General features: G+C 40.5%; 3 protein-coding genes across 10 annotated transcripts; 1 reads left to right on the forward strand and 2 right to left on the reverse strand.

Annotated features, from left to right (window-relative positions):
* Positions 1-347: 347 nt before the first annotated feature.
* Positions 348-57,321, reverse strand: SMC1A (structural maintenance of chromosomes 1A). 3 transcript variants are annotated; one of them, XR_014019983.1, is made up of 26 exons: positions 57,190-57,321; positions 49,757-49,945; positions 49,535-49,647; positions 47,771-47,974; positions 47,441-47,679; positions 46,477-46,735; positions 46,245-46,385; positions 45,126-45,208; positions 44,779-44,986; positions 41,514-41,699; positions 41,242-41,421; positions 41,004-41,150; positions 40,773-40,910; positions 39,801-39,917; positions 39,589-39,695; positions 35,849-35,990; positions 31,722-31,867; positions 31,478-31,631; positions 30,127-30,237; positions 20,563-20,719; positions 19,990-20,144; positions 19,733-19,884; positions 6,220-6,250; positions 5,045-5,633; positions 3,400-3,496; positions 348-523 (listed from the first exon to the last, which is right to left on the reverse strand). XR_014019983.1 is itself a non-coding variant. In XM_081277100.1 (25 exons), the coding sequence occupies exons 1-25, from the start codon at positions 57,296-57,298 to the stop codon at positions 17,616-17,618; spliced, it is 3,702 nt and encodes a 1,233-aa protein (XP_081133226.1). In that variant the 5' UTR covers positions 57,299-57,321; the 3' UTR covers positions 13,991-17,615. The 3 variants fall into 3 exon arrangements, 2 of the variants coding, with proteins under 2 accessions (XP_081133227.1, XP_081133226.1); XM_081277100.1 differs by lacking the exons at positions 348-523; positions 3,400-3,496; positions 5,045-5,633; positions 6,220-6,250 and adding exons at positions 13,991-17,699; positions 18,128-18,238; positions 18,529-18,598; XM_081277101.1 differs by lacking the exons at positions 348-523; positions 3,400-3,496 and having other exon boundaries at positions 5,006-5,633.
* Positions 57,288-68,190, forward strand: RIBC1 (RIB43A domain with coiled-coils 1). 6 transcript variants are annotated; one of them, XM_081277107.1, is made up of 8 exons: positions 57,288-57,397; positions 63,188-63,304; positions 64,585-64,666; positions 64,848-64,971; positions 65,062-65,192; positions 66,961-67,079; positions 67,476-67,870; positions 67,988-68,190. In XM_081277107.1, exons 2-8 carry the CDS (start codon positions 63,188-63,190, stop codon positions 68,067-68,069), a joined length of 1,050 nt encoding a protein of 349 aa, XP_081133233.1. In that variant the 5' UTR covers positions 57,288-57,397; the 3' UTR covers positions 68,070-68,190. The 6 variants fall into 6 exon arrangements, with proteins under 6 accessions (XP_081133233.1, XP_081133234.1, XP_081133229.1 ...); XM_081277103.1 differs by having other exon boundaries at positions 57,293-57,397; positions 64,848-65,192; XM_081277104.1 differs by having other exon boundaries at positions 57,312-57,412; positions 64,848-65,192.
* A 170-nt stretch (positions 68,191-68,360) lies between these two features.
* On the reverse strand, positions 68,361-71,081 carry HSD17B10 (hydroxysteroid 17-beta dehydrogenase 10). Its single transcript, XM_081278307.1, has 6 exons — positions 70,927-71,081; positions 70,439-70,603; positions 69,307-69,471; positions 69,052-69,180; positions 68,864-68,972; positions 68,361-68,661 (listed from the first exon to the last, which is right to left on the reverse strand). Exons 1-6 carry the CDS (start codon positions 70,951-70,953, stop codon positions 68,471-68,473), a joined length of 786 nt encoding a protein of 261 aa, XP_081134433.1. The 5' UTR covers positions 70,954-71,081; the 3' UTR covers positions 68,361-68,470.
* Positions 71,082-144,179: the final 73,098 nt, after the last annotated feature.

Genomic DNA, 144,179 nt, shown 5'->3' on the forward strand with positions numbered 1-144,179 from the left:
AATACTAATTTATTAGGAATTGAGAGATAAACATGTTAGACAGAAGAAGACTGGGGATATAGCTTAGTGGTACAGCACTTGCCCAGCATGTGTGAGGTCTTGAGTTCCATCCTTAGCAACAACACACACACACACATACTAGAAAAAAAGAAGGGAAGGAAGTAGGGGTGTATATGGAGGGGGATACAAATCCTCATCCACCTCATGCGATATCAAGAGATAATATTTCAAATGGCTAAGTTAAAATAGTGTAAGCATATTATAAAGAATCACTGTGGTCCATCAGTTAAAAATCCTTTCAGATACAAGCAACAAAAATACCCAACTGACAATGGCTTAGACACATAAGGCTTTATTTATTTATTCATTCACTTTTTAAATTAACAGGAAGTGTTGCATGGGTTCAGCTGCCTGATGGGGAAGCAAATTCCTTCTAATTTTTTCTTCTTTAATGTATTGTCTTCATCCTCATGCTCATCTCCTCATGTTCACAAGATGGCTGTCATGGCTCCAGGCAGTACAACTATATTCCAGGCAGAAACAAGAAGGGAGGGGACAAGATCAGCTATGTGAGTCTCTTTGCTCAGGAAATCAAAGCTTTCCTAGAAGGCCTCAGCAAACATCTCATTGGCTATAGCTAGGTCATATAACCATTCTTAGCTGCAAAGGAGGCTAAGAAAGCCTCTGAGCAAGGGAGAATTGGGTTTGGAATAATAAAAGCCAGAAGCAGCAGCAAAAAACAAACAAACAAACAAAATAATAGTTAAAATAGTTGAATAGTTGATAGTCGTTGCCTCTAGGAAATAAGACTTGCAGTCAGAAGGAGTAAGACAGGATATTGTTGGGTTTTAGTAGGTTTAGTACTAGTTTATTTTTTAAAAAATATTTTTTAATTGTAGATGGACACAATACCTTTATTTTATTTATTTATTTATATTTATGTTGTGCTGAGGATCAAACCCAGTGCCTCACACATGCTAGGCAAGCGCTCCACCACTGAGCTACAACCCTAGCCCCTAGTTTATTTTTTAAACTATATTTATTATTTTGGAAAAATATAAAAATGAAAAAATAAAATTATGGTTTCTATGAAAAAAAAGTTTAGGGATATAGCTCAGTGGTAAAGTGCTCCTGGGTTTAATCCCCAGTACCATAAAACAAACAAAAAAGTTTAAAAATTAAAAGTTGGTAGTAGTTTTCTGTATCCAGAGCAATGGGCATCCGTTCACCATGGAAGCAAACCTACCTGAATAGGCTAATCACTTAATCTTAGGTATCTACCCATCAAACAGAGAAAATTGTGCTATCACCATTATTCTGAATTTGGCTGGTGGAAAACAGGGCAGCTCTGTGTAGCAGTTATGTGGGTTGCCTGTGGTTAGAATGTCCTGGTGCAATTTCCTGTCTGCCATTTATTAGCTCTGTGACCTTGGGCGAATGACACCTGGGAGCTTCACTTTCCTTCTTTATAAAATGAAGGCAATTCAAGTGCCGGGTACAGAGTAAGCAAATATTATCCACCATGATTAAAATGTTAACTGTTCCATGTAGTGACATAATCTGAGTATAGGTTAGGAGTATTCTGCTTCCACTGAGTTAATTTTTTAAAATCTTAAACATGGGTTTGGACTGGACTGTCACTGAAAATTATTATTTATTTTTGAGAAATGTACATTAGGAGACATGCACATTTGAGCGGCTGTTGACTGACTTCTGTTGGAGGGATCCCTGTAAAGAGGAATGAGATTTGGATTATTGGTTCCACTACAAATATTGTTAATATAACTAATAAACCATCCACTCTGTGAAATGTGCTGCTGACTACTGTGATCACCATGTGTGGGCCATGGGGACCAGGGTCACCATTGTAAGGTGGGTATGAAAATGTACCAGAAAGAACATAAACATATGGAGACCTATGTTGGAGCAGGAAATGAGCTAGTCTGGGAGTAAGGAATGGGAAAATGACCTCTTCTCTGATGTCAAGGTGAAAGCTGGGGCTCTGTAATGCAGGTGGGAAGCACGTGGCTAAAACTATATAGTTGGTGGAAGATAATCTGAGCCATACAGGCTATCAGGTTAGGGGTCTATGGAGACGGACAGCCAGGAGGAAGCCCCGCCCCCCATCAGAGGGGCATGAGTGACATTCTCTTGGAGAGGTAATATCTGTTATCCAATTTAATTTTTCCTTTCTGGCCTGCTAATTATCTGCTGTTATCCCCAAGATTCCAGTAAAGTACTATTAAGCACACATACAAAGAAGATATTGCACCTATTAAAAAAATGAAAAAAAGGATGCTATGAAAAAGACCCCTCTGGGTTACTGGAGACTGGGAAGTGTGTGTGGGGGAGTATGTAGAGAGTATGATTAACAGGTAGAGAGGGGCAGGTGAATAGGAGGAATAACTCCTCACATTTTATGGCACAGTAGGGTAACTATAGTTGACAACATTTAATTGTATGTTTCAAAATAGCTAGTAGAGAGGATTTTGAATGTTCCCAACACAAAGAAATGATAAATGTTTGAGGTGATGGATATGCCAATTACCCTGATCTGATTGTTACACATTGTATACATGTATTGAAATGTCACACCATAGCCCATAAATGTATGCAATTACTATATGTCAGTTAAAATATTTTTAAAGGTACCTTTGGAGAATAGGAAAGAATGCTTAGAAGTTAAAAATGACTGCCAAAATTAAAAAGTCCAATAAAAGATAAAGTAAAAACAAAAGACCCAGCATACAGAATTTAAAAATGAAGGCATATTGGGCTGGGGCTGGGGCTCAGCAGTAGAGCGCTCACCTCACACGTGCGAGACCCTGGGTTTGATCCTCAGCACCACATTAAAAAACAATAAACAAGTGAAAAATGAAGGCCTAGAAATTAAGAGTAATGGACAGACAGAAACACACTTATGGGGGGGATGATAAATTATGAGAGAAAATAAAGAGGCAAAGACAAGCCATCCAAGAAGATCAACATCCAACTAATAGGAGTCATAAAAAGAATAGGCAAAATAAAGAAAATTAGCAAAGAAATAAAAGAGTAATTTGTCAGAGTAGAGGGATATAAGTCTAAAAGGACCCACTTTGGGTGCTTGGCAAAATAGATGGGGGAAAACACACATCTGGACATATTACTGTGGCATTTCAAAACATCAACTAAGGAAAAAAAAAACATAAGCTCCCAGAAGTGGTGAAAACAGGTTGCCACCAAAGGAATGAAAATAATGTTAACATCTGACTTCTAATCAGAAACACCATGTGTTAAAAGTAATACCCTCAAAATTCAGAGGAAAAATTATTTTAATATAAAATTCTAAAACCAAACTATCATTGAAGTATGATGGTAAAAAGTAACATGTTTCAGACATTTAAAGAGCCTGAAATTTACCTTTCTCAGGAAGTTATTTGAGTATTCTTCTCCAACAAAATGCATGATCTATCAGTCAGGATTCTTGGATGCAAATAACGGAGACGATGCTGGTAAACTTAAGCAGAAAAGGTATTTATTGCAAGGTTATCAGGTAACTCACAGGAGTCCAAAGAATCGGGCTAAGAAAGTGGGCAGAGGCTAGGCAGGAGAAACAAAAGCTAAGGTCCTACTGTAGGAAGGCAACCACTGCCACCCCCACTGCTGCTCCCAGTGCACATGATGCTACCTACCATCATATGCCACTGCACGTGAACTCTACATCCTTGCATCTGTTACTTTGCCTTCTTTGTTGTGGACTTCAGGGTTCAGTTAATCATAATCATTGATTCATTGTGCATTATGTGGCTGTTCTTTTCCTTTATTATTTTGCCCCCTCAGTTCCCATGCTCACTTCCATTCTCCTGTCCATTGTGGTGAACCTCTCCAGTGTAATTAATGTGTTTATCCTTTGAATCCATCTTCCATATGTTTATTTAGATATATGCATACCCATGAAAATACACACTGTTGTTTTACATTTATATAAATATTACGCTATAAATCTTACTGTTTCTTGCTTTCTTCATTCAACACTAGGTTTGGGGATCTACTCATGTGGCTATATGTAAATATAGCTTACTACTTTTAGTTGTTTTATACTTTTCCATCCTATGGATATACTTCAGTTTGCTTATCCAGTCCCAAGGTGACACCTAGATTGCTTCCAATTTCTACTACCACAAACAATGCTGCAACAAACAACCTCAATTCTATTTCCTTAGGACCTGTGTGAGAATTTCTCTAGAATATATACTGGGGAATAGGATTTCTGGATTGCATGGTATATACATACTTAATGTTGTAAGAGACTGCCAAACTGCTCTGGAATAGCTGTACCAGTTTATGCTCCCATAGATAATTGTCCTTTTTCTCACATTTCCTCATCAGCAAATGATAATATTTAACTTTCTACATGTTACCACTTTTGTAGTGATTTCTCACTGTTATTTTAATTCTCATTTCTCTAATTATTAGCAGAGTTGAAAATCTCTTAATATATTCAAGTTTCTACCTGTGTAAATTACTCTTCATATCCTATGATCACTTTCCTGATGGGTTTACTATCTCCTTTTTTATTGATCAATCTTCTGTCAATTTAAAATATTACAAATATAGTCTCTTCATCTATTATCATTCTGTTAATTTGTGTATTTCTGGTTTCTGTGTGTTGCTGACTCCAGATTGAAAGCTGTGAACAGAGTATTCAGCCCTTTATTACCTGCTGGGCAGGGAGAGGAACTATTTGACCACCTTTAGTTTCCATAGTAGAAAATCCGGGGACCAAGACTCCCACTAGGGGGGAATGTCCCCAAAATGGTAATGAGATTTAGATGCTAAGCCAACATTAGAGTTCACTTGGTTGTCCTACACCCACATATATCCTTTCTTCCATATTTACACTTTGAAAAAATGCTTCCATGTGACAATATACCTCAAATCACTAAATCTGCACTCATCCTTTCCAAAGGGAGACACCAAAAACAAATTAAAATGCTTTCAGGTATAAACAATAGAAAACCCAACTCAAACTGACTTAAAAAGTAAATGCAATTTATTGGCTCACTTAACTTAGGAGTCCATAGGTGGGGAGACTTCAGGTCTGGTACGATCTGGAATATGGTTCCATTTCTTTGTGATTCTCTTGGCTCTGCCTCCTCCACTTGTCAGTTCCATCCTCAGGTAAGCCTTCTACATGTTCACAAGATGGCAAACAGCAGCAACAAAGCCACATGCTTCTTTGTTCATATACAGGGAAGAGGGGCTACCTCTTCCCTCTAAAGCTGAACAAAATTCCTAAGCCTCAGTGTGACTGGATCATCCCTGAACCAATCATCACTTAGCTGGGGGATGAAATTACTCAGATCAGTTTATACCAATGAAGGCCTATACCTAGAGCTGCTGGTGGGGTCAATCCCACTCAAATTGCACAGTTGTTATACAATGGGGGAGAAGTGGAATGGATGTTGGAAAATAACCACAATGTCCACTACAAGGGAATAATTAAGAAAGAGGAAGATATGGGGTCCAAGAAAGATTGGGTCCAACCCAGAAGAGTAATGAAGGGACGTCCCAGGATGACAGCTGTGCCGCAGGCCTACAGAGCAATCAGTCCAAATTGGAGCAGGAAGACGGAGGCTCCAGGAGGAAGGTATCTGGGGAAAAAGGGGATTCAAATGATTTTATACTTTCCTTGAGAATTTGAAATAAATTGAGAAGATGATAAAGTCAGGCAATGCAAGGGAAAAAAGAAAGGCATTTAGAAACTACAGGAAAAAATACTGTATACAGAAAGAAATGTAATCCTATTGGATCTTTATGGAAAAATGTTTACATAATCATAAAAGCAGAAACACTTTATTGAATTTAAACTTTTAGAATGAACTATCAACAAAGTACAGATGACTTAATTATGGTTACAGACAGAATGTTAAAATATTATTAACCTTGTTAATATAAAAGTAAAGAAGACAGAATTAAGAAATAGAAATCTATTAGTTAAAGGTTAAAAGGTAAGGAATAGAGGATATATAACTCGCAACATCTCTATACTGAAGGCATAGGAGGAGGGTAGTTTGTTGGCATAAATAGCAGGTCATCAACAGACAATGCTAAAATTGATAGATAAGTTGATAAATAGAATATATGTATATTATTTAGAGATATGAGGATAATCATCAGAAAAACTAAAAACAGTTAAAGGTAGACTAGTAGATTTTCAGGTCAAGATGACAGACTTACCATGTATTTATCTCCACTCCCTCCTGAGATCCTGTTAAAATGATCATAAAGGAATAAAAAAAAAGTATAAAAACACAATGATGAAAAGAATGGGAGCAGGTCCATCCACAAAAGAGATTTCAACAAATTTCTGGAAGATAAGAAGTAAATGGAGAAATGGTGACTGATGAAGCATGGTGAAGGGAGCCATAGCCTGGAGTATGTATGGAGGAGATGTCTCTGAGGAAGGAGTTGGTCTTTCTTTGTAGAAGCCTGGAGAGTCTTGGGTCTTGACAATGCCAAGTATGATGAAGGGTTAGGAGTGGGATGTAGGGCTGAAAACAGGGAAGACTGTATATCAAACCATCAATCCATTCCCCTGTGTACAATTCAAAGCAGCCAGGTGTCTACCCATTAGTCCAAAACCAGAGGGTTCTTCTCTAAGGAAACTGAACTATTTCAGAGAAAAGACCTTAACATTCTGGCCATTCAGGGACTTTGTAGCACAGCAGTCAGCTTTTCTTTAATTATCATAAAGGAAAATCACCAGTTGCTTAGCACTGCCCCCATACACAGTTTCCAATCAGATTTTCATTGCTACATTTAAAAATACCAGTAAACAACCATGGATCATCAGGATTTCTTTGAGAATAGACTGCAACATGTAATAAAGAGACCAAAATAAGCAATCAAGGGAAAAAAAACAATCCCAAATGAAATAGATATTTCAAAGAATAGAAGGAGATATAAAAATACCTGTATTATCTCAGAGAGATTCAAGATTATAGTACATCCATAAAACAAGAACAGGATGCTATAAGAAAGGAAAAGATAGCTGGGCATGGTAGTGTACGACTGTAATCCTAGCAGCTCGGGAGGCTGAAGCAGGAGGATCATCAGTTCAAAGCCAACCTCAGCAACAGTGAGGCACTAAGCAATTCAGTGAGACCCTGTCTCTAAATAAAATACAAAATAGGGCTGGGGATGTGGCTCAATGGTCAAGTGCTCCTGAGTTCAATCCCCAGTACCCCCCTATCAAAAGGAAAAGATAAATGAATGAATACTTGGAAGTTTAAAATAAATGTATTGTCAAATAAAAAGAAATGCAACAGAAGGGTTGAGAGATAATGTTAATCTTCCCCCAGAAGGTGACCAAAAAAAAAAAAAAGGAAGAGAGAAAGCGAGGGAGGAAGGGGAGTGGGAAGGAGAAAGAAAAAAAGAGAGCGATGGAAAACAGGAGATAATGGATAAAAAATTGTAAAAGACATATCTGTGAATTCCATCACCCAACTTTATTTCCAGGAGAGAACAAAAAAAAAAATAAAGAAGAAAAATATATCAAGGGAATAATATAAGAGAATTTTCCAGAGTTAAAGGGAAATAAAAGGATGTAAAATATGATCAGGCCAATGAATGACACAAGATCCCAAACTGAAGCACATAATTATGAAACTTTAGAACATCAAAAATAAAATTGTTTAAAAATAACAGGAAATGGGCTGGGGATGTGGCTCAAGCGGTAGCACGCTCGCCTGGCATGCGTGCGGCCCGGGTTCGATCCTCAGCACCACATACAAAGATGTTGTGTCTGCCGAAAACTAAAAAATAAATATTAAAAAATTCTCTCTCTAAAAAAAAACCAGGAAAGGAGTAAATGAAGTAAAAGAAATACTTTTCCCATTTTTCCCACCAACTACAATTAAAATCTTTCAACATTATATGTAAACAAGAGACTCAGAAAAGTGGAAAGATGGTGGCAAATGTGGTAGGGAACCAGATAGTGGAGAAGTGACAGGGTGGTAAGTTATTTCAGTTTTCACCTCAGCTATTCAAGAATTATGGTCAGAAAAGCCATCAACTAGAAAATAACTGCTCTACTCCACTCAAGAACCACAGAACAAAGTTGTGGCCTCACACTCACTGCACTAGTAAAGACCAATAAGGAAACCTAGACTTCCACCCCCACTGTTTGTAAATGGATTGTCCCTCTCTCTTCCCACTGAGGTATGGTCAAAGAAGGTTGCATAGGTAGCTGGAACTCCTATCCCCACATATCACTAAGGAGGAAACTCTCTCCCTACAATATCAATGGAGAGTGGGTACTTGGATTTGAACACCCACCTGACATTAATGAGGCAGTGTCCCCTCTTCCACTGCCAGAGTGGTGTTGGAGGAGGGAAGCTAAAACAGAATATTTAAATAAGATCTAGCATCTTGGTTGGGGATGTAGCTCAATAGTAGAGTGCTTGCAACATATGCAATGTCTTGGGTTCCATCCCCGCTACCTCCAAAAAAAAAACAAAAACAAAAACAACAACAACAACAAAAAAAATATATATATTATATTCAGTTATCTTATAACACAATTGCCAAATGCCCAGGTTTCAACTGAAAATCACTCATCATACCAAGAACCAGGGAAATCTAACTTGAGTGAGAAAAGACACTCAACAGACCCCAACACTGAGGTGACAGAGATGTTAAAATGATCTGACAAGCTACCATAAAAAATGCGTCAACAAACTAGCAACATGTTCAAAACAAATGAAAAAGTAGGAACTCTGCAAAGAAGTGAAAGATATAAAGAAAACCCATATGGATAATTTAGGACTGAAAAGTAAAAACTTCAGTGGTTGGACTAACAGCAAAATGGAAAGGACACAGGAAAATCAGTTAACTTGAAGATAGAACAATAGAAATTACCCAATCTGGAAAACAGAAAAAAAGTAGCCTGGGGAAAAATGAACACAACCTCAGGGACCTGTGAGACAATTAGAAAAGATCTAACATTTGTGTACTTAGGGTCCTGAAAGGAGAGGAGAAAAAGTGATAGGAATAGATATATACAAAGCAGTAAATCTATGACTAATCATCAGATTTTTATTTGTTCTGTACTGAGGATGAAATCTAGGGGCAATTTACCAGAGCTACATCTGCAGTTCTTTTTATTTTTTCCTTTGAGATTGGGTCTTACTAATTTGCCAACACTGACCTGAATTTGTGATTCTAAGGCGACTTGTCATCAAAACTGGATGCTAGAAGAAAGTGGAGCAATGCCTTCAAAATTACATGGGAAAATGATACTGAATTTTATAGTTAAGAGTGAGGATGGAATAAAGGTATTTCTACATATGCAAAAACTCAAGAATATGACTTTCTATACAGCTTTTCTGAGAAAGTTACTTAAGGATGTGCTTCATCAAATTGATGGGAAAAACAAAACAAAAACCCTGGGAATTAGTAAATAATGGATATAATCATGGAAAGCAGTGAAGGGAAATCCAAAAATGATAAGCTATGAATTAGGCCTTAGAAAATAACTTCCAGATTTGAAAAGGGAATGAAGGGCTCTAGGAAGAAGGTCTTCTAGGAGACATAAAGTAGAATTGGTGTAATTCAGAATGTTTATGGAAATTTTGAAAGGAAAAAAATGGAATATAAATCAAATAAAATAGTAAAATAAGAAAAGTTAGAAACTTCAGAAAAGAAAAATTGTTGTAAGAAAAAATCATAAAACTTCTTGGCCCTAAAAGGAAGAATATAGAGCCAGGTATGGTGGTGTGCACCTGTAATCCCAGTGACTGGAAAGGCTGACGCAGGAAGATTGCAAGTTCAAGTCTAGACTGGGCCACTGAGACCCTGTCTCAAGATTTTAAAACAAAGTAAAAATATTTATAGTCATATTGTTAATAGCTATTTATTGCTTTTCAACTTTTAGAATCAAATAATAGTAAAAATACCAAAACCAAACCAAACCTCTCAGTCATGTTTACAGAATTCAATGTTGTCAGCTTTGACAATATAAAAAGCTAGATGACAGAAGTTGGGAGGTTAACAGTGGGAATGAGGGCTAAAAGAAAAGTCTATTTTCTCATCTAGCAAAGAACTAAACAAGAAATATTGTCCCTAGTTCATGGAACAAAATACAAAGGTGTTAAATAAATTCCAAAAGTTAACCAATAAACTATATTAGAAGCAGAAAGAGAGTTGAATTTGGTATAAATGATCTAAATTCTTATCTGTCACAGAGGATATCAGTATGTAATGTCTAAAGCTGATAATTTTAAAAATGCCCACATATTATTTAGATATGAAGATAACAATGGGAAGAAATAACTGAAAGTGGGTGCTGAAAGTAAGAGTGGGAGTGGGAATGTGTGGGGCAGTGCAAACTCTTGCTTTTTATAAGTCCTTCCATATGATTTTTGTGATTTGATTTTACTATAACATGCATGTATTACTTCTATTTTAAAATAATATTTTTTAAATAAAATGAACTTTAAGGAAAAAATTAGTTTTAAAAAGCAAAAAACAAAACAAAAATCATCCAAAAACCAAAGCAACACTCTTATCCATGACTCCCCTCCCACCAAATTTCCTTGTCCTTCCAGAACTATTGCAGCAGAATATAATATAGTTTGGGAAACCCTGCAGTTTCTCTTCTGCCTCTCCCTTAAAAGCAGCCCCTGCTCCAAACTGGAATGTTAGCCCAAACATGGCATATCTACTCTCATCTCCTAGGCCTGGAAAGTCTTTCCAGATCTCCACCAGTTGGGATCCTCCCTACTCTTTAAAGCTTAACTGAACAATTCCGCCTCTTCCTAAATGTTTTTAGAGTCCCCTCATAGAACACCTCTCCCTCCTCAAGGGCTTCCATAAGTACTCATTCATGCCTCCAATTATGAATGATATTTACATACACTTTGCATATATTATAAATCTACAATTATATACATTATTTGGGTTAATATTTCATGCCCCCAATCTTTTCACTACCAGTCTGAGATTTCTAATACCAATCTGTCATTCCCCTGCTACAAACCCTACTACAGCTTCCCATTGTTCATGGGATCAAAGATAAACTTCATTACCTGACTTCCAGCACTTCTTCCACTGCAATGGGTAATACTCTAAATCTATCCATACTACTTTGCTTAGGCAACTCTTCTGCTTGGATTATTCTTTCCTTTTCCCACATGGTAAACACCCAATTTTTCTTTTAAGACTCAGTTCCAGTACCCCTTCCTCTATAAAAGCTTTCCTAATTCCTCCAACCTGCCCCACTCCAGGAAGAACCATCCAATATTTCCTATATGCTCACTTTGCCTCAACTAGACTTCTGTTTTATCACCTACCATACTTAGTGCACTTACCTGATTATTTATGAGTCCCCAATTAAACTGAAAATTCCCAGAAGGGTAATTCCCAAGAACCTAGTACAGGGCCTGGCATGCAGCAGGAATTCAAAATATATTTGTAGAATAAATGGATGGAAAAATGATGTGCGTGAATACAGCAAAGAACAAATGAATGAATAAATGCTCATATATCATGATGCATGAATACACAAGTGAACAAGGTATGAGTTAGTGCATAAATAATGAATGAACAAATGATAAGTAGATGCATGAGAAAAATTAGCCAATAAGTGGATGAAAAATGCATGTGTCAGTAAGGGCATGAGAATGAATTCCTACCTTCACATCTTGCTTCAAACCCACCAGAAAAATTTTAGCCCTGCTCTCCACCCATCTGAACCGCACACCACAGTGTTAACCTCTTTTAGATTGTAAGAAACAAAGACACACTCAAGTTAGTGATTGGGATTTATTAAAGCATTCACAGGGAAATAAGGAAGACAAGAACAGTTACACAGGCAGCCTTGCTGAAGAACAGAAACTTGAAAATGGTTCATGATCCAAAGCAGCTCTAGAGCCTGGCTTATCTCATCACCCCCTCAGCTGCAGGCATCTGTTGCTACCTTCTCTAGTGCTTCCCAAAATGGTGACTCAACTACTTTCTGGCTGTATTTATACTCCTCCTACTGCTACTGACTAACTTCTTTCCCTCATTGCTAGCCCATGGCTTCTGCTGCCTCCCAGCTCCTGCAGCTTCGAGGCTCTTGGGGCTTCAGTTCCTATTAATCCATGGCTTCTCTGCTGTAGCTTCTGCCTGCATTGTAATTCCTGCTGCCTCTTCCATTCCTGTTGCCTTGCTGCCACGTGGTTCCAGCTACTTCGTTGCTCTTGCAGTCTCATTGCTTCTGATGCCTCATGCATCTTGTCTCTTCAAGCCTTCTGCTGCTTCATGGATCTCACATGATCAGTTTTGGCTCATGTATTCTGTTCCTCAAGGCTCCTATTGTTTCATGGCTTCTACATCCTTTTGGCCCATTGTTGCCTTGCTGCTTCATGGCTTCAGTTAACTTGTGGCTCCATGATCTCATAATGCAAATATCTTATAACTTATGACTTTCAAAGCTTTATCTTTGCTTTTGCTATTTAGTTTCTGGCTACCCCTCATCCACCACCACTTCTGCCTCATTAAATTCTAATTGTCCACTTCTTCTGAACACCTCATATTTAGGCTCCCTTGAAGATCTGATTGTTTCATGCACTTGCCATTAGAAACACACCACCTCTAAGAGGCGGAATCCTTACACCAAATCCACCTAATAGGCTTCTGGCTAGCCTAGAGATTGGCTGTCTTTAGTCAGGTACTATCCAAATCTAGCCATCTATGGCCAGGTCTGTGAGGTCACATGGTACAGAGCATGGCAACTTATGCTAAATAAACCTCTTATAAAGGACTGAGGGCATGGCAGGTTTGCTGAGGGTTTCCAAAAGGGGGCAGTGTAATTGGCAAGCATCTTGTTCAGCCTATACAGTACATTGACCTTCATGGCTCAACCTAAGTCCCACATTCTCCCTGACCACCTCTGCCTGTCCTGATCTGCAATGGGACAGACCAAGACCGAGGCTCTAGAGGTGATGTGCAAAGGGAACTTGGGTTCCAGTTCTGGCTCTAACTCTTTCTAGCAGTGGAACCTTAGGAAGCTAATTCCCCTCTGAGGGCCTCAGGAAGGGGTTGGGCAGCCTCTCAGTTCCCTTCCAGGTCAACATTTTGGGCATCTCACTATGTTATTGGATAAGGAATGAGTCTTACCTGGGAAAGCCCTCAAAAACATCTCTTGAGGTAGGAAAGAGGGAGTCAGAGTCCTGGCTTGAAAGAGCCTCACTGTACATAGGAGGTGCTTAGCCAAGATTTATTGAACTGAATGAATGAATCAATGGCTGGGGTGGGAGAAGAGAGACCACAAAGCACACAGAATGTTGAATTGACTTGAGGAAGGTGCTCCAGGTGCTGAGGAGGCTAGAAGGAGATTCTGATTCAGAGATGGATGAGGAGACAACTGGGATAGGGCAGGAATCTTGGCTATTCGTGGGTACTCATTCTATCCTCTCAGTCACCCTCCACATCCAATAATCAGTCATCAAGTCCAGTTCACCATCTGAACAGCTCACACCTTATCACTTCCAATCCATTCCTATTGCCCTTGCCCTACAGCAGGCTTCTTGGTGTCTCATAACTAATCACCCTGTCTTCATTCTTTTCTCACAAATGCATTCATTCATTCATTCAAATATTTTATTAGGTGCCTATTTTGTCAGGCACTGTTGCTTTCTGCAAGGGATGTACTGGCAAGCAAATATCCCCAGACCCATCCTTGTGGTGCATACAGGTTATTTAGAGCAAAATAAGGAAATATAATAGAGTGCAAGAAGTTGAATAACAGGGAAACTTACATGCACAGGTGCATCCAGCATGAATATCTAATCCATTTTCACCCCAGCTGGCTAGCCAGAAACAAGGTAATTCATATCTAGAGTGCCCTCTGATTAAAAATAGTTTCATGGTTTCCCTACTACCTTCAAACTATGGGCCCCAGTCTGCAGCATACTAGTCATAAGACTTTAAAAGCATTTAAGAAAATTAAGTTTGGTGAAACTGCTTTGCTGTTTCTTGCCTTCAGGACTTTGTGCATACATACTGTTTCCACTACCTGGGATTCCCTTTTACTTCCTACCAGTCAGTCACTCAAGTCTCATTCAGGTGTCACCACCTAACTAGAGGATGCCTTCCCTGAATCTACCTAAGCTAGATGCCCCTCTTGTACTTCTATTAAGAGAACTGATCATCAATGGTTAATGGCCATCTTATGAATTCCCCCGTCCCCCAACTAGACAGTCAACTCCTCAAAGGCAGAAAAATGATTTGACTCATCTTTTTGTGTTTCTGGTGCACCATACTGATTCCCAGAGTGAAGCACATAATTAAAGGAAGATACTATTGTGGAGTACTCGTACCTCCTTAAACCAAGGCAAGTGTATCCAGGGTATAAGGGAGTCAACTTGGTTCCTCCAACAAGCCCTAGGGATTCTACTTGGAACCAGCTTGCTCTTAGAAAAACACCATGGTGTCCACCCTCCTCTGAGCACAGTCTTCACTGACTTGTGCTGCCTTGCAGTGACAGGAGGTGCTGGGGGACAAGAGGGAAGAGCAGCAGGCAAGCACTAAGATCCAAGTGGAACTCTAGGCTCTGTAACTAAACCACTGGAACCTCACCCCCCCCTCCCTTGGACATAAGTCTTTGAAGCTCCTTTGTAGCACATGTGTGACAGGGCCTTAGTTATCCTGCGAGGTAGGGGCTAGTTATCCAGGTTATTTTCCACACCTACTGAATCATATTTCCAGAGGCGGGACCAGAGCAATTTATTTTTAAAGAGCTCCACAATCCTTTGGATGTGGGGGTGCAGCAGGGAGCTGCCACTTTTCATTAAAGCCCTTCTGTACTATTTTCACCTTTGTATATATTGCTTTGATTTAAAAAGGGAAAAGGAAAAGCTTCACAAATAAGTACAGCCAAGGTTGATAACTACCTTTATAGTAGAAAAAGCACTAGAATGAATTGGAAGACCTGGGTTCAAGCTCACACTGTTATCTGGTAAGTGACGGAAGCACAGACCCTTTTAGGGTCTCAGTCTTCTCATCTGCAAAGCAGGGAGAATAGTAATCACTACCTTTAAAAAGTTGTGGTGATCTAGATATGCCAGCTAAATTGCTTCAAATACATTTGACATAATCTCCCTTCACTGCTGCAATGTAGGTGTTTATGTATCTCCTTTTATTTTTTGGCCAGGGCTGCGGATCAAACCCTGGGCCTTGTACATGCTAAGCAAGAGCTCTACCTCTAAACTATCCCAGCCCCATCCTATTTATCTCCTTTTATAAAATGAGGAAACTGAGGCTCAGTGAGGATCTAACTTGCCCAAGTTTCTACGGCTAGGATTTGAACCAGGTCTGACCCCCGAACTGTGCCAGCATTAGCCAAATTATGGCACATGTACCACTGGTGGTATGTGACTTCTTTGGTTGAACACAGACAATTTTCTTTGTTTAGATAGTCATGCCTTTTAATACGTATTAGAAAAATACATAATTAGCACATCAAACCAGTGACTTCATGGATATCACTACTTAGAATGAAACTGATGTAGATAACAATGTTAGACCTCAGATTACCTCAGGAAAAATACTTAGTAAATAGTATAGGAGGGCAATTTGGAAATATCTATCAGACACAAATATATAAATATCCTATGACTCTGCAATTCCACTTCTAGGAATCAACCCAGGTAAACTTTCAGACACACAGACACACATATACAGGGATGCTCCTATGTAGTATTTTGTAATAGCAAAATCTGAACAGTCTTAATGTCCATCATAAGAGAAATGGGTAAATAAAATGTGGTAGAGTCATATGATGGCAATCTACACAGCAATTATAGAGGATGAATTGAGCTACACTTAGCAACATTGCGCAGATTTCAAAAACATTGTTAAGCAAAGAAATTGGAGAACAATTCAATATACCATTTACATTACACACAATATTTTCAGTGAATTCATATATGTATGTAAAAATATTAAAACAAAGTCTAGATGGAAGCATAAAAAACATAACAGCAGTTATGAGGGGAAAGAATAGGAAGGGGAGTAGTTATAGTTGAATGAGGCTACTTTTATCTGCAACAATCTAATTTCTTTAAGAGAATGGATTCATGCATTACTTATGTAGTTAGAACTCTGGTGGGGGGGCAGCTGGGACTTAAACCCAGGGCCCTGCACATGCTAAGCATGTACTCTACCACTAAACTACACCCCCAGATGATTTAATTTTTAAAAAACAAAAAAGCAAGACATGATCAGGATAAGAAAAGTATGATGATGTATGTGAATGAGTGAAGAAAGCTGAACTCATTGCACCAGGCTTTGCTGCCTCTGCAGTCCTTATAGCTAATGAGGTTAGGTCCCAACAGGATCATCACATATTAGGCCCAGGCTACCTCTCCTCCTAGTTCCTCACAACCCAAATTGGGGCCCAAGCACCCAGTTATACATGGTTGAAGCTACAGGCTTTCTTAGGACCTTCACTTACTAGGTAAACCCTGTCATCTCCCTGGAACTTTCTCATTAACCAGAACACCTCCCAGATTTGGAGGTTCCTTCTGTCCCTAAAAGCCAGGATCAGAAGCCCTCAAGGGTCCAGGCATGAGAAGGCTTGTATTCTGAAGGGTCGGCACCTAGTTGGCTCCACATGGATAATGCCTCCAGTGAGGAGCTTGACATCATTAAATCCTATGAGGTAGGTAATATTATTAGCCCCATTTTACAGATGAGGGAACTGAGGCACAGAAAGGTCAAACAACTAGTAAGTGATAAGACGTGGGACCAGAACCCATAACTGTCTGCCCTAGAGCCCATGTTCTGCTTCTAGTGCCTGACCAAATCCTACCAACTTGTCAAGGTCCAGCTCAAACATGATCTTCTCCAGGAAACCTAGAGGTGATCATCCTCTTCTCAAATTCAAAGTACTTAAAACATTTGACTAACCACTGTAATTCATGAATCCACTACATCTCCTTACCAGGACAGAGATCATGTCAGATTTAAACTTAGTATCTAAGCATAGAGCCTGACAAATAGAGGGTGTTCAGTATGTATCTGCTGAATATATGAACGTATGAATAAGTGAATGAGGGCAGTTTCCAGTGACTGCCTAAGACTCCTATGGGGTACCAAGTACCTTTGCCCAGCTCTGGGCTGCTGTCATCCTAAGGTCTCTTGGAATCAAATTCAGCCTAGGCTCTTTCTAAAACAGGTCTCCAATATCTTTTATTATTTTGCAAACACACCCACATGCATACAAGCAAACATACATAAACACACATACATACCCACACACTCAGCGGGCCAGGGACCCAAGGGACCCATGATTAATGGGTGATGGGTGGGGTGGTCTGGGAGGGGGTGGTATGGACAGATGGCCCTGTTCAGCTCAGTTCAGCTCAGCTTAGCACCTCCTTCCAGAGGCCAGGATGCTCCCTGTAGCTCAGGAATTTTTGCTCCAGACCTAACATCACCTCTGTTCCTCTTCGTGCTTGATAGCAGTGCCTAAATCCCATGACTACACCAAACAGGACCAGGAGGGAGGGGAAGGTTGGGTGCCAAATATCCAGATTGGTAGAGGGGAAGTTTATGAATCCAGAAAGGGCAGGAGGGTAGAACTACTGCTACTGCTCATTGGGGTTGGGGTTGGCATCTGGGTACTTGGTGAGGTCGAAGGTCAGGACTTTGCTGATCACACAGTCCCCTTGCTGAAGGAGGAGGGAGAAAAAGAAAAATAAAATTGTAAGGAGCGAATTAAGAGGGGTCTAGCGCCCCAGGACCAGGGGCCTCAAACCCTCCTCCCTACATATCTGCCCATAGCCCAGGCAATGTTTCTTCTGTGTTGAGACGATGTGCTCAGTCCCATGTGCCTTCTCTCCCTGCCTGTTTTTGCTCTCCTCCTTTCTCCACTGTCTGGCTGCCTCTTCCTGGCCTTTCCACCTGTCCCCAAATGCAACAGCCTTGCCCGACTAGGCTGGCTAAGCCTCCAGGGCAGGGTTCCAAGGAGCCCAGATGGCCGTGCAGGACTTGATTCCCTATGCTCCCCCGCCCCTTGCCCCTCCACTGTAGCCTTCCCTTCCTGCCCTGGGGAGTCAGGCAGAGAGTGGGACTGGCTCCTGAGCCAGACCCGCCCTACCTCAGGATAGACTCCAATGAGGCTCTCAGCCTTGGTGTAGAACTCCTCCTTGAGAGAGATGACGATGGCCTGGAAGTTGCAAGTCGACTGCTCCTTGATATAATTTGCCACCTGTGTGGGGGGAGGCGCCGGGCACTTAGCAGGGCTCAAGCCCTAACACTCCCCTGTGTTTTCCAGTCAGAACCAGTAGGTGGGCAGGGAGAGGTTGGGGGTGGAGCAGGGCAGGAAGAGAGGCTGAGAGAAGGCAACTGACTACCACACTGAGGATAACCCAGGGCCCAGCCTCCCGGGCACAGAGAGCAGGCTGCAGGAACGGCTAAGGCACACTCAGGAATTGCTCCCTGAAACCCAGCCCCGACCTGGGGGGTCTCCCTCCCGGTCCCCACCTTCCTTGCACCCACCTTGCCAATGTTGGTGTTATCCAAGGCAGCATCGATCTCATCCAGGACGAAGAAGGGGGCTGGCTTGTAGCTGGGAGGGAACCAGTAGGTGAGCTGACACTGAGGGGAAGCGGGTGGCAAGGCACGGTGTGACAGCCCCAAGGCCCATCAACCAGGTCAGCTTCCCCTTTCAATTCATCAGAAACTAAAAAACCCAGGTCTTAATGTTGCCTGAGCCCCTAAAAGCCAATACATCAATGGAGCCCTCCTCTGCACCCAGCCCTGTGCCCCAGGATCCTGGAGAACCATGAAAAATAGGGTCCTCTCAGGAGCTTCCAGGCTGGCTGGGGGATGGAGCTGTCCTCCTCTCTGGTCTTACTGACCAAGCTATCCAGAGGTCCACCCCATTCCAACACACCATGCTCTGCCATGCCTCCTTGCCTCTGCACATGCAGCACACTTGGTCTAGAATGCCTGCTGGTCTCCCTGTATAACTCATCCTTTATACTGCTCCTGAAGTGTTATTTGCCCTCAAAAGCCTTCCCTGGCCCACCCACACCTTCCCCCGGACTGGGTTAGGTGTCTCTCCTCTATGTATCTACAGCACCCACGCTCACCCAGTTACAACACTTAGCACATTGTTTATGTGTCTGCCTTCCGCTAGTCTGTGAGCATCTCTAGGCCAGAGACCATCTCTGACTCATCTGTGTCCCCAATCCCTCCACAGGGTCTGGCACAGAGAAACACTAAAGAAATGTTCACGGCATGACGCTGTATAATCAAGCACTAAGTTATGTAGGGGTCAGACTCAAGTACTACTGGTGTTCAGGAGAGGGAGGTTAAGGTATGCCACAGTGGTCAAACAGGGATTCCTAGAGGAAGGGGAGGAGAATGAGGAGGTATGAAGGTGTGGAAGGTGACAGTCAAGCTAGATTTTCACAGAAAGGGCTTATTAGCCAGCAACCAGGTGAGCAAAAGCCTGAAGGTGGGACTGAATACATGCAGGGGCCAGTGACAACATGCTGGGTGGATGAGGGTGGATGGGGAAGACAGGTCCAGGAAAACCAAGGCCAGATATGCTGTAGTAGACATGGAAACAGGGATGCAATACAGATGCCACTAGAATATTTTCACCTCTGCAGATCTTTGCATATCCTTGGGCCCCAGAGCCTCTGGTGGCCTCAGTTCAGTCTCTCCACCAACTGCCCTGGGGGCAAAGCCTTACCTGTGGATGGCAAAGAGCAGGGCCAGAGCTGCCACTGTCTTCTCCCCCCCTGACAAGTTATCCATAGGCCGGAAGCGTTTGCCAGGAGCTACACAGTTGTAGTTGATACCATCCAAGTAGGGCTCCTCAGGGTTCTCAGGGCCCAAGAATGCCTAGGGGAAGGCAGATGGGTCAGGATAGGTAGAAAGACAGGGACCCTAAAGGGGAAGGGCAACTGAAGATGGCAGAAGCTGGCTGGGTAAGGGGCTCCAGCCTACCTGGGCACTGCTGTTACGAGACAGAGCCTTGTAGATCTCATCAATGTTAGTAGCCACAGATTCAAAACAAGCATTGAAACGGTCAAAGCGCTCCTTCTTAATCTGTTCAAAAGCCTGTTTGGCCTTCTTTGCTCGCTTTCGGGCTGCCTCAAATTCTGCGGGAAGGAAAGACATACGACTCCTCAGTGCCCTGGGTTCTGCCAGGGTTGAGGACCACACCCTGGCAAGAATGATCTGAAAATGACTATCCAGAAAAGGAACATTTCACAGAGGGAGAGGAATGCCTGAAGAAGGCCTCATAATGATCTGTATCCCATGGGCTGGCTGCTAGACAGTCTAAAGGAAGAAACATGGATTCCTCCCTGGACTCTACTGTCAACCAGCTGGTGACCTTTAGCAGGCCATTTAACCTTCTAAAAGCAAGTAAGATAACCTCCCCAGTTTAGGGTATCTGGGAGTTTTAAATAAGGAAAACATGCCAAAACAGAAGCTGTTGTGATAGAACAGTAGGCCCTTAGAATACCTGCAGCCTTCTGTCCTTACTGAAGGCCCCAGAAGAAATGCAAAACTTACCATCTGAGGTCTCCTGGAACTTGTCTCGGACACTTTCCAGCTTTTCCATGGCCTTCATGTTGGGGGCAGCAATTCGCTGAAGCACACTCTGCTGCTCATTCAGTTTCTGCTGCAGTGTGTTCATTTCCTGCTTGATTTCCTCCTCAGCCTGGGCATCCTGTAACCCCAGGCCCAGCAATATTAAGGAGGCCCTGGTCCCAATGCTGGGACCCCCTCAGAGATGATGAACTCAGTGGGGCCTGGGCACCTGCTCCTGTGTAGAAGGCAAGTTCTTCTCCAGCTTGGCTCCTTTCACCTGATCCTGCCCATGTTAATTGTTCCTGCCATCCCTGGAAATTACAGGCTGAAGCAGCTTTTTCATCTCTAGCCCTTCCCCCAGGCCCTGTCAAACCCTCTGTCTCTGGAAAAGCAGCTGATGGTGCCCCTCTCTGGCTCTCAGCCCAGGCCATGAGCCAGTACCATTCTAGGATGATCTACAGGCCCCCACACAGGCTGCTCTGGGCTCCTTCAGCTCCACAACAACTAAGACAACTCACATTTTCTGCTTAGATCACTACATCTGAGCAAATTTTACTTGTTTGATTTTAGGTCTTATAGTTATTGTAATATGTCTGGGTTTTCGCCTTTCTGCCACTTTTAATCAATAACTATTTACTGAATGCCTACCAAGTGCTAGGCACTGGGGCTTTCAGGATTTATGAGCCTCAGTTCTTATGTTCACAGAGTTCAGGGGCTAATAGTGGACACATGTAACTAAACAATCAGAATTCTAAAGGATGGATGCAAAACAATGATAGGGAGACAATGCTGAATCAGCACAAAAGAAGGGCCCCTAAATCAGACTCTGGGGTCAGGCTAAGCAAAGGCCTACAGGATGAATGGGTGAGGACAGAGAGAAGGAACAATTTTTGAGACTGAGAGCAAAGGCAAAAGCTGGAAGGGTTATTAAAAATATTATTATTAAAAATAATTCGAGTAATTAACTTTAATAAATTCAAAAGTAAACAAAAAAAATCAACATGGCAATAGTAGCAATATGTATGTGCATGCTTGAGCATGTTCATGAATTCATACAATTGTGTTGAGGAAGAGCACAGGAAGAGAAGAAGCTATATAGGCAAGTGGAAGCCAGATTACAAAAGGTCTTATAAGGTTTAGACATTATCCTAAGAGAAGCCACAAATGATTTAAATATTTACATTTTAGAAAGCCCTTTTGAACACTGCTATGCATTGCTGTGAAGTGGTCTCCAGGATAGGCTTTTAAGTAAAGTATGAAAAGTGCATAACAGTCTATTATCTTTTATCTAAGAGAATGGGTAAGGTATATGAATATATCTGCATGCAAATATATTTGTATTTTAAGCATATAAGCACAAGAAAGGGATAATCCAAAAACTAATTAAAAGGTGATTTATTGAAAAAGAGAGGTAAAGGGACAGGAATATAAACTAGAGTTCATCCCATGTACCTTGCTTTATTTTTTGTGGTACTGGGGATTGAATCCAGGGTACTCTACCACTAAGCTAAACCCCGTTTATATATATATATATATATATATTTTTTTTTTTTATTTTTTTTGGAAAGTCTCACTAAGTCACCCAAGCTGGCCTTGAAATTGTGATCCTCCTGCCTTAGCTTCATAAGTCATTGGGATTACAGGCATGTGCCACTGCGCCAAGCCCATGTATTTTTTTGTACTTTTGTTTTTAGAACCACATGAAGATGTCATACAATTATAAAAGTATCACTCTAAAGATTACTCATCAATGAAGAAGGTTTGTGTATATGTTTAGCACTAAAGGACCTGGCAATTGACACTTTTAACTATGAGGTCAAATTCGGTGTCACTAATAATGGGCAAACCGTGATACAATACATCTCTTGGTAAGATGCAACATGAAGTGTACTGCATCACAAATGCAATGCTCTTATAAAAAAAAAAAAAATTAACCTAAATTCACTGAGTCTACAGACTAGACCAAAGTTCCAATTTATAGGAGATATCAGGGTTGAAAGAGCAGGTTAAAGAGGAAAGGAAACCAACATATCCAAGATAACTCACAGACTCTGAAAGATCATGCCATGATTAAAAGGTGAAGGGACTGTTTCATATTAAAAGCAACTAAAGAGATATAACAACCAAAATCAATTCATAAATCTTGACTAAATCCTAATTAAAAAAGAATAGATTACAAAAAGACAATTTTTGGACCACCCAGAGAAATTCAAACATAAGCTGAATAGTAAATATGAAATAATTATTCATTTTTAGGTACAATATGGAATTGTGATTATGTAGGAGAATCCCTTATTTTCTGTATACCAAAAGTATTTAGGGTTGAAATATCATGACATTTGTACTTCATTCAAAAGACTTAGGAAAAGAAAAGGTGTATAGTGGGGTGAGAGGGAGAGAAAGAAGAGCGAGAAAAAGCAAATGTGGTAAAATATTCATTGGTGAATCTAAAGTGAAAGGTGTTTGGGTATTTGCTGTTCTATTCTTTCAACTTTTCTATAAGTTTGAAACATTTCACAATTGAAGAAGGGAAAAAAACTAAAATGCTAAAAAAATAATTCTTAAAAACAGAAAACAAAACAAAGAAACCTAACTATACATTAAGCTGGTTAAATACTCAAGAGAATTATTTTCAATCACATTAAAATATAGCAACATGACTACACATGCCCAATGAGCTTAGTGACAAAAGAACCTCAACAAAATCTTTGAACTATTTAAAACTACATTCAATAATCAAATTGTTACTAATAATATCTTATTGTGATTTTTAAACTATTATATAGAGTAGGATACAGTAAATATGTTATTATGTTAGTGTTGCTAGGAACCAAGATTTCCAGTAAGAATAATTAGAGACTCAAACATAAAATCAATGATGTTAAACTGTGAAAATTATAATTTCAATTGGAAATATGAAAATGAACTCAGGGTGCATTTTCCCTTCAAAATAAAAAATGCATTTAGTGGTCCAATCTAGTGAAAAGTTCTAGAAGCACTAACCAACCCAGCATTCATGAACATTCTAGTGTCCAGATGGTAGTTGCTAAATAATAACATTTCCCACTAAAAAAAGCCAGAGCTTCTTGAAGAAATGGCTCATTCCAGGTCTAGGCTGAGAAATGTAGAGATGAGCATGGACATATGAGGAAGCAAGGAAGATGACAAAGCTACAAGGGTTGCATCAAAATGATTCAGAAGCCAACTTGAATGCATTCCCACTGGCCAAAGATAGGATAATCTGAGCATCAAGGATAATAACCACAACAAACTGAAACATACTAAATGTGTTTAAATTCATAATGATACAAAAACAACTCAGTGGACAAATCTTAAGAATATCAAGGAACCAATTCACTATTTTACAAACTGATGAATAAAGGAAAGAACTGAGCACATATATCTTACCTTTCCTAAACAAACTACTTCAGGGTTACCAAATGATGAGAATTATGTCTCTATGTATTATGGCTAATAACAAAGGAATGATAGACTAAGACTACCATTTAGCAACCCCCAATTAATTAAAGGATCTAAGCAATCATCTTCATGGCTGCAAACTACACAAGTGACCCACAACCAGACATTACTGACAGAAGTAACACGAACACCTGTGAAGGAGTCACAACCACAACAAATAAGCCCACCCCAGAAGTCTAGTCAAGTCTCTATATCTGTGTGGTCCAAAGAGGTTACCACTAGCCATGAAACTACTGAGCATGTGAAATATGGCTAGCGTGATGGAGGCACTGAAGTTCTAATTTTATGGAATTTTAGCTCATTTACATTGAAAACCAGATAGTTCAGTTACTGGAAAATTTTTAAGTATATTTGGAACAACTTGGGTATATGGGTCTCCTTTTTCAACTGTAAATTTTAGGAAATCTAAATACAGATCAAGTATTTCTGAGGCTATTTTAGCATCTGAACTGAGATGTGCTGTAAGTGTTAAAATACATACTGGATTTTGAAGATAGTACAAAAAAAGATTGTCAAATATCTCATCAATAATTTTTAAAGCTGGCTGTGCTAATTGGTACATTCCTATAGTCCCACTACTCAGGAGGTTGAGGCAAGAAGATCACTTGAGACCAGGAGTTAAAGGCCAGCCTGGGCAACATAATTAGACCTTTTCTCAAAAATATAATCATGATATTTTTTTATGCTGGTCACATACTGAAATGATACTTTTGGATATACTAATTTAAATATTATAGTATTAAAATTATTTTTACTCTTTTCTATTTACTTTCTAAAATATGGCTACTAGAAAATTTAAAATTGCACACGAAGTCACATGTTCTTTCTATTGAACAGCACTGATTTATAGAACTGAGTGCATTCCCACTAGCCAAAAATGGGATAGCATGAGCCCTACCCACTTACAGGAACTATAGGGAACAGTAGAACTATCTTTGTTTTGCTTTGAGAAGACAGTTTAAACATTACTAGATGTAATCAGCAAACTACAGAGTGTGGAAAATCCTTCAGGAGAAATGAGTCAATTTTTTCAATAACAACAAAGAAAAATAAAAATGGATACAGGGGATCCCATAGACTAAACAGACTTAAGAAATACATCAAATGATGGTTTTACCAATCATCCTTATCTATCCATCCATGAAACAAATTATTTGAATCCCAATTCAAGAAGGCAAACTATGACAGAATGTGAATGTGTATGCAACAATTTGGTACATGTGATACCAATCATCATATCAAGGAAATATTATTTTAATTTTGTTGTGGTGATAGGAATTAAACATAGGGCTTCAAGCCTGTTAGGCAAATGCTGTATCACTGAGCTATATCTGCAGCTAGGAATTATTATTTTAGAACAATGGTAATGATTCTAATTATTTTGAAGGATTTTTTTTTCTCTTTCAAAGATAAAATCTACAATATTAACAAATGAAATGATATAATATATAGGATTTACAACAAAGTATATTGAGGTGAAGAAGAAACAATTTTGGCAATGAGCTGATGGTTGTTGAAACTAGTAATAGCGCATGAGGGAGCATTTTATTTTTTATTTTTGCATGTGAAATTTTCAATAAAAATCTAAAAATAAAAAAGATAAATTTGTAGTGGCTCCCACTGGCCAAGAATGGGACAATATGAGCATCAAGAAGAAAAATGACTTCCAATGAATCAAAACATCAATCATATCTTAAGCAGTTAAGTTTATAATGAATATAAATTAAAAACCTCATTGGTCACCTTTGAAGATTACAAGGGTAACCAATTCATCATTCTGAAAGCTGGAAAACAAAAGAAAAGGATTACATATTTATTTATCCTATTTTTCCTGTACTAACTGTTCAGTAGTCCCTTGTTATCCAGAGTGGATATATTTCAAGACCTTCAGTGGATACCTGAAACCACAAAAAGTAATGAATGCCATGGTGTATGTTTTTTTCCCTTATATATACACATCTATGACAGAGTTTAATTCAAAAAATTAAGCACAGTAAGAGATTAACAATAAAAACAATTATAGCAATACACTATGACAAATATTATGGAAATATAGTCTCTTTCTCAAAATATTTTATTGAACTATACTCACCCTTCTCTTCTTGTGATGATGTGATATGATGATACAATGCCTATATAAGATTAAGTGGAGCTAATGATGTGGGCACGTAGGCAGCAGTAAGCTACTACATTAAAGTTACTTGATACCACCACAGTTGATCTGATAACCAAGATGCCCAAGTAACTAATGAAGGGGGAGTAGCATATGCAGTGTGGATATGCTAGACAAAGGAATAATTCATGTCCCCAGGGATGTAGCAGAAAGGCAAGAAATTTCATCATGCTATTCAGAATGGCACACAACTGGGGCTGGGGATGTGGCTCAAGCGGTAGCGCGCTCGCCTGGCAATGCGTGCGGCCCGGGTTCGATCCTCAGCACCACATACAAACAAAGATGTTGTGTCCGCCGAGAACTAAAAATAAATATTAAAAATTCTCTTCTCTCTCTCTCTCCTCTCTCACTCTCTCTTTAAAAAAAAAAAAAAAAAAGAATGGCACACAACTCAGAACTTTTTGTTTATTTGTGGAATTTTCTATTTTAATATTTTTGGACTGCAGTTGACCATTAATAACTCAAACTTTATAAGGTGAAACCAGGGATGTTCATGGCAGGGGGTTGTACTTTACTTCAAGGGAACAGTTGATGTGGCAAAGTTCTTCTTAGATTGCTAGACACAGTGGTGCATGCTTATAATCCCAGCTTTTCAGGAGGCTGAGGCAAAAAGATCGTAAGTTCCAGACCAGGCTGGGCAACTTAGTAAGACTGTCTCTCAAAATAAAAACTAAAAAGGGTTAGAGATTTGGATCTGTAGTGGAGCACCACTGGGTTCAGTCCCCAGTACCTAAATAAACAAATAAATAAATAAATCCCACAAATAAATCAAAGAATGATTAATGAAAGAATTAGACTATCCTTTTACAATCCTTAACAGATTTAGGCAATGACTGTCAACATCTGCTAAAACCAATTTGCTAAAAGGTAATGGGGACTTTTATAAAAATGGATCACCCCAAACTAATGATTGTTTTTCTTTTTAAAAAATTTGTATTATGTAAATTACCAAATATATACAAAACCTTGGAGAATATAACGAAACCTATGTACCTATTGCTCAGTTCCAACAACTATCAACTCATGCCCAATACTCTGTTACCTATACTGCCCAACTCCGAAACAATCAATTGTATCAAAGCAAATCCAAGTCATTCATTTCATCCTCAAATACTTTAGTATGTATCTCTAAAACAGGGATTCTAAACCTCAGGCCTATATTGATATTTTAGGTTAGAATATTTGTTGGGGGCTATTCTATGTAAGATTTCAGCAGCATCCTTGGCATCTACCCACTAGATGCTAAGAGTAATCCCTGCCCAAGCCATGACAAGTGGGTGTGAAAAGAGTGTCTCATACATTGTCAAATGTCTCCTGGGGGCAAAATACTCACCTAAACAATGAGAATCACTGTTGTAAGAGATAAGTATTTTTTTAAAAAATGAAACCACAATACCATTATCATAACCTAAAAAAATTAACAATTCTCTAACTTTAAAAACATCTGGTCAGTGTTCAATTTGCCCTGTTTTATAAATTATTTTTATAGGTTTTCCAAAGCTGATTCCAAATACAGTACAATTACCTAATACGTCTCTTAAGCTCCCTTACCTTCTAAGTTCCCTCTTCCCTCTCTTCTTTACAATGAATTCAAGTAAGGTGTACACATTTCAATGGGTTGATTAGTCTCTTAGTCTGTAACAGCTTCCCCTCCCTCTTTTCTTTCATTTATGGATGAAATCAGATCTTTTCCCCTTAGTTTCTCATATGTAATCCCAGCTACTCAGGAATTTGAGATTGGAAGATCACTTGAGCCCAAGTTTGAGGCCAGCCTCAGCAACACTGCAAGACCCTGTCTCAAAAACAAATTTCCCATAATTTAGATTTTGTCAATGTATCCCTGTGCTTTTATTTCATAGGTTCATCTGGCATTCAGTGTTTCTTACACAATCAGCCCTCAGCATCCTCTGCTTTGACCAAGCATGGATCAAAAATACTTTTTAAGCTGGTTGTGGAGGTACAAATTGTTATCCCAGCAACTTGGGAGGCTGTTAGGAGGATAACAAATTTAAGGCCAGCAATTTAGTGAGATCATGCCCCCCCACACACAAAAAAGGCCTGCCTGATGTAGCATAATGGTAAAGTGCTTCTGAGTTTAATTCCCAGTACCAAAAAAATTTTTTTAAATGTGCCTATACTGAACATGTACAGACTTTACGTCATTATTCCCTAACACTAGTGTAACAAATACTTACATTTTATTAGGTATTGTAAGTAATCTAGGGATGATTTCAAGTATAAGTTATATGTATGCAAATATAGCATTTTCTATAAGGGACTTGGGCATCCATGGACTTTGGTATCCTTGTGGGTGAGACAGATTTCCTGGAACCAGACTAAGAGAAAAAGAGCATGTGCATGAACTCACACACAGATTAGCACACAAGACAAGTGAGTACACCATGACAACAAATATCTATGATGTGATACAAAAGGAAGTTCACAATTACACAGCACTACCTATGATACATTCTTGCCCCCTCCCCCTAAAAAAATAAAGGACTTTTTTCTTTTTTCCAGTACCGGGGATTTAACTCAGGGTCTTGTGTATGCTAGGCAAGCACTCTACCACTGAGCTATATCCCCAGTCTTGCACCCCACAAGATTGGGGATATAGCTCAGTGGTATCAAAATCAAATCAAAACCTAAATTTACCTACCAGTTTATAGGAAACATGGGGAATGAAGAACATGTTAAGTAACATTATGGGGACATAATCAGCCAAATCCAGAATGTGGAAAATTCTAAAAGATCAATGACCCAGTTTCTTCCATAAATAAATAGGAAAAAAAAAAAGGACAAAGGATAGAAAAATGTTATAGACTAGCGACAACCAATTTTAACATATGGACCTCTCAATCTGATTCTGACTTGAACACATAAACTGAGAAAAAAGTGGGAGGGACTTTTCATGGAAGTCTAAACACTAACTGAATATTAGATTATTACAGAGTAATTCCTCTTTTTTAGGTATGCTGCTGTGGTTAAGAGTCCTCATATTCTAGACACACTTGCTGAAGTAATTATGGATACAATAATGTCTAGAATTTGCTTTAAAATAGTCCAATGGTGGTGGTGGTATGAAAAAAAATGAGACTGACCATATGTTGCTAACTGTTGAAGCTGGGTGATGGGTGCCTGGCATTCATTATATCATTCTCCTTACTTCTATATATGTTTGGAAATTTGCATAAAGTTTTTTTTTAATCAAGTCCCTCTGGATAATGTGATATGGATTGGAAAGCATAGGAAATTATTTAGGAGGCTCCTTTAAGAATGTGTGAGATGAAAGTGGCATGCCCTAGAGAAGATGTTGCAAATGTGAAAAATAATTTAATATGTTTAGGAGGCAGAATCAATAGGACTTGATACGTAAAATGAGAGAGGGAGGAGTCAAGCATGAAGCTCAGATTTCTGGAAGAGCATGTAGTGGCACCAAGGATAAGGGACAGATCTGGGAGGAAGGCTGGAGTTTGAGGTAACCTGTGGACCTAGCATAGAGATGGCAGCTGAAGCATGAGGAAGGAAAGAAACACCCAGGATGATATAATGCCACATGAGGAGGGAACCCAGGACATAACAGTGTGGAACACCTGAGGCCAGTCTGTTACTGTATAGGAGCCTTATGTCTGTGTACCTAAGCTCTGCCATGTATATATGTGAAATAGGGTGACTAGCAGTAAACATGTATACAAGCAAATGGGGGTCAGGGGTAAGAGATGCACATGTGTCTATTTGTACATATGAGGGAGAGACCTTGGCTCACAGCTCAATCCTCCTCTTTTGTTAGCTCTCTCCTTTCCAGTCATGGTCTCAACAGGCTCCAAGACGGGCTGACCCATTCTCTCTAGACAGCTGGGAAGATACTCCCCACTCCCATGTTTGATCCTCACCTTCAGATCCTCACACAGGTCACCGTAGTCGATTTCAATGAGGGCTTCTCGAGCATAGATACTGGAAGTTCTCTGGGAACCACTCACTGATTCCTCCCCTTGGGAGCTACCCTGTGATGGTGAGAGAGAGAGAGTGTCAAATGGAGCAGATTGGCCTTTCTAGTGGAAGGCAAAGGGCTCCTTTGCAGCTTCCAATGTCTTTGAGGAAGCACCTCCTAGGAAGGCACTGGGGAAGAACCAAAAGAGACTTTACAGGCAAAAAGACTTGAATTTTCATAATAGGGATCTACCTCTTACTAACAGTGTGATCCTCAGCAAGTCATGACCTTGGATGCTGAGCTTCTTCATCTGTAATGTGGGCTTTTCTTTGGGACAAAGCCTGCCTCACAGGACTGTGGTTAGGATTAGAGGTAATTACGTCACATGTTACCATGATGCCCAGAACATTTCTAGAGTTCAAAATATTTTACTGAATTGAACTGACATGCTACTTGGGAAGAGGAAGGAAGAAAGACATGTGGGACAGAGGTACATAACCCAGTCAAAGATATATATGAACCTCCTACCTCTTCTTGGTTAATATTTCCCACCCACTAGCTACAAATCTTCACTTCCAATGGATAAAGTGCCTTGGCTCCTTTATTGCCTTAACATCACTCCCTTTCCTGTAACAAAGCTTCCTCACCTCTGCATTGCTGATGTCCCTTAGCCAACCCTTTCCTGGCCAAAATCCCTTACTGCAGCTAAGCCTCAGGTCCCCCAGTTTCCCATCTTCCTTTGCTCTTTGCCAATGTCCCTCATTTCCCACTCCTACAAAATCCATCACCTGCTGGAGCCAAACTAACTTGTGTCCCTAAGATTAATGGATTACTTCATCCTTTCCTGGCTCAACTTTCTCACCACTCCCTGGCTTGCAGTTCTACTCCCAATTCATCTTTCCTCTCACACCAAGGCCAATTTTTTTTTTTTTTTGGTAGGAAGTTTAACACAGGGGCACTTGACCACCAAGCCATATACCCAGCCCTATTTTGTATTTTATTTAGAGACAGGCTCTCACTAAGTTGCTTAGCACCTTGCTTTTTGCTGAGGCTGGCTTTGAGCTTGCAATCTTCCTGCCTCAGTCTCCTGAGTTGCTGGGATTATAGGTGTGTGCCATCTCACCCAGCATGGTCATTTTTTTTTTTAACCATACCTGCCTTCCCTTACCTCATCTCTCACACGTACATCCCTCTTTATGTCCCTCCCACCCTCTGCCCACTGTCCTTCCCTGTCACCTGCCTTCTTGGCCACTCTCACCCCCATCCCTGGTAAATTTTGTTCACAGCCCATTACCACCAGCCATAATACTCACCTCTTCCTGACTAATATCATCCATAGTACCCTTTGACAGCGGCAACTTGATGTCTTGCATCTTGCAGGCCTGTAGCAAATTGTGGCGATCACTGCGCTTCTGTTCAAGTTTGGTCTCAATGGCTGTTACCTCCTTCTGTAAATGAGTCATTTCCCTAAAAAGGTCCAGGGAGGTAAGTAAGACCCAGATCTGGCAGGCTTCCTCTTCTAACTACTCCTCCCTCCCTATCCCTGAGCCCACTCACTTGTTGGCGCCCCCAAGTTTCTTCCGAATTTCCTCCATCTCGTGATTCTTGTCATTCACTTCTGACTTCTTGGCCAGGTGCTGATTCTTCAGGTCTTGTAGCTGGGCCATGGTCTCATCTATGATCTTCATATGTCTTTGTTCTTCCTGGTCCCAGCAGGGAACAGGATAAGACATGAAGGTTTTCCCATCTCACTGTGGGATCTTCTCTTGCCCCACCCTTCCCAACAGGCAGTTTGTTGGAGCCACTCATCAATGAGCTTTGCTTTCACACCCCTGTAACCTCTTAGCATTCTCTATCTTATTTGGTTGCCCTCCCACAAAATCCCAATTACCTAAGTTACCCACTATAGACAAGTTTTGTCAAAGTATGGAAATTGTGGTATATACATGTATTAAGAATTGTAATGCCAAAAAAAAGAGTACATGTATAATGGCATAAGTTGGTGTGAACATACTTTATATACAGAGATATGAAAAATTGTGTTCTATATGTGTAATAAGGATTGCAATGCATTCCACTGTTGTCGTGTATTTAAAAAAAAAAAAAAAAGAATAAAGGCGAAGGGGAGTACTCCTTAATCCCACCAGCCAGAGATAACCAATTAATATTTTAGTATATTTTCCCCAGCATTATTTATAAACAGCTTTACATAGTTGAGATTAGATTGTAATTAAAAGTCTGCATTCTGACAATGTTATATTTGAGCTATTTTTATAAATCAAAAATTTGTCATGTATAATATAACATGTTTTGTAAAAACCCACACAAACAATACTACGTATTTCTAAGAGTACTCATATATGAATGTACATATATTTAAGCAAATCCTAAAAGGTCTTGAAGAATGCAAACTATTCTGGGCTTACCTCTGCAAAGAATAAGGAGTCTAGGATTGAGAGTGGTCAGCCAAAGGAGAATTGTAACCTTACTTATAATGTTCTAATTTTGTATTGGAAGATTTTTTTTTCATTTTAAGAAGTCATATAAAGGAGACATATCTGCAACTAATAAACATACATAGAGGAAATATAAAAACAAATGTGGTAACATGTTCATGACTGGTGAAGCTTGGTGATAAGCAGATGGAAGTTCTTTGACATTTGGCCTTTCTTATCCTTAGTTCTACATCCAACAAAAAATATTTGGAAAAAATAATTGTTTCTACTGAATGTGTACAGACATTTTTCTTGTTATTATTCCCTAAACGTTAAAGCATAACTATTTGCATAGTATTACATGATATTACATATTATAAATAATATATAATTTAAAGCATACAGGAGAATATATATGTGAGTTAGACAAAAATAATACTGTTTTATACAAATGATTTGAGCATCCTCACATTTTGGTGTCTTTGAAGGAGGGTCCTAGAACCAATCCTCCACAAATATTGAGAGAATCATTGTATTATTCCTGCAACTCTCTGGTAACCTGAAAATTATTTCAAAATAAGAAGTCTAGCCGGGTGCTGTGGCACATGCCTGTCCCGTGATCCCAGCAGCTCTGGAGGCTGAGGCATGAGGACTGAGAGTTTAAAGCCAGCCTCAGCAAAAGTGAGGCACTAAGTAACTCATTGAGACCCTGTTTCTAAATAAAATACAAAATGGGGCTGGGGATATGGCTCAGTGGTCAAGTGTCCCTGAGTTCAAGCCTCAGTACCCTCCCCAAAAAGAAAGAAGTCCAAAACTCACATAAACACGTTATCCTGGATCATCCAGATATGAATCTAGTCCTGCCCTAGGATTTTACCACCTTACTGGCAATTGCATTTAAGATTCCAATGACAACAAAGAGAACTACCTTAATCACCAGGGGTTAATGAAAAAAAACAAACAAGAATGATAAAACATATATAGGTAGACAAAAGTAAAACGATATGTTCAAATCAAGAGAAGACCATACCATATCAGGAGGGAATGCTGTAAGGAACAAAAGTTTGTGCTGTAAGGAACAAAGAAGGATGTAGGAAAATGAGAGTCATCACAGAGTACACATTGACACAGGCATGTCAAAGAACTAAGGTATAGTAGCCACTAGAAAAAAATCACTATGAAGTGATGAGGTTTCAGCAAAACATCATCATCTGTTGCAAGGAATGAATATAGTTAAATTTGGGGTCTGGAATCTTTGGGGATGTACTTGTCAGTTCAATCTTACACTATTAGTTCCTCCCCCTTGCCTTCTCTAGGCTCCCAGGGAGACTGTGACTGGACCAGCAGCTCTTAAGACCAAACCCAACAGACAATGAGATGCTATACCTCTTATAGCCATTATGAACAAGTGACCGTAGGTAACATAAATACAGCACAGCTTAAGATGCTGGAACTCAAAGGTAAGGCCAAGTGTGATTCCCAGAATTAGCTGAAAGGGAGTACTAAAGGGAATGCCATGAAAGCTTATGCTGACAAAGCAGAAGATCTAAAGACTAAATATGAAATATGAAGAAACTGAACTCAGTTGCTAGACATGCAAATTATGTGGGTGTGAAATAATGAGAAAAAACATTTAACCCAGTTCCTCAAGGTTCTTCAAGAAATGGCTCTAGCAGATTAGGGGCTTGAAACAATTATTGACCTTCCCTGAGAATTTTTTATCTGAGATCAATTAAAATATATTTGTTAAAGAACTTAAAATCAGCATTCTATAGTGCTGCAGTCTTATCAATGTTTACAGCAGCTCAATTCACAATAGCTAAACTATGGAACCAACCTAGGTGTCATTCAACAGATGAATGGATAAAGAAGCTGTGATAGATATACACATACACACATACACACACACACACACACACACACACACACACTGAACTATTACTCAGGCTTAAAGAAGAATGAAATTATGGCATTTGCCAGTAAATGGATGGAGCTGGAGAATATTATGCTAAGCAAAATAAGCCAATCTCGAAGAACCAAAAGCTGAATATTTTCTCTGATATGCAGATGCTCATCCCCAATAAGGATGAACAGAGGTATTTTGGACTAGACAGGCGAATGTAAAGGGAGGGGAAGGGGCAGGAATGATACTAGAATGAATGACATTATTACCCTATGTGCATACATGATTATATGACCTGTGTAACTGTACATCATGTACAACCAGATGAATGAGAAGTTATACTCCATTTATGTATGATGTGTCAAAATGCATTGTCATGTATAACTAATTAGGACAAATTTTTTTAAAAAAACTTAAAAAATATATATTTGTTATTTTTTTAAAAATCTGAATTTTAATTTTATTTATTTATTTATTTATTTATTTAAGTACTGGGGATCGAATTTATATTTTATTTAGAGACAGGGTCTCACTGAGTTGCTAAGCACCTCACAGTTGCTGAGGCTGGCTTTGAACTCGTGATCCTCCTGCTTGAGCCTCCCAAGCCGCTGGGATTACAGGCATGCGCCACCACGACGGGCAATTTTATTCATTTTGCTAGTACTTATTTTGTAAGTTTTTCTTGGCTTTTGTTTTAAGTTTTCTAAGTATATATTTCAGTAACATCAAGGGTTTAAGGCAATATCTTAGAGGAGAGTTTTGCTTTAAAAGAGGTCTCTGTATTACTAAAATGTTAAAACCATTAAAGTACATAATTACATACATCAATGTACCATGATGTGCCAAATTCCCACTTTCCAAGGGGCATGTAGATAGTTAGCAATTTAGAACTATAAATTATGCTACTAATAAACATCAACCTGTTTGCACAAAGCTTTACGTGATCTTGATGATCTCTTCAGGTATTACCGAGTTACAGGGTATAAATGTATTCTGAATCCTCCTGATGGATGATGGCAAATTGTGTAAGAATACTGTTCTCCTGCACCACAGCTGGTACTGAGTATTCTTTTTTCGTTTTAAAATCTTGAGCAATAGTCTAGAAACAAATTATACCCAAATGTTTCTAATTTAATTTGCATTTCTTTGATTTCTGGTAAAGATAAATTATTTGTATGTGTTCATGAGCTGTTAGAATCTCATTGTCTATGTTACTTACATATTTTCCCCCTACTTGGATCTTGATGTTTTTCTTATTAATCTAGGTGAGAGATGTATAAACTATGGACATTACCCTTCTGTCATATTTATTCCAATTTTTCCTTTTTAACTTTCTCCTTCCTTACCTTCTTGAGTTTTTCTATCTCATTTTCATCCTTTTTTACTGTCTGTTCCCACATGTGTACTTTATCCTGGTCTTCCTTCAGTTGGTTCTTTTCAAAATCCAACTGGATGCCCAAGCGAGTCTTCTGATTTTCGAACTCCAAACTAAGGAGAGAAAGAGGAACTAGGCCCAGGGCTCAGGGCCTCCACATTACTGCTAGATTTTAGTCACCATTATCTCATCCACTCACATGCACATAAAACTGTCTTCAAGTTAAAAAACTATGCCAGGAGTGGTGGCACATGCCTGTAATCCCAGTAGATCAGGAGGCTGAGGCAGGAGCATCACGAGTTCAAAGCCAGCCTGAGTAAAAGCAAAGCACTAAGCAACTCAGTGAGACGCTGTCTCTAAATAAAAAATAGGGCTGGGGATGTAGCTCAGTGGTTGGGTACCCCCACATGCCAAAAGTTAAAGAATGAAATTCCCCTGTGGACATGGCATAAAGTAGGGGAGACTAGGCCAAAACCCATTTATCACCCTTCAAACACTGAAGACTCCAGCATGTTTCCATTTTACAGTCAGAGGGCATAAAAAGGTCCATCTGAATCCACCAGCTATGTTTAATTCTTATTTATTAAGCTTCTATGTACTTCACACATTATCTTGAACCCTCTAATCCATAGCTCCACAGTAGGCATTATTATCCTAATTTTACAACAGAGAGAACAGGCTAAAATGCCATACAGCTAGTAAATGGCACATATGAGATTGGAACCCAAGTCACCAAAACCTGGGCTCACTCCCATACACCATCATCACAATATAATGTAGTGAGTTTAGAGTATTGGTATCCCAATATTGCCATTTACTAGTAGTATGATCTCAGTCAAGTTATATTATATTCTCTATTCCTCAGATTCCTCATCTGTGGAAATAACAACAGTACTTACCTCAGAATTCCTGAGAGATATTCTCAATGAGTTAAAGTCCTTAGAACTATGCCTGGCACACAGTAACTACTCAATAAATTTTAGTTATGCCGGGCAGGGTGGCGCATACCTGTAATCCCAGTGGCTCGAGAGGCTGAGGCAGGAGTATCACGAGTTCAAAGCCAGCCTCAGCAACTTGGCGAGGCACTAAGCAACTCAGCGAGACCCTGTCTCTAAATAAAATATAAAAAAGGGCTGGGGATGTAGCTCAGTGGTTAAGCACCCCTGAGTTCAATTCCCAATATAAAAAAAAAAAATTTAAAGTTATCATTGCCAGGTATACTGACTATATTCAGCTCATCTTTGCCCAAGGGTTTTAATTATTTTCAGCATCCCAACCACTGCTGAAGATTTTAGAACCTCTTAAGGGGCAGAGCTTGGGTAGGACCATGGAGAAAATATTAGATTCTTATTATTGTCTGTCCCCCATCTTTTCAGAAACTAAGAGTATGTAACCATATATAGACACTAGCAGGCCAGGCAGGGCTAATAACTTTCAACTGCCCCTCCAATCCCCAATTGAGTGTGACAGATGCTGCCAGATGTCATGCTAGCAGCTTAAACCTATTAGTCATTATAATCCAAATGGAATGTAATTAACTATAATTTTGAGCCATGCAATTTTAAGTCTAATCTCCTAAGTATGACTCATAAAGTCCTCTGTGATCTGGCCCCTGCTGACCTCTCCACCACCCCCGCCTTTCTCCTGACCCTGTTTTTATGCTTTAGACATTCAAAACTACTTAGTGTCCAGAACAAGGCATGCTCTCTCACACCTCCAAGCATGCTGTTCTTGCTGCCTGCAACTCTCTTCTTCTGCCACTACCTGGCTGGCTAAATCCTACTCACTCTTCAGGTCTTTAGTTCATCACTCCTTGTTCTGTAAAACCTTTCCTGGTGGTTCAGAGCAGGTTCTGAGTACCTGTTATACTTTGCTGGGTTCTTCCCTTTTTGAACTTCAGTTGCAGAGTTGAGTTAATCAAATCTATGGCTCATTACACTTATCACTGTCTGTGCAAGACCCTTCTTGTCTTCTTGTTTTAATACCAATTTCCACTTCAATTACCTTCCCTATTTTTAATACATACCCCAAAGTAATATGTATACACACACACTCCCCCTTAAAAATGCATATCCTTGGGCTGGGGTTGTGGTTCAGTGGTGAGCGCTTGCCTAGCATATGTGGGGCACTGAGTTCAATCCTCAGCACCGCATATAAATAAAATGAATAAAATAAAGGTCCATCAACATCTAAAAAAATAAAAAAAATTTAAAAATGCATATCCTTATAAAATGTTTTCAAATTTATACAAATGCTTGGTGTTCTAATTTTCATTCTTATTTTTTCAGTCATACTTTATTCAAGTAACTGTTTATAAATCTATTCTTGCTTTGAACTGCTTTACAGTATTACAGTTTGTATAATCATCACTTTAAACTTATACTTTTACCCAGTGATGGCCATTCTACATTGCTACCAATGCCCCATTAACACAGATTATGCCAAGATGAACAACCTTGAATGTGCCTATTTGTGATCCTGTAGTAAGATTTTCTGGTGTGTGTATATGTGTATATATTAACTCTGGTTCAAAGAGACTGAACATTATGGAGTGGGGGATATGTGTGTGTATATGATCTCCATACTAAAGAGGACATACGTAGACTAATTTTCACCAAATACTGTTAGAATTTTTCTTTGTGGTAGTACTAGGGATTGAACCCAGGGCCTTGCACATGCTAGGCAAGTGCTCTACCACTGAGCTACATCCTCAGACCTTGCTAGATTGCTTTTAACTTGTATTCCTCTGGTTAAGAGACTGAACATTAATTCCTACTGTTGTTAGCCAACCAATTTTCTCTTTCCATAAAATGCCAACTGTATCTTTTGCCCATTTTCTTTCTTTTTTTTTTTTTGTATTTTTCCTCTTACTGATTTGCAGCTCCTTGAAAATGTCCTTTGTATTATTTTTATATACCTCAATTACACTATTCTGTTATTGTTGATCTGTCTGTTTCCCCAAGTACTCCATAAGCTCCCTGAAAAAAGATAGATCCTCCAATTTAATCCTTTGAGCCTAGCCTGTGGTAGGAGTGCAATGAATATTTACTGTATTGGTAAAGGGGTAGATGAACTGTTGACTGAGAACCAGGATCTAGGGAGTGACCTCCTTTAACAGTGACTATGTCATGTTCATCTGTCTAACCCCCAAATCCCCTGGGCTCCTTCAATACCTAGTACAGGACAACCTGGAACAAGATAGGTATTCAAGATTATTGAATGAATGAATAAACTAAAGAGAGAAACAAAGGAGCTTAATTTGTTCTGGCTATTCCTTCAGCCTAGAACCCGCTACCCAATCATGATAATGAGAAAATAAATACTAATGTTTACTGCTCTTAGCAGGTGCTAAGTTTTATGCTAAATACTTCATGAGCATTATTTCATCTGTTCCTCCCAACAATGCCACAAGATAGGTATCATTATTATCCCATGTCACAGAAACTGTAGCTTGTAGAAGTCAAGTCACTAACCAAGATAATGAGTTGTAGATCCATTAATTCCAGGTAAACCAAGTTTAAATCTGATACTTTTAAACACTATCCTATGTCATACTGCCTCCCTGATTCCCCTGTTCTTTGAGGCTTACCTACAATAAACTATTGAGGTTCTAAGAGCTGGTCCATGTCTTATGACAGCATTTGATTTTCAAGGATGTCAGGCTGGAAGCTAAAGAGCATCCCAGTATTTTCTACCAATACTTCTACCTACCGCTTCTTGGCAATTTCATTCTGTCGCTTCACCTTCTCTTCCTCAAATTCTCGGATGTTGCGGACACCAATCTCCCGACAAAATTCTTCAAATACCTCATCCTCTACCTGAAGGGAGAAGCCAGAGAGTATGGAGGTTCTCTTGGTCAGAGTCTGCTTCAAATCCCAGTCCTGCCCTGATACACATGCTGATATGGCTCACCCTCTACCAACCTGGTTCATCTTCTCTTTCAAGTCTTTCATTTCCCTCTCTCGGCTCTGAATAATCCTCTTGATATCATTAATTCGAGGCCCGAAGTTGGCCAGCTCACTCTCCAGCTTGGACTTTTCCTAGAGGTAATGGGTTGAAAAATAAGAGACCAGACTCCTTGGAGGACAAGAGCTACCCTGACTACACTGGCTTAACAGGAAGGTCAAGCTCTCCACACACTGAGAAAACCTGATTTTGCACCACTGCCCTAGTCAAATCTCCATCATCTCTTGCTGAAGCCACCACATGACTTCTTTCCTGGCCTCCTATTAACCAGCTTCAATCCATAGGACTAGGCAACACAGTAAACACCTTTAACTATAGGTCCACAATCGCTTATCTATAGATACCCTGGAACTATGTATGTCCTAGAAGTCAGATCTTTTTTTAGAGAAAGGTAATTTTTTTTTTATTCTCACACATGCACATGTAATTGTGCATATACACACACTACATATTGTATTACACCTCCAGGGTAAGCTGGGGAAGAACCCAATAATCGGAAAACACATGAAAATACCTAGAACAGTGCCACCACCTATAGGGATTGAAATTCCTATGGCCCACTTTTAATTCACTTTTAGAAGTTCAAAAATTTATTGAATGAATATGCTAATAATGGCCATCTAACATGAACTGAGCACATACTAGTCTAAGCATTTTATAGGTATTCTTCCATGTTTGCAAGGACCCTATAAAGTAGATATTAATTCCTATTTTATAGATAAAGATGAAAAAACTGACACTGTGTATCTTGCTGAATGTTATACACATAGCTGAGCCAAGATCTGAACCCCTGGCTGTCTGACACTGTGCTATGCTTAGTTCTCTGGAATAGTCTGGGAGGAAAGGAACAAGTTCCCCACCTCCAGAGAAACCTGAACTAGGAAAATGAGGAGGACCTTTGGAAGACAGGGCTAAAGGCCAGGCCCTACCTGGAGATTTAGTGCCAGATGTCGTGTCTTGGTCTGTTCTAGGTCGCTCTGTGAGTACTTGAGTCGCATCTGCAATCCATGGGCCTGAGACTGCACCTGACGCAGCTCTGCCTCTTTCCGCTTTGCCTTCATTTGCTCCTGAAGAGGACAAGGAAGGTCTACATAGTAAGAAGGCAGTCAATACGGGCTTGGAACCTCTACTCCTAGGGACTACAGGTGCCCATGGCTTACTTTCAGCTCCTCTGTCAACCGCTCCTTCTTCTCTTTCAACTTGTCTACTGCTTTCTCATCCCAGCGCCGTGCCTTCGCTTTCAGGTCACTGGCTCCACCAGAGATGACTCCTGACTTCTGGAACAGGGTCCCATCCAGTGCAACTGTCTATACACAGTATAAAGAGAGAAGGAAAAGCTAAACAGGAATCTCCATTACTAAAGCTATTCAGCTCCATCCTGGGTAAGGGAATCAATACCTTGTGACGCTGATGGCCTCCAAAGGCAATGCGGCGGGCATCTTCTACATTGTCACAGACAAGGGCATTGCCACAAGCATACTGCAGGGCTTTTTTGATGTGAGGTGGCTCATAGCGAATCACATCAATCACTAGCTTGGCCCCTTTCAGTTCCCGGAGTTTTTCATCTGTAGGTTTCACCTGTGTAAAGAAGCTCAATAAGTGGCACAATACGGAGGCCCAAGAGGAAGAGCCCTCGAATACTGCCCTGACCCCATTCTCACAAGCCTCACCTCCAGGTAGTCAAGAGGCAAGAAGGTCTCTGGCTCCCCACGCTGTTCCTTGATATACTGAATACAATCCCGGCCTGTCTTTTCTGAGTCTACAATAATGGCATCCATGTTCTTGCCCAAAACCTTGGTCACAGCAATCTGATACTTCTTTTGTGTGGGCTGGCAGAGGTCAATGAGGCGGCCATACTAAGTGAAAAAGAAAGAAAAAAAAATTGAAGCATGAGGCTTTTGGGAGCTGGTTTAGTAATCTCAATTACCAGCTCAGAAAGGGCAGGCTAGAATCTCTATCAGAAACAATCCACATAACTATACTCCCTACTGGTCAAACTAGCCAGCTAGTTCTACATCTGTGTAACCCTACCTTATGTGAACAGGAATGGACTGAGGGGGGTACTTGCAAGACTAGTACTGTCTACAATCTAGAGTTGCACAGTAGCCAATCCTAATATTCCTCCCAAAGATGAAAACATTTGGGTTAAGAGGGAAGCAAAGGTATGAATACATAGGTTACATAATGTAGGAAAACCAATATTACATTAATACCTCAATCTGTATACGGGGTAAAAATGGGAGTTCATAACCCACTTGAATCAATCTGTGAAATATGGTATGTTAAGAACTATGTAATGTTATGAACAACCAACAATAAAATAATTAAAAAAAAATACCAAGGCATGTCTCAAATATGGATGTTGAAGGAAATTTTAATGACTAAAAATAAAATAAATTCCAAATGCTAAAAAAAAAAAAAAAAAAAAAAAGAGGCTTAGTGAAAGAGATGACATTATTTTCAGTTCAACTATACCAAACACCTAAAAGATCAAAGCTACAGGTTTTCCAAGACTATTCCTGCTTTTAGAAACTTATAAGAATGAATGAAGGCTACAAACCTGAGCAGCCTCATCCAGGAGACATTTACACATGATATGATGATAGACTAGATTAATTATTAATGAATGACTGAAGAGTATTCTAGTAACATGCCAGTTTCTTTTGACTCATGATTGTTCTGGTATAACAGATTTGTACTCAAACACCAGTGTGGACTATGATACTGAGAAACATTTAGAGCTGGGTGCAGGGTGCATTCCTGTAATCCCGGGGAGGCTAAGGCAGGAAGATTATAAATTCGAGGACAACCCCAGCAACTTAGCAAGGCTCTAAGCAACTTGGCGGGACCCTGTCTCAAAATAAAAAAATTATATATAAAAAAAAGGTTGGGGATGTGGTCCAGTGTTTAAGCACCCTCTGGTTCAATCCCTGATACCTAAATAAATAAACAAACAAATAAGTAGGACTGGGGATGTAGCTCAGGAGTGTCCCTTCTTTCAATGTCAACTACTAAAAAAAAAAAAAAAAGAGAGAGAGAGAGAGAGAACAATAAAGAAAAAAGAAATATACATTTAGTCCTAGTCTCCAGTTCTTGACACACATAGCTCCAAAAATAAGAGTGACAACTGATCACTGGTCATTCCTACATAGGTTTAATATGGGAGTTAGTCACTAGAAAGACCAAGGCAAGATTAGAAGGTTGAGACCTTCAGCCCAACCCCACTCATAACCTCTGTTGTGGAAGATGGGCCAAAGATTGAGTTGATCAGCAATGGCTAATAATTTGATCAATCCTGCCTATGTAAGAGGCCTCCATAAAAGCCCAAAAGTTCTGTGTTCAGAAACTTCTAGAAAAAAAAAGAGAAACTTCTAGATATCTGAACAAGAGGTGGTCCCTGAAGAATGGTGTGCATGGTGAGAGCATAGAAACTCCACGACCTGGGCTAGGATGTAGCTCAGTGGCAAAGCACTTGCCTCACATTCACAGAGCCCTGGGTTTGATCCCCAGTTCCAGAAAAGAAAAAGAAACTCCATGATTCAACTCCCATACTTTACCCTATGCATCACTTCCATCTGGCTATTCATCTGTATCCTTTGTAAAATTGTTTATAATAAATGGGTATCCCTAAGTGTCTCCCTGAGTTCTATGAGCTGCCCTAGCAAATGAGTCAAATCCAAGAAGAGGGTCGTGGGAAGCCTATTTATAACAGGTCAATCAGAACCACAGATCACAACCTACCACTTGCAATTGACATCTGAAGTGAGAGGCAGTCCTGTCAGACTGAACCCTTAATGTGGGATCTGACACCACATAGACAAGTGTCAGAACTGAACTGAATTACTGAACACTCAGCTGGTGTCTAGAGAACTGCTTGGTGTGTGGGGAAAAAAACCAAACATCTGGTATCAAAAGTAAAGTGCTGTATTAACTGTGGGAGAGTAAGAAAAGCACCATGGTATTTTCCTGTCTCACAGAGGAACAGAATCCCCATCCTATGGAAAAAAACCTATTATGGCTCCCAAACAACAATGACTCAAGGAAATCAAAGTCTGAATTCAAAATCACCTTTCCAAAAATCACTTTTACCATTTCACAGATCACTGCAACCGAGGCATTATGTTAAATACGTTATATACATTATATCAAACTTTCATAAGCACCAAGCAAAATAAATCTTTTACCTTACAAAATAAATCTCTTTTGACCTAACATCATCCCTGACCAAAATCAAGCATGGTTTCCTAAGAACCATCAGATAAAGGATAAGATCTTCAAGGCCAAGGACTGACTCTGATTCATACTTATCTCCCCAGCAGTACCCAGAGGAATGATCAGGAAATATTCATAGAACTAAACTAAGTTAAACTCAGGGACAGGATAATTTAGAGGGGTACTACTCAGGGAACATAGGAACACGGAATTTGGTGAAAGAGGCCAAGATATCTGATAAAGTTCGGGGTGTCCCTAAAAGCTAATGGGCTCTCATGAAAATAGAAAGAGAACAGTGGAGTAGTGGAAGGGGACAGAGGGGGAGGAAGGAGGGATAGGAGAGAATAAAATTAACCAAATTATGCCATGTGCTTGTATGAACATAACACCATAAATTTCACTTTTATGCAAAATTGTAGTGTACCAATTAAAGAAAAAACAATAAATAAATAAACCTAACAGGCTTGGTATATGTCAAGGGAGGCCATATGGAAGATGTAATTAGTATGGTGAAGAGAACATAAGCTTAAGCATCAGGACAAATTGGGTTTGAATTGCAGTTTTTCCACTTATAAGCTGGGCTTTTTTGGACCAATCTCTCTGAGTCTCAATTTCCCCAACTATAAAAATAAGATTAGCAACCCCGTCCTCACAGGGTTGTTGGGAAAACCATAATAGTGGGTATGAATAAGTGCTCAGTAAGACTTCCTTTTCCTGTCTTACCACAGAGCCAGGGTAAAGGCGCTTGATGCTTTCCATTATCTCTGCCTTTCGCTGCTGACGGCTGCTCTCCTGGCGGTCTATGCGTGCATCCCCCAACTGCTCCATCACCTGATTCAGCTCCTTATTGATCTCATCTATTCGCCTCTTGGCCATCTCCACCTCCTCAGTCAGTTCTCCCTCTAGTTTCTTCTGCTCCTCTAGGGATTGCCTACAAAATGACAGAACATAGAAGTTAACCCTGGCTGGTGGGATAATGTTCCTGACTGAGGGATTCGGTCGTCCTGCCTAAAAAGGGACAGGGCAGGACAGGAGTAGAAGGAAGGGGGAAAGGCTGCTGAGCCACATACTTGCTAGTAGTGATGTATTCCTCCAGCTTCTCAATCCGCTTCTGATTCTCTTCAATCTCCCGCAGCTTCTGCTTGATCTTGGCCTAGGTAACAAGTAAATTCTATCACCAGGGCCTGAGGCAGTTAACTCCAAGACCACAGGGACTTACTTACACTCTCTATGTGCCCACTCATCCAAGAGTCCAAGACAATTTGTCATTAATGCAGGAGGCCTACTAAAAAGGAGACACACAGATGGTGTCCAGTTTGGTTTGCTAACTGACAAAGGCCTCCCAGGGCTCTAGAACCTCTCACAGGTGTTGTCCTCACTCCAGGCTTCCTCGACAATCAGAGGGTCAAACCCAGGCAAAGTAAGCTTCACAGGCCTTTCTGAACCTGTTTTCTCATTTGTAAAATGTAGATAACTTCGATTTCATAAAACATATGTCAAGCATTTAAAACAGGGTAACTACTATATAAGTGCTTAACAGAATGCCTAGAACATTTCAAGTTCTTGGGGCAATATGACAACTTTCTATCATCATCATCGACATTAGAAAAATAGAAAGTAAAGTATACATGGTAAGAGGGTTATCAGTGTGAGCTTTAGAGCTAGACAGCCCAAGTTCATACTCTGGTTCTGCTGCTTAATAATTATATGAACTCAGACAATTACTTCACCTCTGTGCTATAGTTTCCTTATTCGGAAAGTGTGGATAATAGTAACCATCCCATAAAGGTAGTCATAAATGAAAAATTAAATGAGTGAATATATGTAAAGAATGGTACCTCTCATAAATAAGTAAAGTACTCAATAGATGTTAGTTACTGCCATTATTGTTAAGACTATCAGGGGTGGGGTTGTGGCTCAGCAGTAGAGCACTCATCTGGTATGAGTGAGGCCCTGGGTTTGATCCTCAGCACCACATAAAAATAAATAAAATAAAGGTATTGTGTCCAACTACACCTAAAAAATAAATATTAAAAAAAAGACTATCATTATTTTCTTTTCTAGGGACCATCATTCCTAATCTTTTTGTGTGCTGAGGATTGAACCTATGGCCTTGTACTTGCTAAGCATTCACTCTGCCACTGAGCTATATCCCAGTCCCCAGACATAATCTTATAACTTTTGCCAACCTCTGTTTCTACTTTCTTCCGCTCTTCCAGATCCAAACGGTCCTGGTCAGCTTTCTGGTCTCTATTGAACTTCTCCAGCTCCTGGGCTAAAGTAGCTGCTCTCTTGCTGGCTTCTTCTTTCAGCCGGTGGTATTTCTTTACCTGTGTAGAGACAGAAATGAGGACAAGAATGTCTAAGTCAGCCCAGGTCAGCCCAGCAATCGCCTATCAATCAACTGCTTCCAAGGCTTACCTGATTCTCCTCCAGGGTCAAGTCTCTGCCCTGACTCTGACTCTCCTCTTCCATCCGTTCTTCAAACTCCTGCCGGGCCTTCTCCACAGACAGCATCTCCTTCTCCAGTTCATCCATGTCACCTTTACGCTTTTTATAGTGCTTCTGAGCATTCTGCAGAGACTTCTTAGCTGCTTCCAGCTTCTTGATTTTGTGGGAGGTATTCTCCTTGGCTTTGATGTACTGAGGTCGCTTCTGATTCAGCTCTGAGTCCTTCTCCCTTTTGCCAGAGAGAAAGGGGACAATCAGCACTGTGGAAGAAGGGAGGAGTCCCAGGCTTTCTACTTAAAGAAATGGGGGGGGGGAGGGGCTGAGCTCCCCAGCTAGTCTCAGCTAATTTAATGCCCTGGATCTTCAAAAAAGGGGAAGTCCAACTACTACCTGGAATTACAGCTTCAGCCTCATGTTCTAGACCTTCAGAGTCAAGAGGCAGCCTAGCCACCTACCTCTTCTTTCTCCTGTATTGCCTCCTTGTGTTCAGCTGCAAAGCTACCACCTCTGCTCCAACCTCATGCCAGGCCAAACCCCTCACTAACAACTTCCAAGAATACCCTGTGTTTACTGAGTTGTCCCTCATCTGATCTAACCATTTCAAATGCCTGTTTATGCTTCTAGCTTCAGTTTTCCTCTTCCAGGACAGTCTTCTTGGCCATTTCAATTGCTGGGTCTTTATTGCTTCTTCTCATCTGACAAGGCCACCACCCCTATCAAGTTCTCCCTCATCTGAGAACCTGTCTATTCACAGCCTAAGTACTTAAATATTTTATCTGTCTTAAATGCAGGTCAAGAAATGTGCCTGGTTCTGGTCAAAGTAAGTCAAGAAGATAAACTAGTATAGGCACTGGACTCTAGGCTCAAAGGAGCCCTAGAGAACAGCACAGCCTCTTGGTTTCCCACAAATTGCAGGACCAAGTCTGCTTCTTACTTGATCTCCTTCTCGATCTGCTGCTGCTCCCGCATCATTTTGCCCAGCTCCTTCTTCTTCTCCTTCAGCTCATCCTCTACCTTGTCCATTCGCTTCTTGTCTTTCTCAATCTCTTTGTTCTTTGATGCCAGTTCCTTGTTGAGTTTCTCGATTTCTACTTCATTATGGTAAAGCTTAAAGAGTTGCAGCTGTACCTGGGCTCGTACCACCTCATCTTTCAGGCGCTGGTAGCGGTCCGCCTGTGCAAATGGGAACGGGGACAGGGGTGCCTCGGTAAGGCACTGGCTCCATTTAGGTCCCTCAGAATTAAGAGGCAAACTGGCCACCTACCTCTTCTTTTTCCTGTTTGGCCTCCTTGCGTTCAGCTGCAATGTTTTTCTTGCGATGGTAATTAAATTGTGTGTCCTCTTCAGCCTTCACCATTTCCTTCTTTCGCTTATCATACTCCTGGGCCAGCTCCCCAGAGCGACTGATCTCTTCAAATAGAGCTGTCCTCTCTTTGGGGTTCTTCATGGCAATAGATTCCACAGCACCCTATAAAGGTCAAAACACTCTCCCATTTATACCCTAGCTAACTGTTTTCCCTGCTCACTCCCTCTCATTCATTCAAAAAAAAAGTCCACTCTCCCCAAATATGGCCACATTCCACACTGGGATTTGAGGACACGTTTTCTGCTTTTGAGGAGCACAGGGAGCAGAAGAGACAGACACAAAGATAACAGTGTGTTATGAACACTGATAGAAGCAAAACAGAAAAAGGACTAAATGATGCTTGGAGGGTAGAAGAGTAGTAAGGATGCCTATCTTGGAAAGGCTTTCCAAGTGTGACATTCAAGCTGAATTTTTCTTTTTTAAAAATATGAATATGCAATTTATTTACATTTTTCAAAAGCACATATTAAACATTACCTGCTCTTGAACACAACATTGTCCTAGCTACAGCTTTTTATCTCCAATAGAAATACAAGTAAAAGAAATGGATTTTATAATAATAGCCTATACTCCTGGAGAAAAGGATTAATTCTGGGCAAAGATTGATAAAGCTCATCTTCCTAAACTAACCTGACCTTAGTCCCCAGGCTTCTTGCAAGCTGAATTTGGAAGATGGGAAAAAACTAACCAAGAAAATAAGAGGGAGCTGGGGGTACAGCTCAGAAGTATGGCACTTGCCAAGCATTTGTGAGTCCCTGGGTTCAATTCCTAGCACAGGAAGGGAGGGAGGGAGAAAATTAAGAGGAAAAAAAGGTTATTCCATGTGAAAGAAAATTAATATGCAAAGGCCAGCAGGGCAAAGATAGCAGGTGAATTTGGGGACCTACAAATTGTTTAATTAGGCTGGAGTACCAAGGTTAGAGGGAAAGAGTATTGGCAGCTAAGGCCAATAAGGTGGCCAGCAAGAACCAAATGATAGTGTTTTCTGAATGACAAACTTAGAAGTGTGAATTTTCATCTAAGGCAATCATTCTCAAATTTTAGTAGGCATCATAATAAACTGGAGAGCTGTGTCCCATCCCATAGTCTCTTCAGTCGAAAGGTCTAGAATGGGGCCTGAGAATGTTCATTTATAACACATTCCCTGGTGGTGCTGATATTGCTGGTCTGGGGACTATAATTTGAGGACAACCACCATAATACAAGAAGAAATCACTGAATTTTTTTTTTTTTTTTGGTACCAGGGATTGAACCCAGAGGCACTTTAACCACTGGGCCACATCCTCAGCCTTTTTTATAAATATTTTTTTTTAGAGACAGGGTCTCACTGAGTTGCTTAGGGCCTTGCTAAGTTGCCAAGGCTGGCTTTGAACTCACAATCTTCCTGCCTTAGCCTCCCAAGCCACTGGGATTACAGGCATCTGCCACAGTGCCCAGCACTGAAATGCTTTAAGGGGAAAAAAAAAAGGAGAGAAATAGACTTGTGTCCTCATAAGAAGAACCTGACCTAGGGGATGAACTGGAAGGGGCTGGAAAGGAATCAGGAAGCCCAGTAAAAAAGGTGCTACATTAATTCAGGATAGAAATGATGAAGCAGACCCAGCAGGGATGGGACAGGGGCTAACAAAAAGCAGAGAGCCCATAACTATTTCAAATGCCCACCTGAAAGACGAGGAAGTTACGAGCTTTGATGAGAATGCCCAATTTCTCTAATTCCTCACTGTACTCATGTAGCTGGACCACTTTGTTGTTGATCTTGTATTCAGAAGAACCTCCTATAAGACAATGCATGAGTTGGTGAGGATCAGGATGTCCTCCTATCCCACCAACTAGACTTGCCACTTCCTAGGATCCAAAGACAGTTTTCTGACCAGCCTTACCCACCTACAATGACACGAGCAAAGGTGCGATCCTCAGCACCCTCCTCAGAGTAGACCATGCTGACAAAGGCCCGGTTGGCAGCTGGTTTGCCCACAGGTGCTCCATGGATCAGGTCCCGCAGGGTCTTTACCCTCAGGTTGCTGGTTTTTTCACCTAGCACAAAGCTGATAGCATCCATGAGATTTGACTTACCTAAGGGAGGAAGGGAAAAATGGAGGAGGGAAAGTCAGGAAGAAAGGGGAGAAGAAATGGTATAAAGGAGACACTGAGAGGAAAAGAAATGTCCTAATTAATTACTTTTCAGATAATAGGAGAGACTACTCCTTTGCCCTCATAAAAACTGGGCCCAACCAAAGCTCTGAGTCAAAGATAAGAAAAACAGTTCCCTTGCAGCTATTATTTATAGCAGCCAGAAACTAGAATTCCACCTATCTAAGGTAACAATTTATTCATAAAATGGATTATACTAATAACCCTTAATAATACGGGCAAATGCACACTATAGGAAAAACAAGCAAGACATAAAACTCTATCATTTGATCTCACCAATGTGAAAAACAAAAACAAAAAATGTGTTGGAGAAGGGAAATAAAAGAGCTTTTTAAAAACGGGCATAAAATTTCAGTGTTGCAAAATGAAAAAATTCTGGAGATCTGCTGCACAAAAAAGTAAATATATTTAACACTACTTAAAAGTAGTTAATTTGGTAATTTTTTTGTTACTTTATCATTTTTTCTTAAAAGGGCATGTTCCAGTTACTGTACAAGAAGCACACAGCATAAGCTATGAGGTATCATCAAAAATACTTAAATCTAAACAAGCCTTTAGACTTATATCCATTTCTTTTTTTGTTTTGCAAATGTTTTATTTTTTCATTTTTTGTTTTAATTAGTTATACATGACAGTAGAATGCATTTATGCATTTTGATATAGCATACATAGATGGGATATAATTTCTCATTTTTCTGAGTGTATATGTTGCAAAATCATATTGGTCATGTAGTCACATATATACATACAGTAGTAATGTCTGTTTCATTCTACTATCTTTCCTATCCCCACATCCCCTCTCCTCCCCTCCCCTCCCTTCACTTTCCTCTACCTAATCCAAAGTAATGCTATTCTTCCCTAGTGGCCCCCGGCCTTATTATGAATTAGCATCTGCATATTAGAGAAAACATTTGGCCTTTGGTTTTGTGGGATTTGCTTATTTCGCTTAGCATGATATTCTCCAACTCTAACCATTTACTGGCAAATGCCATAATTTCACTCTCCTTTAAAGTTGAGTAATATTCCATTGAGTATATATACCACATTTTCTTTATACATTCATCTATTGAAGGACACCTAGGTTGGTTCCATAGTCTGGCTATTGTGAATTGAGCTGCTATAAACATTGATGTGGCTGCATCACTATAGTATGCGGGTTTTAAGACCTTTGTGTATAAACCAAGGAGTGGAATAGCTGGGTCAAATGGTGGTTCCATTCCCAGTTTTCTGAGGAATCGCCATACTGCTTTCCATAGTGGTTGCACCAATTTGCAGTCCCACCAGCAATGTATGAGTATACCTTTTTCACCACATCCTCACCAACATTTATTGTTGCCTATATTTCTGATGATTGCCATTCTGACAGGAGTGAGATAAAATCTTAGTTTTGATTTGCATTTCTCTAATTGCTAGAGACATTGAACACTTTTTCTTATATTTGTTGATCAATTGTATTTCTTCTGTGAAGTGTCTGTTCAGTTCCTCAGGCCATTTAATGATTGGGTTATTTGTTTTTTTGGTGTTAAGTTTTTGGAGTTCTTTATATATCCTAGAGATTAATGCTTTTTTTAAAAAAAGAGAGAGTGAGAGAGGAGAGAGGAGAGAGAGAATTTTTTTTTAATATTTATTTTTTAGTTCTCGGCGGACACAACATCTTTGTTGGTATGTGGTGCTGAGGATCGAACCCGAGCCGCACGCAAGCCAGGCGAGCGCGCTACCGCTTGAGCCACATCCCCAGCCTGAGATTAATGCTTTATCGGAGGTGCATATGATAAAAGATTTTCTCTGAATCTGTAGGCTCTCTCCTCACATTATTGTTTCCTTTGCCGAGAAGCGTTTTAATTTGAATCCATCCCATTTATTGATTCTTGATTTTACTTCTTGTGCTTTAATAGTCTTGTTAAGGAAGTCAGATCCTAGGCCAATGTGGTAAAGATTTAGGCCTATTTTTTTCTTCTATTAGGTGCAGGGTCTCTGTTCCAGTGCCTATGTCTTTGATCCACTTTGAGTTGATTTTTGTGCAAGGTGAGAGAGAGAGGTTTAATTTCATTTTGCTACATATGGATTTCCAGTTTTGCCAGAACCATTTGTTGAATAGCCTATCTTTTCTCCAGTGAATGTTTTTGGCACCCTTGTCTAGTATGAGATAACCGTATTTATGTGGATTTGTCTCTGTGTCCTCTATTCTGAACCACTGGTTTACAAGTCTATTTTGGTGCCACTACTATGCCGTTTTTGTTACTACAGCTCTGTAGTATAGTTTAAGGTCTGGTATTGTGATGCCTCCTGCTTCACTTTTCTTGCTAAGGATTGCTTTAGCTATTTTGGGTCTCATTTTTCCAAATAAATTTCATGATTGCTTTTTCTATTTCTAGGAAGAATGTCAGCGGGATTTTAATAGGAATTGTATTAAATCTGTATAACGCTTTTGGTAGTATGGCCATTTTGACAATATTAATTCTGCCTATTCAGGAGCATGGGAGATCCTTCCATCTTCTTAGGTTTTCTTCAATTACTTTCTTTAATGTTCTGTAGTTTTCATTGTAGAGGTCTTTCACCTCCTTTGTTAGATTGATTCCCAGGGTTTTTTTTTTTTTTGAGGCTATTGTGAATGGAGTAGTTTTCCTAATGTCTCTTTCACATTCATCACTGATGTACATAAATAAGTTTCACTTATGGGTGTTGATTTTATATCCTGCTACTTTGCTGAATTCATTTATTAGTTCTAGAAGTTTTCTGGTGGAATTTTTTGGATCTTCTAGATATAGAATCATGTCATCAGCAAATAGTGATAGTTTGAGTTCATCTTACTATTTATTTCCCTTTAATTTCTTTCTTTTGTCTAATTGCTCTGGCTAGAGTTTAAGGATGATGTTGAATAGAAGTGGTGAAAGAAGACATCCTTGTCTTGTTCCAGTTTTTAGCAGGAATGCTTTCAATTTGTCTCCATTTAGAATTATGCTGGCCTTGGATTTACCATAGATAGCTTTTACAATATTGAGGTATGTTTCTACTATCCCTAGCTTTTCTAGTGTTTTGAACATGAAGGTGTGCTGAATTCTGTCAAATGCTTTTTCTACAACTATTGAGATAATCATATAATTCTTGTTTTTAAGTCTATTAATATGATGAATTACATTATTGATTTCTGTATGTTGAACCAACCTTGCATCCCTGGGATGAATCCCACTTGCATACTTATATCCATTTCTAAGAAATACAACAGAGGAACCTGGTAAATGATTCCATGAGGAAATTTTAGGACAAACACAGATTGTGGGATATTTTACAAGACAATTGCCCTGGTCCTTTCAAAAAGCCAATGTCTGCATAGGGATATACCTGAAGTAGAGTGCTTGCCTAGCATGCACAAGGCCCTGAGCACCAGACCCAGACCCAGACACACACACACACACACACATCAATGTCTAGGGTTGGGGTTGTGGCTCAGTGGTAGAGCACTTGCCTAGCATGTGTGAGTCACTAGGTTCAATTCTCAGCACACATATAAATAAAATAAAGGTCCACTGACAACTAAAAAAATATTTTAAAAAGTCAATGTCTAAAAATAAGAGTTGAGAGAACCATTCTAGAACGTAATCAAATGCTATTTGGGGAAAACAATTAGGAAAGCTTGAATAAAAAACTGGATAACTGATGACATGAGGAAATTAATTTTCTTAGTTGTGCTAATAGAATAGTAGTAATACAGGAGAATGATGATTTTAGGAAATGAATAATGAAGCACATAGGAGTGAAGTATCATGAAGTCTGCAATTTATTTTCAAGTGGTTAAGCAAAACACATATATTGCTGAGCATGGTGGCTCATGCCTATAATTCAAGCTACTCAGGAGGCCAAGGCAGGAGGATCACAAATTCCGGGACAACCTAGGCACTTTAGTGAGACTGTCTCAAAAATGAAAAAGGTCTGGGATATAGCTCAGTGGTAGAATGCCCCTGAATCTCCAGTACTACAAAACAAAGGGGAAGGAAAGAAAGGAGGACGGATGAATGAATGAACACGTATATATTTGCTGGTTTTCATAATAAAAACTTGCCAAGCATAGTGATCCATACCTCTAATCTCAGCTATGTGGGAGGCTAAGGCAGGAAGATCACAAGTTTGAGGCCAACCTGTCTCAAAATAAATTTTGAGATCCTGTCTCAAAATAAACTAAAAAAAAGAGTTGGGCATGGGGGTGGCACACGCCTGTAATCCCAGCAGCTCAGGAGGCTGATGCAGGAGGATTTTTGAGTTCAAAGGTAGCCTCAGCAACTTAGCGAGGCCCTAAGAAACTCAGTGAGACCCTGTCTCTAAATAGAATACAAAAAAGGGCTGGGGATGTGGGTTAAATGCCCCTGAGTTCAATCCCTGGTACCAAAATAATAAAAAATAAAATAAATTTTATAAAGGACTGGAGATGTAGCTCAGTGGTAAAGCACCATTGGCTTCAATCCCCAGTACAAAAAAAAAAAAAAAGGAATTAAGATATTTACACTGGGGTTAGAGGGTGAAGAGGTAGTTTAACTCCCATAAATTCTACCTCAAGATTCTCCACAAACATGTTATATGACTGAACTGAAGACATAATATCCAATACCACTCAACCTAACCATAAGAATGGTCCTTTCATGGAAGCAATATTAAGACCGTGGGAAGGGTGGGGGTACAGCTCAGTGGCAGATTGCAAACTTGGCATGAGAGAAGCCCTAGGTTCAATCCTCAGCACTTAAAAAAATAAGGCTTGGGCTCTCATCCAACAGATGTAGGCAAGGTTCTAATCTTAGTTTCACCCATTTTCTTTTCTTTTTCAGGGTGGTGCTGGGTATCACCCAGGGCCTCATAAGTGCTAGGCAAGCACTGTACTAGTGTGCTATATACCTCAGCACAAGTTTCACTCTCTTTTAGCTGACATTCCATCCCCTCTCCTGGAAAAAAAAAAAAAGAAAAACCATGACTCACAAGTTTTTTTTTAAAAAAATGATTGGCACATGGTTCTATGTTGAAGTGGCAGGAACATATGCTTTAAAATATAGCAGGCATGGGCTCTGATCCCAGCTGAGAACTATAGGAAATTTATTAAATTTCTGCCTCAGTCTCCCCATTAAATGATATCTCCCACCTAGGGTCACCATGACAATTTAAATGTAAAATGCCATAGGGCTGGGGATGTAGCTCAGTGGTACAGCACTTACCTAGCACCATTTGCACACAAAATCCTAGGACTTAACTCAGTAGTTAGAGTGTTTGCCTAGCAATGGTGAGGGAGGCCCTGGGTTCAATCTCCAGCACCAAATTTGTTTTAAAATAAATGGAAAGAGCCCCAATAAACTACTTGACACACAGTAGGTATTCAATAAATGACACATCTATCCCACACAAGTCTGGACTCAGTTCAGTCTCCCTCATCACAGCAGGACTACCTGACACATCATGCAAACCAGGTGTCAATCTTTTAGGCACCAACTTCCAACCTTTGGGCTTCTCCCATTATCTCTAGAGATGACAAGAACATCTTATAGCCAAAAGCCTCTACAAGCACTCAATATCATAAGCATGTCTATAACACATTATATGAGCTGTATACTGATAAAATGTTTCAAGGAATTTTTTTTCTGGTGCTGGGGATTGCAGCCAGGAGTGCTTTATCACTGAGCTACAACCCCAGCCCTTTTTATTTTGACACAGGTTCTCGCTAAGTTGCTTAGAGCCTCATTAATTGCTGAGGTTGGTCTCAAACTTGTGATCCTCCTCCATCCAAGTCATTCTATCACATCTACCTGTCCCATTTCCTGCACAACATTTATGACAGTCAAAAGTTATCTTATTTCCTTCTTCTTTATCTTCTTTCCCCAGTACAAAAACAAAAAACAGTCAAGGCTGGCCTCAAAGTTGTGATCCTCTTGCCTTGGCCTTCCAAGTAGCTGGGATTAGGGGCATCTGCCACCATGACCAATCAACTCTAGAACATTTTTGACGGTCATATCTGAGGAGCGGGGGATGCTGTCATCTAGTGGAGAGAAGCCATGGATGCTGTCAAACATCCTACAATGAACAGGACTATTCCCACAGCAAAGAATTATCTTGATGAAGTGCCAATGTTGAGAAACTTTGCTCTAAGCAGAGTCAAAACCAGGCAAGACTATTTCACAGAAAGGCTAGAAAATTATTCGCTACATTTCTGGGGTATAAGAACACAGCAGGATTCCAAACGGACCACTTCTGGGGGTAGGTGAGAGGAATCCATGGGGTATCATTTAAAAGTGAGGAGTTAAGATACCAAACAGAAGTCTTACCAGACCACTCTGAAGACACCACCCAAGGCATTCCAACACATTAACCTGTCCGATTTCCTGCACAACATTTATGCCAGTCTAAAGTTATCTTATTTCCTGATTCTTTATCTTCTTTCCCCTCTAGAATATAAGTTCTCTGAAAGCATGGACTTGGTTTATTCTCCACTATTTCCACAATTTGAACAACTTATAAACATTAAAACATTCAACAAATTTGATAAGCAAATAAGACCAGGCTTTTGGTGGTTTCCGGTAGGAAATGGGGGGAGTTCTACACAACAATTTCTGAGGTCGGGTTCGGGACTCCAAGCCCTCTGAAGACTCAGGCTCAGGGTTCAAAATTCAAAAGTGCCGCCTCTGGAGATGAGTAAAAAGGAAGGAATTGGAGCGTACCAATGCGAAGCGGGAGGGGGCGCTAGGTTGAAGCATAAGTGTACTGTATGGGACCGCAGGACACGACAGAGCGAAATGCCGTCCCACATTTCACGGTGGGGTCAAACAGGGCTGGGAAGCTAGAACCAGACAGACCAGCAGGGAGCCGCGCAGCAGGAAGCCGACAGCTGGCAGCTGCCTCCGGACGCGCCTCTTTTGGCGGGAGGGGGCAGTGGGCGCGGAAACACAGAGTTCGGCCTGAACCACTAGGACCGGAACGGGGGCCGCACAAAACTCGCGCAACTGACACCTGGGGAAGAGGCTCCAGCGAGAACACCTGAGCGGGGAGAGTCGAACTCCCCCCGCCAGGAGAGGCAAGGAACCTTTTAGGCTTCACAACGGTTCAGGTTACAGAGGCTGGGTCGTACTACTTTGGCGTCGGATAGGGGGGTCCAGGCCGGGACGTGCGCAGGGCCGCAGCCGGGTTTATCTCACCAGAGCCATTGGGTCCAATGATGGCGGTGAACCTCTGAAATGGTCCGATAATCTGTCGACCCTTATACGATTTAAAGTTCTCGATCTCAATCAGTTTCAGGAAACCCATGTCGGCGGCGGCTCCAGCGGCGGTAGGAGAGGCCGCGCCGTAAGCCCGGGAACCGAGGTTACCCGCGCGGGAAACGCCGCAGTGCAGGCCGGGCGGAAGGTAAACCTCGCGAGAGTAAGCCCAGGCCAACGGGATATCCGGCTTCCTGCGCGAGTGGGAACTAGGGGCGGGAACTTCGTTCTGATGTGGAGGTTTGTTGATCCGTTGCCCAGGCTCGAGCTAGGATTTGGGCCCGCCCCTCTTTCTTGTTGCGTGGCAACCACAAACCGCTGCTGCAGCGGACTAAGTTGTAGAGAAGTTGGTGCCAGGAGGACTCAGAGCAGCTTTTGGGATCCGAGAAGGCAGGCAGGACCTGAACCTACGCTTGCCGAGACAAGTCAGAAGTCACAGCAAGGTTATGCCCCCCAAGGGCAAGTGAAAGGTGGGAATTATGCTGTGGCTTCATTTAGTCTAGAAAGCCTGAAGGCTTAGACAACGACAGGGTCAGGAATTGGAAGGACTCCGTGGAGCAGAGGGCTGAACGGGAAGGAAGGAGCCAGTGAGAGGATTCATTGTTTAGGTGTGCTCAGATTTCGCTGATGGTGAGGTGAGATTGCAAAATAGATGTAGAGTTAAGGGGGACGGGGTTCACCAGGAGACAGGGATACAAACTGGGGAAGGCTGTGGCCTCAGATTTACCCATGTCCTTCTTTCCTGTTTCTCCAAGCGAGCTCAGAAACTGCCGCTGTAACCCAAGAGCAGACTTGGACTCAAATCCAACTAGGAGCTTCAAAATTGCGATTCTTTACTGAGAAATCCCAGAGGCCAGGGTCCCTAAGGCAGTGCTCTGCACCTGCATCCTTCTTCCCTTCATGCCTCTCCCGCATGCCATTTCCACTGCTACATACCCCTCTGCCACCTTCCCGTTCTTTCCCTCTTCCTCTTTCCTCTTGGTTCTCTGACTTCTACTTCCCCACTCCCTTGTTACCTTCCTTCCTTTTCCTCCTCTGCACCCCTGACACTCTCCACTCAGCTTCCCCACCTTTTCAATCCCTCGTCACTAACTTTTCATCCCTCTATAATCTGTCACCTTATACCTATTCATTACTAAGGTCATGGCCTTAGCAATACAAGAAGCTTAAAATGCCTACTGAATCTTCCTGGTCAGTGACCTTACATTATGGTGGCAGATGGAACTGGTAGGCTGGGGTTGGTGCCATTCTCAGATGTGGAAAGGATCTGATGGTTGCTGTAGCCACTCCTGTAACTATTTTTAAAATTATATCTGAAGGCTGGGAAGAGTCCTAAAGACAAGACTCTTCCTCAGGACAAGTCCAGAAAAGTGAGAAAGTGGTTGATACAATCAAGTAGGAGACCCATAAATGAAGTTCACTTGGAAGAAAAAGTCACAATCAGACAGAGGGGATAAGATGAACAAGGACAGCTATTTCATATTATTCACAGAGAAGGAGAGAATTATTGCTCCTTTCTTCTTTTTTTTTTTCTTTTTTTCAGTGCTGGGGATCAAACCCTGGGTTAAAACAAGTGAGAAAGGTAAAACTTTAGAAATTTTAGATGAACATATAGGAAAATACCTTTATGATCTCTGGATAGGAAGGAATTTAAAAAAAAATAATAACCACTAAGTTCAAAGGATAAAAAAAGGGTAAATGTAACTATATTCACATTCACTAATATTCACCATAAAGAAGTGAAAAGATGGGTAAGTACACAGAGAAAGCCTCTAAAATATTGATAACATTTTCTGAGTTCCATGGAAGTGTTCATTTTGTTATTGGTGGCGCTGTATTCCCAGCGGCTTGGGAGGCTGAGACAGGAGGATCTTGAGTTCAAAGCCAGCCTCAGCAAAGTCGAGGCGCAAAGCAACTCAGTGTGACCCTGTCTCTAAATTAAAATTTAAAAAATACAAAATAGGGCTGGGGATGTGGCTCAGTGGCTGAGTGCCCCTGAGTTGAATCCCTGGTACCCCCCCAAAAAAATTACTTTAAAATAATAAGCAAATAAAAAATCACAAATTTGGAAATATTTACCACATTTATTTATTTATTTGCTTGTTGTTTATTTATTTCTGCAGTGCTGGGGATTGAATTCAAGGGCACTCTACCATTGAATCTACATCCCTAGCCCTTTTTTATTTATTTTGAGATAGGTTCTCACTCAACGGCCATGGCTGGCCTAGAACTTGTGATCCTCTGCCTCAGCCTCCTGAGTCAGTAGGATTATAGGCGTGTGCCACCACACCCAGCTGACAAACCTGATTTTGTTTTGGGCGGGGAGGTAGCAGCCCTATTTTGTACTTTATTAGAGACAGGGTCTCACTGAATTGCTTAACACCTTGCTAAATTGCTGAGGCTGGCTTTGAACTCATGATCCTTTGCCTCCACCTCCCAAGCTGCTGGGATTATAGGCTTGTGCCACCACACTGGCCTGATTTTTTTAAAAACAATGACGGTGGAAAAAAAGAAAACAAAAAAATGGTGCCTATAAATGACAATAAAGTACTGTATATTTCAAAAAGATAGAAGAAAGGGTTTTGAATGTTTTCACCATAAGAAATGATAAACGTTTAAGAAGATAGCTATGTTTACTCTGATTTGAATATAAGATAATGTATATGTATATTAAAACATCACATGATACCCCCAAAATATGTATAATCTTTATATTTTTATGTATCATTTAAAAATAAATTCTAAAAATGCAAAAATTAAATGAACAAAAGATATGAATTGGCACTTCACAGAGAAGCAAAGATAGTTAAACATGTGAAAAGATATGAAACCACATTAGCAATAAATAAAATTTCAATTAAAGTCAGTAATTATAGTTTTATACTTACAAACTAAAAAAAATTAAGTCTGCAATACTAAGTGTTGGTTAGGATGTATACTGACTGGAGTTTTTGTACATTATTGTCATAGTGTAAAGTGGTATAATCTCCTTGGGAATTAACTTAGTATTATCCTATGAAGTTAAATATACATACATTCTACAACCTAGCACTTTCTTTCCTGTTTCTCTTTCTCTCTCTCTCTCTCTCTCTCTCTCTCTCTCTCTCTCTCTCATATACATGCACACATACACGTACACACGAGAAACTTTCCCACCTGCACATATGAAATCTCTCAGTCTCTAAGTTCCTCTGTCTTTTTCTCTTGCAATTAAAAAAAATCCTTAACTGAGTTGTTTGTCTTGCAGGGTCCTAGTTTCTTGAACCAACTTCAATTGGGCTTTCATCCCTATACTCCACCAAAGATGCTCTTGTCAAGGTCATCAGCAACCTTCATGTTACTGCATCAATCAAATCTCATTCCTCATTTTACTTAATCCATCATCAATTGATCACTCTCCTCCAAAAGCATTTTCTTTACTTGGCTTTAGGAAGATCACATCTCCTAGTTTATCTCCCATCTCACTGGCCACTCCTGTCCTTGTCTCCTCTGGGGAATTCTTATCCATCTACACTTACTCCCTAGAGATTTCATATAGTCTCATAGCTTTTCATTTCTTTGTGTTAAGGGCTGGGAATGCAGTTCAGTGCTAGAACATTTGCCCTAGCATGTTCAAGACTGGGTTTGATCCCTAGCACGGCAAACAAGCAAACAAAAAAAACCCATATTTCTTTGTATCATTCAGGATAGGCTACATTATACTGAGGTTACAGATAACCCCAAAATATCAGCAGCTTATGAAAGCAAAAGCTTAGCTGGGTGCAGTGGCACACATCCAGCAACTTGGGAGGCTGAGGCAGGAGGATCACACGTTCAAGGCTAGCCTGGGCAACTTAGCAAGACCCTGTCTCAGAATAAACTAAAGAGGACTGGGGATGTAGTTCAATGGTAGAGGTGCCTCTGGGTTCAATCCCCAGTACCACAAAAATAAATAAATACAGATAGAATAAAAACAAAAGCTTATATCTCACTTAAGTTTCTTATTCATTGTGGACTGGCTGCATCTCTGCTCTGTGTCATCATTCCAAGACTTCATCATTACAGGACCCAGGCTGAAGAATTACCTGCATGGGCAACTCCCTCACCTCCTTCAAGTATTTGCTCACATGTTACTTTTTCAACTATGCTTCTCCTGACTTCCATATTTAAAAATTGCAACACTCTCTCATTTCCTTGGCACCTCCAATTCCCCATATCCTGCTCTATTTCCATATTGCTTATCATCTTCTTACAAATTATTCAATGTACATTTTATGTTTTACTTTTTATTGTCTGTCTAGAAAGTAACCTCCACAATGACAGATTTTTGTCAGTTTTATTCCTCCATGTCTCCCAAATGCTTAAGAGCATCTGGCCACTAGTAGACGCTCTATGAATATTTGTTAAATGATAGGATAAATGCCAAGTAGAAAAAGCAAGATTCAGAATATATACAGCCTGATATTTTATAAAGGTCAAAACCAATAAAACTTGTAAAAACATTTTTCAGAGATTCATACACATACAATGTATATTAATAAATATTAGGAGGAAATGATAATAGATTTTGGATATTATATAGGATACTGTTGGAGTAAGAAAAAGAAAGAAGAAACATAGGACACTTCAATGGTATTGATAGTGTTCTATTTCTTAAGGTAGGGGTTGGTGTCTTTATTTTGTCATACTTGCAATCTTACATCAGGATTATATATCTTTCCCTGTATATATCAACTACTTCACAGTTACAAAATGATTGTTTAAAAAAGACCTCATGTAGGATTGTTTTAAAAAGACCTCAATAGGAGTTGAGGAAAGATGCTCCACACAAAGGAACACCACATTCAAAGGCCCAGAGGTGGGAACAGTTATGTTGAAATACTTGATGGGAAGCCAGTGTGCCTGGAGCATGGGTTATGAGACCAACTGTAGAGGTGTGCAGGGATTGGATCTTGAAAGCCCATGGGTGTGGAGGGATTGGATCTTGAAAGCCCATGGTAAGGAATTTGGATCTGATTCTCAGTGCAGTGGGAAGCCTATGGAGGATTTTAAGCAGGCGAGAAACATCATCAGATTTATGTTTGCAAGAGTTTTTTGTTGTTGTTGTTTTTTTTACTGTGGCTTTGGCTCACATATCAAAAGTGGGTTTCCCAAAATGTGAAGGGACACAGATGAATTTAAGACCTTGAAACTTTCATTTCACTAGAAAATAAGTAATAAAATAAAAACAAAAGGGGAAATTTATTTCAGTAAAGAAAACATCTGGTTGCTGTGTGATGAGTGGGCTATAGGAAACAATAGAGGAAACTGGAAGACCAATCTGGAGACCTCTGCAGTCATTAGGAAGGTGACAATCGTTGCTTTGACTGGGGCTATTTTGAAAGAAGAGGAAGTAAGGGAAAGGAGGAGTTAAAGGATGTCCCCTGAGTTTTGGGCCTGAGCAACTTGGTGAATGGTGGTACCACTTACTGAAATGAGGAAAACTGAGTAGAGTATGAGAAAGGGTGAGATGTGTCAATGCCTTTGAGGCTTAGAAAGGTGAGCAGGGTTCAGATCATGAAGAGCCTTATAAATCTGGCAAAGGGGGTCGGACCTCATTTTGTGAGCACAGGGGAGCCATTAGCTTTAAAGCTATTTTCAAAGGTTTTAAGCTGAAGAGTACCATGGTCATATTTGCTCTCAGAAAGATCACTCTGGTGGCCAGGGCAGAGAGGATAACATGGAACAAGGGAGGCCAGTGAGGAGACTCCTGGGAATATCACCTAATATCAGACTGTGAGGCCTGAATTAGGGTGGTGACAGCAGAGACGAAGACACAGATATGAAATATGTCAGAAAGTAAAATCAGTAGGAATCAATAACTGGTGACATATACTATAGGGATAAAGGAAAGGAGGTGGGATGTAGTCAAGAACTGTGGTCAGCACTAATGGGCCATTCCACTTCCCCTTCACTCCAGATGTATAAGCTAGGCCTGCCAGCAGATCCCAAGGAGGTGGCAGCCATTGAAGCTAGAAGAAATCGAGAAAAAGAACGACAAAGCCGATTCTTCAATGTGCGGAACCGTGTCATGGGGGTGAGTAGGCAGTGGGAATCATATCACAGAACTGGGGCTACATCACATGACTGGAAAGAAACACAGCAGTGCCCATTATAGTCCTTTCCCTAGGCCCTAGGGCTAGAAAGGAAGGAGGAAGGGGTGGTACCCACTCCCATAGGCCCAAAAGGGGATTGGGAAGGATGGGTGGTACAGGGGGTGACAGTTGGCTCTTTTCTGGTCAACCAGGCCATGTGGTCTGGTTCTTGAGAGGCAGGCTATGTGAATCCAAAAAAGAGCTAAAGTGTATTTGGTATTATGTATACATAAGCCATTTTGGCAAAGTAAGTAATATACTGCTAACCAGACTGAGGGTGAGAGACTGAAGGGATACTTAGTCTCTACTGATCTGTATTCCCTTCTGTACTACTTTAAATGTTTCCAATGAATTATAACCAAAATAAAGAGAAAATATTGATGGTTTAAGAAATAAAAAAGGATTGCTAGGTGGATAGAAAGAGGAAATGCAGCATGGTGTTCTGGAAAAGACACCTTAACTGTTTGAGGCCAGGTCTGCTGTTTGTTAGAGGTGTGGCTTTGGATAAGTCACCTTATTTTCTCTGAGCTCCAGTCTCCTCTTCAGTTAAATAAAGGAAGCACTGAGGTGGCAGCTCTGATAATTAGAGCATGATGCCTGGCACAAGTAAGTAGTTGGCTACGTTTGAGTTATTAGACAGAGATCCGGGTGACAAGCATTTCCTCACAGGGACTGCTCTGTTGAAAGCACTATCGGGCAGTGATGATACAAAGATGACTAAAGCCCAGTCTCTCTCATGTAAGAGCTCACAGTCTAGTAGAGGAGATATCTGAAGCAAACTTCAATGTAATGTAGACAATGGGTCCTAGATTATGGGAGTAGAACCTTCCCGAAGGAACAGAGAAACAAAGATTGAGCTGGTCTTGAAGTGTGAATTGGAGTTTGGGTAGAGGGGAGGAAAGTGTTCTAAGTAAAGGAAGCAGAGCAAAGGCTATAGATTCAAAACTGCCTAAGATGTACAGGGAACTGGAAGCACAGCTCCCAAGGCTAGTGAGAAGGGGAGACAGGGGAAAAGGGTACAAAGAGATGAGGCTGGAGAAGGAGGCAAAGGCTAGACCATGGAAGCACTTAAGAGCCATGCTTATGGGTTGGAACTTTATACAGTAAGTCCTGAGAAGCTACAGGAGGATTTTTAAGTGGGTAAGTTCTAAGCAGTTTATTAGAGCACTCAAGGACCCTACTGGGACTCTGCCCTGATTTAGTCCCTTTCTTTGGGATCCAGGTGGATGTTGAAGCCCTCAACAACCAGGTAGAGGAGAAAAAGCTTCGGAAGGCAACTGAGCAGAGCAAGGATGCAGCTTACGGTAAATGTCCAAGGCCACAGGTCAAACCAAGAGCCTGAGTAGGCTCAGGTAGGGCAGTTCTTCCTGTGTGGAGGGCCTGAGGTCCTAGGGTGGTGAAACAAACCAGATGGCCTTTGGGAGCAGAGGCATGCTAACTGGACCTCCTGAGGTGCCTTCCCATGTCCCTGCCTATCACCCCCAGCTACTAAGCAGGTGCAGTATGATCTGGTAGCCCAGATGCTAGAGAAGGAAGAGGCAGAACGGGCACGTCGACTGTCCAAGAAAATCCAGGATTTTCGGGAGCAGAAGCAGCAGCTCAAGAACAAGTGTGAATTTGACCCTTGGGATCCAAACCGACTCCAGAGGGAATTTCCAGTCTATCTCAATGACAGTGATCCCTTCTATGGCCCGGCCAGCATGCATTGCTTCTTTGGGGAGGACCTGGACAGGACCACATACCTGAGAATGCAGCAGGAGCAGTTCAGGTACAGCCTGGAGAGGCAGCTGCAGGAGCAACAGCAAGCCAGGGTTGATGAGAAATGTGCAGGTAAGCAGCCAGGCCCTCTGGACTCAAAAGTCCCAAGGTCTAGCAGGCAGCTCTCCTGAGCTAGGTACTACACCCAGGAGGCTAGAACTCTGTGGGGAGGTCATTACCCATTACCCATATAACTGATTCTAAAAGTTTAGGCTGTGTAGGCACCAACTTCCCTGACTTCCTTCAGTAACTTAGAGTGTAGCTGTTGTTCATGATTAGCCTGGCATTCAATTACCTGGGGACAACATAGTATACACACACACCTAACAGCTCTGCTCTGCCTAGCTAGTTTGGGAAGTGAATGTTCCTTTCTGTGCTTCAATTTTAATTAATTTTTTATATTTATTTTTTAGTTGTAGTTGAACACAATATCTTTATTTATTTATTTATTTATTTATTTATATGTGGTGCTGAGGATTAAACCCAGGGCCTCACATGTGCAAGGCGAGCATTCTACTGCTGAGCCACAACCCTAGCCCTAATTAAGTTTTAAATTTATTTACTTTGGTACTGGGGATTGAACCCAGAGGTGCTTTACCACTGAGCTACATCCCCAGTCCTTTTTATTTTTTAAGACAGGATCTTGCTAAATGGCTTAAGGCCTTGCTAAATTGCTGAGGCAGGCCTTTAACTCACTATCCTCCTGTCTCTGCCTCCCAAGTTACTGGGATTTATGAGCATGCACTACCAAACCCAGTTTAATTAATTTTAATTAATTGTTAAATTATTATTTTTTAGTGCTGAGGGTTAAACCCAGGGTTTCATGTATATGTGCTTAGTTCTACCACTGAGCAAAACCTCCAACAAGTTTCTTCATCTTTAAAATGGGGATAAATGAGGCCTGGTGGTGCCTGCCTGTAATCCCAGTTTCTAAGTAGGCTGAGGCAGGAGGATCACAAGTTTGAGTCCAGCCTAGGCACAACTTAGTGACACACTATCTCAAAATAAAATATAAAAAGGGCTGGGAATGTAGCTCAGTGGCAAAATGCCCCTGGGTTCAATCCCTAGTACTACAAGATAAATAAATTAATTAGATGGGGATAATAACCCAAATCACATAGAGTAGCTACTATTATATTCTCTGTGGCCACATCCTTCTCTTCCATCAGAGGAAGCCCTTCAAGAGCAAGGTCTTATGTATTTGTATTGCTCACCTTTCAAATCAACAGTTTCTGACAGTTCCTAGAAACAAGATCATCGTGTGGCTAGAGTGGAAAAGAATGTCAGTGCTGTGCCCTTTGCTTGTGCTGTGCCCTCAGCCTACAGCACCATTTGCTCTTTTTGCCTGTGTACAAGGACACCTCCTCCTGGAAGCCTTCCTGCTACCTACCACCCAGAGCCTTCACACTTTGTGGGTGCTAAGCATGTCCTCTACCACTTTTAGCCTCCAAGTCTTTGTTATGCCTTGTATACATCTCTGCTATTGTCCTTACCAGATTGTGGTCTGATAATGTTTGATCTGTGTCCCCCACTAGACAGCGGGGGGGGGGGGCAGGATCTAATTCTGTGGTATGCTTAGAATCTAACACATGGATCTTATAGTGAGGCTTGGAGGTGAAATGGTTTACCCAAGACTACACATTTCAGAGGTGGCAGAGCTGCACTTTGACCCAGGTTGCTGCACTTTGGCTATCCCTAGCCCCAAAGAGTAACCCCTTCCACATCTCTACAACTTGGACACTAATTCCCTCCCAAGTATACATATACCTACATAAAATTTGTTGACTAAATGGCTGAATGAATGAACCAGGAATGGAGGAAGTTGTATTTCTCCATGTAGATATGCTCAATGACCAGCTGCACTTAGCCATGGACATGCAGGCCGCCCACCTGGCCAGGCTAGAGGAGTCCTGTCGCGTGGCCATGATGTTTGCCATGGCCAATGCCAACAAAGCCCAGGTATGGCTTGACCCCTCCAGTGCACCTGGTCCTCCCAATCCCCTGAACAAAATCCTGGGGAACCTTAGCCACACCCTTCCCTTCATATCCTTTCTCAAATCAGTTCCAGAATTGTCATCAGCCTGAGGACACCCCCTCCATCTAAGGTGCTTCTTAGAATACAAGTCACCTCTCCCTACCTCCAAACACAAAATGATTTAAGAACAGAATATTGTCCTCTAATCCTGAGTGCAGAGAAGTTCCCTGTCCATTCCACCACCTATCCTTAGGATAATTAAAATCATGTAGTGTCTTTTCTTTCTCTCCGAGATGGAGAAATAGGGCCATGTTTCTCCCACCCTTGCAACTGAGAGTTCTCTGAGGTTGGGCACCCAAATACTTATATTTGCCCACCAGGCAGCTGAGCTGGCTGAGCGGCAGCGCCTTGAGCATCAGCGCCAACAGGAGGCCAACCTCATGGAGATTCAGAACCAGGTCACCAGTGACTTTCTAACTGAGAACCCCCAAGTTGCCCAGAATTCCATGGCTCCCCACCGGGTTCTGCCCTATTGCTGGAAGGGCATGACTCCAGAGCAGCGAGCCGCCATCAGGAAAGTCCAGGAAGCACAGTGCCATGAGAAGGAGGCACAGCACCAGGCTGAGCAAGCATTGGATACAGAATGGGAAAGCCAAACCATGCACCTGGCCCAGGCAGCGCAGGAGCTAGAAGAGCAGGAGAGGGAATTGTGTGCAGAATTTCGGAGGGGGCTGGGTTCTTTCAACCAGCAGTTGGCTAAGGAGCAAAAAGCCCAGTGAGTTCTAGGGAGTGGCAGTGGGGATGAATACCATGGGAGGGTAGGGAAGGATGGTGAGGACCAGGGAGAGAGGGAAAACATCAAGTGAGGCCTCTGGACTTTTTTTTTTTACAGGCAAAATTATCTGAATTCAATAATCTACACCAATCAACCTACAGCCCAGTATCACCTACAGTTCAACACTAGCAGCCGCTGAAGTCAAGATGGTCATCTCTCTCTTCTATCAAGCTTATAGATGCAAATGCTACATATCCCCACCTCTTACCTCTAATCCATTCCCCAGTGAGAGAGAGCTAAGACAATATCCCCACCTTCTACCCTAATAAAGTGATTTGCTAAATTCAAGGCCATGTATTGTTGTAACAGGATATACAAAAATGTGAGGTACTGCCTTTCCTATCCTACCTTGGGACTCTATATATCCAACCCTGTCAAAGCCTTTACCTTTCTTCCCCATGCCAGTTCCCCCAGCACAAAGCACTGCCCACAAAGTAAGAAAATAGTTTATTAGGCACAGAGGATGACTGATACACAAAGTTAGTAGTACCCCAGGAGGAGGTGGGGCACAGGAGCCTTTGTTTTCCCAGGCTTCTCCCTTCAAGGCTGCATGCGGATGGCCCCATCCAGCCGGATGACCTCTCCATTGAGGAATGGGTTCTCTATTATGGTCTGTACCAGATGAGCATACTCAGCAGGGTCACCCAGTCGGCTGGGGAAGGGCACTTGGCTGGCCAGGAAGTTGCGTACCTTCTCTGGAAGGCTGGTCAGCAGTGGGGTGCCAAATAGGCCTAGACAAGATAGTCAGAGTCAGAGACCCACCCTTGTTTTCATATCTACTCAGTTCTTCTTCACCTTAGGCCTACTTCTTGTGCCTCTCTAGGGCCTAGAGATGGAAGGCTACTGTTACTTAGATAGTGGATACCTGTCCCTCACAAGTGCCCATGGATCCCACCCAATCCCAGGTATGGCAGGAAAAGAGAATATGTCTACCTGGAGCAATGGTCATCACCCGGATGCCTATTGGAGCCAGATCCCGAGCAATGGGCAATGTCATGCCCACTATGCCCCCTTTGGACGCAGAATATGCAGCTTGTCCCACCTGGAAAAAGAGTAGAGGTCAAGGGTGAGAGAGCCCAACAAGTCAAGAGGAGGCACAAACTTTGCCCCTGATCACACACCTGGCCCTCAAAGGCAGCCACACTGGCAGTGTTGATAATAACCCCACGTTGGCCTCCCTGGTCTGGTTCATTCTGGCTCATCTCACCAGCAACCAGACGGATCACATTGAAGGTACCCATAAGATTCACCTGGAAAATGAGCAGAGACATGGTGTAGGACCTCAGGCAGAGGCAACCATTTGATCACTAACAACTTTGGGGATAACCACTCCCAGAGAGTTCATTCCCACTCCTGGAGAACCTCCAAGGTCTTACATTGATAACTCGCTGGAAGTCCTCCAAGGTATGGGCCTGGTTCTTCTTTAAGTTGTATATCTTAATGGCCACTGCAATACCTGCACAATTCACAGCCACATCCACCCGGCCAAACTTCTCCTTTGCTAGAGTCAGGGCCAATTGCACATCCTTCTCAGAGGTCACCTTCAAAGGGAGAAACATAGAAAAGGTATTCATTTGCCAGCACATCATCTCACTATTAAACCTGGGGGAGGAGGCCCAGTCCTTGGGTAGGAACAGAATTGTGTGAGCAAAAGACAGATGAAGAGGGGCTGGGATTGTGTCTCAGTGGTAGAGTGCTTGCCTAGCATGTGTGAGGCACTGGGTTCAATTCTCAGCACTGCATATAAATAAATTAGAAAAATAAAGGTCCATTGACAACTAAAAATTATTTTTAAAAAAGACAGGGGCTGGGGATGTGGCTCAAGCGGTAGCGCGCTCGCCTGGCATGCGTGCGGCCCGGGTTCGATCCTCAGCACCACATACCAACAAAGATGTTGTGTCCGCCGAGAACTAAAAAATAAATATTAAAAATTCTCTCTCTCACTCTCCTCTCTCACTCTCTTTAAGAAAAAAAAAAAAAGACAGATGAAGAGAAAGGGTTGTAGTAAAATGTGAGGAGAGTGGAGTGAAGGTGTATATGTCAGGTACTATAAAGCAGTGTTGCAAAATACCTTTCAAACTTATACCATCTTTTGATAAATTCACATATCCCTGGTGATTCTCGATTGCTATGGAGCAAAGAATTAATACAACCCTGTTTTGAAAACTTTTGATAGGAACATAAATGAGCTTTTTTTGTATCCCCACCTACTAAGAAGATTTCATGAAAATAGTTTTTCAACTTTGTAAATGTAAAACTATTAAGGTACAATATGCATTTTCAAATTATGCAATCCTCCCTTGAAGCAATTCTGATAAGTCCAATTTCTGAGGCTGTGGTGCAGTTTTGGGGTCCTTACTGTAGGTAGTGCTATAGTGCTTGAAGGCTTAGGCCAAAAGGGACAAGTTGTTATCCCACAGATAACAACTTTATGGGAGGAACCCCCACGTGTTCCCAGGTAGGTGGTAGTGGTCTCAAGGACACCCTGGGAAAGTTGAAACCACTCACATCGGTTGGGGCGAACACGCAGCTCTTTCCTAACTTCTTGGCCTGGGCCTCACCACCTGAGTTGGGCAGGTCCAGAAGCACAGCACTAGCCCCTTGAGTCACCAGTCGCTCCGCAGTAGCCAGACCAAGACCCGAGGCTCCTCCAGTTATTACCGCGACTAAGCCCTGAAAAGGGACACCGTCAGCAACTACCCTCTCAATCCTTTCACACGCGGGTTCTACAGGCTTCTGAGGGGAAGTGGGTGGGGGCGGGAGGTGGCCCAGGTGTGCTTCCTCTCCTCACTGATGAGATCGTGAGGGAGGGCAGGGGGGCGAGGGGCTTCATTCCCCAAATAGTTCTGTGACCCCACATATTACATATGCAGCGGACTTTCCCTTTACTGAGCCCAACCGCCACCGCAATACCCCGCCCACATAAGCATGGCCCTTTCTTCCTAGTTCCTGGCCATGCCGTCTCAGCCTGCAAAGCGAGGCAAAGAGTGGTCTACCTTCACGGTCCGACACGCCGCAGCCATCTTGTGTCCGCTTCACCACTGGAGGCTTGTCCCTTTAGCACAGGCGCTCGCTGATTGGCTGAGGTGGAGGTGGTGCCTGCGGGGTGGAACGACCGCCGCGGAGGACGTAGGGGCGTACCCTGCTTCTCCAGAGAGAGTCCTAGTGTGATGTTTGTGGAGATTTATCTCCCCAGGAAATAGAACCCCAAAGCAGCAGCTCATTCCTTTTGTCCTGCTCTCTAGCTGGCCATTTGGCAGGTAGCCAGCTCCCTGGGGGAGATGAAGGGTGGAGATTGAAAGGGAGATTGAAACTGTTCACGTATAAAGAAATTTGAGATCCCCAGGCACTGGGGATACTCGTTATGCCTTCTAAGAGGGCACAATCCAGTTGGAGAAAGATAATTATTAAGTACAGTTGGAGAGGTGGGCGCAGTGGTGCAAGCAGGCAATTCCAGCAGCTCCAGAGCCTGAGGCAGGAGGATCATGAGTTCAAAGCCAGCCTCAGCAATTTAGCGAGGTCCTAAGCAACTCAGCAGGACCCTGCCTCTAAATAAAATATAAAAAAACGGCTCGGGATGTGGTTCAGTGGTTAAGTGGCCCTGGGTTCAATCCGCAGTACAGTTGGAGGAAGACAATTACAGTGCAGACAACAGAAGGGACAAATAATTTATTTTTTTGTGGTGCTGGGGATCAAACAATGCACTCCACCACTGAGCTGCATTCTTAGCCCAAGAACTGGATTCCAGAACACAGACCCAAGAATGGAGATTCTGAAATGAAGAGGTACCAAAGAGAAAAATATGTTGAGGCAGAAATAGAGATGCCAGACAAGATCACAGAGATATGAATGTGGAGAGCCACTAAGAGATAGAAATGCTAGGAGGCAGACATTCATTTTGATACAGATGCTGTTAAGAAGCACAAACACAGAGAAGTCCAAAAGCCCAGATCAAACATTGTCAATTTCACCTTAACCTGAAACCATTATGTAAGACCCAGTTTTTTTTTGTTTGTTTGTTTGTTTGTACTGGAGATTGAACCCAGAGGCACTTTACCACTAAGCCATATCCCCATCCCACCCCTTTTTAAAAATTTGAGTCAGGTTTTCACTAAGTTACTTAGGGCCTCACTAAGTTGCTGAGGATGGCTTTGCAATCCTTCTGCCTCAGCCTCCAAAGTCACTGGGATTACAGGCCTATGCCCAATTAGAATCTTGAGCCCAGTCTTCTTTCTATACTTTCCCCAATTCAAGGTCTTCAGGCAATAAATCTAAACCTACGTTTTCTTTTCTTTTTCTTTTTTTTTTTTTTTTTAGTTATAGTTGGTACAATATCTTTATTTATTTATTTATTTTTATGTGGTGCTGAGGATTGAACCCAGTACTTCACACATGCAAAGCAAGTGCTCTACCACTGAGCTACAGTCCCAGCCCTGAAACCTGCATTTTTATCTTCATAATTCCTTTATGTTTTCTCTATCTCAAGTATCTTTTCATCTGCTTTGCCACCCAGGAAGAGTTCTCTCTGGGCCTCCTAGTTGCTGATGACTACCAGACTCATGTTCACTACATCATATTCATCAAAGTTATAGCACCATACTCACAATGTTTCTGTCTACATTAAGGGCTCCTATCAATTGATAGCACTCTTTGCTGACCCAATATGCTTCAATAACAGGGGCCTACTTTTTGTTCATCTTTGAATTAGCTGTTTCCTCTGCTTGAAATGCTCTCCTCCTGATCTTTGAATTCCTCCTGCCTTTTAAAAAAATTAGTTGTAGATGGATGCAATATCTTTATTTTACTTATTTTTTATGTGGTACTGAGGATTGAACCCAGTTCCTCACATGTGCTAGGCAAACACTCTACCACTGAGCTATAATTGTAGTCCACATTCCTGCCTTTTTTTGACATTCAGAATTAAATTTAAATATCACTTCCAGAGGGGCACTCCCTTGACCACACAAGGTGTAAACAGTCACTGTCCCATTGCTTATTTAAATTCTTTATATAAAACTTATAGATCATTCATAATCCTTTTTCTAACCCTGGGGCTAGATATATTTTGGAATTCAGATTTTTTTTTCAATTGTAGAAAGGAAGACATACAGTTTATATTACAAAACTCTTTATACTGCATATACTCTATATTATGTAACTACTGAAAATGGTCTGAAGCATGCTAATTAAACATTAAAATATCTAAAATGAAAGTTATGAAAATTCACATTGTGTGAATAAAGTCTACAAATAGCCTCACTCTACTTCAGGTCAGGTTTTGTCCCCTAATGAGTTTGGACTCCCACGTGTGAAAAAATAACCATATGGTTTTCAGAACTTTGGTACTGAGGATTGAACATTGTGGAATTGTGCCTGAAGGCTTGTGAACCTGTAATCTTGTCTAACTTGGCCTTATTTTTGTAGTTCTTCCCCTGCTAAAAGCGGAACATGTTAAATGAATGAAAGAGTGAGGTGTTGAGAGCCACAGCCAAAGGGGCCCCAGCAAACTTCCAACTGCCAGCAAACTTCCAGCTGCCGGCTGATGATTGGCTCACAGCGGCCCCAGCAACATCTAGCTGATTGGCTCCTGATGTTCATTGGGCTGTTTCCCTGCCCTTCAGACTGCCAGCTGATGATTGGCTCACAGCGGCCCCAGCAACATCTAGCTGATTGGCTCCTCCACGGAGCTGCTCATTGGGGGACTTCTTTGGCTCCGCCCACGCGACCCAGCCAATCAGCCTCAAGAGCAGGAGGATTGTGGGAGGTGGTGAGGTTTGTGTGGGGGTGAGAGGCTTGTGGGAAGCCGGTGGTGGCAGTTGGGCACTGAGGGTTTTTTCCTGAAGAGCTGTTTTGTTTGGTGTTTTTAGTTCTAAAAATAAAGTTAGTTTCTTTTGACAAGTGGCTCCTGAATTGTGCCCAGCCAGACTGCGGCATTTCGCCTAGCAGTCTCCTTGCAAAATTCCTCATTGGCAACCTTCCATAACAGGTATTGTCCTCCATTTAGCACAGCTTTACAAATATTAGCCCAATCTGCTGGCGTCATGTTTAAGTTGGTAATGGATTTGACCAAGCTTACAGTGAAGGGAGCTTGAGGACCATAGGTTGTTACAGCCTCTTTTAGCTCCTTCACTGTTTTGAAATTTAAACCCTGGTAAATTCGCTGCCCTCCTACCTCAAATACAGGGCATACTTGAGATCCTGTCTCAGGATCCCAACTATCAACTGCGGGGGTTGGGAGCCTCCTAGCATATGGAGGTGGTGCTGTTGATTGGACACTTATGCCCTCTGGTGATAGAATGCTGTTAGTAGCAGTCTCCTATAGAGGTGGTGCTGTTGGTTGGACACTTACGCTCTCTGATAGAAAGGTGTTAGTAGCAGTCTCCTGTTGTAACTTTTCCCCTGATGGCTTTTTCTGCTCTAAACTTCCTTCCTCTGTCTAACTAGCTCGAAAGACCTTCTCTTTTACTTGAATCTTTTCCTCTTTCTGACTAATTTGAGAGACCTTCTCTTTTACTTGAATCAATATGTCTTCTCCTTCCTCTACCATTGTCTGAACTGAAGGCTTTGGACTAAGCAAACAAGATACGATAGTCCACAATGGCAATGTGCCAACGGGCAGAGTCTCTGGGCTTTTCTTTTCTATTCTTTTAAAATCTTCACCATGATGGTTCCATTGTGATATATCTAACAACTCCTCCTTAAAAAGCCATGGGCTACATTTTTGTATTGTATCAACGTATGCCCTGACTGCTCTTGATTTTACTGGGATGCCTCCTTCCTCCAACAATTTACTTAACAGTCTTTCGGTTTGTTTTTTACTAATTGCTGATCCCATATTTCTACTATAATACAACTCAACAAGATGACGCCAAACAAAACCGAGACAGAATGCAATAAAAATGGAACAACACAAAATCATTATATCAGCCTTTCTATCCTCCTGAAATGTGCATCCGTCCTTTCTCCCTATCTGTTCCTCAGACGCAAATAGTTTTTCCTCAGATGTGAGCGGTTTTTCTTCCGTCTCACTCATTTGTAGGCGTAGTTTTAAGATCTCTTCATCTGCTCAAACCCAGGGATCTTTACTTCCTCTCCACTTTAACCACCTACCTGTCCAGGTCACATTATTGCCTTGTCATCCCATGTACCTCCTTGACACCTACACACCACCTTCTCTCACTCTGACCATTTTCTCTGAGCCTCAGATCTCTCTTCCACCACTTCTTTTATCTCCTCAAATCCTGTTGTTTTGTGGGCCTTTCCATTTTCTTTCATATTGGCCAGTCTCTTTCTACTTTTCTTTTGGTCAGTATAGACCTGCTCCATTCCTCCTCTCCCTTTACCCATTCTCACCAGCACCTTTGACCCATTTGTCTCTTGGCATTATGCCAATTGAACTCTGACTTTTCAGCATTGACTTGGGAACTGGAACATCTGGGTTTGAATCTCAGCTTCATCATTTACCTACTGAATGGCCTTGAACAAGTTAGTTAACTGCTATACCTCATTTTCCTCTTTAAAATGAGTATAATCAAAGTAGTTACCATGTAGGGTGATTGGAGATTAAGTGAGTTGACAACTATGTAAGAAAAAAAGGAGGATTTAGAACAGCCCTGGTCTGGTAGCAAGAGCTATGTAAGTGCCAGTCCTGTTATTCTTCAGAATGTGTTTCTTAGCTTTTCTTATGCTGTGGACACCACTGGCAGTCTGGTGAAGTCTAAGGAACCCCTTCCCAGAATAATGCATGTATTTCATAAGACAAATAAAATTGTGAAAGAAACCAATTATATTGAAACACAAGTACTAAAACAACAAGAAGCACATCTGTAATGTTAGTAGTGTATGTATGCATTTATTAACACATTAAATAATAAGCTCTATCACCAGGTCTAATGGCTACTATGACTTTGAAAATGGTGATATTATTTTGAGAACTATGCAACAATTGTAGTGTGCTATGAAAATCTGATTTCTGTTGGTGACAAAGTCACAGGTACTGTTGATATTACTGTAGTTTATTAGCACTGCTTAATTTATTTTTTAAGAGAGAGAGAGAGAGAGAAAGATAATCTCTTTTTTGTAGATGGACACAACACAATGCCTTTATTTTTATGTGGTGCTGAGAATCAGACCTGGGTCCCGCCCATGCTAGGCGAGTGCTCTACCGCTGAGCCACAATCCTAGCCCCAAGGATATGCTTAATTTCTGTTAATAATAGTGAAAATAAAGATGCAACAACCCCCCATCAAATTTATGGAATTCTGTCCATTGACCCCCCAGAGGCCTGTGGGCCCTGGCTTAAGAAGTGTATTTAGAGAAAATGGAAGCCATTAGGTTAATGCTTCCTTTCTTGTCACTTCCAAAAATTACCCTTACCCACACCATCTATTCCTTGGATCTCAGAGAAGAGAGGTATTGTTTGGGGCTCACTCTTTCTACGGTATCCCAGCACTTCCCATTCTCTTGGAGATTTGTGCCATTGAGTATCCTCCCTCTTTACTGTATGCATCTCTGCCTCAAGTTGATCAGAAAATAGGAAACAGAACTGAGTGCAGTGGTGCATGCCTGTAATTCCAGCAACTTGGGAGGCTGAGGCAGGAGGATCACAAGTTTAAGGCCAGCCTCAGCAACTTAGTGAGACTGTCTCAAAATAAAAATGAAGGTTATCTCCTCAGTAAAGCACCCCTAGGTGTAATCCCCAATACAAGAAAAAGAAGAAGAAGAAGAAGAAGAAGAAGAAGAAGAAGAAGAAGAAGAAGAAAGGAAATAGAACAATCCAACTTTTATACACATTGGATTCTTATCAGTTTGGATACTCTTCTCATGGGAACCTGAGGGCCAGAGTTGAGCCAAGGGGCATGGCAAGGACACCAGAACCAGCAACATCCAGCATTATGTCATAACCCCCAGTTAATATTAACCCTGCCTCTTTGCTTTAACTCCTTCAGTGGACTCTCCTAGCCTCATTTTTAAGGCTCATTATAATCTGATGGCTGCTGAATAACTTCAGTCTGTTTAACACTGTACTTTCCAATAATAATACATGACTTAATACCCCCACAATGATGTTACCAGATCAGACACAGGATGTTCAATAACTAAATTTGAATTTCAGGTAAACTATTAATACCCTTTTTAGTGTGAGTATTTTGTTCAATATTGGGAACATACATGTGCTTAAAAATATTTGTTATTTATCTGAAATTCAAATTCATGAGCACTTTGTATTTTTTGCTAAATCTAGCAACTCTACCCCACAAATAATTCCCAGGATGGTGAGGTATCCTTTCTCTCAGGTGCCCACAGCCTCCGTGTGCCTACCTCTAAACCAACACTTGCCTTCCTGAGAGTTTGGGGATATATTCCCATTTGTGTATCCTTGCTGAGCAATACAGGGCTTGGCATAGAACAGTTGTCAATACAAATGCATACAAGTGACATCATAATAAACCTGCATCTTCTGGTGGATATGAGCCCTTCAATCAGTACACAGTGTCAGTTCCACTTATATTCACCTTCACTCCACAGCCTTGGAAGAATTGCCTGGTGGTTTACACATCACCCAGTCAGGGATCTCGAAAGCTGGGACTAATCTACAAAATCAGTTAATGAAGTCATACAGGATTAGCTGGATTTTTTGTTTTATTATGTTTTGATTCTTGGAGTTGGGGAGGAGGGGGAGGGAGACAGCCATATCTTAAAGATATGGAAGTCAAGGAAAACAAATGAAGGGGATCAATAGAAGAAATGGGGGAGGAAGTAAAGGAGATATGGAGAGCCTGAAGGAAAGCAAGCAAGTAGGAAAAAAGTTGAGGAAGGGGAAGTCAGCTGGCACCAGATCTGGGAGGGACTGGCTGCTGGCAGCAGGGGGCAGCAGCCAACTGGAGGGAGACCCGCAATTCGTGCAGGAGCCATTCTCCCTTCCTGAACTCCTCACTACCCCTCCTGCTAACCAGGGTGATGCAGAGGGCTAGCACCTGCTCTGGATCAGAAGCAGACACCTGGGACTTGGCCCTCTCTGGCCCTCCTAGCTTTCTCAAACAGCTCCCACGCCTCCCACGGCTAACCAAATCTGGATGATAGGGAGAGTGTTATAATCCCTTGTGCCCACAGGGGCCAGTTAGGAAAGACTCAGAACAAAAGACTATGGGGGAGAAGAGTCAGTCAGCTGTGGGGAGCCTGAGGAGTAGGGGGTGCCCATTCTGGGTACTTCAAAGGCAGTTTCCATGCATCCACTAAAAGGACGTCTGTGAAATCTGAGTCACATCATCATCTAACAGCCTCAATTCTCTCTACCATGAAGTGGGGGATATTCTAGCAGATCATGTCTGCAAGGTGTCTGGACCATCAAAGGTGATCAGTAGTAACAGTTGTGCTTTGTTCTGTGCTGACCTACACCACTTGCATAGTGCAAGACTGTCTTAAAGGCAGGCATGCAGGGTGCAGTGGGGAGACCTTCATCCTTCATCACAAAGAGCCCAAAATGACTCAGGCCCTTAAAAGGCCATGAAAGGTTCAGGCAGGAGGCAACTTTTTCTTTCATTTTTGCCACTTCCGGGTGAGGAAAACAATATACAAGCTCTGGATGACAATGTTCATTCAGGCTGGACCTGAAATAAGCAAAGTCATCTTAGGTATACCATGTTTGTCATTCACTCGTACATTTTGTTTTTGAAACAGGGTCTCTCACCATGTTGCTCAGGGAGTCCTCGAACTTCTGGGTTCAATCAATCTTCCTGCCTCAGCCTCTTAAGTAGCTGGGACCACAGGCACACACCACTGTGCCCAGCCATTCATAAATTTAAATTTTTTTTTAGTTGTAGGTGGACACAATACCTTTATTTTGTTTACTTATTTTTATGTGGTGTTGAGGATCAAACCTAGTGCCTCACACATGCTAGGCAAGCACTCTACCACTGAGCCACAGCCCCAGCCTATTCTTATATTTTTAAAGGGACTGCTAGCTAAACAGAAGGATTCACATTGAGACTCCAGTAATAACTCAGCCTTAAAGAAGAATGAAATTATGGCATTTGAAGGTAAATTGATAGAACTAGAGAATATCATGTTAAGTGAAATAAGCCAATCCCCAAACCAAAAGCCAAATATTTTCTCTGATAAGTGGGTGCTGATCCATAATAGGGAGAGGGGATAGAGGAGAATTAAGAAACTTTGGTTTGTGTAGAGGGGAGTGAGGGGAGGGGTGGGGCAGTGGGGATGGGAAGGATGGTAGAATGAGACAGATATCATTACCCCATATACCTGTATGATTACACTTCTAGAGTGACTCTGCACCATGTACAGCCAGAGGAAGAAGTTGTGTTCCATTTGTGTACAATATGTCAAAATGCATTCTACTGTAAAATAAATAAATAAAGATTTCTAAAAATCAATGATAAAAAAGGCTCCAGTATGAGGCTGTCCTATAGACCTGACTGAGTGTGAGAAGATCAGACCCAGAGACAGGAAGGAGGGTGGCAGCAGGTACAGAGACCCACAGATCAGGCTTCTTGCTGCCACCCACTGGCTCCAGCTTGTCGGAGCATGAGGAGCATTTCTACCTCCACCAGCCTTCACCTTCCCCCCATCAGTTCTTCACAGTTTGAGGTGTTGCCTATGCATGCAATAGGAGTGTCTTTAGTGAATCCTGCTGTGGAGGTAAGGGCAGTGATATGTCCCAAAATGGGGGGCTGTTAGGGGATATAGACAAAACACTGTGTGACAGTGGCAGGTCACAAAAGGTGATAGAGGACAAATGCAGCCGACTGGGGCAGTTTAGTCTGGCATGGGACAGGAGTTGGATGGCAGTGGTGGTTGACTCTTTCACCCAGACTGCATTTTAAGACTCCCTGGGAAGATTAAAAACCAGAGGACAGAGGAGAGTGGGTGTATTAGAGTTAGATGAAACTCTTCCAGCCTGTCCTCACATTTCCATGCCCTAGAAGAGACTCAGTCTAATGTCTTCTCATCCCCAAATCATCCATCACCCCTGCCTTTGCCATGAAAGGCTAAATTTGGACAGTAATCATGCCTTCTGGTCCCTCAGTCCTCCTGGTAGATCCAGGGGCCCATCCTCACATTTTGAGGGCTCTGAGTCAAAAAGGGTGGATGGGGTTGAGGGAACTGCTGTGGATATACCTCTGGGCTAGAACAGCTGCTTCCTTATCTGCCACTGAGACCAAAGAAGACCCTGAGAAAGTCCTCATATGTGACTAACAGAATGACTTCAGACTACCAATAAGGAAGTGAAAACAGATTGGATCAATCACCCTACCTTCAGACCCCTGTAAGGAAAGGAAAGGGAGCTACTTGAGGTTCTGATGTAGATGTGTGCCGCAGTCTTGGCTGGGCACAGAATCACGAGCGACTCAAGCAGGAACAAAACTTTATTTTTGAAAAAGCCGCCAATCCTCCGTAAGCGCTGGCAAGCCAAAACCGGTCCACCCACGCATCTGTCTACCGGAACCAGGGGGGCCCCCCCCACCTCCCCCGGAATTCCCTCCTACTATCCTTCCCCAACCAATGGGAACTCTCCAGGAGTCCCGTAACATGAGTCCCATAGCAAGCCAAGGTGAACAGCAGGAGTCCAATTTCCATATGAATGTAAATCTTAACATAATCATATCATCTCAGTGGCTAGCTGGCCTCACCTTACAACCGAAGGTGCCATGCATCATATTATTAGCTTGTGGCTCCTAGCAGATGTGAACTCATAGAGGCTTGGCACTATAAAACCTAATGCTTCTATTGACAAGGGAGAAGAGATGTATCCTAAGAAGGTCAGAGGATTTTCCAGAAGGGAAAGGGAATTAGACTCAAGACCACAGGGGTCTTTAGCATAGGTGTTGGAAAAGAATTTCAGCACAAGCCAGACAAAGGTATAAATATATTTTTTTAAGAAGTGGATACACATTCAAGGGAGAATGTGGGCTATCTTGAGAGCTAGCAGCCCTTTTTTTTTTTTTTTGCGTTGGAAGTTCAATAATTATTGAAGGGCTATAATTAGGGGCTGGACTGGAGGTGCAGCAGGGTAGAGCCACATAATTTCTCACCAGTTTTCCTTGCACTTAAGTATTTCCCTCATTTTACAAGGGCGCAGGGCCAAGGGCATGTTCGTCAAAATTTACAATTGTGTTTTCTGCATCTTAGTCATTCATGGGCATATATTTTAAGATTCATGTATCTTTCTTTACCCTAAAACTGTATCTCATCCTCCACCTGCTACTTTGATCCTGTAATCTTTTCTTTTTTTTTTTTTTTTTTTTTTGTACCAGGGATTGAACCCAGGGGTGCTAACTACTGGGCAACTCCCCAGCCTTTTTTAATATTTTATTTAGAGACAGAGTCTCACTAAGTTGCTATGGCTGGCTTTGAACTCAGGATTCGCCTGCCTCAGCCTCCTGAGCTGCTGGATTTACAAGCATGCACCATCATGCCCAACTGATCCCATAATCTTAAGGGTTAGTGAGAGGTGAAGATCCATCTTCTATGGTGGCTTCTGGTGGGCAAGGGGTGATGTCCCTGCCTGGTCAGGGGTCAAAAGTCTCATCCTGACTGTTCTAAAGGAGATGGTCACTGGTCTCAGTTGCAGGCATGGGTTGAAATTCTTTTGTTGTCATCCTCTTAGTGAGGAGTTGTTGTAATCTGGAAGACACAAACTTTATTAGATTAAAAGGCAAGAACTGATCAATAAGAGCAGAAGTATAGTTATCAGAATTCCTAATAGTGGTAAGAGCCTAATACAATTAAGCAACTAAGTGTTAACTAGTTTTATTTGCCTGTATACATCTCAGGATCTGGATTATTTTTTTAAAGCATGTCTTTCAGATCAGACAAATTAATTCAGGGAAAACCTATAATTTTCTCAGTCTCTTCTGATAGTTATTATCAGACACTCAAGCATTAGACCCGTTTCTCTTTAACCTTTACTTACTTTTGGTAGGGCTGATACAAATGCACACCAAGTTATTTTAAAAAGACAAAAGTCTTTTTTCTTTAAATGTATGACTTTTCTTTGACCTGCCAGGTATTTAAGATCAAGTTAGCAAAAAAAAAAAATGACCTTGTTCCTATCTACTTTTAAAATCAGCTGAGATTTTTCAGTGGTCCCTCTTGGGAACTTGTGAGAAGCCTTGTGACCCTGTTACCCTTCCTCTTCCAGTTGTGCCATCTGCTAGGATGGATCAGAGTCTTGCTGACCACATGTGGCTTCCCTTGGAAGCATCAGGGACATTTCCCTCTCCAATGGCCCTGCTCTTTGCAGAATGTGTACTAGTTGGTTTTCAGTTCTCTAGGATCCTCACAATACCCCTGACCGGGAGATTGTGTGAGTCACCAGAGTTGCAGGACCCTTAGAGAGGTTCTGTCATTCCCTGGGTCCTGTCTGACCTTAGAGATCAAGGGCCAAAACATTGGCTGTTTTTTCCTTAGCCCTTTTACTTTCTTGGCTTTGGTCTCCAAGTTTGGATTTTTAAACATTCAGCAGGCCAGTTCCACCAGTTTTGAAATGAGAGTAATGTGTTTTAGCTTCAAAGTCTATAACTTATGAGTTATCCCTTCCATTTAATTGGGGTCAGTATTAATAGTAGAAGTCAGCATTATATCTTTTCTCTCCTGTAAGTGATGATTTATTTTCTTAAATTATCTCAGGTTGCTCTGTTAGAAGTAGTACTTCTGCAAAATACTAATAATAGGCAATGGTTATAGGGCTTACAAGGAAAACACAAAATGAAATTAACAAGAACAAAATCATTTAGTTTGTATAATAGTTTGAACCAAGAAACATAATTTTTTGTAATAACGCAAATGTATTTTTGGTATCAATTTAGCCTCTATAAAGACCTGTTAAGTTTAGGAACTCAATCACATATGAAATTCTTCACAACTTTTGTTTTCTTTTAAAACTCTTTTACAATCAGTTTTTCAAGATAGCAGAATAGAGGAGGTCGCTTTCCTGGCTGCCTTGTGGAGTGAAACCAAGAAAGCAGACAGGCAGCTTCTCAGCAAGATGGGTGAACCAAAAAAAGGTGGGGAAACTTTACTGGAATTTACAACTGGATATTCCAAGCAGATCGGGGACACAGGAGGTTGGATATAATAAAATAAGGAAGAAATCCCCAGCAGCACAACCACTACTGTGGCTGCGCCAGAAGCTAGGGCAGTCCCTCCTTCAGCATAGTGGAGGGCTAAGGGAATTAAAGAAACCTGCATTTTTGGGAGGCCCAAGGCGTGTCTGGCTATGGAGCACTTAGAAATCAAGGACATTGCCTGGCAAACCTGAAAGACATGCTGCACAATATCTGTGTGCAGGGAAAGAAGCCACCATTTCTCCAGGTAGCATGCAGAGGACAAAGGAAGGGACCATTTTGCAGCTGCTGGGGCCAGCAGCTGAGAGGGCGATTGATTCCTGGCAAACCCAAATTTAGCACAAAATACAGGCCCAGTAAACACACACTGCAAACACAGACTGTGCTTAAGTGACCAAGAGAAAGCCAAATGTGGAGAGAGGTTTACACAGAGGACAACTGTCATGGAAACCCAACCAGCTCTACCCCTCCCCCTCTAATCTGACTGCTTGCAGGACCTACTTGGAGAGACACATCTGGCCAGGAACTCAGAAGGGTGGGGATAGGAGAGATTGTCTGGAGACTGAACCCAAGACCAGGAAATGTGGGGTCTGAAGGTGACACAGGGGACTAAGAATTGGATCCCCCACCACATGAGTGAAACCCAGGGGAGATCCCTGGGATGCAGTTTCAGTGTGGACCAGCAAGTACTGGGCACTGGAGGTGCACTGATTTAAAATCTCCAGACCAACTGGCATTCAATGAAGAGCGTGAAACCCACCTAGGCCTAAACCCTACCTCCAGGAATTCCATCTACAGGTTACCTCTCTCACTCCAGAAATCTAGACAGTGGAGCATCACACTCCAGAAGACCCCACTAATAACTCTGCTGAGAAAAGAAACTGAGAGTCTTTTGAACTCCAGTGGAAAGAATTCTTTAACTTTTCATCAAGATTTTTTTGAATTATTTTTCCTTGTTTAATTGTGATCTTGATGGTATGTGGCTATTTATACATATTCATATTTATTTTTTCTCATTTCAAGCACTTTTGAAGCCAGTTATATTTCATGGATCAGTTTTTGTGTGTGAACTAGGATGTTTGATTAGTATATTTTAGTTTTGATTTATATTATTTTATTTTTATTTTTAATTTTTTAAAAAAATTTGCTTTATATATATATTTTTTTTCTCCTACCTGTTTCCCTTGATTCTCTCTTCTGCTAACAGCCAGTCTATATTGTTTTCTCTTTAACTCTTCTTTTAATTTTTTACTTCATCTTCTTTCTTCCTCCCTCATAATAATCACATCCTATATCATTTCTGTTCTCTTCCTGTCCACCATTTGAAATTATAAACCCTTTTGGAAACTTGCTGTTATTATTGTAGGCAGTAACTGATCATATCATTTCTGTTTATTATGATAACATTGTAGACATCATAATAGGAACTATTTGATTTTTTTTAAATCTTTATTTATTTTTATGTGGTGCTGAGGATCGAACCCAGCACCTCACACTTGTGAGGCAAGCGCTCTGCCACTGAGCCACAACCCCAGCCCGAACTATTTGATTTAAAGCTATATATTGTTTGCATTAGTTGTTGTCATTATTTGTCTGCTCCTAAAGAGTGAGATACTGGAAACCTTCAAAGACACTGTAATTCCACAGGGTAGAAACTCTGCTGCCTCAGATCCATACTGTTAGATGGGTAGACACACAAATAACATGAAAAAGCAAGGGAATAAATCATCCCAAACAAACCAATATACTCCAAAAACAGAATCCATCCACACCACAATGGAAGAAATGTCAGAGATGGAGTTTAGAATGTACATAGTTAAATTGATCTGTAAAGTAAAGGACGGTATAAGAAATGAAATCAGAGAAAAAACATTGGAAGTGAAAGATCACTTCAATAAAGAGGCAGAGATTCTGGCGGGGGGGGGGCGGGAAGCAGAAATCCTCAAAATGGAGAAAACAATAAATCAAATTTAAAATTCAATAGAGGGCTGGGGATGTGGCTCAAGCAATAGCGCGGTCGCCTGGCATGTGTGGGGCACTGGGTTCAATCCTTAGCACCACATAAAAATAAAATAAAGATGTTGTGTCCACCGAAAACTAAAAAAAATAAAAATAAAATAAAATTCAATAGAAAGCATCACCAACAGACTAGACCACTTGAAAGACAGAATCTCAGGCAATGAATACAAAATATATAATCTTGAAAATAGAGTTGACCATGGAGAGATATGTTAAGAAATCATGAACAGAACTTCCAAGAGGGGCTAGGATTGTAGCTAAGTGGTCAAGCACTTTCCTGGCAAATGTGAAGCACTGGGTTTGATCCTCGGCACCACATAAAAATAAATAAATAAAACAAAGATATTGTGTCCATCTACAACTAAAAAAAAAAAGTTGAAAATGAAGAACTTCCAGGGCTGGGGTTGTGGCTCAGCATTACAGTGCTTGCCTAGCATGTATGAGGAGCTGGGTTTGAGCCTCAGCACCACATAAAAATAAATAAATAAAGGTTTTGTGTCCAACTACAACTAAAAAAAGAAAATTTTAAGAAAATGAAGAACTTCCAAGAAATATGGGATAACATGAAAAGACCAAATTTAAGATTTATTGGGATAGATGAAGGAACACACAATCTTTTCAATGAAATAATATTGGAAAATTCCCCAAATCTAAAGAATGAAATGGAAAATCAAATACAAGAGGCTTACAAGACCCCAAATGTACAAAATTACAACAGACCCACACCAAGGCACATTAAAATGAAAATACTTAACATACAGAATAAAAACAATTTTAAAGGCTGAAGAGAGAAATTATCAGACTACATATAGGGGGAAACCAATTCAGATCTCAACTGATTTCTCAACCCACACTCTCAAAGCTAGGAGATCCTGGAACAACATATACCAAGCTCTGAAAGAAGAGGGATGCCAACCAAGAATCCTATATCCAGCAAAATTAAGCTTCAGATTTGAAGATGAAATAAAAAACTTCCATGATAAAAGTTAAAAGAATTTGCAGCTAGAAAGCCTGCACTACAGAACATTCTCAACAAAATATTCCATGAAGATGAAATTTAAAAAATGAAAACCAGCAAAGGGAGAAACTACACTAAAGGAATAGTTAATCAAAGTAGAAACTAATTCAAATTAAAAACTAGAAATAAACCCAAATGGCCAAGAATACAAATCATATCTCAACAATAACCTTGAACATTAATGGCCTAAACTGATCAATCAAAAGACACAGACTGGCATATTGGATTAAAAAACAAGACTCAACGATATACTGTCACCAAGAGTCTCACCTCATAGGCAAAGACATCCACAGATTGAAGGTGAAAGTATGGGGGAAAAAACATCACTCACATGGATCATGTAAACAAGCAGTTTATCTTCATATCAGATAAATTGGATGTCAAGCCAAGGTTAATTAGATGGGACTAAGAAGGACATTTCATACTACTTAAGGTAATTATACATCGATAAGACATAACAATCCTAAATATTTATGCCTCAAACAATGGAGTACATCAAACAAACCCTTCTCAATTTCAAGATTCAAATAGACCGCAACACAATAATACTGGGTAAAATACTGGGTAACTTTAACATGCCTTTGTCACCACTAAATAGATCCTCCAAACAAAAACTAAATAAAGAAGCTATAGAAGTAAAAAATAAATTGATAACTTAGACTTAATAGACATCAATGACTGAATACACTTTCTTCTCACCAGCATATGGATCCTTCTCTAATATAGATCATGTTATGTAAGCTATCACATAGATTGGTATAAAATTGTGGTATTACCTTTAATATATTTTTAGCATTTGTAAGGTTATTTTCATAGCCCCCCTTGCTTTTTTCTTGACTAGACTTGCTTAATTTTATCAAAGTTTAGCTGTATTATTTCTCCTCTATTTAATTTATTTCTGCTCCTACTCTTATTTTTTCCTTCCTACTACATAATTTGAAAATAATTTGATATTCTAAGGCTGGGATGTAGCTCAGTGGCAAAGCATCTGCCTTGCATTCTCAAAGCCCTGGGTTTGATCCTCGTTTCCCAAAAAGAAAAAAAAAAAAGATAAAAAATGTGATTGTTATTCTAGCTTCTTTCTAGTACAAGTACTTTAAGTTATAAACATTCATCTGAGTACTGTTTCATCCCAGGGATCCTAATATTTTAAGCTTTTATTATCACTTAGTTCAAAGCACTTTTTATTTACTTTTCTTGTGCTTTCTTCCTTGACCTCTGAGATATTTATAAGTGTGTCATTTAATTTTGAATTAGTTGACATGTGGAGGTGGGATTCTATATATCTTAAGATGATTGATTTCTAATGTAATAAATCATGCAGGAAACACAGTCTGCATAATTTCAAATTTAAAAAAGTAATGGAAATCTTTTTTATATTGATTGTATTGGTTATATACAAGTTGAAACTGATCAAACTGCACACTTCAAATATGTGCATTTTATTGTATTTCAATTTTACCTCAATAAAGCTATGGGGAAAAAAAAACTTTCACAACTTTTTTTTAAATGTTTTTTTCTGTGTGTGTGAGTGGTGTTGGGGATTGAACCCAGGGCTTTATGCATGCAAGGCAAGCACTCTACCAACTGAGCTATGTACCCAGCCCTAAATATTTTTTTTTTAATTGTAGTTGGACACAATACCTTTATTTTATTTATTTATTTATTTGTTTATTTATTTTTATGTGATGCTGAGGATCAAACCCAGTGCCTCACACATGATAGGCAAGCACTCTGTCTACTGCTACTACCTAGCCCCCTTTCACACCTTTTAAATACCTTTTATAATTTACCCAAACCTTTACTTAACTTTGTATTATATCCTTCTTTATTTTGCTATTATAGTAATTTTTACAACAAAAATAACTTTAAATGAGCTTAATTTTAGCCTACTATGGAGTCATGAGAGACAGAGCCTTATCTCAGGTGGAGCCGGCATTTTGACAAACCTTAGTTAAAGTGTCTTATTTTTCAAGGTGACCTTTGCCTCTTTTCAAAATATGATTTTTCTAAGTTCTTATATATTATTTATGAGTGTATCTGAATATCAGCTAACATAATACAACATTACATAACATTACAATCAAACAGAAAGACTAAGAGAGATCCTAATTTCCTTACAGAAAAAGTGGCAAAAGTTTTCATGTTCTACTTTGTCAACCTCTAAACAAATCAGGTTTTCCTTATTACCTTTCCAAAAATATATTTAAATTCCCACCCAAGTGCCAAGTGCAATGAGTGACAAACCTTATGTGATATATGTGTGTGTGTTTACCTTTATCCAGTTACAAAACATTAAATGACATAAGTAGATCTCCAATGAAATTTGTTATTTTTATATAAATCTGAGAAAAGCTATCATTACAAACAACTCCAGTTTGGAGAACACCAGTGTATAGTATGCTTTCTTAAGCTTTTGCATCTTAGAAGGCACAAATATATTTAATATGCAAAAGCCAGTAATAATTAGCATCACAGTTAACCCAGAAGTCCTTTATATATTAACTTAGATTTTACTTTTAAAGTAAAATTAAGAATCTGTAGAGTTGGTGTTTATTTAACCAGAGTACAAAACAATCATTAAAATACCTTGAAACAGATAGGTACTTAACCCCTAATTTGTAAGACTTAGCTTCCCTAAATAATAAAACCTAATAGACAGAAATTATCCCAATAAGAGAAGATCAATATTAAAAAAAAAAACTTTGTTGTTTTAACACATAGAGAATTAAATTCTGATTTTATATCAGTACAGTAAATTTTTTTTGTGGGGGGTACTGGAGATTGAACTGAGGGGCACTTGACCACCAATCCACATACCAAGCCCTATTTTGTATTTTATTTAGAGACAGGGTCTCACTAAGTTGCCTAGCACCTTGCTTTTTGCTGAGGCTGGCTTTGAATTTGCAATCCTCCTGCCTCAGTCTCCTGAGCTTCTGGGATTACAGGTGTACACCTGGCTCGGCACATTAAATTTTGTTTTTTTAAAATTTTATTTGTTTATTTATTTGTTTGTTTGTTTATTTTTGGTACCAGGTATTGAACCTGCTTGATCACTGATCCACATTCACAGCCCTTTTTATTTTTATTTTTTTATTTTGAGACAGGGTATCACAAAGTTACTTAGAATCTTGCTAAATTTCTGAGGTTGACTTTGAACTGCAATCCACCTGCCTCAGCTTCCTGAGCCACTGGGATTACAACATGCTCCACCACATCTGGCAATACATTAATTTTTTTGAGGGGGGTACCAGGGATTGAACTCAGGGGCACTCAACCACTGAGCCACATCCCCAGCCTATTTTGATTTTATTTAGAGACAGGGTCTCACTGAGTTGCTTAGAGCCTCGCTAAATTGCTTAGGGGCCTCACTAAATTGCTGAGGCTGACTTTGAACTCACAATCCTCCTGTCTCAGCACCCACTCCCCAGCTGTTGGGATTACAGGCGAACACCACTGTGCCCCACTTAATACATTCAATTTTGACCTTAAAAAATCCCTTTAAAAAGTTGGGCTTAATGGTGCATGCCTGTAATCCCAGCGACTCAGGAGACTGAGACAGGAGAATCATAAATTCAAGACCAGCGTCAGCAATTTAGCAAGACCCTAGTCAACTTAGTGAGAACCTGTCACCAAATAAAAAATAAAAAAGGACTGAGATGTAGCTCAATGATAAAGTGCCCCTAGATTAAATTCCTGGTTCCCCGGCGCCCCCCAAAAGTAAAGCCCTTGAATACTCTGTTAATTATAACCAACTCATCACATACCCTAGCTTTCTGAGATTTCTGTTCTACAAACCTTTTGTAACTTAGATTTTTCCATACAAAATGTTTTTTCATTCAGAAGCATTCCATTTTCCTTACCAAAATATATTTCCATATATAAATCTTTTTGTTGTTGACTCTTAAATTTATATTCTGAAATAATCCTCGCAAAAATTCTGGATTTAGACAAATTATTCCTTTTAAATACAATGAAATACTTCACATTTTACAGATTTTTCCTACTCAAAACATTTATATCAAGCCTAATTTACCTATTTTTAACAGTTAATTTTAGGTTACTCATAAAAAAATAATAATCAGATAAGCACAGTCAACATTTTAAGGCATCTTTTATCTGCCAAACAAAATTTCAAAAGCAATGAACTTTAAACATTTTACGGAAAGCAACACTTTCTTGATTGGCTGACTACCAAGAAAAACATGTGGGTTAATAATTTTAAAGACATGTTTACTCTTATTTTATTAACAAATTTAATTTTTTAAAAAAATTTACTTAAGTCACTTGAACTAAAAGGCATTTGGATTTATTTTCTTAAAATTTTATAAGCACTTGTTTATTTATAAGCCAATCTTGTACCATGCAGAAACAACATACAATATGCAGATGTTCACAAATGCAGACAGAAAACAAACACTCTATAGCTTTCATCTAGATTTACCATTTGCCAGGGTTTTTTTTTTTTTTTTTCCCAGAGTCACCAACAGGCCAGATATCCCCTTTAACCAAGAAGCAGAAAAGTGTCTCTTGAGACAGGCAAAGGAAAAGAAAAAGACAGGGCCTTTTTTGTAAAGTTTTCATAGACTAGGTATTGGACACCCACAGATAGGGGCCAAGAAAGTTAAAGCTTCTTGGGGTTCTCAAGATGGTGGCGGGAGCCCTGATAGTCTTACTGGGGCAGTTGTGTCTGGATGGCCCTTGCCGCCCTTGTTGCTGGGGCTGGCTGCCTGGGGAGTGGCTGCAGCAACACCAGGAATGGAGGATGATAAAATGAACTGTTTGCATTTTGAAAAAACTTAAAATCAGAATAAAATCTACAACCGGATGAATGAGAAGTTATACTCCATTTATGTATGATATGTCAAAATGCATTCTACTGTCATGTATAACTAATTAGAACAAATAAAAATATATTTTAAAATAATCTGAATCATGTTTCAAGCTTGTTTGCAGTAATTTTAAGAATTATTCACTACTTTTTTGTGTGTGTGGTACTGGGGATTGAACCCATGGCCTTGTGCATGCAAAGCAAGCACTCTACCAATTGATCTATATCCCCAGCTTCTCACTACTGTTTTGGAAGTGAAAAAATATCAGTAATTTAGAATTTAAATTGGGGAAGTTAGAGCCTGAAATTCTAACAATGCTGGTTCAAATTTGTTCCCCCAGGTACTTATATTATACCACTAATCTTTTAATGTTTGCATAGTCATAAAAATCTCAACACTTGAATACATAATCTAAAAATTATATAGCAAAGCTGGTACCCTTGAAAATGTCAATGTGATAACTATATGTAGATAAATATATATAGTGGCTTTTCAGGACTGTCGCAGTAACATTTTATTTACAGAGCTAATGTTTTTTTTTTTTTTTAAAGAGAGAGTGAGAGAGGAGAGAGAGAGAGAGAGAGAGAGAATTTTTAATATTTATTTTTCAGTTCTCGGCGGACACAACATCTTTGTTGGTATGTGGTGCTGAGGATCGAACCCGGGCCGCACGTATGCCAGGCGATCGCGCTACCGCTTGAGCCACATCCCCAGCCCCTACAGAGCTAATGTTTGTCCTAAATTTTCAGGACCCCAGAAGAGAGCTTTATACAATTACTGATGTTAATTTCTCTAAAGTGTTTATTTTTGTCTAGTTATATTATTTTAAAAAGTGTTAATTTATAAAAATTGTACATAAAGTATTGTATAGTATTTTTAAAAAAGAAAGTTAAAGCTTCTTATGAAAGAATGCACACTAGACCTAGAACTTTAGAAACCACAACAGTCTGTCACAGATGTTTTTTGTGTGACACAATGATCAATATATTAGAGAATACAGGACATAGACCCAGGGGAAGCCTATACAGTTGGGGATGGCTGAGGCAGGGACTACCAATCATATCTGGACACTCAATCAATGATTTAGGTGGCCACTTGTCCATACATGAAATAGATCCCTGTCAACTATTACCACAGTTTATTCTCCTTTTTAAAACTTTTTGTTTTCTTGGTACCAGGAATTGAACCCAGAAGTGCTTTACCATTGAGCAACATCTCCCGTCCTTTTTATTTTTTATTTGGAAACAGAGTCTCACTAAGTTGCTTAGACCTTGCTAAATTGCTGAGTGCTAGGAGCCACAAGCATATATACGATGTATGGCACCTTTGGTTGTAAAGTGACGCCAGCTAGCCACTGAGATGATTATGTTAAAATTTACATTCATATGCAAACTGGACTCCCGCTGTTCACCTTGGCCTGCTACCGGACTCAAGTTACGGGACTTTACGGGACTGCTGGAGAGTTCCCATTGGTTGGGGAAGGATAGTAGGAGGGAATTCCGGAGGAGGTCGGAGGAGACGGGGGGTTCCGGGACGCGCGGTTCCGGTCAGACACCCTCGTGGGAGGACCGGTTTTTGACTCGCTGGCGCGGAGAGTGTTAGCGGCTTTTTCAAAATAAAGTTTTGTTCCTGCTTCAGTGGCTCGTGATTCTGTGCCCAGCCAAGACTGCGGCATTTGGCGGCCCGTGCGGGGAACGCCTGAAGCTTAGAGGTGAGTAAATTGCTCGCCCCTGAGGGAAGGCGACAGGATGGATGACCTTCTCAGAAAACAATGTGTTCTTGTTTTGATTTATTTTGTTTTTATTTCGAGCTCCCTAGCCCTAGAATTTTCTCAGGCGAACTGGAAAAAATGGTTGGCTCAAGGTTTGAAGTTATTCAGCCCTGAGAAAGAGAAAATTGATACAACCATTGTCTGCTCCGTCTTTGTTTCATTCTGCTTCGGCTTTGTTTTATCCTACCTTATTGGGTTAGGTTATAGTAGATTAGAATCCAATAAAAAACAAACCGAAAAACTGTTAAGTAAATTGTTAGAGGTCCAGACTATGGTAGAAAAAACGCTAGGTCAAGCAAAAGAGAAGGTCTCTCAAGCTAGTCAGACAGAGGAGAATTTAAAGAAAGCAAGCTTAGAGGACAAGCAGCCATCAGGTGGAGAATTACAACAGGAGGTTGCTACCAACTCCGTTCTATCACCAGAGGGCGTAACTCAGCCAACAGCTCCATCTACCGCTGAGCGGCCCTCAACTACCGTAGTTGATGGACGGAATTCTGAGGCAGGACCCCAAAGATTAGCATGCCCTGTACTTGAGCAGGCAGGAGGGCAACGAATTCACCGTGCTTTAGATTTCAAAACAATAAAGCAATTAAAGGAGGCTGTAACGACCTATGGGCCGCAAGCTCCCTTCACAATAAGCATGGTTGAATCTGTTACCAACTTGGACATGACACCAGCAGATTGGGCTAACATGTGTCGATCTGTGCTAAACGGAGGACAATATTTGTTATGGAAGGTTGCCAATGAGGAATTTTGCATGGAGACAGCTAGGCGAAATGCAGAAGCTGGGTACCCTCAAAGAAATATGGACATGCTATTGGGAAAGGGACCATATGAAGGTCAAAGACAGCAAATTGAATATGACCCTGGCGTATACGCACAAATTGCTGTAGATGCAGTTAGGGCATGGAAAACTTTACAGGGGCATGGAGACTTACAAGGTCAATTATCTAAGGTAATACAAGGAACTAATGAACCTTATGCTGAATTTGTAGATAGACTTATTCAGTCAGCCTCTAGGATATTTGGAAATACAGAACAGGTAATGCCATTTATAAAACAACTGGCTTATGACCAAGCAAATCGTTGCTGCAGAGAGGTCATTAGACCATGGAGACATGAGGATTTAAACACATATATTAAATTATGTAGAGACATTAATGAACAGGGGCAAGTCTTAGCAGCAGTACAACAGGCTTTAGATGCCAGGCCAAGAACATGCTATAATTGTAATCAAACAGGACATTTTAAAAGGAGTTGCCCCATAAGAGGAGGGTTTAACAAAGCTGGATATCAAAGGAATAGAATACCAGGTATTTGCCCACGATGCCGTAGAGGGAGACATTGGGCTAATGAATGCCGTTCTCAAACCACCATAGAGGGTATTCCGTTATCAAAAAACGGACAAGGACCAAGTGTTTACCCACGATATCGTGGAGAAAGGTATCAAGCTCCATTGCCAAAAAACGGACTAGAGGGCCCAATGCCCCGGGGCCCCAAACCACAAATATATGGGGCAATGGAGGAACCCAACAGCCCCATCAAGGTAGTGCCCAGGACGCATTATCCATTAAATCCCTCATCAGACAAACTAGAGGGAGCGCAGGGCTGGACATCTGCGCCTCTGCCAGAGCAGTACTAACCCCAGAGATGGGAATTCAAATCATTCCCACAGGAGTAAAAGGACCTCTTCCCAAAGGAACAGTAGGCTTATTATTGGGACGCAGTTCTTCTACACTAAAAGGACTTATGATAAGTCCTGGGGTAATTGATCCCGATTATGAAGGTGAAATAAAAATTATAGCTAGTTCTCCAAGAGGTATATCAGTAATTTCACCAGGAGATAGAATAGCACAGTTATTAATAATACCCAGCCTGCATGATAAATTTTCCAGTTGTAATGTAGAAAGAGGTTCCAAGGGATTAGGCTCCACAGGTGTAGATTGGGCTATGCTGTCTTTAAATTTAGATTCTCGCCCAATGCTAAAATTAAAAATTCAAGGACATGACTTTAATGGGCTGCTGGACACAGGTGCTGACCTCAGCATAATATCTCGTCAAGAATGGCCAAAACATTGGCCATTACAACAAGCCACTCAAACGCTTCGAGGCCTAGGAGTGGCAACAAATCCCCATAGAAGTGCTATGGTATTAGATTGGAGGGATCCTGAAGGATGTGAAGGAACTATACAGCCCTATGTATTGGATCATCTTCCTGTAAATTTATGGGGACGAGATGTCCTAGATCAATTAGGATTGACATTAACAAATAACATCAATCCTAACGCGCCCACTACTAGGGCTAAACAAGGCTTTAGGAAAGAAAAAAGATTAAGAGAACAAGAACAAGGTATGACAGCACCTATTCAAATAGATCAAGAAATAAATAGACATGAATTGGGTTTTCAGAAAGGGCCACTGAGACAATCAAAATTACTTGGAAATCAGAAAGACCAGTGTGGGTTCCTCAGTGGCCCTTGACTAAAGAAAAGATACAAGTAGCCCATGACTTGGTCAGACAACAGTTAGCGGAAGGACATATACAACCTTCCGTATCCCCCTATAATACTCCCATTTTTGTCATTAAAAAGAAATCTGGTAAATGGAGATTATTACAAGATTTAAGAGCCATTAATAATGAGATGGTTATTATGGGACCTGCTCAATCAGGGATTCCTCAATTGTCTGCTTTACCAAAAACCTGGCATGTTTTAGTTATAGATATTAAAGATTGTTTCTTTTCAATTCCAATTCATCCCGAGGATAGTCCACATTTTGCATTTACTATCCCTGCACTGAATCATGAAGGTCCTGATCAGAGATATGAATGGAAAGTACTCCCTCAAGGGATGGCTAACAGCCCAACTATGTGTCAAATTTATGTTAATAAAGCAATCCAGCCACTTAGAAACCAAAATCCTGAACTACAAATATTTCACTATATGGATGATGTGTTACTGGCACATAAAGATAAAAACACATTACTAGAATGTTATGCCACACTTACAAATTTATTGAAAAATTATAATCTAGAGATAGCAATAGATAAAGTACAATTAAATCTTCCAATTAATTATTTAGGAGTTCTATTATCCTCAACCATGGTCCGTCCACCAAAAATTCAAATACGAGTAGATCAACTCAAATCACTTAATGACTTTCAAAAGTTATTGGGAGACATAAATTGGATAAGGCCTTATCTAGGCATACCAACAGGAGAGTTAGGACCTTTATTTGATATTCTAAAAGGTCCATCAGATCCAAATTCACCCCGCATGTTAACGCCTGAAGCAAGAAAAGTATTAAAAATCATTGAAACATATATGGAAAATATGCATTTGGATAGAATTGATATAAGTTTGCCTTTATTATTTATTGTACTACCAACAAAAAATATTCCTACAGGAGTATTTTGGCAAGAAGGTCCATTATTGTGGATACATTTATCTTATTCCCCTAACACTATTCTTACTAGATATCCTGAGGCTGTAGGACAATTAATACTCAAAGGAATAAAAGCAGCTAAGGGAGTGTTTGGGATTTCTCCCAATAAAATTATTACTCCATATACTATGGATCAAATTGATGAGTTAGCTAATGAGTTAAATACTTGGGCAATAATCCTGTGTAAAACTAGTGTTTCATTTGATAATCACTTACCATCTAATCCTTTGTTGTCTTTTTGGTCTAAGCATCCTGTAGTTTTTCCAAAAATGACAAGAAAAACCCCTATCATAAATGCTCCAAATATATTCACTGATGGGCCAAACAATGGTACAGCAGCAGTAGTTACTCCTGATCAAACTTTTACATTTTTAGTACCCAAACAATCAGCTCAAAAGGTAGAGCTTAATGCAGTATTACAAGCTTTTATGATGTTTAAAGATTCTGTATTTAATTTATTTTCTGATAGTCAGTATGTAGTTAATGCTATTAATTCCCTTGAAGATGCTGGTAGGATTTCCCCTTCCTCTACTGTTTTCTCTTTGTTTTCCGCTATACAAAGTCTAATCTGGGACCGAAAAGATCCATTCTTCATAGGTCATATCAGGGCACATACAGGATTGCCTGGAGCCCTTAGTATGGGCAATGAACTAGCAGATAAATCTACACATGACATACATATTTTCTCCACAATAGAAGAAGCTATAAATTTTCATAAAAGGTTCCATGTCAATGCTAATACTTTACAAAAGCGTTTTAAAATAACTAAAGAACAGGCCAGACATATAATAAAACAATGTCAAAATTGTGTGACATTTTTACCACAAGTTAATCTTGGAGTCAATCCTAGAGGACTAATACCTAACCATATTTGGCAGATGGACGTCACACACTTGCCAGAATTTGGAAAATTAAAATATTTACATGTTACAGTTGATACCTCTTCCGGATTTTTGATGGGCTCCCTTCATGCCGGAGAAAAAACTAAAGATGTTATAGCTCATTGCTTACAAAATTTTGCCACTGTGGGCGTTCCAAAACAGTTAAAAACGGACAACGGTCCTGGTTATACTTCCTCCTCTTTTAAACAATTTTGCTCATCATTTGGTATTACTCACATAACAGGAATTCCATACAATCCACAAGGACAAGGCATAGTTGAAAGAGCTCATCAAACTATTAAAATGTACTTATTAAAACAAAAGGAGGGAATTGGAAAGGGGTATATATCCCCCAAAGATAAACTTAAAATAACCCTTTTTACTCTAAACTTTTTAAATTTAGATTCATCGGGACTTAGTGCTGCGGAAAGACATTTGTACCCCAAAAATGTACATAAGCCTAAGGTACTTTGGAAAGATATTCTAACAGGACAATGGAAAGGCCCGGATCCAGTGATAGTCTGGAATCGGGGCGCTGTCTGTGTTTTCCCACAGGATGAACAGCAACCGATTTGGATTCCAGAGAGATTAACTAAAACAATTTCTACAGAAAAAGAAGATGATTTGACTCAAATCCATAACAGCTGACATCCAGAGCTCCAGCTTGGCTATTCTTACATCTGCGACAGTGATTAACCAAGGTTTTTTTTTTCAGTATCTATTTTATTATTGCATTTTTCCACATCATAAAGTTCTATTTTATTTTTGAGCTCATACAAACCTAGGTTAATGTTTTTCTGATCAGTTTTATTTTTTGACTGTGTTTTATTTTTTATTTATTTATTTATTTATTTATTTATTTTTTTTTTTTTTGACTGTGGAGTTTTTAAACATTGCAATGGAGATTTCACCTAAGTATAGTTACAAGGCCTTTATTTACTATTGTCTTATGTGTTGTATGTTGTGTGCACACTTCTGTTTTGTGTTGTATGTCTGTATGTGTGTATGTCCATATTTCTTATATGAGGAGCGCTCATGAAAAAATGGATCCGAATTTTTTCTTTATTCACGTGATTTATATGGTTTAATTTAAATTAGGTGAACAGCTGTTTATGATTGTTGTTAAAGATGGTTAACAGATCTGTTTGTTTACTAATTTAAATTTGGTAAACGGCTGTTAAGGATTGTTTTTAAAGGAGTTTAACAGATCTGTTTGTTTACTTTCACCTTTTCTTTTTATTATATTTAATAATTCTGTTCAGGATAATGTCTCTTTACCATCATTGCCAGAATTTCCATCTCCATCCCAATTCCAGTGAAGACTGAGATAAAACCAAACTACAGCTTCTATGATAGCTATCACAGTAAACTGTATAAACTGATGCATCAATGAATATAACTCAACAAGTAATGCTATCAAGGACTTGATTTACTTTGGGAGGATATGGACATATTGATAGACTCCTCCAATTTGAACTGCTTGCAGAACTTGCCTGGACTATATATCAGTTGCATACATTGTGAAATATCATCTGGTGCACCGAATTGTGGTACTGCTGGCATATTTTTGCTGATGGTGTCACCAGTGATGCAATTTCCTTGCCAGCTCACCCCATGTTTATTGTGGTAATACTGGCATATCTTTGCTGATGGTGTCACCAGTGACGCAATTTTTCCAAAGGAGCCGTCAATTGGCTTGGTGTCGTGGCATTTCTGTATCCTCCTCCCTTCTACTAGTGATGGTCTAAATTTGGGGGCCAACAGAGGTGAGGCAAAGAACCTCACCCCCCCACTGGCACCAAGGCTAAATTTGGGGGCCAACAGAGGTGAGGCAAGAACCTCACCCCCCCACTGGTGCATAGGCCTATCCACAAGCATGGCTGAATGCTGGACCGGTAGTCAGCGACGGGTTGCTCTGATTACAGTGGATTCAACCTAAGACAGGAAGCTGACGCCTAAAGGTCAGTTCTCCCATGACGGGTAAGAACCATATGTTAAATTGGACAACCTACCAGGCACGGTCCCTAGCCACATTGCTTGTTGCTTAATTAAACAGAAGGGGGCAGATGCTAGGAGCCACAAGCATATATACGATGTATGGCACCTTTGGTTGTAAAGTGACGCCAGCTAGCCACTGAGATGATTATGTTAAAATTTACATTCATATGCAAACTGGACTCCCGCTGTTCACCTTGGCCTGCTACCGGACTCAAGTTACGGGACTTTACGGGACTGCTGGAGAGTTCCCATTGGTTGGGGAAGGATAGTAGGAGGGAATTCCGGAGGAGGTCGGAGGAGACGGGGGGTTCCGGGACGCGCGGTTCCGGTCAGACACCCTCGTGGGAGGACCGGTTTTTGACTCGCTGGCGCGGAGAGTGTTAGCGGCTTTTTCAAAATAAAGTTTTGTTCCTGCTTCAGTGGCTCGTGATTCTGTGCCCAGCCAAGACTGCGGCAGCTGAGGCTGGCTTCAAACTCACATTCTCCTTCCTCGGCCTCCCAGGTTGCTGGGATTACAGGTGTGGACCACTGTGCCAGGCCATATTAGGACCTTTTAAAGGGGAATATCTCTTTCTTTCCTTTAGTTCCAAGTGAGTTTGAGAGTTAGCCCTTGAATAAGATAGCAACTATCAGGTTTAGAAAGGGGAAGTATAGTTCAAGAGAGACCCAGAGTGAGAGTGACCTTTAGACAAGAAGTTTATTAGAGCCAGTAGCACAGTGGGATCTGAAGTAAAGCTTCAGCCCAACCAGGGAAACAAAAGATATTTTTAGAGTCCCTTAGGGAGGGGGAGGTGTTGCACCACAAGAAAGTGGATCTCAGGTTGGTTGACATTACCAAATTAAACTATGCATTCAATGGTTTGGGCTGGGGCAGGTACGTGCTTCCAAGTACTTTGGGATCTTCTCCCAAGTCCACCCTTAGGTGAAAGGAGAAAATTCCACAGAACTATGGGCCTGGTTAATCTGTAACCTTTGGGCAGGTACTTGGAATGTCCCATGTCCATATTTGGGTACAAGGAGACAAACTAATAGAACCATGGGCCTGGTTAATATGTACATGATATTTTCAGCCTTTTTGTTTATATACAAAAGAAACAGAGAGATGGTTTTATAGGAAAGGAAGTAGGGGGACTTCCAAGGGGAGAAGGGACTATTTCCTGCTGAACTGGGGCATGGTTGGGGAGAAGTGACCTGAAGTCTTTATTCACTATCAGGTGAGGCCAGGACAGTTAAGGATATTTAACATCAGAGAAATCCAGAGTTTTATGGTGGCAGTTGGTGGGTAACTAGATGAGGTGAACATAGGGCAGTGATCCTGCTAGGACAACAATAAATGATAGAGCAAAACATTACTTTTTTTGCAAATTATTTGTGCAAAAGCAATTAGTATTTCCAGCCAGTCTCTCAAAATTGTGAAGACAGTATTAACTCATTAAAGATTAGGGTAGGGTCCATCAAGCCATTTATTTGTTAGTGGAGTCCATTTAAGGCTTTAGAAATATTAGCATAGTTATTATAGATATATACACAACAATTAGTTTTCATAATGCACATGTGTTTCCTTGAACTGTAATTAAGATATCTAAAGCCATCTGATTTCTGAAAAATAGTTGTTTTCATTGATGTTACTTCTGTCTTTAGTAGAGGGATCCCTTTAGCTATGTCACTTAGGGCTCTCTTGGTATAGTTAGTCAGGGCTTCCATGTGTCACCTCACATCTTTTAAACCAAACTGAGGACTAAATATTGGGGATAGATAATCACACCAGTGAAAAACAAAAACACAGATCAGGAAGAATTGTAGGTCAGTGAGGTCAGGCTCAAATTGATTCAAGACACACTTGTGACTCTGGCAGAGTCTTTTGAGATAGTTATTATCAGGCACTCCCATATAAGAACCCTTTTTTTATGGATTCCTATCTTACTTTGGTAGAACTGACACAAGGGTACATCTCAAGTTATATTAAAAGACCATTGTCTTTCCTTTTAAATGTCTGTGTATGACTGTGCTTTGGTTATACTCTCCTACCAGGTGTTTTAAGACCAAGTTGTCAAAAAATTGACCTTGTTCCTTTCTACTGTTAAAATCAGCTAAGATTTTTCAGGGGTTACTCTTGGGAAATTTTGAGAAGACTCTTGACTCCTTTAACCTTTCCTCTACAAGTTGTGTCATCTGCCACGATGGGTTAGGGTCTTGCTGACCACATGTGATTTTCCTTGAAGCAGCAAGAATATTTCCACCTTCTCTGCAAAATGTGTACTAGTTGGTTTCCTGTTCCTAGGATCCTCACAATATCCCTGATTGGGAGATTGTGTGACTTACCAGAGTTGCAGGACCCTTAGAGAGGTCCTGTCATTTCCTGAGTCCTGGATGACCTTAGAGGGCAAGGGTCAAAATATTGACTGCTTTTTACTTAGCCTTTTTCCTTTCTTGTCTTTGGTTTACAAGTTTGGGTTTTTAAACGTCCAGCAGGCCAGTTTCACCAGTCTTGAAGTGGGAGTAATGGGTTTTAATTTCACTGTCTATAACTTTACAATTACCCCTTCCATTTAATTGTGATCAGTGTTAGTATTAGAAGTTAGCACCATATCCCATCTGTTGAAAATTGTTAGTGATCAGAAATAGACTTATTATCTGATTTATAAATGTATTTCATTTACATAGCATTTATGAAGAAAAGGCAAACAGATGTAAGCCAGTTTTTTTTTAAATGGCAATGTGACCCATTTTTTATTTTTTAAATTTATGAACTCATTTTATCTATAAGTCAATTATGGTTCCATGTAAATGATATGTAGACACAACACTTATGCAGACACAAAATATAATAAATAAGTGTGCACAGATATCATGAATATAGATAGGGAATAAAGATTTTATAGATTTTTGCTAGGTATATGATCCCCATAGATAGGAGACAAAAGAACTACAGATATTTATTACACAGTATCTATCACATTTAACCATTTAGAAAATAAGATAGAGCCTGTTACAGTTGTCCTTTTGGTGACAGTGAACAATAAGTTATAGGCTAGAAGACATTGACCTGAGGAAGGCCTATAGTTGATGATGGGTAGGGCAGGGTCCACCAATCATATATGGATACTGAGTCAATGATTCAGGTGGCCATTTATCCATCCATAAGGTAGTATCATGTTAACAATCACCACTGTTTATTCTCCATTTGGGTTCCTCTAAAGGATGCAATCTCTTTTCTATTCCAGTGTATTTTAGAGTTAACCCTTAATTAATTGGCCTCTGAATAAAGACAACAGAAAAAAAAAAAAACAGAGGGCTTAAAAAAAACTCCAGTTAGACAAAACAAAAACCGAGCAAATATATATAAATTATATATAAATGACAAATTATATTAAGATAATAATTGTATATAATAAATTATATATAAATAATCCATAAATTTTATATACAAATAATATATAAATTCAGGTGAGCAGGACCAAATGTGAATCCCCAGAAAATACATGAGCTCAGAATAAGATGGGGGTTTAAAAAAATGGTACATACATAATTACTTTAGTAAGGGAGAACATGGAACATCTATATCTGATCAGAGTGTGCCTTTGGATCAGAGTGAGTCCAGATATTTTTAAAGAATGTGGGAGTCCATGAGGTCTGGGAGAGGACAGACCTCAGGAAAAGTTTCTCAAGAAAAAGAAAACTTGGGCTGGGGTTGTGGCTTAGCGGTAGAGCACTCGCCTCACATGTGCAAGACCCTGGGTTCGATCTTCAGCACCACATAAAAACAAATAAGTGAAATAAAGGTATAAAAAAAAGAAAAAGAAAACTTGCTGGGTATGGTGGTGCACACCTGTATTCCCAATGATTCAGGAGGCTGAGACAAGAGAATCACAAGTTTGGGGCTGGGGTTGTGGCTTAGTGCTAGAGTGCTCACCTAGCAAGCTTGAGGCACTGGGTTTGATTCTCAGCACCACATAAAAATAAAATAAAGATATTGTGTCCACCTACAATGAAAAAAAAAAAGAAAAGAGGATCACAAGTTCAAAACCAGCCTTAGCAACTTAGTGAGGCCCTAAGAAACTTAGCAAGTCCCTGTTTCAAAATAACAAATTAAAAGGGCTGGGATGTAATTCAGTGAAGTTCCTCTGGGTCTCTGATATCAAACAAAACAAAACACACTTGTACATAATGGGATCTTTCCAAAATTTATTGAGTGAGCAAAACCTCAGAATACAAGAAGAGAGAAAACAGCAATTTATGTCCCACAGCAGCTTAAATTTAAAAGTGACACTTTTTATTCTGATCTCAAACCGGTTTTAGACAATTGCTCATGCAGCTTACATTCCAAATGAAAGTCTTGGAGAGATAGATATTAGACAGAAAGCTAAGGAGCAAGGAAAGTTACTGTTTTGAACTTTTTTGAGAAGCAAATGATATTAAATAGGATATCCTGACTCAAAGAGATAAGAGGGTATTCCTTTGCCCTAGATGTTAATTAGATTTCCCACTGATTTGAGCCTTGAATGAGGACCCACAGCATTTTGTTAGTCTGGAGATAAAGATGAAAGAGTAAGAGAAAGACAGGTCTCTTTATCCTAACAGGTAAAGATCAAAATCTCATGGTCACTGGCTTTCAGATTCTACAAGGGTGTTGCCCTTGCCAAGAATTTTTAATTGCTAGTGGATGAGCTTTGTCCCTCCAAAGACTGAGGGTGAAAGCATCAATTCTTATCTCTAATGGCTGTGGCATCCAAGTTCCAATCGCGAGATCTTCAGGCTTTTACCCGAATGTGCTCTACCCAAAACACTGTCAAAAATCTTAAGATTTTTTTCCTCTACTCACCAAGAATTTGAGGAGGAGAATAGATAATCAGAAGACTGTATGGAGAATGCCAGAAAATAATCATTATCATTGGGGTGTCCATTTGGGGTCCAGTTCCTTGGTGTCCTAAATAAAGAATTGAACAAGACATGCAGAAGTAATAGGTAAAGTACAGATTTATGGAAGGTGAAAGTGAAAGTAGCACTCCATAAGGTAAACCAGAGTGGACCAAATGAAAGAGAGGTTCAAGGTCCTGATGTCTGAAAATTCTTGTCTCATATGCTGAGTTATGAGGTATTCTCTTTCCCTTATGAACCTGATTGAAAAGCGTATTCCATTTGCTCCCATTGATTACTTTAGAATACTTAACCTGTGGCAGGAGTTATCATGGGTAGTAAGTCCTCAGTGGCAAAAGTTGTCATGGTAATGGAACATCATAAACAGGGACATGATGACTCATCTCCTTGTCTTGTCCTCCAGCAGTGTTTTCCTTGTACCCTGCCTCACATCATCTTGGCATCCCTGAACTCCTAATACAATGATAACCCTGGACAGTGGCTACAATTAATTGGTATTTGGCTTGATCTCTTTTCCATTTTTTTTTTCATATAGTAATAGAATCTGGAATGTGGTATAGGATTGACAGAGAGAGAGGTGGTTATAGAGAAAGAAGAAAGCCTGAATGTAAGGGACATCTAACCACTTGCCATTATACTGTATGAAGTTATCTAGATCTCTTAGAATTTTGAAATCAAAGGTACCATTTTCAGGTCACTAACTGCTGTTATTCAATTTGTATTGTAGCTAGACAGTATTGCAAAAGAAGGTAATTTTCAGGTTTAATATCACCCCCAGAACAAGGAACTTTAAGACTGTAGAGAAGGCAACTAAGGGGGAGTCTTTGGGTGGATGAGATTGAGAGGTACCCATTATGAGCCCTGGGGATTCAAGAGGGTCTGGACGAAAAGGAGTGAGACAAGCATCCTCTGGTCCCTCAAGTTCCCTTCTGGAGAGAGGAAATAAACTGAGAACAAGCACAGGCCTTCCTGTGTTACTGGTGGGGTGTCCAGTTGGAGTCCAAGTTCTTGATGTCTCACTCAAAGAATTGAGCAAGACAAAGAAATGACAGACAAAGAAAGCATAGATTTATTGAAGGCGAAATGTGGTCCATAAAGTAGAATGAGTACACTCTGCAAAGCAGAGTGTGTGTGGAGGGGGGCTGGGAGAGACTGACTCCAGGCCTGGATGTCAGGAGGATTCTTTTTTTGTTTAATTTAATTTTTTTTTTGTTGTTGTAGGTGGGCACACTACCTTTATTTTATTTATTTATTTTTATATGGTGATGAGGATCGAACCCAGTGCCTCATGAATGTGAGGCAAGTGCTCTGCCACTGAGCTATAGCCCCAGCCCCGGCCTATGTCAAGGAGATTCTTACATGATGAGCTGTAAGGTGTTACCTTCCCCACATGAACCTGATTGAAAACCCTGCCTCAGTTTTTTTCCATGGGTCACCTTATGATACATAATTAGAATACTGCCCACTTTACCCACATTAGTTACTTTATTTTCACCTAATTAGAGTACTGAACCTGTGGTGGGATTTGCCATGGGTGATGAGCCCTCTGTGGCAGGATTTGTCATGAAAATGGTACTTATTGTAAACAGGGACATGATGACTCAACTTTGGTTTTGTACTCCAGCCATTTTTCTTGTACCCTGCCTCTGCCATCTTGATGTCAATTCCTGCCTAACACCTGGACTCCATGGGTCGGGAGGAGGGAAGACACCCAAGCCAGGGGAACCCCTGACCTAGTTCTAGGATTTGTAAAATGGGCAGGGAATTCCAGAGGACACTGGAGACTCACCAGAGACAATGGTCTGAAGTTAGAACCAGACAAAGCAGCAGCAAGGGTGGAGAAGCCCTACAGGGCTATCCGTGTCAGTGATACCTCTCCTGGTTCTTGGCACTAAAGTATTAGGGTTTTTTTTTTTTGAGAATTTTAATATTTACTTTTTAGTTTTTGGCAGACACAACATCTTTTTTTTTTTTTTGTATGTAGTGCTGAGGATCGAACCCGGGCCACACACATGCCAGGCGAGCACGCTATCGCTTGAGCCACATCCCCAGCTAAAATATTAGGTTTAGGAAGGGAGAGTATGGTTCAAGAGAGGCATGAAGTCAGATCAACCTTTAGGCAAAGAGGTTTATTAGAACTAACTGCACAGCAGGGTCTGAAAAAGTTTCAGCCCAAATAGGGAAAGCAAAAGATATTCTTTTTAAGGTCTCTTAGGAAGGAGGAGGTATTACACCACAAAAAAAGTGGATCTCAGGTCAGTTGACATTATCAAATTAGGTTAAACGACACATTCAAAGGTTTCGGCTGGGGCAGGTACATGGAAGGTCCCAAGTCCACCTTTGGGTAGGAAACAATCTCACAGAACCACGGGCCTAACTAATATGTGACCTTTGGTATTGACAGCAACTCTTATCCTTTTTTTAAAAGACAGCAGGAAGGGGGGACCCAAATAGTCAGATCTCTGTTCCTTCTTTCCCCACTTATAGAATAAGCCTTCATTTTCTAATTATATTGGGATGAAACCATGTTACAGAAAAAAAATCATTTCCCCCTTTTTAAAGTCTTCTGCCTTAAAATAATTCCAGTTATCTAATATACACCCAAGTGGTGAGTTCTCACTGATAGATAATGAATTACCCATCATCTGCAATGTGGTTTTCTGAAAAGAAAAACAAAATAAAACAAAATATAGGCCTTGGGGTACTTTTTGAGCCCCCAACCAGGATCAGATTTTTAAAATCTGTTTCATACTATATCTTTGGGGTACTCTATATGTCCCTATCAAGATAATACCTTCAGTCTATCTTGCAATATAACCTCTGGGATACTCTGAGTCCCCATTGGGATTGGACTTTTAAGTCTGTCCCAAAGTGTCTGCAAATTATTGGCAGTATAAGCTTCCCATTATAAAGTTTTCAGGGTACTTGATAGTGCCTACCGAGGGTTCCGGAAAATAAATTATTTTTGTTAATATGTTTTTTTTTAGTTGTAGATGAACACATAATGTCTTTATTTATTTTTTTATGTGGTGCTGAGGATCAAACCCAGTGCCTCACACATGTGAGGCAAGTGCTTTATCACTGAGCTACAAGCCCCAGCCCAAGAAATTCTTCTTTTTTTTAAAGAGAGAGAGAGAGAGAGAGAGAGAGAGAGAGAGAGAGAGAGAGAGAGAGAGAGAATTTTTAATATTTATTTTTTAGTTTTCGGTGGACACAACATCTTTATTTCATTTTTATGTGGTGCTGAGCATCAAACCCAGCGCCCTGCACATGCCAGGCAAGCGTGCTACCGCTTGAGCCACATCCCCAGCCCCCAAGAAATTCTTTATGAAGAAAAAAATAACTAAAATGAACATCCCTAAAATCTCAAGTAATCCAAGTGTTCTTAAGAACTTAAAATTTTTGTTATTATTGTTATTTTATATAGGACATAAAAAACCTCAGAGAGCTTTGAGGCACTTTGGGACAGGACAGTCAGTTAAGCTTTTTAAAATTTTTTATTGTTTCTTTTTAGTTATACATGACAGTAGAATCCATTTCAACATAATTATATAAACATGGAATATATCTTATTTTAATTCAGACCCCAGTACCTCTCCTTCGTGTTCCCTTTCCCCATCCTCCTGTTCCCTTCCCTCTATTGATCTTTCTGCCATTTACCCATAGTTATTTTTTTAAATTAATTTCTTATGGATGTACACTATAGTGAGATTCACTGTGATGTTTGTATATATATATACATAAGAAAGCTATGTCAGATTCATTCTACTGTCCTTCTTATTCCTATCCCCTTTCCCTTCCCTTAATTCCTTTTTGTTCAATCCATTGAACTTTTAATCTTTCCTCCCCACTCCTTATTGCGAGTTAGCTTCTACTTATCAGAGAAAACATTCAACCTTTGATTTTGGGGAATTGGCTTATTTCACTTAATATGCCCAGTAATCCCACTCCTCGGTATATCTCCAAAGGATTTAAAATCAGCATGCTATAGTGACATGGGCACATCAATATTTATAGCATCGCTTCTCGGCCTTTTGGCTAAGATCAAGTGTAATATTTATAGCAGTTCAATTCACAATAGCTAAGCTATGGAGCCAACCTAGGTGCTCTTCAAGAGTTAAATGAAAAAGAAAATGTGGTATATATGCACAATGGAGTATTACTCAGCTATAAAGAAGAATGACTTTATGACATTTGCAGGTAAACTTTAACATAACCCTCACTAATCTATCACTGTGGCTTATTTTAAAACTGGCTTTCCCCCTTTCTCTTCTCACCTTCCCCCTCCCTAAACAAGGGTGTGGTCAAGCTGAGGACTCAGAGGAGCTGACTGAAGTTTTGATCCAAGGAGACAATCTTTTCAGTACTTGCCTCAGGTCACACAGATAGTAGTTGGGCCAAGTTGATGAAGCAATTTGACTCAGGTAAGGAGTTAGTTACCTGTGCCCTTGTAATATAAGGGAAATACACGAGTGCAGAGAAAACTGATGTAAAATTGTGCAGCTTCACCCTGCTCCACCTCCAGATAGCCCTTATATAAATATTGGACCTCCAACTTAAGTTCGTTAACCAAGAAAAAAAATTAGACTAAAATCCAGATCTCTTGTCTCTCAATCTTGGGGCCTTTTCACTATATGAATTTTGTTTTGTTTTTTGAGACTGGGTTACCTAGTCTGGTCTCGAACTCCTGGGTTCAAGTGACCCTCCTGCCTCAGCCTCCTGAGTACAAGGACTGCAGGTACATGCCACTACATCTGGCTGTATGTATTCAAATAATTTATTTTTTCATTCTGCAGACTTTATAATGTTAGGTATTTTTGGAGGCACTGAGGAGTAAGCAGTGAACAAAATAAATATGGTCCTCAACGGAAGGTGAGGGTGAAAGGTGCCAAAGATAAACACAGTCAGACATTACTTAAAAATGATAAAAAGTCGAGTTTATTCAGCAACTACTGACAGTAGGGGAAAAGTTGAGCTCCAGTCTGATTTGTGGAGAGGTGACTAGGATTTTCAAAGTGTAACCTTAAATAAAAAAAAAAAAAAACAATCAGGGGTTGGGATACAGCTCGGTGGTAGAGCACTTGCCTAGCCTGTGCAAGGCCCTGGGTTCACTCCAGCACTGCAAAAAAAAAAAAAAAAAGAAGAAAAAAGAGAGAGAGAAAGATATATATATATATATATATATATATATATATATATAGAGAGAGAGAGAGAGAGAGAGAGAGAGAGAGAGAGAGAGAGATTGGGATTGAGATTCTCCAAAGAATAATGATATTTATTTGGAAATAGCATTGCAATGGGAATAGTAGAGCACTACAATGGGAAAATGCAAGCCATAGTGAACTATAGGCATTCAAAAAGGTTGCATATGCCCATTTTGTGTGTGTGTGTGTGTGTGTGTGTGTGTGTGTGTGTGTGTGTGTTGGGGGAGGAATACTGGGGATTGAACCCAGGGGTGCTTAACCAGTGAGCCACATCCCCAGCATTTTTAAATATTTTATTTAGAGACAGGGTCTTGCTGAGTTGCTTATGACTTTGCTAAATTACTGCAGGTGACTTTGAACTCAAAATCGTCCTGCCTCAGCCTTCTGAGCTTCTGGGATTACAGGCATGTGTCACTGTGTCCAGCTCCCCAGTCTTTCTTATTTTGAGACAGGGTCTCAGTAAGTTGCTTAGGGCCTCGTTAAATTGCTGAGGCTGGCCTTGAACTTGCAGTCTTCCTACCTCAGCCTCTCCAGTTGCTTGGATTATAGGCACACACCACCACACCTGGCTTCCCATAGTTTTTTTTTTTAAAGAGAGAGTGAGAGAGGAGAGAGAGAGAGAGAGAGAAAGAGAGAGAGAGAGAGAGAGAGAGAGAGAGAGGGAGAGAGAGAGAGAGAGAGAGAGAGAGAGAGAGAATTTTTAATATTTATTTTTTAGTTCTCGGCGGACACAACATCTTTGTTGGTATGTGGTGCTGAGGATCGAACCCGGGCCGCACGCATGCCAGGAGAGCGCGCTACCGCTTGAGCCACATCCCCAGCCCTCCCATAGTTTTTAAATATAAAAATGAGGAGGATTACATTTGATATTTTGAAACAATAATCCTTGGTCATAATGGCTAATAACAAGAGTGGTATTTATCTGAGGTCAAACAGACAGTTGCTAGGCAGATGTGCTTGTAGAAGTACTTTTTGTATAAGATTGTTCAGGCCTCTGTGAAAGTTTGTGGTTCCAGTAGAGTCTTTTCATGACAGTTAATATCAGGCAGCATGCATAAGGACACTTTCTTCATAACCTCCCAGTTTTATTTTTGTCATTGATGTTGTTAGGGTTGACACACATTTCTTTCACAAAAGGCAGAATGAGGGAGTAGGTAGGTGGGGAGTGGGATCTAATGCTGGGACAGTTTATACAGAGTCAGGGAAGTGAATAGTTATAAAAATCAGGTAAGAGGGTTGATCAGGGTTTATGTGATGAGGCCAGCTGTATTTGCTAGTTGAAAATGATAGAAGTTGGGATTCTATCTTCCCACAGAGCCTGGGAGTCTTAGGTCCTCTCCTTCCTGATGATTACATTCATAGAAATGACTCTCAGATAAGATATTCCCAGCAGCGTGTATTTCTCAAAGGGATAGAGGAGGAATTCACAATTCTAAGCTTTTCCTTAGAAATAAAAAAGGAAAGGGGTCAGGGCCCATGGTCAGGTGTTAGCTAAAACAAATGGTAAATTCTTTTGATAACCTTGAACTTTTTTACACTGGAACCCAAAAGGGGGCCGAGTTATTCCAGGGATATGATCTCTGGCTGCTATGAGACATGTTAAGTTTGATAAAATATTTTAGTGCAAAGGTTTGAAATGAAACATTCTTTTTCTTAAACATTTTTTTAGTTGTAGATGGACACAATATCTTTATTTAATTTATTTATTTTTATGTGGTGCTGAGGATTGAACCCAGTGTCTCACACATGCAAGGCAAATGCTCTACTACTGAGCTACAACCCCAGCCCATGAAATGAAACATTCTTTTTTTTTTTTTAAAGAATTTTTAATATCTATTTTTTAGTTCTCGGCGGACACAACATCTTTGTTGGTATGTGGTGCTGAGGATCGAACCCCGGCCGCACGCATGCCAGGCGAGCGCGCTACCGCTTGAGCCACATCCCCAGCCCATGAAACATTCTTTATATAGAGTTTTTGCATTTCTCAAGATGGCAGGGGTGGAATCAACAATAAATATTTAAATAAAACTTTCAGGTAGTGATGATATTTGAAGACCTGGGGGACTAGGAAGAGGGACTGACTATTTTGGTGAACTGAGAATCTAGAGATGTAGAATCTGGGAAGAAAAGTAGTCAAGAAGGAGGAGCAAATTAAAACTCCTGCATCAGGACAAGGCCTCTCTTTTACCAGAGCAAGAGGGAAGGTCAGTGTTCCTGGAGGGCTGGTAATGGGCAATGGAAGCAGTAAACAAGAGTGGGGCTAGGGAGGAGAGGTGGAACAACTGAAGTCTGAGGTGTGTGTGTGTGTGTGTGTGTGTGTGTGTGTGTGTGTATGTGTGTGTGTGTTTATGCAGCCAGGATATTTAACTCAGGGCCTACCTTATGCTAGGTAAGTGTTCTACAACTGAGATCCATTGCTAGCCCTTGAAGTATGAAGTTTTGGAGACAGTCAGCATTCGGGTCACAAGGATTTATTAATGTGCCAGTAGGACCACCTCATGACATTGTGCCAATTTTCATTGTATAAGGGTCCCTTGTGCTGAGGGAATGAGGATGGGGACCTAAAATTCCACCTGTAACATGCTGACCAAGCTGTGTAATGCATCCTGGTGCAGGGCTATGTCAGGGAAAAGGGTGTCTTTTCTAATAACCACAAGCTAGCCAAACTGTGAGCCAAAGGGGCTGCATCTTCCAGAGAAGCATTACTATGTTTGGAATATTTGTGTCTTTCTGAAATCTATTTTTTTTTTACTGGTGATTGAACCCAGGGGTGTTTAACCACTGAGCCACATCCTCAGCCCTTTTTATTTTTATTTTTTTTTTATTTTGAGGCAGGGTCTTGCTAAATTGCTTAGGGCCTCGCTAAGTTGCTGAGGCTGCCTTTGAACTTGTGTCAGCCTCCTCAATCGCCGGAATTACAGGCATGTGCCACCATACCTGACATGCACTCTCTCTCTCTCTCTCTATATATATATATATATATATATATATATGTATATATATATATATATATATATATATATATATATACATATATATATATATATATATATACACACACACACACACACACATACATACATACATAGGCAAAATTGCAATAAATAACCGAGTTGACCTTAAAGCAGGATTTACCAGTTGGCGGTCCGGATCCACCAGCTGGTGGGCCAAGGGGTAGGCTGCAAGTTTACACTCTTTGACCCCCTCCTGGTGTTTGAGTATATCTTTTATATCCAAAACCATATTAAAGCATAAGTGGCTATTGCTATGATTCAAAACCATAAACAAACATCATGAGATCTAAAATCATAAGCAGAAAACGGAGTGGGCCAAAATGTTCCTAGTTGAGTACAAGTTAAACAATGGTTACTAACATCTAGACAATCAATCTCTGACAGGGCACATTATCCAAGAAAAATGGAACCAAAGAGAGAACACTTTTACATTGTATAAGAATTTCCATTTTGTGTTGTCAAACATGCTATATTTTAAGCAACTGTTGATGGATACAGAAGTGGGACTTTCCATGGGAGAAGCATTTCTTACATGATGTGGAGTCTCCTGGCAAAAAGGAGTCTGTTTGGTTATTACCCATATAGCCTGGCCCATAACATATATACATGTTTTCTTTTCTTTTTCTTTCTTTCTTTTTTTTTTGGGGGGGAAGGGATAACTGGGGATTGAACCCAAGAGCACTTACCTATTATTCCACATCCCCAGCCCATTTTCTATTTATTTTGAAACATGGTCTTGCTAACTTGCTTAGAGCCTTGGCCTCACTAATTTGCTAATGCTGGCTTTGAACTTGCAATCCTCCTGCCTTAGCTTCCTGATTCATTGGTATTATAGGTGTGCACCACCACTCCTGGCAAAAGTTGAAATCTTAGAGACAGGGACCACCATAGGGACAAAAGAAAACCTCAGTTCTGGGCCTTCTTGGCTCATGGCCTGACAGCAGACCCCTGGAGGTTTGGTGTGTATCACCCTCAATCACAGTCAACTATGCATTGCTGAGGTCAGGTGCCCTGTATGTGTTCTCTCTTTTTTTTTTTTTAAAGAGAGAGAGAGAGAGAGAGAGAGAGAGAGAGAGAGAGAGAGAGAATTTTTAATATTTATTTTTTAGTTATTGGCAGACACAACATCTTTCTTTGTATGTGGTGCTGAGGATCGAACCTGGGCCGCACGCATGCCAGGAGAGTGCGCTACTGCTTGAGCCACATCCCCAGCCCTGTATGTGTTCTCTTGAACAGCTGCAGCAACTTGTCTTTAGCACAAAGCAAAATGCTACATTTAATTTCCACTCCTGCAAGTAACCAATAAAATGAGCTCCCTTCTTTGGTTTAGGAGGCCAGCCTGACGTCTTGGAGTTGTGTCTCCCATCCTAAATGGAAGCCCTAATACAAGCCTTCCCTACAATATTCACTTGACTGACTCAATTTCTTTTCCATCATAATTGGGTCAAAAGATCTCAGTGTCCCACTGGTCAGGTGGTGCATGCCTCTAATTCCAGTGAGTTGGGAGGCTGAAGCAAGAGAATCACAAATTTGAGAACAATTTAGCAAGATCCTGTCTCAAAATAAAAACTAAAAAGGGCTGGGGGTATAGCTCAGTTGTAGAGCACCTCTGGGTTTGATTCTCAGTACTGCAAAAAAAAAAAAAAAAAAAAAAAAAAAGAGAGAGAGAGAGAGAAAAGAAAAAAAAAAAGATCCCAGTGTCTGGTATTATTAACACCCAAGGTGTGTTAGGAGGTAGAACCTCTTGGCAGGTGGTGAGATCATGAAGGCAGAACCCTCTATAATGGAATTGACACATGCCTGTAATCCTAGTGGCTCAGGAGGCTGAGGCAAGAGGATCACTAGTCCAAAGCCAGCCTCAGCAAAAGCAAGGTGCTAAGCAACTCAGTGAGACCTTGTCTCTAAATAAAATATAAAACAGGACTGGGGAGGGCAGGGGTTGTAGCTCAGTGGTGAGAGTGCTTGCTTTGCACGTGTGAGGCACTGGGTTCCATCCTCAGTACCACATGAAAAAATAAAGGTATTATGTCCATCTACAACTAATGGGCTGGAGATATGGCTTAATGGTTGAGTGCCTCTGAGTTCAATCCCTGCCACCCCTCAAAAAAAAAAAAAAAAAAAACGTTTCTATTATAGGGCTGTGTACCTCAGTGGTAGAGCACTTACCTAGCATGCACAAGGCTCTGGATCAATCCCCAGCTCTGCAAAGAAAAAAAGGTTGTTGTACATTTATATTGTATAGTCATTTTACCTTTTAAAGTATGCAGAAAAGTAGAGAATATGATGTAAGGGTCCGGCGAAACGTCGGAGAAGGAAAGACCACACGAGACTAGCTTCATGCAATTGCAAGGGGGATTTTTATTAGGGATCCGTTCCAACGCGTTGGGACTCTGTGCTCACTCAAGAAGGGAGAGCAGCCCAGAGCCCAGAGCAGAGGTCAAGCAGAGCTTAAGTACACTTTTTGGAGAGGGCGGTGGGCTTTGCATACATCAGAACAAATCATCATGAGGCGCGGGAAAATTGAACAACAATTCTGATACATGATTAGTCCATTCATTGGCGGGAACAGTTTGGGCAGGGGTGATTGGTCACTTCTAAGTGGGGTACACATTCAAACTGATTGGTTCTGGGACCTGGATGCCTACGTGCCATGTTACCTGGAGCCCTTAGCTATTAAACAACCAGGGAATCAATGGAGATATTTACTGAGCAGCTCCTGCATTATCCTAACAACTTACAGGTTCCGGGGATAGCAGGGGAATTGTAACAATAGGCTTTTACCTTTTAGCCCAGGCCTTGTAATCTAGAAGCTTTACAATGCCCTAGTCTTTTACACTTTAACTCAGACTTTTGCAGCTTAGAATCAGCTTAGAAATTTTACCCTTACAATGACACTCCTAGTTTTATCACATTTTGCCATATTTCATATTTTTTAAACATTTTGTTTTTAGTTGTAGTTGGACACAATACCTCTATTTTATTTATTTTTAGGTAGTGCTGAGGATCGAACCCAGCACCTCACACATGCTAGGCAAGCACTCTACCGCTGAGCCACAACCCCAGCCCTTATTTTTATTTTTGAAGTGCTAGAGATGGAATCCAGGCCTTGTGCATGCAAGCAAGTGCTCTGTCACTGAGCTACATCCCCAGCCACTTAGTTTTTTTTTTCCTAATAAAGCATTAAAGATTGTGGCTCAGTGGTAGAGCATTCATCTTGCCCATTTGAGATCCTGGGTTCTATCCTCAGCACTACATAAAGATAAATAAATAAAAGGTATTATAAATTTATTTTTAAAAAAGATATAGTTTTCTCCCTCTCAGTTCCCTTTTCCTAGTGCATCCCTTTTCCTCCCCCAGTTACCCTAGTTTGGAGTTTGGAGTTTATCATTCCTGTGGGTGTTTTGTCCTTTGACTTTATATGCCTATTTCAGAAATGTTTTCTAGTATTTTGTAAACATGAGGTAGTCTTGTTTTGCATGCTTTTAAACCTTAGACCTGTATTAACACCATGTGGCCCCTCCTATAGCTAGCTTTTCATCCCTCATCCTTGTGTATGTTGGAATGCACACAGCTCTAGGTAACCCTTATATTTACATGGTGTTCTCCAGCATCCAAAGGACTTTGGGGGTCTGTTATTTCCTGTGATCTTCACAACAACAAGGCTTGTGATCCCCCACTGAAACCAAGAGGAAACTGAGAACCAGAATGAAGTGACTTGCCCCAAGACCACAAAGGGACAGAGCCCTAGGCTTACAGGCTCTGCATCATTAGAAAACAGGGGTAGGCAACCAGAAGACAGGCAAGTGAGAAGGAGAGGATAGGAGCGTGAAGATGTGGGTAGGGAAGAAAGGTAGATGAGGGAGAGGGAAAGGGCAGAGCCAGCTGAAGGTGCTATATGGCTTTAAATCTACCAGTGATTCTGATTCTCTAGGCGGATCATTGGGATCACCTGGGGAGCTTCAAAAACTACTAATGCCTGGGGCCCACCCCCAGAGATTCTAATGTGATTGGCCTGCAGGGAGTCCTAAGCAGTAGGTTGTTTAAAAGCACTCCAGCTGAATTGAATGTATAGTCAGGGTTGCAAACCATTGCCTAAGAAAAGCAACTTGTCAGGCAGTGAATTGCCTGAGGGGGCGTTACTCAAAGGCTAGCTTGTTAACATTAATAAGATCTTAGACTTAGAAGGCTGGCTTGATAATGCAATGTAAATAAGGTATTGAGATCTTAGACCTAGACAGCAATGGGCTAAAATGAAGGAGGTGATAATCCAGTTCCCTTAGTGCTGTTCATGCTAGTCTTAGACTATAGTGTTCAGTTATAAGGGCTTTGAGTTTAAGGAGAGCCCAGCAATTTTCAAGATGAATACCAGTAAACCCCCACAGAGTAATAGAATTCAGCAAACATTCTAAGTACTTCCTTTATGCAGGGCTGCCTGTGCTGCAACGAAGGAAGACAGAGGGAAAAATTGTTATCCTAAAGATAACAGACTGGGGACCCAGACAAATACACAGGCAATTAACACAATTTGGGAAGTGCTATAGATAAGTCCAGAGTGCAAGGGAACAGAGGGCAGAGAAAACCAAACTGAACCTCAAGGAGACTGGCACAGAGGCTCAGAGTAGGCTTCAGTGGAGCTCTACACATTGAGCAAGTTCTTTTTGCGTGGGGAGGTGGTGCTGGGGATCAAACCCAAACCCAGGGCCTCATACAAGTACTCTGCCATTGAGCTACATCCCCAGCCCATAAGCAGAGTCTTGAAGGATGAGTAAAAGTTATTTAGGCAAATAGTTGAGGCTGGGGAGGGTTAGGAAGCACATAAGTGAAGTGTCAAGTGCAAGTGCAGGCTGCAGGAGGCCAAATGGTTGTGTGTGGCAGAACACAGGAAATTCAAACCTATGTGGTAAGGATAAGTAGGTGATAAGGCTTGGGATGGCCTGATATGATGTTAGGTCTCTGTTGTCCCAGCTACTCGGGAGGTTGAGGCAGGAGGAACACTTGAGTCCAGGAGTTTGAGACAAGTCTGGTCAACAATAGCAAGACCCTGTATCAAAAACAAACAGCCAGGCATGGTGGTAGTGCACGCCTGTAATCTCAGTGACTCAGGAGGCTGAGGCAGGAGGATTTGCAAGTTCAAGACCAGCTTCAGCAAATTAGTGAGACCGTAAGGACTTAGCCAGACCCTATCTCAAAATAAAAACATAAAAAAGAGCTGGGGTGTGACTCAGTGGTTAAGTGACCCTAGATTCAATTCCTGGTACCAAAAAAAAAAAAAAAACCCAAACAAATGAACTACTGGAAAGGTGGCCACTGTGTGTTGTGCCCAGTAGCCCCTACTGTACCCTATGGGCAGCAGGGTGTAATCCAAGTGAAGGAGCTTGAAGAGAACAAGGAGAACCTTATAGAGGAAGAGACATCTATGATGAGTAGAAAATCAGCAGTCAGGGATGTGGGATGGAGGATAGAGGAGGACGGTGTTAGCAGAGGTGTGGAGGTAGGAATGGGCCTGACTCAGTCAGGTACAGTGAGGGGACTCATCATCTGGAAGGTGTAATCAAAATCATTTGAGACTTTTAAAAAATATCAATGCTATGTTGGCTGGGGGTATAGCTCAATGGTAGAGCACCTGCATCGCAAAAACCAAACAAACAAGGAAACAGTGCCTGGGCTCTACTCCATAGCCCCCACATAAGAATTCTGATTTTTGTGATCTGGGAGTGGGGTCTAGGCATCAGTTTTGTTTTTTCTGTGTGATTTAAAATTTCAGCTAGCCTTGAGAGACACACTATAGGAGAGCTGTTGAAGACATAGATGGAAAGGTCAGTTAGAGCTAGATACCATTGAATATAAATTAGTTAATTTGTTTGTTTGTGTGTGTGTGTGTGTGTGTGTACACATGCACACATGTGTGTGCATATGTGCACATGTATGTACGTGCTGGGTATTGAGCCCTGGGTCTCATAAATTCTAAGTATACGATGTACCATTGAGCTACATCCCAGCTTAGCTAATATGTACTGAAAGCTAACTATGTGCCACAGTCTTGGTGGATATTAATACATTTGACCCTCACAACTCTGAGGATAGGTACTATTATCCTGTGTTGCAGATGAGGAAACATGAATTTGCCCAAAGACATGTACTAAAGTGGCAGACGATCTGGCTTTAAAAGCCTATCCTAAAAGGACTTGTTTTCCAGGCCAAAGAGGTTGAGTTTCTTCTGCAACCACCTTTATTAGTTCAATGTGTATCTGTCCAGAATTTCTTTATGAATTTACAAGCAAGTACAAATATATACTCTTCATTTCTTCACAAAAGATAGCACATTTTTATACTGTTCCGTACCTTTTATTAACAATGTACCCTGGAAATCCTCAGTTGTTGCTTTTGTTTTGGCAGAGCTGGGGATGGATTCCAGGGCCTCACGCACACTAGGTAAGTGCTCTACCACTGAGCTACATCCCCAGCTTTCTCATTTTTTTATACAGCTCCTTAGCATTCCTTTGTGTGCATGTACCTTACTTTATTTAATGTTGGATTGTTTCCAGTTTCTGGCTATGAAAATGCTATAATGAATAATCTTGTATCATTTTGCATATGCCCAGAAATGGAATTACTGGGTTAAGAGGTAGATGTGCACTTGCTTTATTTGTGATACTAGGCAATTGAATCAGGGATGCTCTACCACTGAGCCACACCCCACACCGTTTTTTTATTTTATTGTGAGAGAGGATCTTGCTAAATTGCAGAGGCTGGCCTTGAACTTGATCCTCCTGCCTCAGCCTCCCAAGTTGCTGGAATCACAGGCATGCACCACCTCACCCAGCATAGATGTACATTTGTAATTTCAGTATATGTTGCCAAATTGTCCTCCATACATGTTGTACTATTTTGCATTCCTACCCGAAGTGAATGATAGTATATAGGCACATTTCTAAAGAATTAATTTTTTTTTTGAGACAGGATCTTTCTATGTTGCCCAGGCTGGCCTGGAACTGACGATCTTTCTGCCTCAACTATCTGAGTAGCTTGATTACAGGTGTGCAACCACTGTACTCGATTGCAAACTACTTTTTGAATTGGTGATATAAATCTGCTTCAAAAACAGAAGTGAAGCCAGGTTTAGTGGCTCATGCCTGTAATCCCAGAAGCTCCAGAAGATATGGTAGGAGGATCACAAGTTCACAGTCAGCCTCAGCAATTTAACAAGGCCCTAATCAACTTAGTGAGACCCTGTCTCAAAATAAAAGATAAAAAGCACTGGGGATGTGGCTCAGTAGTTAAGCACCCCTGGGTTCAATCCCTGCTACCAAATTTAAAAAAAAAAAACTGAAGTGAAAAGAAATGCAATTAAAAGCTTCCTGCTAATGCTAGCCAGCATCCACCCTCACCCTGCCATTAGCCATTATTAGTCATTTATTATATACTCTTGTGTTTCCCCCCTCTCTCTTTCTATTTCTGACATAGATTTTTAAGACTTATTAGAACTTTTTCAAACATATGTAAAAGTAAACAATTCTTCTGAAAGGGCTGAAACAGTCTGGGTCCTATGAACTGTCAAACAGGGACACTGAAAAAACTGGGAATAGAATCCATTGGAGGAGCCAGGGGTATAGCTCAGTGGTAGAGTGGCAGAGCATGTGCTTAGCATTTGCAAGGTCCTAAGTTCCATACACACACACACACACACACACACACACATACACACACACATCAATCCATTGTGATTAGGAGGAACATAGAGATAAAGGAAAAAAAATAAATTGAGTGTGGTGATGTGCACACGAATCTCAGTGATTCGGACAGCTGAAGCAAGAGGATTGCAAGTTCGACACAAATGGATTCCATGTTTGAGGCCAGCCTCAGCAATTTAGCAAGATCCCGTGTCTAAATAAAAGATAAAAAGGGTTGGAGATATAGCTCAGTTGTATAGTAGTCCTGGGTTCAATCCTCAATATGAGAGGTGGGAGGAGTGAGGGAGGGAGAGAGAGGAAGTAAATGAAAAAAAAATGTCCACATAAAAGTGTGAGAGAGTATACAACCAGAGATATGAAAAAAATGTGCTCTATATGTGTAATAAGAACTGTAATGCATTCTGCTGTCATATATAAGAAAAAATTAAATTTAATTTAGAAAAAAAGGATGAGAGAGAACAGAACCTATCTCCAAAAGCAAAATCCCATCATTTTGAGCTCTTCACAAAAACAGAAGAGGGAGCTATAGAATCATGAAGTTAGAAAAGCTATTCTGAGCCATGCTTCCCTCTAAACATTTCAGAAAAATTGTTTCATATAAAATGGTAGAGGTCAAACCCCTTAAAAAATTATAAGAAAAAAATAAGAAGCAAATCACAACCCTAAAGACAATGAGGAAGAATGTCAGAAAGACATGCCTAATTAACAAATGAAAACTCTATCCTAATATTTCCAAATGAGCTCAAAGAGATTAAGAAATGATATGAGATATGAAAGGACTACATAAATCAGAATGAGAAAATTCAGAAAAGGGGTAATAGAATTGAAGAAAGAACTAGCAATGAAACAAAGCCATTTCAGAAATTGAGACTAAACTACAAGGAATATAAAATCAAATAAACACAACATATAATGAATGGCTTAAGAGAAATAGATGAAAAGGCGGAGGATAGTTTTGAAGATCAAAAAGAAATAAAAAGGCTCGGTTTCAACATGAATGTGTAAAGAACTGAAAAAAAAAGAGAAACTTCCATCCTTGCAAAAAGAAAAAAAAAAGGTGGGTAGAGAGCAAATATATAACTATGTGAACTCATCAGAGAACTGAGATCACAGGACAGATGGCTATCCTAAAATTTGAAGAGAGACAAGAGCCTGCAGAGAGACACAGGACCAGACTTCTGCTTACATGGGGCTGAAGCCACTGGAAGCTTCACACATTGATAGGAACTTTCTTTTTTTTTTTTGGATACTGGGATTGAACCCAGGGGTGCTTTACACTGAGCTGCATTCACATAAGAGTGAGAGAGAGTATACAACCAGAGATATGAAAAATTGTGCTCTATATATGTAATAAGAATTGTAATGCATTCTGCTGTCATATATAAATTAAAAAAATTAAATTTAATTAAAAAAAAAGAGTAAGAGGGAACAGAACCTATCTCCAAAAGCAAAATCCCATCGTTTTGAGCTCTTTACAAAAACAGAAGAGGGAGCTATAGAATCATGAAGTTAGAAAAGCTATTCTGAGCCATGCTTCCCTCTAAACATTCCAGAAAAAATGTTTCATATAAAAGGGTAGAGGTCAAACCCCATGAGTTACACTGAGCTACAGCCCTTTTTATTTTTCATTTTGAGACAGGGTCTCGCTAAGTTGCTGAGGCTGGCCTCAAACTTGGATCCTCCTGCCTCAGCCTGTGGAGTCGCTGGAATTACAGGCATGTGCCACTGCTCCTGGCTTGATAGGAACTTTAAACGAGGAATTTTGGTGAATTGATGGAGGCTGTATACAGGCTAGGGAGAGAGTGGGAAGCTTTGGGGGTTTGCTGCCATGGGGCACTTCCCACCCTTTTCTAGGATTTTATACCAAGAACCCCACCAGGCTCTCATAAGAAGGGTAGGGGAATCTGGAGAAAACTCCCTCCTTGCCCCTACTGTGCTCCATGGAGGAGGGAAACAGCACCACACCACTGAGATTGCCTAGACTCACACCCTTATGGAACAAAAGGTTTGATCGGCAGGGGCAAGTGGAAGGCTTTTTTTTTTTTTTTTTTTTTTTTTTAAGAAGCAGAGTCTCACTGTGTTGCCCAGGCTGACCTCAAACTCACAAGCATCCCCTATACATCTGGGCTCTTTGAGGGACTATGTCCTACGGATGAGCTGTGTGAGGGTTCTTCTATGAACTGTTTGGGGTTCTGCTTCCCAGGTAAGCAGTGTACCACTAAGACACCTTCCCAGCCCCTAAAACTAAGGTTATTCTGGGTGTTTTTGTTTGTTTGGTATTGGAAATTGAACCCAGGGATGCTTAACCACTGAGCCACATCCCTAGACCCTTTTCTTTTTTATTTTGAGACAGGGTCTCACTAAGTTGCCATGGCTGGCCTAGAACTTGCAATCCTCTTGCTTCAGAATCCTGAGCTGCTGGGATTATAGGCATGTGACACCATGCCCAGTGGTTCTGCTTCCCAGTATTGTGAGGATCTTGAGTACTTTGGGTTTCATTTCCAAGGTGTGAACTCTGAGGTATTTGGGCATTGCTGACTCATAGGATAAGGTCCTGAGGTATTTGGGAGCCTGTGTCTCAGGATGTGAGGTCATTAATATGTTTGCATTTTTATGACCAAGGCTATAAATTCCTTGGAAAGTTTGGGGATCTGAGTTTCAGGGTGTGAGGTTTCTAGGCTGTATTCCACATCTCTGCTCTGTATCCCAGGCTGTAAGCCTTCTGAACTCTTTGGGGTTATACTACCCAACATGTGACATCTCACACTTCCTAGAGTGTGAATTCTCTGAGCTGGCTTAGTTTTGACCGTGGCATGAGTTCTCTGAATATTTTGTGGGTCCATTTATATGGCTGTGAGATGCTTGACTTTTCTTTAAATTAATTTTTTATTTTGAAGTGTTTGACATTTTTGAGAATTGGTGTCCCTGACTGTGACTATCTCTGAATTTTTGAGGTTCTCTTCTTGAATTTGAGGCCACATTACTGTTATTAGGTGTGCCAGATTTCTGAGCTGACTTTAGGATCATGGCCAAAATGTGAGATCATAGAACTACTTAGTGTCTCTTTGCAGGATGTTAAACATGCAAGTAATTTTGGGAATCTCAGAAAATCTCAGAAATCTCCCACCATGGAGCCTTCCAAATTCAGGTACTTTCCAGTCTGGACACAAATCCCCCAAAGGATCAGACTTCACACTCTAGGACATAGACCCTTAATAGAACTAAGGTCTTAATAATATTCCTTAATAAAACAGGTATTCCAGGTTTTGAAATATTAAAGTTTGATGAGAGCAGTTTGTCATATGGTGATTGTCTTACTCCATTTTCTATTGCTATAGCAAACTACCCAAGATGGAGTAATTTGATGATGAACTGCTCGAACTTGATGTTCCAAGCTGTCTGGATGCCCGTTTGGTATCATATGATGCAAAGTGAAAGCTATTTGTTGCCATATCTGGTTGAGGAGACCTCTATGTTGTCAAATGCAGTAATTGGGCACAAACACTGAGAAAGGAGAATACCAGGCAGAGCATTAAGAAGCCAATGCCAGGGGCTGGGGATGTGGCTCAAGCGGTAGCGCGCTTGCCTGGCATGCGTGCGACCCGGGTTCGATCCTCAGAACCACATACCAACAAAGATGTTGTGTCCGCCGAGAAATAGAGATGGTTTCCAAGGCATCTTCAAAGATATCCTCATCAGCTTCCAGCTCCATTCGGCTGCCTACAAGCGCCATGTTCCTTTTTCGGGTGTGGCCGCCCAAATATCAATCAAGAAACTTATAAGGTACTCTATTTCTTCGCTGGGTGCTCAACCAAGGGCTGGTGAGAGAGGAAGGAGCGGGAGGGCGCTCCCGTCCAAGATGGAGTAATTTATAAAAATAAGTTTAGCCAGGCACGTTGGTGTATTCAGGAATACAGAGCCAGGCCTTCTGAGAAACCAGGGCAGTGTAAAGACCCCCTCTTCAAACCCTGATTCTTGCAACCAAGTCAGAAAAATTTCAGACATATTGCTGAGAGTAACAGGAATAAGTTTATTAAAAAGATAGGAAAAGGGGAAGGGAACACTCTCGAGGGAGAGAGTGGGTCCTCTTAGGAGAGAAACAATGTGCCTCTCCTGAACTCCAGTTTTATTGGGCATGCCAGAGAAGTTTCCACAGAGCCCTGCCCAGGTCCACCTCTTGACTTTTGACTGACAGCAGGCTGACATCATACTTTTAAGTCCCCATTTTCATGGCAACTCTAGATCACCTTGGCCCATGCTGACCAGTTCTAATTGGATTCTTAGCCATACATTCTTACATATTTTATGGTTAGGAAGAACAATCCTTATCTCTCAGAGTTTCAGGACCTGGTGACCCTCTTTCAGGGTAATGGGCTCTTCTTATCAACATTATTTTAGGCCTGCCATTTCTCCTGCAGTGAACAGGTAGTTTACTAAGGAGTGTGACATATCCTGTCCACTTAGGCTGGATAGGGCTTCAGGTAGATTGTTTCTTGGAAAAGAAAGCATGTGGGGGTCAGAAAAGTGGGCCCATTTTATATAATTATTCTTTTAACTTCATGTTCCCACCATCTCATCTGCCTGTTCCCCAACAATCCCAGCAACCAGGAGGCTGAGATAGGAGGATCGCAAAGTCAAGGCCAGCCTCAGCAACTTAGTGAGACTCTGTCTCAAAGTGAAAATAAAAAAGAACTGGAGATGTAACTCAGTGGTAAAATGCCGCTGGCTTCATTCCTCATTATTAAAAAAAAAAAAAAAAGAAGAAGAAATAGTTTATTTGGCTCACAATCCTAGAGGCTGGGGAATTCAAGTACCTGGCACTAGCATCTGGTGAGGGTTTCCCTGCTGCATCATGAGATGGCAGGAGGCATCACATGGTGAGACAGAGCAAGCATGCTAGCTCTGGTCTTTCTTCCTCTTCTTATAAAGCCACTAATGCCATCATGGAGGCCCACCCTCAAATCTCATCTAATCCTAACTATCTCCAAAAGTCCCTGCCTCTAAATTCATTAATATATGGATTTGGGGATTAAGTTTTAATCATGAACTTTTGGGGAACACATTCAAACCATAGCTGTGATATTAGTTGTTTGGCATTTCTGTGTCTCAGGGAACAAGGTCTCTGAGGTTTTTGAGGGCCGTTTTTCAGGTTGTGATACCTTTAATCTGAGAGTCTCTATACCATTGTATATAGTATCTGAGTTACTTGGATCTTTGTTCCACAGACTGAAATCTCCTAGCTCTTTTGTGGCCTGTGTCTTATAATAGTCTCTGAGGTTTTAGGGAAGCTGTGTCCAAAGGGTGAGGTCTTGAAGCTCTTTGGTTTTCTGTTTTCTAGACTGTGACTTCCCCAAGCCAGTTTGGTTTTCTTCCTGTTTCTGAGGCCACTGAGTTTTTTTTTGTGTGTGTGTGTATGTGTGTGTGTGTTTCTATGCTCTCCAGAATGTGGGCACTCTCAAGTTTTGTGGGACTCTTTTCATGATGGTTAGGTTTTGGTGTTATGAGGTTCATTGTCCCTGAGTGTGAAGGCTCTGGCATTTTAAGGTTTTGAATACCTTTGGGGATAAATTTCAGGCCTCTGAAATGATTTTATGTATGTGTCTGGAATTTGAGGTCACTTAGCTTTTGTCAAAGATGTTTAGTGCATTTTGTAGGTCAGTATCCTTAGATACATAGTATTAAAAGTTATATGTGGGGACTGGTGCTGTAGCTCAGTTGTCATACACAAGGCTCAGCACCACAAAAAATAAAAATAAAAAAGAAAGAAAGAAAGAAAAGAAAAGAAAAAGTTGTGTATGGAATTCCAACAGAGAATAAGATATCTCTCTTCTGTGTAGGAATCTCTTTCTAGAAAAAAAGAAAAGAATCTGTTTCCAAGAAGTGTGATCTCTGAACTTTTTCTAGGATTGTCTCTGGCTATAAATGTTATCTATAATGGTTTTCTGGTTTTGTGTCCCAGAACCTAATTTTTATGTTCTTTCAGGGCTTCTGTGACCCAAGGTATAATGTCTGAAATCTGTTTGGGATTCTTTATCCATTATATGAAATGTGCAGACTTTTGGGGGCTCTATCCTCTACATGTGGTCTATGAGCTTTTTGTGGGTCTGTATTTCAGTATGTGAAACACAGTGTTTGGGACCCAGTGTGTGATGCCTATAAATTCTTTGAGGTTATATGTCTAGTGTGTGAGGTGTCTGAGGTGACTGGGGATTCTCTAGGTTTTGGGGGTCTCTGTGGTTTTGGCAAATTTATGTCAGTGTTTGAGGTCTCAGAATTTGGGGTGCATGTTTCAGGTATCTAAGCTGTTCATAAGTGTATTCCAGAGTATGGAGACTCTGTTCTATTAAGGGTCTGTGTCCTAGGATGTTAGATTTCTGATCCTTTGGGGGATTTGTGTCCACTCTGTGAGGTATCTGAGTTTGAGAGGCTCTGTCCCTGGTGGGAGGTTTCTGAGATTTTAATGGATCTGTGTCAGGATCTGAAGCTAGAACAATTTAGAGGATGTTTCCTTGAAGAGTTGTCTTTACTATGCTTAGGTGTCTGTATCCATAGCTGTGAATTCTTCATGATGTTTCAGTGCCCCTGTTTTAGGATGTGATGATTATTATAGTTGGAGTACTAGAGGAAATTACCTGAAACAATAGAAGAAAAATATCAGAGAGAGATGCATGAAGTTGATAATTGCACCTTTTCCAATTTGAGTGACTGTGGTAATCAGCTTTCTGTCTCTGACATAATGCCTGAGAAAAACAACTTAAGGTCCCTGTCTTAAAGGTTTCAGTTCATAGATGGCTGGGTCCATTACTTTTGGCCTGTGATGAGGCAGAACATTATGGCAGAAGGTGTGGGTGGAGCACAGCAGTTCACCTCGTGGTGTCTGGGGAAAAAAGAGAAGAAGATGCTAGGAACAAGATATACCCTTAAAAAAAAGATATACTCTTAAAAGGCACCCCCAGTGACCTACTTCTTCCAACTGGGCCCCACCTCCTAATTGACCCTTCAATTAGGAACTCATTAATGGATTAATCCATTGAACATTGCAGCATCTGGGACCAAGCGTTCAACACATGAGTCTTTGGGGACGCTTCATATCCAAACCACAACAGTGATGGTGTTACGAGGTTATTTTTATGGAAGCGAATGAGTGAGGAGATGAATGCAAGAAAGGAGGTCAAGAAAGCGAGAGTTCAGATATTTGGAAGGATCATTTCAGTGAAAATGAAATCATCAAGGGTCAAGGGGAGGGCGATATAAAGGGAGTTATGGTTAATATAGGAACTAAAATTCTAGAGAAATGAGGGTTGGTAAATGACTTCAATAAATCAGGACTCTCATGACATGATGGTCAAAACTGAAAGATTTGGGGACGAAAGGAGGGAGAATTGTTTGAAAATGTTCTATGTACACCAAGGATTTGTAAAATAACTCTTAAATTGAAGAAGGAATGATTGACTCTCATCACTTTACAAAGATTTAATGAAATATTGAGTTCAGACAATGGCTATCTAGGGCCACAGGATCACAGCAAAAGAGAGAGCCAGCTGGGCATGGTGGTACACACCTGTAATCCCAATATCTTGGCTGACACAGGAGGATCTCAAGTTCAAAACCAGCTTCAGCAACTTAGTGAGGCCCTAAACAATTTGGTGAGATCTTGTCTCAAAAAAACAAAGAAACAAAAAACCAGGGGATGTGGCTCAGTGGTTAGCCACCCCTGGGCTCAATCCCCAGTACTTACTGAGAGAGAGCGGGGGAGGGGGAGATCCTATAAATAAAAATGCACAATTATTAAGTATCAATTAAAAATAAAAATATGTCTTAGAGACTGTGCCAGACATGAGCCCCCTGATGGAAGAATTCAGCACTACCTCTCAAGAATTCTTGCTCCCAAATTGAACCTATAGCAGATCAACCTTTAGATCCAACTACCAAGGTTGTAGAAACCCAACCAACAGAGGAACATGTTGAACAAGACCACGGGGAGAAACCAGTCTAATAATCCAGGCTGCCTTTATATTTCTAATTATATGTCCTCTTTTCAGTGAGGCCTGCCCCAGTGTCTCATAAACTATAACCATTCCTGGGTATCTCCAACCACCCAGCACTCATTCTCTTTCATTATACTTTGTACTTAGAATGGCCATCTGAGTTTCTTGTTTTTATTTTTTGATTATTATTTGGCTCTGTCCTTTGAGAAAGTAACATTTCATGGAGGCAGGGACTTTGTCTGGTTGCTGTGCTGCTGTGTCCCAGAAGCTGGCACGTGGCTTAGTGCAGAGTTAGGTAATACATAAACATCCATGGAATTAAACATGCATGAATGAATAAATATGGCAGAATATAACAAAATTAGCCCCAGCTCAGCCCTCAGTATAATTTTCCAACATACCTTCTGTCTATCAGAAGCAGATGGGCATCTTACTTCCAAGTCTTCCTCTACCAGAGTATGTTAAGGCAGAAGGGAGTCCCAAAGTTCATCTTCAAAGACTATTTGCACATTTTGGTTCAGAACATACCTCTTAATCCTTAACACAGCACACATGACATCTGCTCCTTCTCTTTTACTGGAAGATTCCTATCAGCATCCTCTAGGAAAATCTCCAGTACATAAATTATAATACATGGGTTGGGGGATTTCTTTTTTTCTCTACTCTGAAACAGTTTATATCAAGTTGATAAATTGATACAAGGTGATAAAAGCATTTTATAGAGCTGTGCTATCCAATGTGGTAGACACTAGCTACCTGTGGCTATTTACATTAAAATTAAAATTAAATAAAGAACAGTCATGCACTACATAATGATATTTCATTCAGAATGGTCTGCATTCATGAGTGTAGTCCTATGAAAATATACCACCTTGGGCCGGTGGTGTGGCCCAGTGGTAGAATGTGTGCTTAGCACACGTGAGGCCCTGTGTTTCATCCCCAACACACACACACATACACACACACACATGTTATATTGCCTAGTGAGGTTGTAACCATCTTAGTTTATGAAAGCACATTCTATGATGCTTGCATAATAAAATTGCCTAGTGACATATTTCTCAGAATTAGTGAATGACACACAGATGTTTCTGACACAAGGCACAGCATACATAAACCATGAAGATATTGTGCTGAATAAAATAAGCCAGACATAAAGGGTCAAAATACTGTATGATTCCACACATATGAAGTCAAATTCATAAAGACAAGAAAGTAGAGTTACCAGTTGACTGAGGGATATTTTACTCAGTTGGATAGAAACCATGAATGAATGAAGTGCAGCTCCCTTGGTGTTAGTAGCCCTGAACCTTGATTGCCAGTGGCTGTTTGACAGCTCTCCTTGTTGCTCTTCTAGAAATCGGAGCTAGCAGCAATCTCAGCAGCTTTTTCTGAAGCTCCTGACAGCTCTTGGGCTTCTAGCTGTTCTCAGGGCTAAAAGCTCTTGGTATTATCAGCTCTGGTTGCTGGCATCTCTTGGTGTGAACCGCCCTCATATTATCAGCTCTTAATACAACCAGCTTAGCCTGGAAAGAGGTTTTATTAGGACTATACTGCAGCATAAAGGGGAGCAGTACACGGGATGGGGGCTTCCCCATCCCCATGAGAGTGAAAAGAATGCTGCATATATAGGCAAAAAGAGCAGGCCTATGCATTCACACAATCTCCTGCCTACTGTTAATTTTCTGCATAATCATACCAGCCTAGGCAGGTATACTGGGCCCACCTGCCTTGGCTATCATGGGTCAGGGAGAGGTTCCTTGCCAAAGAGAATGAGGATATCTGAAGTGACAGCAGAGGGGCTTAGTCTTCTAGAATTATCCCAGGGAATCTGAGACTGCTATAGCCAAAAGTTTCCCAGAGCAGCCATGAAACATCCAGCCAGGTCAGCGTCTCCCAGTCCAGCTGTGAAGTGTTTGGAGCAGCAGGAGGAAAGAAGAAAAATAAAAAGTTATTCTTGGGGAAGGTCAGGTCTTTCTCTTCTGTTTCTCAATAGAATGATGTTTGCCAGGCGCTGGAAGAAGGAGAGAATGGGGAGTTATTGCTTAATAGGTATGAGTTTCAGGTTGGGAAGAATAAAATGCTCTGGAGATGGGTGATGATAATAGTTGCATAACAATGTGAATGTACTCAATACCACTGAAATGTACACTTAAAAATGATCAAGATGGCTGGGGGCAGAGGCACACACTTATAATTCCAGCAACTTGGAGGTATGAGGCAGGAGGATCAGTTTGAGGCCAACTTCAGCAACTTGTGAGACCTACAGCAATTTAGGGAGACAGGAGACCCTGTCTCAAAATAAAAAATGGAAAGGACTGGGAATGTGACTCAGTGGCAAAGTGCCCCTTGGTTCAATACCCAGTACCACCATCAACAACAACAGTAAAAGAAAGATGATGCCATGGTCTGAGTATTTATGTGCCTCCAAAATTCATGTTCAAACATAATCCCAATTGTGGTGGTTTCAAGAGGTAGAAACTTCGGGAGGTTATTAGATCATGAGGGCTGCATCCTCATCAATGGGATTAATGCCCTTATTAAAAGAGGCCTCAGGGAGCTTGTGAACCCTTTGCCCTTCCATCATGTGAGGACACAGCAAAAGACATCATCTAAAACAGAGTGTGAGAGTGAGCCCTCATCAGACACTGAATCTTCTGCCTCCTTGGATCTTGGTCTTCCCAGTCTCCATAACTGTGAGAAATAAATTTCTATTATTTATAGTCAGTCTAAGGTATTTTGTTAAGCAGTAGAAATGAACTAAGACAGATGTTAAATTTTATGTTATGTGTATTTTACTACAATAAAAAATTAAATAGGGGTTGGGTAGAGCATGTGCTTAGCACATGTGAAGCTCTGGGTTCCATCTCCAGACCAAAAAAAAAAAAAAAAAAAAAGTAGAAATTTAGCCCCTCAGTTACACTTGCCACTTATTTATTCATTTAGGTACAAGGGATTGAACCCAGGGGCACTTAACCACTGAGGCACATCCCAGCCCTTTTATTTTTTGAGACAGGGTTTCACAAGGTTGCTTACAGGTTTGCTGAATTGCTGAGGCTGGCTTTGAACCTGCAATCCTCCTGCCTCAGCCTCCTGAGCTGCTGGGATTATAGGTATGCACCACAACTTCCAGCATATTTTATTTTATTAATTTGTTTGTAGTGCTGGGGATGAAGCCCAGGGCCTTGCATCTGCTGGGCAAGTTCTCCCACCATGTGCCATGTTTTAAATGCTGTATGGTCATATGTGGCTAGTAGCTACCATACCGGACAGTGTAAATATAGAGCATTTCTGAAATTGCAGAATGTTTTATTCCATATGCTAATCTAGAGAAGGTGCTGGAAACGAGGGTAGAATCTGTGCTTTTTACCATGAGGTTAGCATGTGGAACTTACTCCCACACACATGAGTTACTGTGAATAGAATATTTGAAGGAAAACTTACTTGCCCAGTCCCCATCAGAAAATTAGATTTTCTTTTCTTTTTTTTCTCTGTCCCTACACATTGCCCACCTCCTCCCATCATAGGGATTTAGCTCAGGGATGCTCTACCTCTGAACTACATTCCCAGCCGTGTCTTGTTTTATTTTGAGACAGGCTCTAATTTGCCCAGGCTGGCTCAAACTTGCAAGTTTCTGTGTGCCACTATGCCTGACTTTTCTTTTTTCTTTTTAAAACTTGAGGTGAAATTCACATAACATAAAATCAATCATTGTATGGCAGTTTGTACAGCCACCACTTTCATCTAGTTCCAAAAAATTTTAATCACCCAAAAAGGAAACCCTGTACCAAGCAAATGCTATTCATTCCCTGCCCCAACCCCAGTCCCTGGCAACTACCAATCTGTGTTCTGTCTTTTTGAATTTTCCTATTCTGGGTCCATAGAGCATATGATCTTTAGTGTCTGGTTTCTTTTACATACCACCACAAGGTTCATCCACATTGGAACATGTATCACTGAGAACTGCAGAACTCTTGTCACATAACAGCTTCATCTAAACCCTGCAATAAGAGACTTAACCAAACATTAACATGAGTTATAGCAGCATAAGGCCATGTTCCTGGAATGTCACCAGTTCCCCACTAAAATACTTGCTTGAGCCAGGTGCCGTGGTGCAGACCTGTAATCCCAGCAGTTTGGGAGGCTGAGGCAGGAGGATTGGAAGCTGAAAGTCAGCCTCTGCAACTTAGTGAAGCCCTAAGCAACTTAGTGAGACCCTGTCTCAAAATAAGAAATAAAAAGGGCTTGGAATGTGGCTCAGTGGTTAAATACCCTTGGGTTCAATCCTCAGTATGAAAAACAAACAAACAAAAAACTTGCCTAAGAAAGCTCAGACTTTCAGAATTTACTGTTGGTTCTAGACATCACCCCATGATAGGCTCTTTACCTTTAGAGCATTTGCTTTAAAAAAAAAAAAAAAGGCTTATGATTGTAAATGTGTATCTCTTGCATTTCAGAAACATCTTTTTTAATGTTTTATTTTTAGTTGCAGTTGGACACAATACCTTTTTTTTAATTTTTATTTTTTATTGGTTGTTCACAACATTACAAAGCTCTTGACATATCATATTTCATACATTAGATTGAAGTGGGTTATGAACCCCCAATTTTTACCCCAAATGCAGATTGCAGAATCACGTCGGTTACACATCCACAATTTTACATAATGCCCTATTAGTAATTGTTGTATTCTGCTACCTTTCCTATCCACTACTATCCCCCCTCCCCTCCCCTCCCATCTTCTCTCTCTACCCCATCTACTGTAATTCATTTCTCTCTTTGTTTATTTTCCCATTCCCCTCACAACCTCTTATATGTAATTTTGTATAGCAATGAGGGTCTCCCTTCATTTCCATGCAATTTCCCTTATCTCTCCCTTTCCCTCCCATCTCATGTCTCCGTTTAATGTTAATCTTTTCTTCCTGCTCTTCCTCCCTGCTCTGTTCATAGTTGCTCTCATTATATCAAAGAAGACATTTGGTATTTATTTTTTAGGGATTGGCTAGCTTCACTAAGCATAATCTGCTCTAGTGCCATCCATTTCCCTGCAAATTCTATGATTTTGTCATTTTTTATTGCTGCAGAGTACTCCATTGTGTATAGATGCCACATTTTTTTTTATCCATTCATCTATTGAAGGGCATCTGGGTTGGTTCCACAGTCTAGCTATTGTGAATTGTGCTGCTATGAACATCGATGTGGCAGTATCCCTGTAGCATGCTCTTTTAAGGTCTTCAGGGAATAGTCCGAGAAGGGCAATAGCAGGGTCAAATGGTGGTTCCATTCCCAGCTTTCCAAGGAATCTCCAAACTGCTTTCCAAATTGGCCGCACCAATTTGCAGTCCCACCAGCAATGTACAAGTGTACCCTTTTCTCCACATCCTCGCCAGCACTTGTTGTTGTTTGACTTCATAATGGCTGCCAATCTTACTGGAGTGAGATGGTATCTTAGGGTGGTTTTGATTTGCATTTCTCTGACTGCTAGAGATGGAGAGCATTTTTTCATGTACTTGTTGATTGATTGTATATCCTCCTCTGAGAAGTGTCTGTTCAGGTCCTTGGCCCATTTGTTGATTGGGTTATTTGTTATCTTATTGTCTAATTTTTTGAGTTCTTTGTATACTCTGGATATTAGGGCTCTATCTTAAGTGTGAGGAGTAAAAATTTGTTCCCAGGATGTAGGCTCCCTATTTACCTCTCTTATTGTTTCTCTTGCTGAGAAAAAACTTTTTAGTTTAAGTAAGTCCCATTTGTTGATTCTTGTTATTAACTCTTGTGCTATGGGTGTCCTATTAAGGAATTTGGAGCCCGACCCCATAATATGTAGATCGGAGCCAACTTTTTCTTCTATCAGACGCAGAGTCTCTGATTTGATATCAAGCTCCTTGATCCATTTTGAGTTAACTTTTGTGCATGGCGAGAGAAAGGGATTCAGTTTCATTTTGTTGCATATGGATTTCCAGTTTTCCCAACACCATTTGTTGAAGATGGTATCCTTCCTCCATTGCATGCTTTTAGCCCCTTTATCAAATATAAGATAGTTGTAACTTTGTGGATTAGTCTCTGTGTCCTCTATTCTATACCATTGGTCCACCCGCCTGTTTTGGTACCAGTACCATGCTGTTTTTTGTCACTATTGCTCTGTAATATAGTTTGAAATCTGGTATCGCTATACCGCCTGATTCACACTTCCTGCTTAGAATTGCTTTTGCTATTCTGGGTCTTTTATTTTTCCATATGAATTTCATGATTGCTTTATCTATTTCTACAAGAAATGCTGTTGGGATTTTGATTGGCATTGCATTAAACCTATAGAGAACTTTTGGTAATATTGCCATTTTGATAATGTTAGTTCTGCCTATCCATGAACAGGGTATATTTTTCCATCTTCTAAGATCTTCTTCTACTTCTCTCTTTAAGGTTCTGTAGTTTTCATTGTATAAATCTTTCACCTCTTTTGTTAGGTTGATTCCCAAGTATTTTATTTTATTTTTTTGAGGATATTGTGAATGGAGTGTTTTTCCTCATTTCCGTTTCAAAAGTTTTGTCACTGATATACAGAAATGCCTTTGATTTATGCATGTTGATTTTATATCCTGCCACTTTGCTGAATTCATTTATTAGTTCTAGTAGTTTCTTTGTAGACCCTTTTGGGTCTTCTAGGTATAGAATCATGTCGTCCGCAAATAGTGATAATTTAAGTTCTTCTTTTCCTATTTTTATGCCTTTAATTTCTTTTGTCTGTCTAATTGCTCTGGCTAGTATTTCAAGGACTAAATTAAATAGAAGTGGTGATAGAGGGCATCCCTGTCTTGTTCCAGATTTTAGAGGGAATGCCTTCAACTTTTCTCCATTCAGAATGATGCTAGCCTGAGGCTTAGCATAGATAGCTTTTACAATGTCAAGGTAAGTTCCTGTTATCCCTAGTTTTTCTAATGTTTTGAACATAAAGGGATGCTGTACTTTGTCGAATGCTTTCTCTGCGTCTATCGAGATGATCATATGGTTCTTATCTTTAAGTCTATTGATGTGGTGAATAACATTTATTGATTTCCGTATATTGAACCATCCTTGCATCCCAGGGATGAATCCTACTTGATCATGGTGCACAATTTTTTGATGTGTTTTTGTATTCGATTCGCCAGAATTTTATTGAGGATTTTTGCATCTAGGTTCATTAGAGATATTGGTCTATAGTTTTCTTTCTTTGAGGTGTCTTTGTCTGGTTTTGGAATCAGGGTGATGTTGGCCTCATAGAATGAATTTGGAAGAGCTCCCTCTTTTTCTATTTCCTGAAATAACTTGAAAAGTATTGGTATTAATTCTTCTTTAAAGGTTTTGTAAAACTCCGCTGTATACCCATCCGGTCCTGGGCTTTTCTTGGTTGGTAGTCTTTTGATGGCTTCTTCAATTTCATCCATTGATATTGGTCTGTTCAAATTGTGTGTATCCTCCTGACTCAGTCTGGGCAAATCATATGACTGAAGAAATTTATTGATGTCTTCACTATCTTCTATTTTATTGGAATATAGGTTTTCAAAATAATTTCTAATTGTCTTCTGTATTTCTGCAGCATCTGTTGTGATATTGCCTTTTTCATCCCGTATGTTAGTAATTTGAGTTCTCTCTCTTCTTCTCTTCGTTAGCATGGCTAAAGGTCTGTCGATCTTATTTATTTTTTCGAAGAACCAACTTTTAGTTTTGTTAATTTTTTCAATAGTTTCTTTTGTTTCAATTTCATTGATTTCTGCTCTGATTTTAATTATTTCTTGCCTTCTGCTACATTTGCTGTTGTTTTGCTCTTCCTTTTCTAGGGCTTTGAGATGAAGTGTGAGCTCATTTATTTGTTGGTTTTTTCTTTTTTTGAGGAATGACCACCAGGCGATGAATTTTCCTCTTAAAACTGCTTTCATTGTGTCCCATAGATTCCGATATGTTGTGTCTGTATTTTCATTTATCTCTAAGAATTTTATGATTTCCTCCTTTATGTCTTCTGTAACCCATTGATCATTCAGTAACATATTGTTCATTTTCCATGTGATGTAGGATTTTTCCTTCCTTCTTTTATCATTGATTTCCAGTTTCATTCCATTATGATCAGATAAAATGCATGGTATTATCTCCACCCCTTTATATTTACTGAGGGTTGCCCTATGGCATAATATATGGTCTATTTTTGAGAAGGATCCATGTGCTGCTGAGAAAAAAGTATATCCATTTGATGATGGTTGATATATTCTATATATGTCAGTTAAGTCTAGGTTATTGATTGTGATATTGAGTTCTATAGTTTCTTTATTCAACTTTTGTTTGGAGGATCTGTCCAATGGTGAGAGAGGTGTGTTGAAGTCACCCATAATTATTGTGTTGTGGTCTATTTGATTCTTGAACTTGAGGAGAATTTGTTTTATGAATGTCGCAGCACCATTATTTGGTGCATAAATATTGATAATTGTTATGTCTTGTTGGTGAATGGTTCCTTTTAACAGTATATAATGTCCTTCTTTATCCCTTTTGATTAACTTAGTCTTGAAGTCGATTTTATTCGATATGAGGATGGCCACCCCTGCTTGCTTACGAGGACCGTGTGTGTGGTATATTTTTTCCCATCCTTTCATCTTCAGCCTGTGTATGTCTTTTCCAATCAGATGTGTCTCCTGGAGGCAGCACATTGTTGGATTTGTTTTTTTAATCCATGATACCAGCCTATGTCGCTTTATTGGAGAGTTTAAGCCATTAACATTCAGAGTTACTATTGATATATGGTTTGTACTTCCAGCCATGTTTGATTATTTATCCTTTTTTTAAAAAAAATTTAGTTTGCTTCTCCATGATTATATTTCCCCTCGCCCTCTGTCTTTACCGAGGCACTGATGGTTTTGGTTATTGTTTTTCATTTCTTCCTCGTGTAGTGTTTTGCTCAAAATGCTTTGCAATGCTGGTTTTCTGGCTGCAAATTCTTTTAACTTATGTTTATCATGAAAGATTTTTATTTTGTTGTCATACCTGAAGCTTAATTTTGCTGGATACAGAATTCTTGGTTGGCATCCATTGTCTTTCAGTGTTTGAAATACATTGTTCCATGACCTTCTTGCTTTCAGTGTCTGTGATGAAAAATCTGTTGTTAACCTTATTGGTTTACCCCTGAATGTAATCTGTCTCCTTTCTCTTGTAGCTTTTAATATTTTCTCTTTGTTCTGTATATTGGATATCTTCATAACAATGTGTCTTGGCGTTGGTCTACTGTGATTTTGTGTGCTCGGTGTCCTGTATGCATCTTCAATTTGTATATCTGTTTCCTTTTTTATTTCTGGAAAGTTTTCTGTAATTATTTCATTCAGCAGATTACTCATTCCCTTGGTTTGAATCTCTGTACCTTCTTCTATCCCGATGACTCGTAAGTTTGGTTTTTTTATGTTATCCCATAACTCTTGGATGTTTTTCTCGTGATTTTTTTACCAGCCTTTCTGAGTTGGCTAGACTCTTTTCAAGATGATATATTTTGTCTTCATTATCTGATGTTCTGGCTTCTACTTGCTCCACTCTGTTAGTGATACTCTCAATTGAGTTTTTAATTTGGTTTATCATTTCCTTCATTTCTAGAATTATTGTTTGATTATTTTTTATAATCTGTATCTCCTGATAAAGATGCTTAACTTCTTCTTTTATCTGTTTATGTAATTCATTCTCAATGTGTTCTTTCGCTGCTTGAATTTGCTGTCTCGTATCCTCTTTAAGGTTCCATTCCATCTGTCTAAGGTGTTCCTTGAGTTCTTTATATGACCATTTTTCTGATGACTCTAGGTCCTCCTGAATATTTAGGCTGTCCTGCATTGTTTTTACTCCTTTTCTTCCTTGCTTTTTGAAGCTGCTCATGTTACTTCTTGTTCTGTTTGACTGCTGAGTTACTGTTTACTCCTATAAATTTATTTGATGCTTGGGAGGAAAGGTATTAGAAGGGAAGGGAAGAAGTCACTAAAGAGAATGAGAGTAAGCAGGTAGAATTCAAGGAAGGGGGATAAGATAATTGAAAAGAAATGAAAAGACAAAAGAAGAAAAAAATAGGAAAGAAAAAAAGAAAAAAAAATTTTAAATAATAAAAAATTAAAATTAGAAGAAAAAAATTTAAAAAAAAATTTAAAAAAACAACAAGAAAGAAAAATGAAAATGAAAGAAAAACCCAAATCAAAAAAAAGAGAAAAGAAAAAAAGAAAAAAAAACTAATAAATGCAGTCTTAGAGTTTGATTAACTTCTCTTCCAGTAGGTGGCGCTGTGCCCACCAGGCCAAGTTTCTCCTGTCAATATGCGGGAACCAATCACTGTGCAGCAGCTCCTCCCAGACTGGGCGAGTCTCCAATCCTGAGTGCCTAGGGCCTCCTCTTGTGTCTAGTCCCTTCCCACTTTTCCTCTAGCCAGGCCCCTCTCACGGGTGCCGCTCACCACAGTACTGGCTACACGCCAGGTCTGCTGCTCCCGGGAGCCCTGTTTTCATGAACGACTGGGCACAGTCTCCCAGTTTGCCATTCCCTCAGACCCTAAGTTTGTAGAGCTTGGGGCTGAGAATCCTCAGCGAATTTTACTTGCCCTCTGGTAGCCACGCCCCCAGTAGCTGGTGCAAGAGACCTCAGCTGTCAGCCCTGGTGGGAGCGGTAGTTCCGCGCTGCGGGTCCTGCGCCACCTCTGATTCCCTCGGGCTGGATATCGCGCTCACGGGAGTACTGGGAGGGGCCCTTAAGGTTTTCCCGATGTGTGAAGAGGGAAGGCTAGGGAATTACACACCTGTAGTCGCAGGTTTCAATGAAGTTATCTCCTCCGCCACAGTCTGATGACATCAGTTCTCTGCCATGGTGGTGTCTCTTTCAAATGGCGACAGTTCGTTTCCCTTTGCCGGGCGACCAATGCAACGGGTGGGTCCTTACTGTCTCTCCTAAGCCCCGTTTCAAACCTGTGGCCACTACCTATGAAGGCTCGGTAGGCATTTACCTCCGTAGGATGAGAAGGGCTGACCAGTTGTTTCAGCCGGATGGATTAGTGCTGAGTCACAGCTGTTTGTCTGCGGGAAGCAGGCGAACGGGAGCTTGAATTCAGCCAATCCGGGTTCAGTGTGTGTTCTGAGAGGCCCAGACTGTTCGCCCCAGATCCACATCAGCTCAGCATTGCCTAGTGATCCTGGGGTGGCATTTCTTGGGAGTGAACCATCCGATTCTTCCCTACCCTCGCGTGGGGCAGACAGGGCGGGGATGCGGCGTCCACAATACCTTTATTTATTTTTATGTGGTGCCAAGGATCAAACCCAGGGCCTTACGTGTGCTAGGTGAGCACTCTACCACTGAGCCACAACCCCAGACCATCAGAAACATCTTTTACAAGGACCCCAGAGCTATTCCTTTGAAATGTAACCATCAGTAAAGATAGGGCCTGTTTCTGTGGGAGCACAGAATCCTATTTCCATAATTGTCATCCAGAAAACATCTCTGTCCCCATCATATTTACACTCACCAGCCATCTGTACTTTTTCATTTCTCTGACTTTACTGAGCCTCTGCTCTCTCCCCTCCTTCCATCTCCCTTAATAACACCCAAATCACCTATAGATCAAAATAGAGCTCAGAGCTCTCCTTACTGTCAGTAGTTACTGAATAAATCTGTTTTTACCACTTTACTGTCATCTGTGTTAATCTTTGACATTGTGCATGTAGCAGGCACTTCATTTGTTTGTTTGTTTGTTTGTTTTTTGTAGCTAAATAACATTCCTCTGTGTGTGTGTGTGTGTGCCATAATGTGTCCATCTATTCATCTGTTGATGGACATTTGTGCTGTTTCCACCTTTTGGCTGTTGTGGATGCTGCTGCTATGAATATGTGTTACATATTAGTACCAGTTTTTAGTTCTTTCGGGTATGTACTTGGGGGTGGAATTGCTGGATTATGTGTAGTTCTTTGTTTACCTCGTAGACAAGCAACTATTTCCATAGTGCTGAACCATTTTACATTCCTAAAACAATGTACAAGAGTCTCAATTGCTCCAAATCCTTGCCAACACTTATTTTCTGTTTTGTTTATTATAGCCATACTATGTGATAAAGTGGGACCTTGTTTTGGTTTTGATTTGCATTTCCCTAATGATAAATGATGTTGAGTATCTTTTTATGTCCTTGGCTATTTGTATATCTTCTTTGTAAAAAAAAATGTCCTTTGCCCATTAAAAAAAAAAAATCAGGTTGTTAGCTGGATGCATGCCTGTATTCCCAGCTATTCAGGAGGCTGAGGCAGGAGGATAGTGAGTTAAAGTCCGGCCTGGGAAACTTAGCAGGACCCTGTCTCTCAAAATAAAAAATCAGGCTGGCATGGTGGCCCATGCCTATGACTCCAGTGACTTGGGAGGCTGAAGTATGAGGATCAAAAGTTTCAGTCCAGCCTCAGTAACTTAGCAAGACCCTGTCTCAAAATAAGAAAAATAAAAATAAAAATGACTATGGCTGTAGGTCAGTGGTAAAGTGTCCCTGTGTTCAACCCCTAGTACTACAGGAAAAAAATAGATTTTCTTTTGTTTTTGTTGTTGGTGTTGGACAGTAAGAATGCTTTATATAATTAGGATATTAGACTCTTATCAAGGGCATGATAATTTACTAGAGCCTTGTCTTAAGTGCAGCTCAGCTCATTGCTCTTAGTATCTTGGAAAAGTTCCACTTCGAGATGAACATTGCCACCCCTCATCTTCAATTCTTGACCTCCCAGCAAAATTCCTGCATCAAGACCCCAATGCAAAGAGGCTATTTCACTGCCTAGGATCTGCCCATGGGTGCCTGGTCACCAACTAACCTTGTCAATCTGTGCCTTTCCATAATCCATGCTGCTGCCTCTGGCTGTAGAATAGCTGCAGTGAATAGACTTGGTTGAGGGTGTTTGGTTTCAACTGGGACTAAAAGGAAAGTTAGAATTCCTCCAGTCCTTAAGAATTCAGCACACTGATGTTGCAGCAAGTCAGGTTTCATTAGCCAATTCCTTATAATCCCTCTATCTATCTATCTATCTAGATGGTCTCTGACTTACAATAGTTCTGTTTATGATTCTTTCAATCTTACTGTGGTGCAAAAGTGATATAAATTCAGTAAAAACTGTACTTGTACTTTTTTTTTTGAAACAGGGTCTTGCTATGTTGACCAGGCTCATCTCAAACTCCAAGGTTTAAAGTGATCCTCCTGCTTCAGCCTCCCAAGTAGCTGGGACTAATGGTGTGTGCCACCATACCTGACTAGAAACTGTACTTTCAATTTTGGTCTTTTGTTGAGCTAGTGATATGCAGTATTATTCTTTCATGTGATCTGGGCTGTGATAGCACATTGTAGCTCCCAGGCAGTCATGCAGTCATGAGGGGAAACAACCAATACTCTGTGGCATACTGTGCTGTTAAGCTAGGATATTTGGTAGGTTAATGTATTAAATGCATTTTTGCCCTATGACATTTCTAACTTATGATGAGTTTATTGGGATGTAACATTGTAATTTGAGGAGCATCTATCTATCTATGTGCATTTATGTGATATTGGTTCTTCTCTGGAGAACTCTGACTACTATAAAGTAGAAGTGAGCTGGAATGAGAAGATGTGGTGGCCAGTGAGTGAAACCTTGAATTTGAGATTATGGAGAGACTGCAGATATTGTTTACCACTAGACCTCAGGCACAACAGTGGGGAGTGGGGTGGCTGAAGTAGAGTGGGTACCATATCAGTGCAGAACAGCTCACAGAACAAAGAAGGCAGAGGGTTGGAATATAGTTTTTTTTTATACCAGGGATTGAACCCAAAGGTGCTTAACCACTGAGCCACATCCCCAGCCCTTTTTATTTTTATTTTTTATTTGGAGACAGGATCTCACTAAGTTGTTGAGGCTGGCCTCAAAATTGTGATCCTTCTGCCTCAGCCTCCCAAGATGTTGGGATTACTGGCATGTGCCACCACATATGGTTTGGAATATGGATTTTGAATCCATCATCAATGTGGATTTTGAAATCACCAAAAAATTCTGGGTAAGAGAGGTATTGTAGAGAGTGACAGTGAGCTATAATAAAATCCTAAAAAAAGTTTTGAGGAGTCATGAGGGGCTTGGTAGATGGCTGTGACAGAGATGAATAGAAGGCTGTAGAGTCTGATGTTTCTTCCCCCAAGGAGTTGGAGAATGTCCTGAGGAGGGAGATAGCATGGTTGGAGGACATGCATGAAGCACAAAGAGGATACCTATGCCTTTGGAATCATTGGTGTTGAGGTGTGGGAGAGAAAAATGGCCATGGTTTGAGAGATCTGCAACATTGTTATGTAAAATCCATTTATGTTCCCATTGGAACAAGAAGGCAAGCTTGTCCTTCAGAGAAAAGATTGAGGATGTAGAGATTTTGCTGATGACTTGAGTGTGAGTTCCAGAAAGCAAAGTCTGAGACTATGGATCAAAAAAAGAAAATTCTCTTACCAGCCATGATGGAGTAATAGCAACTAGATTTACTCTTCTGCCTTAAACAACTAAGCAACCGGGCTGGGGATGTGGCTCAAGTGGTAGCGCGTTCACCTGGCATGCGTGCGACCTGGGTTCGATCCTCAGCACCACATACAAACAAAGATGTTGTGTCCGCCGAGAACTAAAAAATAAATATTAAAAATTCTCTCTCTCTCTCTCTCTCTCTCTCTCTCTCCTCTCTCTCTCTTAAGAAAATCTAAGCAACCAGATAATATTTGAAACAATGGTTTCCAGACATTAGACAACAGAAAACATGGCACCATGATCCCTGAGAGAAGGGAAACAAATGAATAAAACATATGATTGTATAGAGAGTATTTCTAGGTGCATTGTTGGGGTGGTGTGATGGTTAATCTTGGTTATCAATTTGACTGGATTGACAGATCCCTACAAAATGGATTTAGCACAGTTCTGGATGTCTGCGAGGTATTTCCAGAAACAACTGGCATGTGGGTCAGTGAACTGAGTGGGGAAGACCCACCCTGAATCTGGACAGCACCATCCGGGAGGCTGGGGGCCCAGATGGAACAAAAAGTGGAAGAGTGGAGAAACTTGCACATATGCACACACTAAACACTTCTTGAATGGGTGTATGTTTTTTGTTGCTGCCATTGCCATGGACATCAGACTCAGGATTCTTTAACCATTGAATATATAGATTTTCAGCAATGACTCTCCAGGGCTTTAGGTCTTCAGCCTTGGACTGGGGCTGTATCATTGGATTTTTTTGTTCTGAGAAAAGAACTTGAACTGATATGCTCCTGGTTTCTCTGCTTTCCAGTCTGCAGGCCATTGTGGAACTATTCAAGCCTCTGGTCATCTAAGCCAAATCTAATAAAACCCTTCTTTTTTTCTGGGAATTGAACCCAGGAGTGCTCTACCACTGAGCTACATCCACAGCCTTTTTTATTTTTTATTTTGTTTTGGTATGAACATTGACCCCAGGGGCAATATCACTGAGCCATATCACAATCCTTTTTATTTGTTATTTGAGATAAGGTCTTTTTATTTGTTATTTGAGATAAGTTGCTTAAGGTCTTGCCAAGTTGCTGAAGCTGGCTTTGAACTTGTGATCTTCCTGCCTCAGCCCCCTAAGCCACTGGAATGACAGGCATATACCACTATGCCTGCCCCCTTTATTTATTGTCTTGAGGCAGGGTCTTGATAAATTGCTTAGGCTGGCCTCAAACTATCTAAGGCCCATGGGAAGGCCCCTAAACAAGTCTCAAGTTTTTCAGAGCCAGGAATATAGTTCATTTGCATACCAGCCTGAATGAGAAAACCTCTTGACACGTGTGATGTTGAGTGGAAAACTCAGAAGGGTATTGCTTCAGTACCAAATTAGCTCTAGACTATCAAATTAGCCCTAGACTAAAGGTTGATCAAGTCCTACCTGAAAACAACAACAACAAAACATAAAAGTAAGTTTCAAAAGGATCAAATTGATAAACTATGTCTCAGAACAAAAAAAATATTACAAAGTACAAAAAATCTGCACCAAACAAGGAAAAAAATTATAATGCCTGGCATCTAATAAAAATTATCGGGCATGTAAAGAAGTAGGAAAATATAACCCTTAACGAGAAGAAAAATACTCCATAGAAAATGACCCAAAAGTGACCCAGATGATAGAATAAGTAGACAAAGGACATTAAAAGAGCTGTTATAAATACATGCCAGACATTCAAGAAGGTAGGGAAAGGCATGAACATGGGTGAAATAGAGCGCTCATGGAAGACCCTTGCCCACAATATTTCTCTCTTGCCTCAATTCAGGGCTGAGATCCAGTCCTTTTTGGAGAAAATATGTCAGTGGCTCATTGAATAGCAGAACTTGCTGAAAATCTGCTCTCTAGAACTTTCCAGAAACCCATCCTTAAAGCTGTTTATGGGGAGGTTTATTAGCCATGTTTTTT

Source organism: Spermophilus citellus (assembly GCF_964194105.1).
Source record: "Spermophilus citellus genome assembly, chromosome: X".
NCBI classification, from domain to species: domain Eukaryota; kingdom Metazoa; phylum Chordata; class Mammalia; order Rodentia; family Sciuridae; genus Spermophilus; species Spermophilus citellus.

Coding starts and splice junctions, on each gene's coding strand:
- SMC1A (XM_081277100.1), bottom strand. CDS start 57,298: ATGGGTTTCCTGAAACTGATTGAGATCGAGAACTTTAAATCGTATAAG. Junction 49,648..49,756: donor CTTTGCTCGTGTCATTGTAG/GTGGGTAAGGCT, acceptor ATTGTCTTATAG/GAGGTTCTTCTGAATACAAG. Junction 46,736..47,440: donor CAGATCGAGAAGGAGATCAA/GTAAGAAGCAGA, acceptor CTCTGGCAAAAG/GGAGAAGGACTCAGAGCTGA.
- RIBC1 (XM_081277103.1), top strand. CDS start 63,188: ATGTATAAGCTAGGCCTGCCAGCAGATCCCAAGGAGGTGGCAGCCATT. Junction 67,080..67,475: donor CCAATGCCAACAAAGCCCAG/GTATGGCTTGAC, acceptor TTTGCCCACCAG/GCAGCTGAGCTGGCTGAGCG. Junction 67,871..67,987: donor GCTAAGGAGCAAAAAGCCCA/GTGAGTTCTAGG, acceptor TTTTTTTTACAG/GCAAAATTATCTGAATTCAA.
- HSD17B10 (XM_081278307.1), bottom strand. CDS start 70,953: ATGGCTGCGGCGTGTCGGACCGTGAAG. Junction 70,604..70,926: donor CGGCGTGTCGGACCGTGAAG/GTAGACCACTCT, acceptor GTCCCTTTTCAG/GGCTTAGTCGCGGTAATAAC. Junction 68,662..68,863: donor GGTGATGACCATTGCTCCAG/GTAGACATATTC, acceptor TATCTTGTCTAG/GCCTATTTGGCACCCCACTG.